Below are 144179 nucleotides of genomic sequence, written 5' to 3'. Positions count from 1 at the left end.
TAGTTCCAAGCTTTCAATTTATGCATATTGTTGAATTGATGGATTGATTGAGTTGATTTGGGATTGAAAAGAAAGAAAGAAAACCAAAAGATTTTTCTGGGCAGGTGTCTCGCTCGATCGGCAGACTCTTACTGATCGAGCGAGCACCCCTGTTTTGAGGCAGGAAGTTTGGATTTTTTCTCCCGCTCGATCGGTAAGTTTTGACCGATCGAGTGGAGGGCTTTTGTAAGTCTCGGCAGAGACTTGGTTAAGATGGCCCGCTCGATCGGTAAAGTTCTACCGATCGAGCGAGCACTGTTTAAAAAAAATTATTACTTTTAATCTTGGATCTTGAATGCCCTATTGTTGTTTAATTTCGAGATTAGATGTTTAGAATCGAGGCCTCACATTAAGTGGTATCAAAGCGATAAGATTCTAGGACTGAATTTAAAAGAGAGCGGGGTAGATTGAGTCCGCTTGAATTTAATTTCTCGCATGTGCTTGATTAATTCAGTGATTGAAGAATATGCGAGCATGATTTATGATTGAGAATTATTTAAATTACTTGGATATGTAATTTAAATTTTAAAGCATGAATTAATTGAGATATGAACTGTTTCGGGTTACTGGTTACATTTTATACTCTTGAGATCGAATGAGTATGTCGAGCTGAGATTGTTGGACACCGGATAGATGTGATTGAGATGTTGTGTCCTAATCCTCTTGAATAAGATTTTCTACTTGGCAAGTTTGAACAGGATTCAACTAGTAGCGAACCCGATTGTACAGATTTGTTTTGTGACTGAACTGATGGAAGCATTACTGATGAGATTTCAGTCTATTAACCCTTTAACTCTGAGGAGTTCTGAGAATGAGTTTGGGTGTGAAAGCTGATTAGAAGAGATCGATCAGTTGTTTGATTCTTTTAAACTACAGCGATGAACGACGAATTCAGTTAGTTGGTTACCAACTGCAAGGCTTTAGTACTTGCTCGAGGATTCACAGACTCTAACTGCTCTTGACGATGATGAAGCAGGTAACTGTTCGATTCTAGTCTTTCGACTCTTTTACTGTTAGATATTGATGCAACTTTTTCTTCTTATTGAGAAGTTAGATTAATACTTCCTCTACTTTTGAGTATCTGAATTAGTTGCGGTGAGTTTAGTTCGAATTTTTGAACTTTGAATCGATGGGAGTTGATTGTACTGAACAGTACTATACTTCGGTTATCAGATTTGATTATATTATCGTTGTAGTATATTAACCGAGTACAGGGCAACCGAGGTTGATTTCAAACAGTTGCCAGATTCAGATACGAGACGATAGACGAATGGATTTCCTCCGGTAAAACTACTGAATTAAGAATTCCTTTCGTATTGTTTGTTGATTACCGTTGGTTACAGAAAGGTGCGGAAGAATGTTTGATGTATTTAGATAATGTCTTCAATCAGCCCGTGTTGGTTGTTTTAACAGAGATGTTAAGTTTGCTGATGTTGTTCTGGTTGAGATTCCAGATTTGCCTCCGAGTCGAGAGGATGTGTTCAGCATTTATTTTAGATCAGACATCATCGACTGATAATCTGAAGAGAAGAAGTTTCAGAGATTGAGTTCGGAATGAGGTACGACTGGTTTGAATTTTATCGTACAGATTGAATTGGAATTGCATCTGCAATGTTTATGAGTACTTTGAACCGAATCTTCTAGAGGTTTGTAGATGAGTTCTTGAGTATTCTTATCGATGAATCTTTTATCCTTCGAAGATCCGTATTGATCTTTCAGATTCTTTAAGAATTGTTCGCAGATTGCATGCCGATCAATTATGTTATTCTTTTGACGTCTGAATCTCGTGAGACCGAGTGGTATTTTCCTCGATCTTTTCTCTAGGAAGATGGAATTTTATTGAATACCTCAAGGCTAGAGCTGTTATGAATTGTTTTGGATCGACGTCCTTATCTGAAATTGAAGATTCTTGGATTTAGCGAGTTCTATCGCGAATCCTTTGAGGAATTCTTATTGTTAATTAGACGAATACTCAGCAGATTATGCTCTTCTATTCAGTGTATCTTTGATGATATTTTGGTGCTTTGCACTTCTTCTTATTGAGTATCGAGACTTATTCTTGTTCAGAAGAAATCTGTATTATCTTGATCATCAAAGAATTTGAAGACGCTCGAGACGCAATGTTAGTTCCCATTTGAATCTCTCAAAGATCTTATTGCTTGGAAGATTTCAGTAATCTATTCTGATCTTGGAAGATAGAAGTTTTGATTGTCGCAGTTCGAACTGATTATGAGTTGGGAAAGAGAGTTATAGAGGACGATTAATCTGACTACGAATTTTATTGTTATCCGGAGAACTGATGGTAACAGCTACAATGGTAAGCTGTATGATCTGATCTTATTTTATCTACTTCAGTTTTCTTCTTGATAGATGATTGCTGCACTTTTGTTAGAGTCTGGAAAAAATGGAATGTTTATCTTGACTCCTTCATTCGACTTCGAACCAGAGTTGATTGAGAAGATTGATAATGCTTTGGAATCTGATTCGACCTTTCAGAATCCGATGAAGATAGATCAGATCTGAGTATAATCTGATTCAAGTTTTTATTGATGTATTATTAGCAAATAACTTTTGTGGTGCCAGATGTTTCGGTTTGAGACAAAGTATCAGGAGTTTGGCACTTTGAAGTTTATTCAGAGTTCTTCCAGATGATCGAAAGATGTTTGTTGATAAATTGAGGAATCAGATTGAATAGAGGATGATGAAGTATGAGATTCGAAGTATAGTTTCTGATGTTGTGAACTGTCAGCAGTCAGAAAGAGAACGATCCAATTTTCTATTGTACAGTCTATTCTGATTCAGAATGGAGTTGGGATCACAATTCGTTGATTTTAGTAGTAAGACTACTTTGTTGAGTTCGAGATGAGATGTTATCTGAGTATCGTTGAGCGAGTGATGGAATACTCCGTTAAGAATTCTCGATTCTAAGAATTCTTGATTTATTCCTGTTGTTACAGAATAGTATGAACGAACTCTCGAAGCTTTACAGTTGATGTTTTGAATTGTAACCTGAACTGGTTGATGTGCCAGTGGTTATTGAACGACTGAAGTTGTTCAGAATGAACTTCTAGTTTGGTCCCGATTTTCAGAACGAGTTCGACACTGAATGGAGATCCGAATTTTATCTTCAGGAAGTTCGTGAAGAGAATTTTTCTCAGAATCTTTTCCGAATTGAGGTATGGCCGTTTTGAACTTTTGACAGGCCGTTTTTTTTTTTACGAATACTCCTATATTGTTGAAGAATTTTCTGTTGACCGAATCTCTCAGAAGTATTAGTTAAAATTAGGAATTCTTATTGATGAATTTCTTGCTTTCTGGATATGAGAATTGTACTGATCTTTTAGAGCCTTCTACAATCTTTTCAGAATTGTACGCCGATCAGTTGTAGACTAATATCGATGTTCGAAATTCTGATTGAATCGAATGAATTTCTTTGATCTTATTATCTGATGATGAAATTTTTGATTATCCGTTCTTCTGTATTTTGAGTTTCAGTACTAATGATCTTGCAGTACTTGGTTTTCTTCTTATTGAGAATTCCGATTTGAATCTTTTTAACTGAAGGGTGAATGCAACAACTGATGTTTAGAACCGAAGAATTTGTTCTTATTTCATCTACTGTCTGATTTTGATTGACCGATAGATAGGATCCGTTACAGTTATCTGTACAGAATGATTATGATGAAGAGGAGAGAATTGATATCTTGTCAGAGGTCGTCAGATGTCATGAATTGCCGAAGTCTGTCAGTCTAGACAGAGATTCTTGAGGTAATTGTTCTTTCGGCATAGAATTCGAAGAGACTTTTGTTGTTGATTCCATCTATTTTCAATTCAATTCCCTCAGAACGACGTACAGCCAGATCAGATGAGTCGAAATTTAGAAGAATTGCATTGAGTAGTAGTGCTCGACTTAGCACTAGTTGACAGAATTCTTATTGTTTGTGGAAATTTCGTGCAACGACAGAGTTTGACGAGTTATTGAAAGCACTTTTAGAAGTTGTACGAGGAGAAATGAAGATCTCCTTCCTTTTGAGATGAACTTTCTGTGTCTTTTGAGTTAGAACGAAAGATGATTCGAATTGTGTCTGAGTTTAGAAGAATTTTCTGACGACGAGGAGTTGACTTTTGGTAGATGGACGGAGTGTTGATGAAATAATCGACTAGAGTTTCTGACATTCTCTGATTGATTGAGATGTCGAACTGTTTGAGACGAACGATTCAGAGTTAGATTGGAGGCAGATTCTGGACTTAGTTTCGAGATGTAAATTCTTATTGCAGTCCTTTGATTCATGCCTCGACCTTGTGATAGAATCATGTTTGATTTCGAGGACGAAATCGATTCTTAGAGGGGGAGAATTGTAACGCCCCAAAATTATCTTAATGGACTTTATTTGAGATAATCAGAGAATTTAGAAGTTGAGGGCCGATTCGATTTTGATCAGGGACTAGAATGCAATTTTCGGAATTTTCAGGGAATAAAATGCAAAAATGGGTTTTGTTAGATATTTATAAGGGATTTGACTTAGTATCCTCCATTCTCTCCTCCCCCATCTCGCCTTCTTCCTCCATTTTTGAGAGAAAAGTGAGTTTCAAGCTTTGGAATTCTCCGTTTTTGTCGATCCGTCCGTTGGAATTTATTTTTGAAGGCAGATTAGCGATCACGGCTGCGAGAGCTTCGTTCTATAGTAAGTTTTTCTCCGATCAACTAGACTTCTATTTTCGGATGTTGTTAGAATCGATTGAGTTTGGAGTATGTTGATCTTGACAGAGTTCTGATCGTTTATTCTCTGTCGATTTTGAAATAGAGCGTCGTTCGGAATTGTTTTGATTTTTGAAAGATTATTTCGAAAATGGAGATTTTAGATTTGAAGGATTTGAATTGTTTTGATGATATTGAGATGATTATGAGTTTATTGAATTGATATCTTGCTGTCTGCGTTTCCGGTTTGATCAGTTTTTAGCCGTTATGCCGTCAGTTTGAGTTTTGGTCATCGTTCAATATTTTGATCGTATCGAGTTTGATTGAGTTTTTGGATGTCGATATTGATCCTATTGACTTCTTATGATAGATTGAATTGAATTCAGCAGAGTTGCAAGGTAGCAGCTTTGGTCAGTTGGAAGATTGAAGTCGATTTCAGTACCTTCGAAGAGAATAAGGTAAAAGACGACTTATAATTGAATGGAACGATTAACTCGAATTAGACTTCATTCGAGTGTTCCGAAGAAATCACATACTTGCATGATTGAACGCTTATTTGAAATCATATTTGAATGTTTATTTGAATGCATGAGATTATATATGCATTTATATTGACGAAATCATGTTTGAATGATTATTTGAATTGATGAATGAAAGCATGATTGAATGCTTATATGAACTGATGATTGAAATGATATTAGAATGCATGAGATGACACATGCATTCATATTGAGCCTTGATTCATTTCAATTTGATTAGACGATCTAGAGATTGTAGTTGAATGACCTGGTTGGAGATTTTATACCTTGTCAAATAAACTCTCTATAATGCTCTGAAGTCTAGAGGATTAAAATATGTCTCGTCCACCTCGAGAAGTGAGTTCGGTGTGATTGTTGGATATTTTAACCTCGGGATCCCAAACCGAAGAAAGAAAGAAAGAAGAATTCCATTTGATTATCTGAGTCTGATAATCCAGAAGTTTTAAAGACATGCATATCATTTTACTCCAGTACTTGGATGAATTACTTGAATTGATCTTGATGTGATAGATATTTGGAAATTCATACATGTCTTGACGTGATTTATATCTAAAGTTGATATATAAGATGGATTTGTTGCGTATCATGATTGATATGTTTGATTGATACTGCATGATTGTCTCTTTTACTGGGAATTGTATTCTCACCGGATTATCCGGCTATTGTCTTGTTTTTGTATGTGTGCATGGCAACAGGTGGGGCAGGATCGAGTCAGAGACGACAGGGATTGAACGAAAATAAAGAATAGAAGTGAGACTTCGAGTTAGGATTGGAAATGCATGTCAATCTAGTTTATGTTTTGAAAGCACGTTTATAATTTGGATGTATGAAATATCATATATAGTATGTATGATGATTTCGAGTTTAGTTCCAAGCTTTCAATTTATGCATGTTGTTGAATTGATGGATTGATTGAGTTGATTTGGGATTGAAAAGAAATAAAGAAAACCAAAAGATTTTTCTGGGCAGGTGTCTCGCTCGATCGGCAGACTCTTACCGATCGAGCGAGCACCCCTGTTTTGAGGCAGGAAGTTTGGATTTTTTCTCCCGCTCGATCGGTAAGTTTTGACCGATCGAGCGGCGGGCTTTTGTAAGTCTCGGCAGAGACTTGGTTAAGATGGCCCGCTCGATCGGTAAAGTTCTACCGATCGAGCGAGCACTATTTAAAAAAAAAAATTTATTACTTTTAATCTTGGATCTTGAATGCCCTATTGTTGTTTAATTTCGAGATTAGATGTTTAGAATCGAGGCCTCACAATAAAAAAAAAAACAGTCAGATCTCGCTCTAGTATTGAATCTGAGCATCGTGCACTGGCAGATGCTACCTCTTAATTACTTTGATTTTGTTGGTTACTTGAAGATATGAGTGTTACACACTCCTCTGCTACCGTTACATTGTGACAATCACGGTGCCATTCAAATTGCCCATAATGATGTTTTCCATGAATGCACAAAACAAATTGAAAATAATTTTCATTTTGTTCGTCAACATCTATAGAATGGTACTTTACAACTTCTTAGTTCTTCCTATTGCTTCAGTGGATTAGACAACTGACATTCTTACTAAAGTGCATCTCCATGGCTGATTCACTTTTCTACTTGGCAAACTCAAATCAATTTTCAAACATATTGAATAAAATTTTATTAAAAAGAGACCAAAATTCGGGGAAATTACAATTTTTAATGTTGCCACTTGTATGGTGTTTTTTTTAAAAAAATTATTATTATTTTAGTTCACTAATATGTAATTATTTGATTTTATAGATTTTTCATAAATTTCTTTGCATGACATAAAAAAATATATGTAGCATTATCGAAAATCGCTTATGCGCCATACTATTGTCATAAATTGACTGATTACATAATACAAGCAATAATAAAATAAAATAAAAAAGCATATGTGACTTGCATGATAAAAATATAATTTCCTCTCCAAAATTCACATTTTTGTTTATCTTACTATATACCCTCTAATTAACAAATTTTTAATTAATTGATGAAACTTGATTTGAAATTACTATTATTTCCTAACTTAATTTTCAATAAAACCAAAATTATTGAGCAAAATAGTCATTTTATACAGTTTCCTCTTTTCTAGCCATTAAAAGCTGATATTACTTTATTTACAAATATGACACTCACTTTATAAGATATATATATTTTTTTGAATATTTATTTAAAGAAACGTTATATTTTTATTATTTTTAAATTTTACAATTTATTATTTATTGTTTTATTATTTTTTAATTTTTTAATTTATTATTTATTTTATTTTTTAAAAAAATGAAATGTACGAGCACGCAACGGGCGTGCAGCAGAATACTAGTTTTATTTAAAGTTAAGCATCACACCTCCACCAACATCTCTTATTTGAATGTATTTTATTTTTACTAGTGTCTTTGCATTGTTTGTATTTGTATTTTAAAATATTATATTTTGTGAGTTGAAAAATTGACTGGTTTGAAATGAATTTTTATTTTAAAATATAAAATACATTGACCAAATTATTAGAAAATTAATTGATAATATATAAAATTATTGACATTTATTAAGGATACATTTGGATTAATGGTAGTTAATAAAGGTAAATATGAAAGTTCACATAAATATAACAAAAATAATTATTAGAATACCCTTTTGTTTTGTTATATAGTAATAGATATTATTAGTCAACTTTTCGGCGAGTAATGGGAAAGAGGAAGGTCGAGAAAAAAAAGTGTTGGTAATTATTTATCTATTAATTATTTATTTTATATCAATCAAATTATTAATCATTTATTTTATATCAATCAAATCATTGAATTTATTATCCTTATAAATAATATTATTCATATTTGATTTATTTTTAAAAAGAACAAAATGGTAATTTATCATTTTTATATAAAATTCAATCAATCAAATCACATAAACTATAATCTATCAATTAAATCAAATACTATGGTTTCGTTTGGACATATACTTTTAAAACATTTTTAGTGTTTTATAAGTGAAAAAAACTTAAAGTATGTGTTTGGATAAATGTTTGGTAAAATATTTTTGAAAACTATTTTTTAAAAAGTGTCATCTAAGTATAGTATTTTAAGAACACTTGGAAGGTGTTTCTAGATGTTTTTAGCAAGGAACCATGGAAGGTAAAGATGAAAAACATGGATTTTGAAATGTTAAAATGTTTTTGTAGAATAGTTGTTCAAGCACATTTTTATTCTTAAAGCAACTTTTAAAATATTTTATAATTTTTTTTTAAAAAACACTTTTATAAAAATGTTTTATAAGTACATGTCCAAACGAAGCCTATATTAACTATCATTTTTTATTTATTTTATATTATATTATATTACTTATCCAAATACTATTTATCCTATTCTCGAAACAAACGGTATCTAAAAATAGTTGTTGTTCGTAATCTCTCTATTTAATATAAGATAAGACCAAGTTTTTTTTTCCAACCGTGGACTTTTGATTTTGTTGACTATCATTGACGCTAAAACATTTATCCAGTTCGGAGGCCCAACTAATTTGGGTCCGGCCCAGCGTAAAGCGGAACCCGGCGCACCTCACCGAATAAAATAGTTCTCCAACGGTATGCCTACCCTCTTTTCCACTTAATCTCTTCTGCGGCCACTCATCATTCTTCTTCTTGTTCAGCGCCACCAGGTGTTTTGATGTTACTTTATTTTTCCATGTTCTAGTTTGGACCTTTTCTTGGATTGACTGTGCGTTTATTTCAATAAATTTGTGGGTTTTGTTGCGGTTTACTGATCGATTGTTTTGGACTTCGAATTATATGGTTGTATGTGTGTAATGGATAAGAAAATTTTGTTCAGAAAAGTCGAGAATTCTTGCCAAAGACTTTTTTTTTTAAATTGCAAAGTCCACATTCTTTCAGGAGGAAATTCTTTTAATTCAATTTTTTTTTTGTTATCCAGAAATGTTCTGTATTATGTTCCATTCGATATACTATGCATGTGATTGTCCAACACAATCTACCAAAGGCATTTGTCCGAAATAATTTCCCAAAAGACAAAATCAAACATTGCCTTGGATTTCGCCTTTTGTTTTTTTTTTTCATCCCAGAATGAAGCGAACCAGTGCAGAAAGGAAAATAACTTTATTCTTGGATAGTACAGCCTCTGGAAATTTGATTGGAAATTATTGAAAGCTTTAGGGACTTGATTCAGTAACTTAGTTATGTTCCAAAGTAACTTAATCATTTTCCAAGCGAGTGCTAAATGAAAAATGAGTTTTTCTTTGACTGGTAACATCCTATAGTTTACCTTGACATGTATACCATGCAGGAGTATTGAGCTTCTGTTGGATGTGCTGTGATGCGATGCAGCACTGAGGTAAGTGGAATTTGTGTTTTCTTTATTTTGAGCTTGTAAAAATAACTCTCGTAGATGCAAGTCAAAATGCCAACTTCTTTGATTAACTGATACCGGCTCTTGTTCTATTTCAATCCAGAAGCTAGCCATGTGCTGAACCTTTTGGTTGGTTCCATTATTGTTGAAAATTTCATTAAGTTGTGCTTGGAAATGCAAATTTCATTCCATCTTGTGTGCAATTACTTTAGAATGCGTTTCAGATGATGTTCACATCCTATTAATTACGAGATTCATGAGTTATACTTAATAATATCTTTTTATCTCCGGTAAATCTGAATATGAACAAAAAATTAAAGAAATCTTTTGGAAACCATCTTTTGAAACAGGATCAGAATGGTCAATGTATTCGAGCTAAACTATTGTAGTAATTTCTGTTTCAACCTCTAGTACAATCTAAGCTGATGGTGAAATAAAAAATAACATGAATTCTCAGGTTTGTGAGTGTATTCCACCCATTTGGACACCCGTTTATTTGACTAAATGTGTGTCACCTGCATAAGTTACCTTTGTGAGAAGCTTTTTTATGCTCTTTGGAACAGAAAAAGAAGTTTGTTTTAGTCTTTCACCGGTTTCCCTTCTCTGTTGCCAGACTTCCCCTGCGCACAAAAATTGGCACTTGAAGTCCTTTTTCAGGCGTGAAAAGCAAGCATTTATGTTGATATTACCGAGAAACTGGACAGTGAAAATACACAGTTATTGATTTCAACAATTTTTTTCACTAATTACTTTTTATATGCAAACTAATACGTAAGTTTCTACGAAGTATTTTTTGTGGCATTTATGAATTCTGATTTATCTGGTAATTTCATTTCCATAAGTTGACATAGAACCATCCCCAAAAAATATTTTTTAGATGAGAGGAAGTGTATTAGTTTAAATTAGAAATGCATATTAAGTACTATTTGACTCTGATAAAAAGTTGGAGATTATCTCTAATGAACTTGATTATGTGACTTAGCCACTAGTGGTCATATGCATTGCTGAACTTGACATTCCTTTGGGGGTAAGGATGCTAAACATAGTTCAAATTTTTATTAAGCTATCAGCTTATATGGAGTTTACTTATATTTTAAGAATAATGAGTAATTTAGCAGTAGAGTGGTCAGTGGCGGATGTAACAATTTTCACGATCCACTTTTCATGGTCTTTTTAAGAGTTGTTGAGTTATATTGAGTGGTTCCCTGTATTTCTGGTTTCTGTAATAGCATGAAAAGTGTTTGAAGTTGTCGGTATTTCTTTTGTTCTTCCCTAAGTCTATTGATTCCCTCTCTTTGTTTGCATTGGAAGTTGGAACTACTGTCATTATCTTGTTTAACTTTTAAGGATTTGACTATGTTTGGCAGGTTGGAGCTGGTAATATGAATCCTCTCACTTTTTTAAGGGTCCTCGGTCCAGAACCATGGAATGTTGTGTAAGTATGGCATTTAACCCTACTTGTAACATTCTCTTTTCGGGAGGAAAAAGTAAAATAGCATCATACACTTGGAGAGGGTTTAACTAAAACTTATTTAAAACAAAGTATAAATTGTTATATCTTATAAGTTATTTTAGAAGCTTGTAAGCTGCAAATGCTTATTTTAAAAGTAAGTTGTTAAAGTGTTTGGATAAAATAAGATCTGCCAGCCCCCACCCCGATGTCAAAAAAAAAAAAGATAATGGAGTATAACGGTGTTGATGTGTTTGATATTATAAGATCATTTTTTAATGATAATTTCTAAAAAGACATAACAAATATTAAAATTGTGCAATAGTTGTTTTTCGTAAATAACTATTATTATCATATTCAGATCCATAATAATAAAATATTAGTATTAAATATAATAGTTGTAATTATATAATAATAATCAACAATATTATTATTAAAAACATCATTAATATTATAACAATAATTATTATAATGATAATAATAATTGTAATCATATTATTTTGTTGTTGTTGTTATTCTTGTTAATTATTATTATAGTATTTGAAATTAATTTGCATTATATATTATATAAGGGCAGATTTGAGATGTGATGAAATCGAGAATGCTAGTCTGGTCTTTTTAAGATATTCAAATAAGACATTTTCAAATAAGTTGGGTAATCCAACTATTTTAAAAAATTTAAAATAAATTATCAATCAAAAAATAACTTGTTTTGAACATCTTATTTGTAAGTTAAGCAAAATACACTCTTAGCTCACCAAATTTAATTTGGTTTGATGGGGGAACCTTTCCCTGATCGGTTAAAAATGTAAAAATTCAATAATCATTTGTTTGGTGTTCAATATATAGCTTTTGTAATTTGAATGCCAACTAACTGTAGAACCAGCTAGTAGGTGGTGCACATTGGGTCGGGTAGTCATTTTGACTACCTGAACCCAACCTGAAATTTTTGTTGGGTGCCCAAAAAATTTGGGTGATTTTGGGTATTATACATATTGGTAACCAAGATTTTTTTATTTGATTGATTTTTGCTAGAAGATCATTACAATTTACAAACTCATTGTACAAATTCAAAGAAGGAAATTAAAAGCTTCCAGCTTCAAGCATCGTGGCTCTGAAGAGAATAAATAGAAATTAGTTTTAGTAGGTCCATAGCATATTTCCCTAATTGGTTGGTTAGTGTGTTAGTTTTTCTGCATCTCCATGTACGAGCTTCCTCACCCATTTGCAGCACCGATTCTTGAAATTCTCATAGTTTTATTCTTGCTTCGTAATATATTTCTGGTCTGGAAATTTTAATCTTTAGTAAAATTCAAATATGGGTTTTTAAGTTTGTGGCGGTGGGGTAACGGGGAGTAGACTTGCGGTGGCGTGTGGGTGAGAGTTAGATTGAGAGAAAGTAAAAATTAAGAGAATGTGATTGAATTAAGAAAAATTTAAATTGATTTTATTATTGTGAAACACACGAGCCCAATCTGCTTTTTAGGCTCATTTTAATTGGTTGTGGAAATGTGGTCACTAATTGATGTTAATCAACAGATGGTACTTTAATTAAAAGTTGTCTACTCAGGACCAAAGGCGAAGCCAAAGTGGTTTGCTGATTTGATTTATTTAAACCTACATTAAAGTTATGTTCCATTGTATGATTGTATCAAAAGATTCACAACGAGACATTTGATTTATTTAAACCTACACTAAACGTAATATTACATTGTATCAAATGATTCATAACGAGACATATTTTTTCACGTGATACAATGCATGGGCCCACATTAAAAAACATATGTATAAGGATTCAGTTAACTTGGTTATTTTCCCACGAATGAAGTATAATGAGTGCGAATGAGAAATTTTTCCCTGAATGGTAGCATCATTGTGGTTTACTTTATCTTGGACTAATGGTTTCTATACCATGCAGGAGTATTGGGCTTCTGTTAGATGTGTTGTGATGCAATGCACCAACACTGAGCTAACTGGTGGCCAAGAAGACATTCCATTCTCCCGTGCCTAGGTGTAGCGGTGGCCAAAACGCAATGACCTCGCTACTTCCTCGCTCAACGTCGCCACCGCTCTCGGCTGCCCCACCTTTCCTTTCACCAAGAATCCACATTCCTCCTCACATATACAGCCACCCCGCAGCCATTCTCCTCGAGATGTGTACTTCCATGAAAGAACTCCAACAATTTCTCCCTCTTATAATTAAAAACGGCCTATACAACGAGCATTTGTTCCAAACCAAGCTTGTCAGCTTGTTCTGCAAATATGGGAGCTTAAATGACGCTGTCAAAGTGTTTGAGCCAATTGAATCCAAGATTGACCCTCTGTATCATACCCTTTTCAAAGGGTACGTTCAGCAATCATCTCTAGATGTTGCTTTGAGGTTCTTTTGTCGAATGAAGTATGAGAACGTGGCTCCAGTTGTTTATAATTTTGCTTATTTGCTGAAATCCTGTGCTGATAGTTTTGATGCTGTACGAGGGAAGGAGATTCATGCACAGTTGATACTGAATGGGTTTTCCTCTAATGTGTTTTCGATGACGAGTGTGATGAATTTGTACGCTAAATGCCGCTTAATTCATGAGGCTTATAAGATGTTTGAAAGAATGCCTGAAAGAGATTTGGTTTGTTGGAATACGGTGCTTGGGGGGTTTTCTCAAAACGGAATGCCAAAGAGGGCGTTGGAGTTGGTTGTTTCAATGCAAGAAGAGGGGCATAGGCCTGATATGGTTACTGTGGTTTCTATATTGCCTGCCGCTGCTGATATAAGGAATTTGAAAATTGGGAAATCGATTCATGGGTATATCATGAGGCACGGTTTGGAGTCATATGTTAATGTTGCAACTGCCTTGTTGGACATGTATGCAAAATGTGGGTTGATAGGGACCGCAAGACGGGTTTTTGATGGGATGGATTTAAGAACTGTAGTGTCATGGAATTCCTTGATTGATGGATATGCACAAAGTGGGGATTCAGAAGAAGCAATGAATGTATTTCAAAAGATGTTGGATGAAGGACTGAAGCCTAGTAATGTTACGATTATGGGTGCTTTACATGCATGTGCTGATTTGAGTGATCTTCGGAATGGTCAGTTTCTTCATGAGTTAGTTGATCAGCTAGGCCTTGGTTCGGATGTCTCAGTGATGAACTCCTTGATTTCAATGTATTGCAAGTGCAGAAGGGTTGATGTGGCATATGAATTGTTTCATAAACTGGAAGGAAAGACACTTGTTTCTTGGAATGCTATAATATTAGGCTGTGCACAAAATGGTCGTGTGATTGAAGCTATCAATCTGTTCTGCAAAATGCGACAGGATAATATGGTACCTGATTCATTCACGCTGGTGAGCGTCATCACTGCTGTTGCTGAGTTATCAGTGTTGCGCCAAGCGAATTGGATACATGGACTGGCTATACGAATGTATTTGGACAAGAATTTATTTGTTATGACGGCCGTTGTGGACATGTATGCAAAGTGTGGAGCTGTGAATAAAGCAAGAAAGCTATTCGACATGATGGATGAGAGGCATGTCACGACATGGAATGCTATGATAGACGGGTATGGAACTCATGGATTTGGAAAAGAAGCTGTGGAATTATTTGATGAAATGTGTCGAAATGGGAGTATAAGTCCGAATGATGTTACATTTTTGTGCATTATCTCGGCTTGCAGCCACTCAGGCCTTGTAAAAGAAGGGCAACGCTACTACACCATTATGAAAGAGGTATATGGCATAGAACCATCGATGGATCATTACGGAGCCATGGTTGACTTACTTGGTCGAGCTGGTAGAGTTGAAGAGGCTTGGGATTTTGTCCAATGCATGCCAGTCGAACCAGGGATCAATGTATTTGGTGCCATGCTGGGAGCTTGCAAGATTCACAAAAATGTGAATTTAGGGGAGAAAGCTGCTGACAAACTATTCAGTTTAGAACCAGATGAAGGTGGGTATCACGTTTTACTTGCCAATATTTATGCCTTAGCTTCAATGTGGGATAAAGTTGCTAAAGTAAGAACCATGATGGAGAAGAAAGGGATTAGAAAAACACCCGGTTGCAGTACAGTGGACTTGAAAAATGAGGTTCACACTTTCTACTCTGGGAACACGAGTCATCCTCAGTCCAAGAAGATATATGCATACCTTGAGACATTGATCGATAGGATCAAAACGGCTGGGTATATCCCTGATACCAGTTCGATTCATGATGTCGAAGATGATGTTCAGGAGCAGTTACTGAATACTCACAGTGAGAAGCTAGCCATTGCTTTTGGACTTTTGAATACAAGTCCTGGCACGACTATTCATATCAGGAAAAATCTTCGGGTCTGTGGAGATTGCCACAATGCCACAAAATACATATCCCTTGTGACCAAACGAGAGATAGTTGTCCGTGATATGCATAGGTTCCACCATTTCAAGAATGGGACATGCTCGTGTAAAGATTATTGGTGACTTGCTCCAGTAATCATATTCGATCTGTTCATGAATACCATTGGAAGAAGTCGAATTCTACAATCCGTGATGTCGAACCACCGAATCACACGTTTATCTATCAAGCGTTGCGGTGAAATCAAGGTGGGATTCAAAGATTGGCTTGATATTGGTTCACACAAGTGCAGCCTGTGTGCTGGACCTGAATCCTGTACCGTTATGTGATCATCAGGAACAGCATCAGGCCAGCAAATGGAGGTGAAATGAAACTCTTTCACCTTTTCCTTTATGACCGATTACTTGAACGAACTCTTTTGTATGAAGTAAAAAGAAAACCAAGGGCGACGGCTTTTATTTTCTACATTATTTATACAATAATCAAAATTATATGTAGACATAATTTTATCACAAAAATTCATGTGAGACGGTTTCATGACTTAGTTTTGTGAACGGAATTTCTTATTTGAATCACTCGTGAAAAAAAAAAATTATTTTTGATTGTAAATATAGACAAAATTGACTTGTTTTCGTGAAACCTATTTTTTTTTTAGAAAAAAACTTTCATTCCATTAAGTCTAAACGAACTTCTTCTTGTAACCAAGAAAGAAAACCAGATACAACATCCCATATTGCATTTTGAGAAACAGAAAAACCGAACAAAGTTAGCATATATGAGCTACAGAAATAGATTGCCTCCTTACACGCCAAATTTCATCAAAAGCATCTTCGAGCAATAGATTTATTATTTGGGAGATTAAAGCACTTTCAGATCCGATGCACGCCGTTGGTCCAATCACTGCTTGGACCGCAACCAATGAGTCTAAAAACACACCAACTTGATTGATGAGTTATGATCCAATTTAATTTTTTTTCGGTCCAAACCCAATGAGTTAATCCATCTGGATCTCATATTTTTTTGATATTTATTTGGACACTTTATCAAGGTCCTAAATTCTTAAAAGTCCATAAGAGATAAAACTCTCCGACTATCTATAAATAGCTCAAGTTCTCTCGTTTTTAAGGTATATTCTCTATAGTCATATGCTCTAGTTTTCTAAAACTTTATTGGGCAAATACTGACTTGAGCGTTGGAATGTCTTCGTCGGATAACATTCGGCGCTACTTTGCTTTGTAATGTAGATAACAACTAACAACCCACGAAATTCGATCTTTGGAACAGTTTGAATATTAATCCGACCATCAAAATCTCCACAAATTACTCAGATTATCTCCGATTGAATAATATAAATTTTCTGGTACATCACTGATTAATCAACCTACTCTTTTTTATACTCTTTTTTATATATTAATAAAACTTGATTTTTTAAGGACACATGCACTAACTAAACGTGCATTGTCATGGAGACGTGCAACTAAGCGAGAACCAAAATAAATCATTTACTTTTTGCAGAACAGTCGACTTTTAATTGATTATTGTAGGTTGGTTTTGGATGAGTTGTGAAGGCACATATGAATTAGTCATCACCGAATCTTTGTTTGACTATTCCTATTTAAATACATTGTTCAAAGTTTTTATAATTTTAAAAAAAGTATTACCTACTCGAATTACATTAAAACTGTTCGTAACACTGAAAAATTATAAAATGTTGCAGTTTCAAATTACATTTTTTTTAAAATAAGGAAAATGTTAAATATAAATTAATGTAAATATTTTTGAAAGTATCAATGTTAATCTAATATTAGTATGAAAAATTATGTTGGTTAGGTGTACTGCGGTAATTTTTCCCTCAAATGTAACCTTCTATTGTTATTTTTATTTGCATGTAATTAGACTTGGACTAAATGGTGTAAAAAAATAGCTAATGAAAAAAATACAATACATGGTTACCTGTTGATTGGAGGAGGCTTCATAATACGGAGAAGTTTCACTTATAGTCGTGCATGTATGCCTGAAAATAAAATTTGAAATTGGAATTGGAATTGAAATTATATTTTAAATTCATGGAATTATAATCTTTGGTAAAAAGTTAAAATCCATTTCAAAATTTAATACCAAAATTTTTGATACGCACAACAAGTAGACACAAAAAAACGAAGTAAAACAACCAAATTCCCAAAAACCCGATCCCATGGCCCAAATCAAACGACAACCCATAACCAATGCCCAGCCCATTACCAACCCCAGCCCATTATTCAGACTCAGGCCCATATCCCTTAAAACACAAAACCCAGCACGTAGTCTGTAACGTCCCATTTTTATCTTAAATGAGTTTATCAGAGTTAATTGGAGATTGCATAGTTCAAGAGCCGACTTGATTTTGATCAGGGTCCTTTTTGCAAAATTTGGATTTTTTAGGGATTAAAACGCAATTATCGGTTTTAATAGATATTTATAAGGCTTTTGGACCCATTCTCTTCTCCATCACCTTCATTGCTTCGCCTCCCTCCATTGAAGACAATTCTTTGAGCCTCCAAGCTTTTTGAATTCAGTCCGAACTCGATCCGGCCGTTGGAATTTATTTCTGAAGGCAGATTATCGATCACTGCAGCGAGAGCTCCGTTATATCGTAAGTTTTTCCACGATCAGATACATTCTAGTTTTTGGATGTTGTTAGAATCGTTTGAGATTCGAGTATGTTGTTATCGACGAAGTTCTGATCGTTTATTATCTGTCGGTTTTGAAATAGAGCGTCGTTCGAATTTGTTATGATTTTTAGAAAGCCATTTTCGAAAATGTGGGTTTTGAGATTTGTTGGACTTGCCTTGTTATGGTAGTTTTAGCTTTAATTCGTATTGATATCGGTATTGAACTGCTGTCTGCGTTTCCGGTTTGTTCAGTTTATAGCCGTTATGCCGTCGGTTTGAGTTTTGAGATTTCGAACCATTTGAGTTGTTGTACTTTGGGCTTTGAGTTGTTCGATATTGTTGATCATCTTTTGTATCTGAACAGTTTCGTTTAGAGTTGTCAAGCCCGGAGTTAGCAGCATTGGTCGTCGAGATTTGGACGAAGAACGGTAAAGAGATTTACCTTGAACCGCAGTTGTTGTTTAGATTGTTTAGTGTTTGATACAATCTTTTGGTTGTAGCTTATCCAGAGTTGGAACTACTGCATTGAAAGGTAAAAGCAGTCATCGTTAGCGGGATAGCATACTCGGGACAGTTGGTTCTCGAGTTTCCCTTTCAAATCACATACTTGCATCAATAATTGTTCTAGCATGTGGAACTCGTATTTTGTCAATTGATTGATTTGTTATTATGTGGCTTATGTTTATATTTTGTTATGCATTCATCTTGAGCCAACTTTGATTTCAGCGGGTAGAACCGCCCTTTTTGTTTAGACGTTTGGGAACTATGATTGAGTGACCTAGGTCGTAGTCATCTCGCCTGGTGCTAGCATACTCATTATAGTTGCTCAAATTCTAGGGGAGTGGGATACGTGGCACCACCTCGATTGGGAGAGTCGGTGAGTCGTTACGTGATCTCATCCTCGGGATCCCAAAAGCACAGCAGCAATCCCTCGTTTATCAGAATTGATATCCCGTTTAAAAGACATGCATTTCATTACGTTGATATCGATTATGTGTTGCCTTGATAGCATGTTGTTTATATATTACTTTTATGTTGCTTTTACTGGGAATGTCATTCTCACCGGTTATCCGGCTGTTGCTTTGTTTTGTATGTGTACTTGGCAACAGGTGGGATAGGATCAAGCCAGCGTAGGCCTGGATAGCAACAAGAGGGAGAGCTAGTAGTGAGACTCGGTTTAGAAGTCGTGTCAGCATGTCTACCTAGTGATATTGGAACATGTTTAGATATCGAACTTCGTTGTTATGTTGTATTGATTATGCGAGCTTTTGTTTAAACATTGTCGTTGCATATTCCATAACTTTGAGCGGTTGAGCAGCCCTGGAAATTTATGTATTAATTGGAGAAAGTATGATTGCAATGCATGGATTTGAATTGATTGTTTGGAGTTGAGTTTCAGCTAGTTTTCTGCTATTCTTTTTCTCTGATTCTTTCACCGCTCGATCGGCAAGATGTTACCGATCGAGCGATGGCAATTTATGCCTTTCTCTGTTTCTGCATTTAGTTGACCGCTCGATCGGTAAGATCTTACCGATCGAGCGGCGCTGGTTTTACTCGGGCAGAGAACGAGTAATTTTTGGCTCGCTCGATCGGTAGGATCTTACCGATCGAGCGGAGCACTGTTCACTTCAAAAAAAAAAAAAATTCTTTTATTGCTATTAATCTTGGATCTTGATTGCCTTATTGTTGTTTAATCCCGAGATTAGTTGTTTAGGACCGATGTCTCACATTAAGTGCTATCAGAGACGTTAAGATTCTTGGTTAAACTAGAGTGAGCGGGGTAGTTCGAGTCTGCATGTATTGGCTCCTCGCATGTGTATGAGTTATTGATTATTTATTTAATACCATGCGAGCATGCTTTATTATTTGAGAATTAATTGAATTACATGATTCTGTGATTTAATTTATAAAGCATGAACTACTTGAGATATAACTGCTTCTGTTATCGACTGGTACCCGGTATTCCAAGCGGTTGTAAGGGCACCGATTGTAGCGTTTGAGATATCTTGTGTCCTAACCTTTGATTATCAGATGGGTCCTCGTCGAGTGATAAACAAAAACACACCGCCAGTTATTCCTACAACTGAGCAAGCTAGTACTGAAACGGTTGAGATGGATGCTGCAGCGACGCCTATGGAAACCTTGCTGAAGAGGTTTCAGTCGTTCAATCCGCTGTTGTTGATGGGTTCAGAAAATCCAGTTGACTGCAAGAGTTGGTTGGATGATATTGATCAGTTGTTCGATTCCATTGACTACACTGATGACCGCGGAATCAGGTTAGTCATTCATCAGCTTCGTGGGGTTGCTAAGAGCTGGTGGATCATGACGAAGAAAGAAATGGAGAGTAGAGGTACGAAAGTTACTTGGACTCTTTTTAAATCTGAGTTTTATAAGCGGTTTTTCCCTATCTCGTATCGCAAAGATAAGGGAGCAGAGTTTGCCAATCTGAGGCAAGGGAATCTGAACATTGAAGAATACGTGGCTAAGTTTGATAATTTGTTGCATTTTGCACCGCTAATTGCCGGAGATGAGGAAGAAAAGACCGATCAGTTCATCAATGGTTTGAACCTCGACGTCTTCACGTTGGTAAACACCAACTGGCCTAACAACTTTGCGGATGCCATGAATCACGCAAAGGGAGCAGAAGCAGGCTTGTGGAGGCAAAGAGGTAATCAGGTAGCACCTCAGCAGTAGAGGCAGTATCAGAATCAAACATTTCAGTATCAGAATCCGCCACCTCAGCATCAGAACCACCAGCAGAGATATGAAGGTGGAAGCAGTGGGGGAAACATAAAGGATCAGTATAAAGCAAGAGGGAAACAGTTCAAGAGGCAGGGGAACAGTTCTTCTAGTTCCAGTGGTTCCGAGCAGTTTGGTTCTGGACAAAGTTCCGGATCATCTTCCTTGTATTGCAGCAAGTGTGGAGGTAGACACTCACCAGATCAGTGTGTGGGAGTCTTTGGGAACTGTAACACCTGTCAGCAACCGGGACACTTCTCTAAGGTGTGCCCTTAGCGTAACAGAGATCGAGCTCAGAGTGGGAGTTCATCTCGACCTGCAGCTCAGCCTGAGAGGCAATCTTCTGCAGTTCACTCTTTCCAGCCTCAGCAGCAGAACAGACAGGGAGGTAACTCTAGTGCGAACCAGCCTCCGAGACAGCAGGCACGAGTCTTTGCTCTGAAAGAGGATCAGGGTCAGGCAGCACCTGATGATGTTATAGCAGGTAACTGTTCGATTTTCGATTATTCTGCTCATGTCTTGATAGATACAGATGCTTCCCATTCCTTTATCTCTGAGAAATTTGTGTTATTTCATGCTTTGCCTACTGAGTTGTTGCCTACTGTAGTAGCTGTTACTTCACCTTTGGGTGGAGGAATTGTTTATGTCAGATTAGTCAGGAACTGTGAACTGTGTTTTGAGGGTAATATTTTAGAGTTTGGCTGTATTGTAATTGGGCTGTCAGATTTTGATTGTATTGTCGGTATCGATGCTTTAATCAAGTACAGGGCAATAGTCGATTGTTTTCTGAAAGTTATCAGGTTCAGACCTGAAATGGCAGACGAGTGGAAATTCTTTGGTAAGGGTTCTCGATCTAGAATTCCTTTGATTTCAGTGTTATCTATGACTCGTTTGTTACAGAGAGGTGCAGAAGGATTTTTGGTCTATGCAATTGATGTACTTAAATCTAGCCCCGAATTGGTTGATATACCAGTGGTTAGAGATTTTGCGAATGTGTTTCCAGAAGATGTTCCTGGATTACCGCCTATTCGAGAGATCGAATTCAGCATCGATTTGGTTCCAGGTACTCAACCTATTTCCAAAGATCCTTATCGTATGGCACCTATTGAACTGAGAGAGTTGAAGGAACAACTTGAGGATTTGATTGCCAAGGGATACATCAGACCTAGTGTATCTCCTTGGGGCGCTTCTGTTCTGTTTGTTCGAAAGAAGGATGGTTCTATGCGGCTCTGTATTGACTACCGTCAACTGAATCAGGCTACAGTTAAGAACAAGTATCCTTTACCCAGAGTAGATGACCTTTTTGATCAGCTGCAGGGTTCTTCTGTCTATTCTAAAATTGATCTGAGGTCAGGTTATCACCAGCTGAGAGTGCAAGAGGAAGATGTTCCTAAGACCGCATTCAGAACAAGGTATGGTCATTTTGAGTTTATAGTCATGCCGTTCGGTTTGACTAATGCTCCCGCGGTTTTTATGGGTTTGATGAACCGTATCTTTCAGCGTTATTTAGATGAGTTCGTCATTATCTTTATCGATGATATTCTTATCTACTCGAAGAACCGTACTGACCATGCAGAGCACTTGAGGACTGTACTGCAGATTTTGCGAGTTGAGCAATTGTTTGCCAAGTTGTCTAAGTATGAATTCTGGTTGGATTGAGTTGTCTTCCTCGGTCACATAATTTCTGGAGATGGGATTTCTGTCGATCCCAACAAGATTGAAGCGGTTATGAATTGGCCTAGACCGACATCAGTACCTGAGATCCGAAGCTTCATGGGTTTAGCTTGTTATTATCGCCGATTCATCGAGGGTTTCTCGTCTATTGCCAAGCCTATTACCCAGCTGACTCAAAAGAATGCGCCTTTTGTCTGGACTTCAGATTGTGAGGCTAGTTTTATTGATCTGAAGAGGAGACTGACCAGCGCTCCGATTCTTTCTATTACGAAGGGTACTGGAGGTTTCACAGTCTATTGTGATGCTTCTAACCGAGGCTTGGATTGTGTTCTTATGCAGCATAAGCATGTGATAGCGTATGCATCAAGGCAGCTGAAACCGCATGAGACTCATTATCCGGTGCATGATCTGGAGCTAGCTGCGATCGTTTTTGCTCTGAAGATCTGGCGTCACTATCTTTATGGTGAGTCTTTCGAGATCTTTTCTGATCATAAGAGTCTTAAGTACTTGTTTTTGCAAGCAGAACTGAATATGAGACAGAGAAGATGGTTAGATCTATTGAAGGATTTTGACTGTGAAATCAAGTATTATCCAGGGAAGTCGAATGCAGTTGCAGATGCCTTGAGCCGAAAGCTTTGTTCTTTATCTCTTTCTACTATCGGTGTTTCTCAGTTGATCGACTATTGTTGCACTTCTGGTTTAGAGTTTGAAACAAATAGGAAGACTATCAGAGTGTTTTCTATTCAAGCCGAGCCGGAGTTGTTTGTTGCGATCAGAGAAGCACAGAAGTCTGAGCCGGGCATTCAGGTGTCAGTAGAGAAAGTCAGATCTGGGCATCAGTCTGAATTCCAGGTTAGAGATTATGTTTTGTTTGTAAATAACCGTATCGTTGTGCCTGATATTTCGGAGTTGAGACAGCGTATTCTCCGAAAGGCTCATTGCAGTCGGTTCAGTGTTCATCCTGGAGGTCGTAAAATGTACAACGATCTGAAGAACCATTTCTGGTGGAAGAGAATGAAGAGCGATGTTGCGAGGTTTGTATCTCGGTGTTTGAACTGTCAGCAAGTGAAAGCAGAACGGAAGTGACCGGGTGGTCTATTGCACAGTCTATCTGTTCCTGAATGGAAATAAGATCATATTTCTATGGATTTCGTCACGAAGCTACCGCGATCTGTTCGGGGATGCGATGCTATTTGGGTAGTGATCGACCGATTGACGAAGTCTGCATGTTTTATTCCATACAGGATGATGTATCGTCACGATCAGATGGCTGAGTTGTATGTTAGCAATGTTGTGAGATTGCATGGGGTGCCGAAGTCGATCGTTTCAGACAGAGACCCTAGATTCACTTTGCACTTCTGGCACAGTTTGCAGGAGGCACTTGGTACTCGATTGCATATGAGTACAACTTATCATCCTCAGACCGATGGACAGTTAGAGCGGACTATCCAGACGTTAGAGGATATGCTTCGAGCAGTAGTGCTAGACTTTGGCACTAGTTGGCAGGATTCTTTGCCTCTTGTCGAGTTTTCTTACAATAACAGCTTCCAAGCGAGTATCGGTATGGCGCCTTTTGAGGCATTGTACGGTAAGAAATGCCGATCTCCGTTGTTTTGGGATGATTTGTCCGAGTCACCAGATTTGGGACTGGATATTCTTAGAGATATGGTATAGCAAGTTAAGATCATTCAGACCAGAATGAAAGTCAGCTCAAGATAGACAGGCAAAGTATGCGAATGTCAGACGTAGACCTCTGAGTTTCGAGCAGGGAGACCATGTATTCCTTAAGATTTCTCCGTTCATAGGCACTGTCAGATTCGGTAAGAGAGGGAAGTTATCTCCGAGATTCATCGGTCCGTATGAGATTCTCGAGAAGTTAGACGATCTTGCCTACAGACTTGCACTTCCTCCGTCTTTATCTGGTGTTCACGACATTTTTCACGTCTCTATGCTGCGAAAGTATCATCCAGATCCTTCTCATATCCTTCAGCCTGACGAAACCGAGTTAGATGAGACTCTGAGCTAATTTGAACGACCGATTCAGATCCTTGATCGAAAAGAGAAACAACTTAGAACCAAGTTGATTCCATTGGTGAAAGTGCAGTGGAGTCATCACGGCATCGAGAAAGCGACTTGGGAGACAGAATCTGACGTGAGACAGTGATTTCCCGAGTTATTCGGATGACGTAAGTCCTTATTACTGTCTTTAGTTCTTTATTCTTTCTTATGAGTTGTGGTTCTCGTTGATTTCGAGGACGAAATCTCTTCTTAGTAGGGGAGAATTGTAACGCCCCATTTTTATCTTAAATGAGTTTATCGGAGTTAATCGGAGATTGCAGAGTTCAAGAGCCGACTTGATTTTGATCAGGGTCCTTTTTGCAAAATTTGGATTTTTCAGGGACTAAAACGCAATTATCGATTTTAATAGATATTTATAAGGCTTTTGAACCCATTCTCTTCTCCATCACCTCCATTGCATCGCCTCCCTCCATTGAAGATGATTCTTTGAGCCTCCAAGCATTCTGAATTCAGTCCGAACTCGATCCGGCCGTTGGAATTTATTTCTGAAGGCAGATTATCGATCACTGCAGCGAGAGCTCCGTTATATCGTAAGTTTTTCCACGATCAAATACATTCTAGTTTTTGGATGTTGTTAGAATCGTTTGAGTATGTTGTTATCGACAGAGTTTTGATCGTTTATTATCTGTCGATTTTGAAATAGAGCGTCGTTCGGATTTGTTATGATTTTTGGAAAGCCATTTTCGAAAATGTGGGTTTTGAGATTTGTTGTACTTGCCTCGATATGGTAGTTTTAGCTTTGATTCGTATTGATATCGGTATTGAACTGCTGTCTGCATTTCCGGTTTGTTCAGTTTATAGCCGTTATTCCGTCGGTTTGAGCTTTGAGATTTCGAACCATTTGAGTTGTTGTACTTTGGGCTTTGAGTTGTTCGATGTTGTTGATCATCTTTTGTATCTGAACAGTTTCGTTTAGAGTTGTCAAGCCCGGAGTTAGCAGCATTGGTCGTCGAGATTTGGACGAAGAACGGTAAAGAGATTTACCTTGAACCGCAGTTGTTGTTTAGATTGTTTAGTGTTTGATACAATCTTTTGGTTGTAGCTTATCCAGAGTTGGAACTACTGCATTGAAAGGTAAAAGCAGTCATCGTTAGCGGGATAGCATACTCGGGACAGTTGGTTCTCGAGTTTCCCTTTCAAATCACATACTTGCATCAATACTTGTTCTAGCATGTGAAACTCGTATTTTGTCAATTGATTGATTTGTTATTATGTGGCTTATGTTTATATTTTGTTATGCATTCATCTTGAGCCAACTTTGATTTCAGCGGGCAGAACCGCCCTTTTTGTTTAGACGTTTGGGAACTATGATTGAGTAGCCTAGGTCGTAGTCATCTCGCCTGGTGCTAGCATACTCATTATAGTTGCTCAAAGTCTAGGGGAGTGGGATACGTGGCACCACCTCGATTGGGAGAGTCGGTAAGTTGTTACGTGATCTCATCCTCGGGATCCCAAAAGCACAGCAGCAATCCCTCGTTTATCAGAATTGATATCCCATTTTAAAGACATGCATTTCATTACGTTGATATCGATTATGTGTGGCCTTGATAGCATGTTGTTTATATATTACTTTTATGTTGCTTTTACTGGGAATGTCATTCTCACCTGTTATCCGGCTGTTGCTTTGTTTTGTATGTGTACTTAGAAACAGGTGGGGCAGGATCAAGCCAGCATAGGCCTGGATAGCAACAAGAGGGAGAGCTAGTAGTGAGACTCGGTTTAGAAGTCGTGTCAGCATGTCTACCTAGTGATATTGGAACATGTTTAGATATCGAACTTTGTTGTTATGTTGTATTGATTATGCGAGCTTTTGTTTAAACATTGTCGTTGCATATTCCATAACTTTGAGCGGTTGAGCAGCCCTGGAACTTTATGTATTAATTGGAGAAAGTATGATTGCAATGCATGGATTTGAATTGATTGTTTGGAGTTGAGTTTCAGCTAGTTTTCTGCTGTTCTTTTTCTCTGATTCTGTCACCGCTCGATCGGCAAGATGTTACCGATCGAGCGATGGCAATTTATGCCTTTCTCTGTTTCTGCATTTAGTTGACCGCTCGATCGGTAAGATCTTACCGATCGAGCGGCTCTGGTTTTACTCGGGCAGAGAACGAGTAATTTTTGGCTCGCTCGATCGGTAGGATCTTACCGATCGAGTGGAGCACTGTTCACTTCAAAAAAAAAAATTCTTTTATTGCTTTTAATCTTTGATCTTGATTGCCTTATTGTTGTTTAATCCCGAGATTAGTTGTTTAGGACCGAGGTCTCACATAGTCCAACCTCCAGCCCATTTGACCAGCCCAGTTATTAACCTAATATCCAGCCCATTACCGAACCCAGCCCTTAACCCGACCTCAAGCCCATGACCTAGCCCAGTTATTAACCTAACCTCTAGCCCATTCCCAAACTCAGCCCAGCTATTAACCCAACCTCCAGCCCAATGGCCCAGCCATTCTAGTAACCCAACACTAGGAATAGAAATGGGGCGGGGCAGGGACGGGCTTGTTGTCCACATCCCCGTCCCCAAATTAAAAACCAATCCCCATCCCCTCCAATGGACTATTGTATATAACTTCCTTTCATTCATGAAATGAATTGAAGATCTTCATTTCAATGATCATCGGGTGATAATACGCTGCTGCAAATGCTGTCTTGGCATCCAAGACACTGAATGAATTAAGTTTTATTCTATGTTCCTAAAAAAGGAAAAAAAATCAATTAATATTAATTGATCAAATTGTCTATATAAATTTAAGATTTTTTACCTCATGGAAGAAATGGGAGAAAAGGTTTTTTGGGAGAGGGTTTTTGCACTCAGTGGTAACGCTAAGTCCTCTGTTTTAAGCATAGGTTAAGATCCTTGAATGTGTTGCACCTCCATCATCAAGTACGTCCACGGCGTCCACAGCGGCTTCAGGGTCGAGATTAACCTTGTCCAAATTCTCGAACACCTCTTGAACATCCAAAACAAATGTCCGACGGCCTTCTATTTAGACACGCTATTTTCTACACAACATCTCTAAGCATGCTGTGATGGAGACAAAGTTACATGAGCCTGTTTTTCCTTGATTTCTCACTTGTGAGAGCCAGTTGTCAAATAAAAAAAAAATCTATAATCCAAAATTGCTCATCTCGGGTTTGTAGATTAGCAGTTACGACATGTCTTATTATCGCACAGAGGGAAAAAAAAGAAAAAAAAAGCTTAAAAGTGTAAATAAAATTAAGCAGTAAAGGGAGCAGAATTGCATTTAATTAGACTTGGACTAAATGGTGTAAAAAAACAGCTAATGAAAAAAATACAATACATGGTTACCTGTTGATTAGAGGAGGCTTCATAATACGGAGAAGTTTCACTTACAGTCGTGCCTATATGCCTGAAAATAAAATTTGAAATTGAAATTGAAATTATATTTTCATGGAATTATAATCTTTGGTAAAAATTTAAAATCCATTTTAAAATTTAATACCAAAATTTTTGATACGCACAACAAGTAGACACAAAAAAAATGAAGTAAAACAACCTAATTCCCAAAAACCCGATGCCACGGCCCAAACCAAACGAAAACCCATAACCAATGCCCAGCCCATTACCAACCTCAGCCCATTATTGAGAATCAGGCCCATAGCCCTTAAAACACAAAACCCAGCCCGTAGTCCAACCTCCAGCCCATTTGCCCAGCCCAGTTATTAACATAATCTCCAGCCCATTACCGAACCCAGCCCTTAACCCTACCTCAAGCCCATGACCTAGCCCAGTTATTAACCTAACCTCTATCCCATTCCCAAACCCAGCCCAGCTATTAACCCAACCTCCAGCCCAATGGCCCAGCCATGCTAGTAACCCAACACTAGGTATAGAAATGGGGCGGGGCGGGGACGGGCTTGTTGTCCCCATCCTCGTCCCCGAATTAAAAACCAATCCCCATCCCCTCCAATGAACCATTGTATATAACTTCCTTTCATTCATGAAATGAATTGAAGATCATCATTCCAATGATCATCGGGTGATAATACGCTGCTGCAAATGATGTTTTGGCATCCAAGACACTGAATGACTTAAGTTTTATTCTATGTTCCTGAAAAAGGAAAAAAAATCAATTAATATTAATCGATCAAATTGTCTATATCAATTTAAGATTTTTTACCTCATGGAAGAAATGGGAGAAATGGTTTTTCAGGAGAGGGTTTCTGCACTCAGTGGTAACGCTAAGTCCTCTGTTTCCAGCATAAGTTAAGATCTTTGAAAGTGTTGTACCTCCATCATCTAGTACGTCCACGGCGTCTACGGCAGCTTCAGGGTCGATATTAACCTTGTCTAAATTCTCGAACACCTCTTGAACATTCAAAAAAAAATGTCTGACGGCCTTCTATTTAGACACGCCATTTTCTACACAACATCTCTAAGCATGTTGTGATGGAGACAAAGTTACATGAGCCTGTTTTTTCTTGATTTCTCACTGGTGAGAGCCAGTTTTCAAATAACAAAAAAATCTATAACCCAAAATTGCTTAGCTCGGGTTTGTAGATTAGCAGTTACGACATGTCTTATTATCGCACAGAGGGAAAAAAAAGAAAAAAAAGCTTAAAAGTGTAAATAAAATTAAGCAGTAAAGGGAACAGAATTGCATGTAATTAGACTTGGACTAAATGGTGTAAAAAAACAGCTAATGAAAAGAATACAATACATGGTTATCTGTTGATTAGAGAAGGCTTCATAATACTGATAAGTTTCACTTACAGTCGTGCCTGTATGCCTGAAAATAAAATTTGAAATTGGAATTGAAATTATATTTTAAATTCATGTAATTATAATCTTTGGTAAAAAGTTAAAATACATTTAAAATTTTAATATCAAAATTTTTGATACGCACAACAAGTAGAAACAAAAATAAACGAAGTAAAACACCCTAATTCCCAAAAACTCGATCTCATGGCACAAACTGTGAGGACCTCGGGTTGTTAATCTTGTTTTAGGGCAACTAATGATTAATTAAGCAATTAATCAAACAATTAAAGAATAATAAATTAAGAGCATAAAAAAAAATTTTAAAATTTCCCGAGCCTCGCTCGATCGGGAAAAAGCTATCGATCGAGCGAGCATCAAATCAAAAGTCTCGGGTCTGCAGCACAAAAAGCCTCGCTCGATCGGGCAAAAGCAACCGATCGAGCGAGCAAGAAAATCAAATTCATTGCCCTTGAAAAACAGGCCTTGCTCGATCGGTAACTTTTACCCGATCGAGCGAGCCATTATTTGCTCGAATTCTGCTGCTGAGTTTTTGCTGTCAAAACTAAATCCAAAGTATATTTCATCATTCAAATCAAGTCTAAGCATGTTATAAAATTTGAGAACATGCATATAATCATATAACAAGTTTCATGCATTATAACATAAGCTTATTACATCCAATAAATAGCATAAAGATATGAAACAATAAGCTACACGTCATCTTCAAAGGTGAGCTTCTAAACACAAGTTCATATCAAGTTCTATGCTATCAAAGTATCATTCGTTCAACCTACAACCCGAGTCCACACTTGCTACATCTCTCTCCTGAGCTATCAAGGTCGTCTCAACCATGCTTCTGCCCCTCCTGTTGCAATGCACACATACAAAACAAAACAACAGCCGGATAAACTCCGGTGAGAAATTATTCTCAGTATAATCGACATATAAATGCATTAAATAAATTCATATCAACCCTAAACATATCAACTCAAGAATAGAGTAAAAATAACGCATATCTCGCTTCAGAATTGATTCATAAATCATCGTTGCCATCAAGATTCGTATCCGATCTTGACATGGATATCCATCTATCAAAATCATTCCGGATTCAAAAATAAAGTCGTCCTCCAACCTTGGCATAGAATCAATTCGTATCATCATCATATCAAAATCATATCAACTCAAAATTAAAGATCCACTACCTGGGATGGATCGACAACATCAAAACAATAACAAGTTCTCAATTAAAAGAAAACATAATCAGTATGTGATTTGGCGGACTACTCAAGATTCATAAATCCTGAGTATCATAGTCCTGAATCTCGATATCGTCTTATACCTTTCATTCTCGAGTTGACGATGTTCCACATCGGGATAGGAAGTATGAAAACTCCTATATGAATCTGATCATTCAACCATAATCAATCTTCAATCACATTCACTTCAATCTTGATCACTCCTTCTTTGGTTTCAAGTTGAGGTTCTTGAGTTATTAGTCTCTTATTAAACTCTGAAACATATGATCAAAATATGCATATCAAACCTCATTCTATTCAATCATTTCAGAATTGAATCAAAATCATCAATATAGATTCAATCAACATCATTTCAACTTCAACTTCTTCTTAGACAGTACAACTCGGAGTCTTGTATCGTTCGTCTTTCAAACGTGATTAAAACTGAGAAATAAAAATGCTATATCATCACTAACATTTCACTAACATCTCAATTCAATCTTTGGTTATCAAAACTGATCCTAAAACGTCAACCGGCGGCGTAGCGATTGAAAATCGGGAACCGACTCGGTATCAAATTCATTATGAACTTCTTATCAACTTTCAATCCCTCCATATCATTCATACTTCACATATCAGCAGCTATAATCACATGTTACCAAATCAAAAACATGCTGAAATACTTATAAGTTCACCTCTTAATCCATATTCGACCCGGTTTCGAAATTTAAACGGTATAACACGTCAAGAACATGATCTTATACCAAAGTACTGATCTCTGCCATATATCGATCTTAAAAACATGCCGAAAGCATTAAATACTTACATCAAATCGAAGTACTCGTCACAAGGATTCCAGAACATTTTTCGGAATCGAAATCGGACGATCGGATCAAAAGTTACGGCGATTTGAACAAATAAAATTCAAAGGAAAAAGGAAGGAACGAGCTCCTCTATTCTCACTTCAACTTTTCTGAAGAATTCTGGTTATACACGTGCCTATGCTGATAAATCTGATTAAATCGGATAGATATTGAATAAATTGCAATTTAGTCCCTCAAGTCTTCAGTAATTGAAATTCAGTCCTCGGCCTTCGTTTTAATTCAATTTCAATCCAAAATAATTTAAGAATATTAGAATTAAAATCGAAACTCTAAATATTCCCAAATTAAATAGACTCGGATTAAAATAAATAAATTCGGATTAATTAAATAATCCTGGCCTTTTGCACTTTAACCCTTACAACTTCGATATTTGCAAATCAGTCTCTGATCGGGTTGTATCTTCAAAATTAATCTTCGTTAATTCCCGAAACATGGAATTTAATCTTAATTTCCATAAATATTCAAATCGAATATTTATTCTTTTAATTTAAGAATTCTCGGAATTAATTCTCAAAACCCGTAAATTCTCAAATTAAATATTTTCGGCTCGGAAATTAAATCTATCATTTCCATAACTTCTCAAATCAATATTAGCTCATAATATGGAATTTAATTTTCAAATCCCATAATTAATAATTTAATATTTTTGGGCCTTAAAATTCCTCCCCTCTAAGAAATGATTTCGTCCTCGAAATCGTAGTCAATCCAAATATCAAGTCTGATAAACTGAATGATTATCTGTAGTGATTCCCACTTCAATCATCCAATTCTGCATTTCGTATCTCACTTCATCTTTCAATCTCTTGTCAGATTATTACTTCGAATCTGCTTCTATTCTCTTGTATTCGGTATATATTCAGTTGTACTTTAAGTCATTGAAAAGAATTCATTCTGAGTTGTTTGTTTTTCTTCAATCAAGAATTTGTCGAATAACCGACTTAACTCAGAATCTTGTCAATATCTATCTCATCCCAATAAAGTACATACAAGGAATCTACTGATACTTCTTTCACTTAGATACTGAACTTATCAAGTTGAAGAGAATACTTTCGTTCAATGAAATTATCAATTCTGTCTGACATTTCATTCAGTGAAATTCAAATTTTGTGACGATTTGATTCTTTCTCTATTTCATTCTATACAGAGTATAGAACATAAATCAAGTCTACACTGATATTCAGTTCATCGCTTCAAGATTAGTATTCAACTTCATATTCTGAATCTGTAAATTAACTCTTCTCTTTCTCTATTCTGAATTGAGTGATGTTTCAAGAATAACTTTTCCACTTAACTAATCAATTTCAGCTTCAAAAGTTATATCTATCATTCAATTACTAATTTTGTTTCATCATCTCTGCTTTCATTCCGTATAGATTCATATTCATTATCTTTGTATTCTTCAAATCACATCTGATCTGCTGTCAACAAATCATGTCCGATCTGATATCATATACTTTAGTAGTATCATTTCAACACAAGAAAATCAGATTTTCTTTTATCATATCATCATAATCTTATCTCAAAATCGATTCATTAGCTGTTACCGGAATTATAATCATCCAGTGGCAACACCTCAAGACAAGTAATACTGAATCAGTTATCAAAGTTCTGAGAATATTCTCAATATTCGGAAAATCAACTCAGATAATCCATCAATCGACAAATGGTATAATGCAATCACATATAACCAACTCTCAGAACATCAATCAATCTATCGATGTCATATTTGCCGCATAGATCTAATGTCTTAATCCTGACAATAGATTTTAATCATTCCAGTAATTCATCATATCTCTATCTTCTTCATAGATCTGAATCGATAGTTGTTATTAACATCTCATACAATGTATACCACAATCTGATTAGTCTATTCAGATTATGTCGTAATCAGAGTTTATGTTGTATTCACAGATTTCAACGTATTCAGAACTGTTGATAATAGGTATCATATCAGATAAAATCTCATTCTCGAAATTCAATTCGTCTTCTCTGATTATTCTTCCAATTAAAGGATAACATATTGTACCTTTACCGCAAAAAGTACTCAAAGTCTTCGAATCATCTGTATTACAATGTAATAGTAAACCCAATGTTTCAATCTGAAACATTATTTCTTGGCTTACTGTTCGTCCTACAACGAATCTAATCACAATTCAGTGATTTGATCATACAGATAGATTATTGTATATAGTACTTCCAATCAATCTGTTCATAACTACCAACTGTTTACATCATATACACGGCTTCATCTTGGTAGTTTCACAAATTACTCTTTCAAATCATGATTTCATTTCAATCTCTGGAGTTTCTAAATTATCACCGAACTAATCTGGTCAATGATTTTCAACTTCATCAGAAACCCTCTGTATGTTTAACTTCGAAAACATACTAATTATGTTACCTCTATTTGCTTTATCTTCTGATAAAACAATTATTGGATGAATCCCAAATTCATTGTTGTGCCTTTTCTACAAATTGTGATATTTCTTGTCGGAAATATCAAGCACAATCAAATTATTAGTCACAATAAAATTCATCTATTCTGATCTGAGGCTTCAATTCATATCTCATTCTGGCATTCTATACTGAATTCTCATTGCTGCAGAAAGTATCTGTGTTTATTTCATCCTCTGAACAGTTCTGGCTTACTTCCAATCGAAAATCATTCTGATTGATGACATATTCATCTGAATATTCAAACCAAAATACACAGAAATCTAAAATCAATTTATTGGATGCCTATTTCATTCCTTATTTCTATCTCTAAATACAGACAATTCATATCATCTAACCCAAAAATTCAGGAATCAAATTCAAATTCTTCTATCAGTTACGAGCCAACAATCTTCAAATACGCTGAAATATCATCAAAGGATCAATAATTCTCAAAATCAAAAGAATAAATCAAGATTGAGAAAATCCCTCAATCAAGGTCATTCAAAAATCAAATCATCTAGATAACAAACTCTGCAAAGTGAAAACAACTCACTTGCATCGCACAACTCAGAATGAGTGAATCACTCAGGCTCTATGAACAAAACAAGGAGAGCCACTCGAAATCAAACATTTCAAGAATTATATGTCCATTTGATGTATTCGATTCAGCGTAACCAAAGAAAAAAACTCATCTGTAACTGATTTTCATATCATCATCTATCTTCTAAACCTCAAGATCAATATTCAATTCATAATCTCATCACGTCGGTAATTCATAAATTAATCAATTCACCAATTCGTTATAAAATTCCAGTTCACAACTTAAACTAAAGTCAAAATCTTACTGGAATATATATTTCATCTCTATTCATCGGCATATCTATCAATGCTGAATTAGATCTTGAACATAGATCTTGAACATATCTAGTGCATCAAAGATACTGATTTTGGAATATTTCTGTAATCAAACATCATATATCAAACCGAAATCACAGAATCTTAATTCAAGATTCTCTATCATATCATCATATTCATATGCACATTATGTTCTTGCTGATCTAATTTTTTGCTTCTTATCATCAATTATTTTGCTAATCTATATTCGATTATTGCATCATCATCTATCATGCAACATAAACAGATATTTCAGTCTGAACACAATCATCTTCAGTTTCAGTTCATCAAAGCAATATCATTTTCAGTCTCATTTCATCAAATCAGTAGTTCTATTCTTCAATTCAATTCACACAGTCTCTTTTCTGATACAAAGGTGATCATATATTAAGCTTTCCGCTATCATGTATCTATTGCACCAATAATAAACAGGTCAAAACAAAATAAATTTGTTACCTGAAATTTCATTCTCAGGTGCAATTTCATTCTAATCCTCTGTATACTTTCTTCATTCAAATTTCCTCTGACTCTGATTTACTTAGGACATCGCCTAGCTAATACAACTGCCTGAAATATCTCTGCACTGATTGCTAGGATGTCTCCCTCCACAAATGAGTGCAATAATCTCTAACATACTCTGCATTCAGAACCGGACTAATCCGTCTCGGTTCGCTAGAGTTGACGAACTACTTTCGTATCGTTTACTTCGTATCTGCTCTGGAATAAAAATTGTAACTAAAGTTGTGTTTATCTCTCACACTGTAGCATCCTTACAATTTTATTCCTTCTGTCTCATCATTCAACTTTAGTTCTATTAGACAGGGTTATGTCTTTCATAAAATGTTTCAAACGTCAACAATTATTCAGACATAATCTTCAAATTCAAGCCATAATTAAACAACTCACTCGTGAGCTTTATTAGTACCATCTATAATTCAAAGAATCATAGTAGGCTTGAAATCTAGCAATGCATTCGTCAATATTCAAATTACTCTGCTTCTGATTGATATATTCTTCTTTTTCTCATCATTTCTATCTGTTGTGGCAAAGAACTATAAATAAACTTATGTTCTATGAATTACCAACAAATAAATATACCTCAATTCTTTCAGAATTTTTTCATCAAAATCTATCAACTAGTTGCTAGATCGTGAAGTTGGTAGACAGTCAATCTGATACATCATTCATCTGTATCTTCCAGATATCTGAACATCAGTTCTTCAGAACAACTTCTACCTGTAATACATCTGTTCATTTGCTGATATACTGTTCTGTTTCATCAGAGATATTTCATTCAGCTGAGCAATAAGAAAATTCTGTTCAATCTGACCATACCATTCTGCTCAGTCTGGCCATACAACTCTGTCAGTCTGGGGTGCTTACGCCACCCGAAGAACAATGTTCTCTTCAATTCTGGGTGCTTACATCACCCGGGGAAATTCTTAGAATAACATCAATAAGAATTTAAAAATTTACAAATCAATAAATTAATCAATTCAATTTCAAAAGTATATCAAGAGTACATGCAATTTATTAACTCATCGAATCAAATACTGCATAATCATGCCATACTATAAATGCATGTGACTCACTCTACCCCGCTCAGCTTCTATCTCAGTCCAGAACCTACGCTCTGATACCACCTGTTGTGAGGACCTCGGGTTGCTAATCTCGTTTCAGGGTAACTAATGATTAATTAAGCAATTAATCAAATAATTAAAAAATAATAAATCAAGAGCATAAAAAAAAAATTTAAAATTTCCCGAGCCTCGCTCGATCGGGAAAAAGCTACCAATCGAGCGAGCATCAAATCAAAAGTCTCGGGTCTGCAGCACAAAAAGCCTCGCTCGATCGGGCAAAAGCAACAGATCGAGCGAGCAAGAAAATCAAATTCACTGCCCTTGAAAAACAGGCCTCGCTCGATCGGTAACTTTTACCCGATCGAGCGAGCCATTATTTGCTCGAATTCTGCTGCTGAGTTTTTGCTGTCAAAACTAAATCCAAAGTATATTTCATCATTCAAATCAAGTCTAAGCATGTTATAAAATCTGAGAACATGCATATAATCATATAACAAGTTTCATGCATTATAACATAAGCTTATTACATCCAATAAATAGCATAAAGATATGAAACAATAAGCTACACGTCATCTTCAAAGGTGAGCTTCTAAACACAAGTTCATATCAAGTTCTATGCTATCAAAGTATCATTCGTTCAACCTACAACCCGAGTCCACACTTGCTACATCTCTCTCTCGAGCTATCAAGGTCGTCTCAACCATGCTCCTGCCCCTCCTGTTGCAATGCACACATACAAAACAAAACAACAGCCGGATAAACTCCGGTGAGAAATTATTCTCAGTATAATCGACATATAAATGCGTTAAATAAATTCATATCAACCCTAAACATATCAACTCAAGAATAGAGTAAAAATAACGCATATCTCGCTTCAGAATTGATTCATAAATCATCGTTGCCATCAAGATTCATATCCGATCTTGACATGGATATCCATCTATCAAAATCATTCCGGATTCGAAAATAAAGTCGTCCTCCGACCTTGGCATAGAATCAATTCGTATCATCATCATATCAAAATCATATCGACTCAAAATTAAAGATCCACCCCTGGGATGGATCGACAACATCAAAACAATAACAAGTTCTCAATTAAAAGAAAACATAATCAGTATGTGATTTGGCGGACTACTCAAGATTCATAAATCCTGAGTATCATAGTCCTGAATCTCGATATCGTCTTATACCTTTCATTCTCGAGTTGACGATGTTCCACATCGGGATAGGAAGTATGACAACTCCTATATGAATCTGATCATTCAATCATAATCAATCTTCAATCACATTCCTTCAATCTTGATCACTCCTTCTTTGGTTTCAAGTTGAGGTTCTTGAGTCATTAGTCTCCTACTAAACTCTGAAACATATCATCAAAATATGCATATCAAACCTCATTCTATTCAATCATTTCAGAATTGAATCAAAATCATCAATATAGATTCAATCAACATCATTTCAACTTCAACTTCTTCTTAGACGGTATAACTCGGAGTCTTGTATCGTTCGTCTTTCAAACGTGATTAAAACTGAGAAATAAAAATGCTATATCATCACTAACATTTCACTAACATCTCAATTCAATCTTTGGTTATCAAAACTGATCCTAAAACGTCAACCGGCGGCGTAGCGATTGATAATTGGGAACCGACTCGATATCGAATTCATTATGAACTTCTTATCAACTTTCAATCCCTCCATATCATTCATACTTCATATATCAGCAGCTATAATCACATGTTACCAAATCAAAAACATGCTGAAATACTTATAAGTTCACCTCTTAATCCATATTCGACCCGGTTTCGAAATTTAAACGGTATAACACGTCAAGAACATGATCTTATACCAAAGTACTGATCTCTGCCATATATCGATCTTAAAAACATGCCGAAAAGATTAAATACTTACATCAAATCGAAGTACTCGTCACAAGGATTCCAGAACATTTTTCGGAATCGAAATCGGACGATCGGATCAAAAGTTACGGCGATTTGAACAAATACAATTCAAAGGAAAAAGGAAGGAACGAGCTCCTCTATTCTCACTTCAACTTTTCTGAAGAATTCTGGTTATACACGTGCCTATGCTGATAAATCTGATTAAATCGGATAGATATTGAATAAATTGCAATTTAATCCCTCAAGTCTTCAGTAATTGAAATCAGTCCTCGGCCTTCGTTTTAATTCAATTTCAATCCAAAATAATTTAAGAATATTAGAATTAAAATCGAAACTCTAAATATTCCCAAATTAAATAGACTCGGATTAAAATAAATAAATTCAAATTAATTAAATAATCCTGGCCTTTTGCACTTTAACCCTTGCAACTTTGATATTTGCAAATCAGTCTCTGATCGGGTTGTATCTTCAAAATTAATCTTCGTTAATTCCCAAAACATGGAATTTAATCTTAATTCCCATAAATATTCAAATCGAATATTTATTCTTTTAATTTAAGAATTCTCGGAATTAATTCTCAAAACCCGTAAATTCTCAAATTAAATATTTTCGGCTCGGAAATTAAATCTATCATTTCCATAACTTCTCAAATCAATATTAGCCCATAATATGGAATTTAATTCTCAAATCCCATAATTAATAATTTAATATTTTCGGGCCTTACACAAACCAAACGCCAGCCCATAACCAATGCCCAGCCCATTACCCAGACTCCGGCACATAGCCCTTAAAACACAAAACTCAGCCCGTAGTCCAACCTCCAGCCCATTTGCCCAGCCCAGTTATTAACCTAATCTCCAGCTCATTACCGAACTCAGCCCTTAACCCGACCGCAAGCCCATGACCTAGCCCAGTTATTAACCTAACCTCTAGCCCATTCCCAAACCCAGCCCAGCTATTAACCCAACCTCCAGCCCAATGGCCCAGCCATGCTAGTAACCCAACACTATGGATAGAAATGAGGGGGGGGGGGTGCGGGGACGGGCTTGTTGTCCCCATCCCCTCCCCGAATTAAAAACCAATCCCCATCCCCGCCCCCGCCCTCGCCCTCGCCCTCGCCCCCGCGTCCGTCCCCGGTTCTATGTATTCGGGGAATCTCCGTACCCGAACCCACGGGGACTAAACCCCCGTCCCCGTCCTCGAACCGACATTAGAAATGAAAATGAGATAGTGATGGGTGGATCCCCAATCCCGTTAAATTGCCGAACCAGTTCTTGTCCCCATTTGAAATATTCAATTTTCAACATTTATTTATGTCAAAAATAGAGAAAAAGTACAAATTATAACTTCAATCCGCTCAATATTGAGCATACAACCAATAATTAAACATATATCAATTACATAATTTCGAATTAATAAAAAATAACCTAATTCAAAAACCCTAGAACATGGAAATATACCTCAAGGGCTTCGTATTAAAGCTCCAAATAACCTAAACCACCTTTCATCTAGTCCAGGCAGATATCGACGACGGCAAAGGGGCAGCAAAATGACGGCTGTCCGAAATGGGTTTGATGGAACGAGTTAAAACTTAAGAAAATATGTATCACTAGTTAGATCTCTTTGCAAGGATTCCGAATCTATATTTATTTTTTAAAATCGGCCACAAACGAAGGAGATATGAATGTTTAAAGGGATGAGAAAATTTTGAAAGAAAAATGGGGAAATAGAAGAAGGATCGATGAAGATGAAGAAATGGGTAGGTGAGATAATTCATTATAATATACATATGTATTATTATTATTATTATTATTATTATTATTGGATATATCGGTGCGGGTTCGGGGATGGGGATAGCCCCATACCCGACCCAGACTGCCGCGAGGATTTTAAAAAATCCCCGAACCCGAACCCGATAACAACTAATAATGAAAATTAACTAATAAAATGCATTGTTATTTTTCTAGTACCACCATGTCAAATTTTGCAAAGTTTGAATTCGTTGCGCTCGACCGCCCATGATGAATGGAATACGTTGAGATTCCAAGACTTTAAAAAAGTCAGTGATTACAATTCTGCGATGTATCGAATAGTCTCACACTTGAAATTTTGTTGACATGTGATTACTGAAATGGAAATGCTTGAGAAAATATTTTTTACTTTTCATGCATCAAATATAACTCTACAACAACAGTATAGAGTGCGTGGAGTTTTGAGATATTTTTAATTCATCGCATGTATTCTTAGGCGGAAAAGAACAACGAATTGTTAATGAGAAATCATCAATCCCGACCCACTAGATCAACGGCATTTCCAGAAGTAAATGTTGTAATTAAAAATGAAAACCAAAATCAAAGGCATAGACAAGATTTTGGCCGTGGACGAGGTCGAGGACGTGGGCATGGGTGTGGACGCAGAAATGATCACGGTCGTGGTCGCGAACGTGGATATGAAAACAATCGAGATAGTTACTTCAATAACTTATCTAAAAAGAGCATCACGAACCACCCACCAAAATGGCAGCATGAAAACATGAGTGAAAATGAAAATCACTCAAAAAAATCTAAGAGTGTTTGTTATAGATGTGGCACTCCAAGATATTGGCCACGTACTTGCCGAGTCCCTGAGCACCTTTGTAAGCTCTATAAAGTATCGATAAAGGGGAAAGAAAAAAATACCGATTTTGTTGAAAATAGTAATCATTTAAGTGGTTCAACTCATTTCGATGTTGTTGATTTTTTGAATGATTTCGAGGACATTGATTAATATATTCGTGAGACTAGAATGTAATATAATGTATTTTTCATGTATTACTGTGTTTTGAAACATGTTATATTTTTCATATATATGGTCCTTAATTGTTTTTAATTGCATATTTTTTTAAGTTAGATATGGAAAATGCTATGAGCAAAGATAAACAAAGAAATAATACCATGGAAGTTTGCATACCTGATAGTGATACAATGCACACTATTCTTCGAGATAAAATATATTTCTTGAAATTAAAACCAACAACAACAATGGTGAATACAATATCAGGTCCTGTAGACTTGATTGAATATTGTGGTAAAGCACAATTTTTGTTACCTAATGGTAAAAAATTTCTGATAAATGATGTTTTATATTCACCACAATCGAAAAAAAATGTGTTGAGTTTTAATGACATATATTCTCATGGGTATGATACTGAGACAATGACTGATAAAAATCAGAAATATATGTGTCTTGCCACATATAAGTCAGGAAAGAAATATGTAGTTGAAAAACTACCAATGCTCCATACTAGATTGCATTATACACATATATGTCCAATTGAATCAAATATGGTGGTTAATAATTCTTCAATATTAACCATTTGACATGATTAATTGGGACATCCTGGTTCAATAATGATGCGAATAATTATAGAAAATACACATGGTCATCCACTGAAAGACCAGAAGATCTTTCAGAATAATAAGTTTCAATGTAAAGCATGTTCTCTTGGAAAACTTATTATGAGACCATCACCAGCTAGAATCCAAACTGAATCACCCATATTTCTTGAACGTATTCAGGGTGATATTTGTGGGTCAATTCATCCACCATGTGGACCATTTCGATACTTTATGTTATTGATCGATTCCTCTAGCAGATAGTCACATGTATGCTTATTGTCAACTCAGAATGTGGCATTTGCAAGATTAATGACTCAAATAATAAAATTGCGGAATCAATTTCTAGATTATACAATCAAGAAAATAAGACTTGATAATGCTGAAGAAGTTACTTCCCAGACTTTCAATGACTATTGTATGTCGATGGGAATCACTGTTGAACATCATGTAGCTCATGTTCATACACAAAATGGATTAGCTGAATCATTGATTAAACGTCTACAACTGATTGCTAGACCAATGGTTATGAAAACAAAACTCCTTATTTCTATATTGGGACATGCAATTTTACATGCTGCTACATTGATTCGCATCAAACCAAGTGCATATCATAAATACTCTCCATTGTATCTTGCATTTGGTAAAGAACTAGACATTTCTCATCTGAGAATTTTTGGATGTATGGTATATGTGCCTATTGCACCACCTCAACGATAAAAAAATGGGTTCTCAAAGAAAGATCGGTATTTATATCGGTTATGATAGCACATCAATCATTTGATATCTTGAGCCTCAGACATGAGATGTGTTTACAGCACGTTTTATTGATTGTCATTTTAATGAAGAAATCTTCCCAATGGTAGGGCGAGAAAAGAAACACATCGAATAATAAATTACATGGTATGTACCATCATTGTTACATTTGGATCCAAGAACTAAACAATGTGAGAAAGATGTACAACAAATTGTGCACTTGCAAATAATAGAAAATCAAATTTCAGATGCATTTGCAGACACAAAAGGGGTAACAAAATCATATATACCTACTGTAAATGCTCATGCTCGAATTGAAATTCCGAAAAAACAAATTTAAGACATTCATGATGTCATAAAACGCTTGAAGCGTGGAAGGTCAGTCGGTTTCAAGGATAAGAATTCTCGAAAAAAATGCATAGAAAAACAAGATGATCACAAAATAGAAAATTATGTTCCAGAATAAACACATGATGATGAAAATGTTATGTCAAAACCACAAACTGAAGAGAATCGTGAAATCTCTATCGATTATATTATTACTGGAAAAATATGGAACCGAAAAGATATAGAAGAAATTGATGAGATATTTTCTTATAATGTGGCGTGTGACATCATAAATGAGAATGAATATCATGAACCAAAATTTTTTGGTGAATGTAAAACTCGGCAAGCTTGGATAAAATGAAAAGATGCTATCCAGGTTGAATTAGATTCGCTAAATAAACGTAATGTTTTTGGACCTATAGTCCTTACACCTGAAGGTGTAAAACCTGTTGGATACAAATGAGTTTTAGTTCGAAAGCGAAATAAGAAAAATGAAATATTAAGATATAAAGCTAGACTTGTTGCACAAGATTTTTCTAAAAGCCTGTAATTGAATATGAAGAAACGTATTCTCCCGTTATGGATACAATTAAGTTTCGGTATTTTATTAGTTTGGCAGTGTCTCAAAATTTGAAAATGTGTCTTATGGATGTTGTTACAGGTTATTTATACGAATAATTTGATAGATATATATAATGAAAATCCCTGAAAAATTTAAGATGTCTGAAGCACAAAGTTTAAAATCCAAAGAATTTTATTATGTGAAATTACAAAGATCATTATATGGGTTGAAGCAATCCGACCGAATGTGGTACAATCGACTAAGTGAACACTTGATGAAAAAGGGATATGTAAATGATCCAATATGCCCTTGTGTTTTCATCAAGAAAACAACATCCGAATGTGTAATTATTGTTGTATATGTTGATGATTAAACATCATTGGAACGAATAAGGAAATTCAAGAAGTTATGATGTACTTGAAGAAAAATTCGAAATGAAGGACCTTGAAAAAACCAAGTATTGTCTGGGTTTGCAAATCGAACAAAAAAATGTGGAATTTTTTTTCACCAGTAAAATTATACATAAAAGGTCCTTAAACGTTTTAGTATGGATAAATCAAATTCATTAAATACTCCAATGGTTGTTAGATCATTAAACATAGAAAATGATTCATTTCGTTCATGTGAAGATGATGAAGGTATTCATGGTCGAGAAGTACCATATCTAAGTATCATTGGTGGCCTTATGTATCTTGCAAATTGTACTAGACTTGATATATCTTTTACTGTAAATTTATTGGAAATATTCAGCTCATATCCAACAAAGAGACACTGGAACGGAATTAAACATATATTTTGTTATCTACGAGAAACGACAGATTTGAGACTTTTATATTCAAAAGATACCAATTAAAGTATAATTGGTTATGCTGATGCTGGATATTTATCTGATCCATATAAGGAATGCTCCCAAATCGGATATGTATTTACTCGTGGAGGCACTGCAATTTTTTGGTGTTCATAGAAACAAACATTCGTAATTATTTCATCAAATCACGCAGAGATTATTGCATTACACGAGGCAAGCCGTGAATGTGTGTGTGGCTAAAATCAATGACCCAACATATCCAAACCTCGTGTGGATTGTCAGTAGACAAGAAGCCTATGACACTGTATGAAGATAATGCTGCATGTGTTGCTCAAATGAAAGAAGGGTACATCAAAAGTGACAGAACCAAACATATCCCCCGAAAGTTCTTTGCATTCACCAAAGAGCTTGAGAAGAACAAAGATATTGATACTTGTTACATTCAATCAAGTGAAAACTCATCAGATCTCTTCACAAAAGTACTTCCTATGAAGATTTTCAGAAAGCATATATATAATATTGGGATGCACAATCTACGAAATATGTGAAAAATCGTTCGTGTTAACATGAGGGGGAGTTTACGTGGCTGCACTATTTTTTTCTAACTATGGTTTTTATCCCAATGGGTTTTTCCTAGTAAGATTTTTAATGAGGCAGTATATATAATACACGTAATAAATACAGTCATCATATCATGATCATCAACACAAAGGGGAGTGTTGAAAATATATTATTATTATGTTGAATGTTGAAAATTGAGTTGTAAAATTTTGAAAATTAGTGTGTGATGATGTAGATGATGGTGTTTTAATTTTTGGACTAATCTTCAAATGAGATCTATAAATATGTCTCTCCATTTGTGTATCAAATTACAATTTAAGAGAGAAAATTTTATAAAGTGTAGAGTTTGATATATTTTGAGTTTTGAAGTTTTTACTTTTTATAAATTTTTACTTTTTCACAACATTATATAATATATATATATATATATATATACATTAATATAATGTTTATATATATATATAAACATTATATTAATGTATATATATATATATATACATTAATATAATGTTTTCAATGGTTTCGGTATTTCGGCCTCTCTTTTTGAAATTTCAATTCAATACATACACATTTTTCTAGATATGAATAAATGCATGTAAGGACGTGATTCATGTGAAGATTCAATTGGGGAAATTCGGTCCTACCCAATTATGTGGGAGCCACATGATTTGGATCAATCACACGCTTGATTCCACCTATATCACGGGGTAAAACTCATGGGGTAAGGTCGAACATTCCAATTGATTGTTAGAAATATGATCTATGTGTGCTGATATAATTGTAATGTGTAATGCACGTATTGACCGCTTATACAATAAAATGTGTGTATTTGTTGTTTGGAAATATTAGAAATGAGCCGTAATAAAAATCAGATGTAAATTTTCTTATTTTTTCATACAAAGTTAATTTGTCATGCAAAAATAATAATACTAATAAAATAAGAAATTTTGGGATTGAAAAATTTTATCATAAAACTATATATTTGAAGTCAAATTTAATATATATAATTAGTCGATTATGACATACGCGATGCATGTTTCATAAAAAAATTAAGAATGAAGTGTTTTTTTTAAAAAAAATTAAAATAAAAGTTATCATTATTTTAAAATTTGAATGGTAGGAGAGAAAAATAAAATATATTAAAAAAATTATAATAACATAAAAAAATCATGTAGTTTGTTTGATAAATTGATGATGCTTTGGAAAAATTCAAAATTGCATCATGATTCGATATAGCTAAAGTATATAGTGTTCTTATATATTATTTTTTTTTTAAGAAGACGTTCTTATATGATATGTAGTAACTAGTAATAGATGTAATAAGAAGCAATATGTGAGGCTGTTTCGTTAGACGTCTATGTTACAATGAAGTGTTGTGTCATTGTATAGTTTCAAATAAATATTTCATTTGGAAACAAAATATATTGATGGACCTCACATATTTTGTTTTCATGAACTTCCAGTATAAAACTATACCGGAAGTACTTCCGATGCAGTATAAACAAAACCGAGATAATCTAGCTACTAGAAACGAGAAAGAAGACGGCTTGTAGTGGAACGACAGGAAATTAAAGTCGCAATTATATATAAACTGTGGGCTAATCTCATTTATAGTTGGTGACCAATAATTTAAACATCAAACAGTACTATGATGATATCTAATTGTTTAATAAATAGTGTGTGTACGTATTATGGATATTATTAATTACCTAGAAGCATCAATTCAGAACCTTAACTACATAGGGAAAATTCGACCATCTGACGACGTGGCAAAACATGAGCCCTAGATGTTGGCGACCTTCGAGGGACATTAGTGGTTTATGATCAAAGGAATAAAGTTTTCCAAATTATATATTAACATATTGAAATACGTAGCTTGGTTTGGCTTGTAATTATTATGCTTATACTTTCAAAAAATGATACATCAATACGTGGTCTGCTCTGAATTTTGCAGAAGTACGTGCAAGATACGGAATTTTAATGCGAAAATACGAAATCTAATTAACTTCTAAAATTATCAAATGGCGTGAATTTAATATTGCGACTAAAAATGATTGAATTTATTGAAAAATGAAAATATAATTCTTCAAAAACGAATATGAATTCTTCAAGTGAAATGGATACGTACGTGAATAAAATACCACTAATTAAGACTCGAAATCAACATATTTTATAAAAAACTTTAGAAATGAAATAAATTAATCTAGAAATTGACAATAAGCTGCATATATGAGAAAAATATGAACGATGATGCTAAAATTAATTTGAAATCTAGAGTATTCACAAGTGTTTGTGATATATAAATTGAGTTGTGTATTTTCTCTAATACTTAGTAATATAAAATCACAAACACTTGTAAATACTTAGTAATAGTCAAAACATGCACTTATAATACTATTTGGCTTAAATTGTGCTAGTCGGTCATCTACTTTAGTGGCTTATTATTTAGCTTAATTTGGTATTTCTTCTCCTACACTTTTTTGTTGGATAAACGGAGAATTTCCTTCTTGGTTGATAAACACTGTATCATTGAATTCTCCATTCTAATAATAATGATACCAGGGACGGAACTATATGGGGGGCTAGGCTGGGCTTCAGCCCAGTCTAGCCCAGCCCATATAGTTAGTATATATATATATTTATTGAGTATTATATATATTTATTATTTGTAGTTAATTGGATTTTTTAATTTATTGATATATATGAGTTTTATTTCAAGTTATTCAGGCTTCTAAATTTTGTATATATATATAGACCATTTCATGGAATATTCAATATATTGAACATTATATGCTATTGAGTAGAAAATAACATCGTAAATATAAAGTATATTTATAATTATGTACATTATCAAATTCAAAATTTATACTTTATAAAATATAAAATAATTATTCAAGTTATTTTAAAGAGAAAAAATATTTTATTCATTAACACATCAAATTTTCATGAAATTTTTTATAAAATAGAATTTAATTATTAAATTACATTCACTATTGAATATAGAAAATATTTATAAGGATATTGATATATTAAAATTTTGTGTCATTACTAGCATGATTGATGTTCAAATTTTTTTTAAAATCATAAACAAGTTGAAAGATATATGAATAATAAAATATTAACATAAATCTAATATGTATATTGACCCTATGATTTTAATTCATATTTTTTTCATATAAAATTAGCCCTCCCTACGGAAAAATCCTGATTCCGTCCCTGAATGATACTTGTTTACTTTAAAAAAAAACACGCACTTATAATAATTAATATTACTTTTGACATTTTAAAATTTTATGATTATAACTTCACCAAATAAAGATAATCATTGACTGTATAATTAGTAACATTAAAGAATTCTAGAACGACCTGTCGAAAAAATTGTAATTTAAAATTAGAAAGAGATTGAGCTCACCCACCCCAGTAAGTATTTATTTGATGAAGTCGATAAGGAACAATCTTTTTTCCTAAACTACCAATAATTTGACCATGAAAATAATACCATCATGCCTACCTACTCTCTATCAGTATATATATATATATATATATATTTGGCATATATAGCATCATAATGGGAACATGGTAGGTGACAATAGGAACCATGCATCCTGGAAATTTTAATTATTAGTACGTGGTCTATCTGATTATTATATTTTTCGGGAAAAAAAAAACTAAACTTTTTTTTAGAATACACACTTTTCTAAATGATCATCATTTATATGTGAAAAACTAATTTAAAAATAAATCAATAAAAAAATTGTACAACTTACTTGGTCGAAGACTCGAAGCATCTGATTCGGAGATTATATTGGGATGACCTGTTAGGTATATATTTGAACAGGTAAAAGACTTGACGTGATGGGATTATTATTGATATCAATGATTGTATTATGTGTACGTAAATAAAATATAAGTGAAAATAATTGTATTATGTATTATGTGATACTTAAATAAGACCTAATTAGTTAAAAATGGGATGATGAATTTTTTTTTATTAAAAAAAAGGATGATGAGTTAAACTATATATTGAATTCCAAAATTAACTCAAGTTCAAACGAAAGTTACTATTCTATATAGCTGAAATTTTTTCTATTTAGTATAAATATTTCTTTCCCTGTAAATTTACACGTAAATAATATATTTAAAAATTAAATTAAGCAAAGGTCATAGATCATGTGATTAGTACTTAGGTCTTACATATCTTTATTCTTGAGAAAGATCAATCATATTCATATTTACAATATAAAAAAAGTAATACATTTGACTTAAAAAAATAATATTTTTCATTAGTGACCCAAATAAGAGATCCGATGCCATAAAATTGACTTTGTCACAAAATTTTTGTATTAATTTATAATTTTTATTTTACAGCCCCATGCGCCTTTTAATTAACTAAAGCTAGCACGAGAAAAGACAGTTCTCTTTAAAAAATATATATATTTAAAAGAAAATAATATATATTTTCATGTCAAGGCTGTCTATATAACATGCACGATGCGCCAGTATATCCATTGCTTGTTTGAGTTTCCCATCTCATAACATTCTAGCAAAAAGAAAGAAGAAAATGGCGGCCAAAGCTATTACTTTTCTTGCCCTCCTCCTCCAAATTATTCCGGCAGCCGTGTACGGTGCCAACATCATTGTCGGAGGCACCGGCGGGTGGAGCCTGAGTGTCAATTATGATACCTGGGCTAAAGGCCAAACTTTTACCGCCGCAGACACGCTTGGTGAGTTCATAGTCATTCATTTGTTTCGATCATACGTCTAATGATTTATCATTTATATCTCAACAGACAACTTAAGTAATATTAATCGTTGAAACAAAAACGCATATAAGAAGGATCATTTTTTTGAGACTGGATATTTTATATGGGTTATTTATTAAAAACTATTAACCAAAAATATTACTTATTATTATAAATATAGATAGAATTGACCGTTTCACTTATTAATGTTGATAGTTCATGCTAATGTAATAAAACAACGAGGTAGTTTGAATAATTAATAATCGTATTCGTGTTCGTTAATATTCAGTGTTCAACTACGGTCCCACCCATTCCGTGGACGAAGTAAGCCAAGCCGACTACCAAAACTGCAACACCGACAACCCCATCGCTTCATACAGCCCGAGCCCGACTTCCATCCCGCTCACCGCAGCGGGGACGAGGTATTTCATCTGTCCCAGATCCGATCACTGCTCTCGAGGCATGAAACTGGCAGTCACGGTCACCAACGGAACCACCCCATCACCGCCTTCAAGCACCACGCCGTCGCCTCCGGCCTCAGGCACCTCTCCATCTACCCCAGCACCTCCACCACCCTCCGGTGCGACTGTCGTTTTGGCCGGCTGGAATAGTCTCTTTGTCGGGGCGTTAGTGGTCGTGGCCGCCTTGTTTGGAGTCGTTGGCTAGGGAAGAGGCAGTGCTTTGTTTGCTGAATTATGAGTTATTATTTTATTTTCCTATTTTTGTGTGTATAACATAAGGTAAACTACTCGACTTTTATTTGAATGAATTTCGATTTGATTCTTCTTGTCGTTTTATTATTATCATATCATAACAAATAGCTTTGTTAAAGTTAGAAGATTAAATTTCTGCTCCCTTTACTGCTTAATTTTATTTACACTTTTAAGCTTTTTTTTCTTTTTTTTCCCTCTGTGCGATAATAAGACATGTCGTAACTACTAATCTACAAACCCGAGCTGAGCAATTTTGGATTATAGATTTTTTGTTATTTGACAACTGTCTCTCACCAGTGAGAAATCAAGGAAAAACAGGCTCATGTAACTTTGTCTCCATCACAGCATGCTTAGAGATGTTGTGTAGAAATGGCGTGTCTAAATAGAAGGTCGTCAAACATTTTTTTTGGATGTTCAAGAGGTGTTCGAGAATTTGGACAAGGTTAATCTCGACCCTAAAGCCGTCGTGGACGCCGTGGACGTACTAGTTGATGGAGGTGCAACATTTTCAAATATCTTAACCTATGCTGGAAACAGGGGACTTAGTGTTACCACTGAGTGCAGAAACCCTCTCCCGAAAAACCTTTTCTCCCATTTCTTCCATGAGGTAAAAAATCTTAAATTGATATAGACAATTTGATCGATTAATATTAATTGATTTTTTTCCTTTTTCAGGAACATATAATAAAACTTAAGTCATTCAGTGTCTTGGATGCCAAGACAGCATTTTCACCAGTGTATTATCACCCGATGATCATTGGAATGATGATCTTCAATTCATTTCATGAATGGAAGGAAGTTATATAAAATGGTCCATTGGAGGGGATGGGGATTGGTTTTTAATTTGGGGACGGGGATGGGGACAACAAACCCGTCCCGGCCCCTCCCCATTTCTATCCCTAGTGTTGGGTTACTAGCATGGCTGGGCCATTGGGCTGGAGGTTGGGTTAATAGCTGGGCTGGGTTTGGGAATGGGCTAGAGGTTAGGTTAATAACTGGGCTAGGTCATGGGCTTGAGGTCGGGTTAAGGGCTGGGTTCGGTAATGGGCTGGAGATTAGGTTAATAGCTGGGCTGGTCAAATGGGCTGGAGGTTGGACTACAGGCTGGGTTTTGTGTTTTAAGGGCTATGGGCCTGAGTCTGAATAATGGGCTGGGGTCGGTAATCAGCTGGGCATTTGGTTATGGGTTGTCGTTTGGTTTGGGCCATGGGATCGGGTTTTTGGGAATTAGGCTGTTTTACTTCGTTTTTTTTGTGTCTACTTGTTGTGCGTATCAAAATTTTTGGTATTAAATTTTGAAATGGATTTTAACTTTTTACCAAAGATTATAATTCCATGAATTTAAAATATAATTTCAATTCCAATTTCAAATTTTATTTTCAGGCCTACAGGCACGACTGTAAGTGAAACTTCTCCGTATTATGAAGCCTCCTCTAATCAACAGGTAACCATGTATTGTATTTTTTTCATTACCTGTTTTTTTACACCATTTAGTCCAAGTCTAATTACATGCAATTCTGCTCCCTTTACTACTTAATTTTATTTACACTTTTAAGCTTTTTTTTCCCTCTGTTTGATAATAATACATGTCATAACTACTAATCTACAAACCCGAGCTGAGCAATTTTGGATTATAGATTTTTTGTTATTTGACAACTGGCTCTCACCAGTGAGAAATCAAGGAAAAACAGGCTCATGTAACTTTGTCTCCATCACAACATGCTTAGAGATGTTGTGTAGAAAATGGCGTGACTAAATAGAAGGCCGTCGGACATTTTTTTTGGATGTTCAAGAGGTGTTCGAGAATTTGGACAAGGTTAATCTCGACCCTGAAGCCGCCATGGATGCCGTGGACGTACTAGATGATGGAGGTGCAACACTTTCAAAGATCTTAACCTATGCTGTAAATAGAGGACTTAGCGTTACCACTTAGTGCAGAAACCCTCTCCTGAAAAACCTTTTCTCCCATTTCTTCCATGAGGTAAAAAATCTTAAATTGATATAGAAAATTTGATAGATTAATATTAATTGATTTTTTTTCCTTTTTCAGGAACATAGAATAAAACTTAAGTCATTCAGTGTCTTGGATGCCAAGACAGCATTTGCAGCAGCGTATTATCACCCGATGATCATTGGAATGACGATCTTCAATTCATTTCATGAATGAAAGGAAGTTATATACAATGGTCCATTGGAGGGGATGGAGATTGGTTTTTAATTTGGGGACGGCGATGAGGACAACAAGCCCGTCCCCGCCCCGCCTCATTTCTATCCCTAGTGTATGATTACTAGCATGGTTGGGCCATTGGGCTGGAGGTTGGGTTAATAGCTGGGCTGGGTTTGGGAATGTTCTAGAGGTTAGGTTAATAACTGGGCTAGGTCATGGGCTTGAGGTCGGGTTAAGGTCTGGGTTCGGTAATGGGCTGGAGATTAGGTTAATAACTGGACTGGGCAAATGGGCTGGAGGTTGGACTACGGGCTGGGTTTTTTTGTTTTAAAGGCTATGGGCATGAGTCTGAATAATGGGCTGGGGTTGGTAATGAGCTGGGCATTGGTTATGCGTTGTCGTTTGGTTTGGGCCATGTGATCGGGTTTATGGGAATTATGCGGTTTTACTTCGTTTTTTTTTTTTGTGTCTACATGTTGTGCGTATCACAAATTTTGGTATTAAATTTCAAAATGGATTTTAACTTTTTATCAAAGATTATAATTACATGAATTTAAAATATAATTTCAATTCCAATTTCAAATTTTATTTTCAGGCATACAGGCACGACTGTAAGTAAAACTTCTCCGTATTATGAAGCCTTCTCTAATCAACAGGTAACCATGAATTTAATTTTTTTCATTAGCTTTTTTTTTACATCATTTAGTTCAAGTCTAATTACATGCAATTGTGCTCCCTTTATTGCTTAATTTTATTTACACTTTTAAGCTTTTTTTTTTTTATTTTTTTTCCCTCTGTGCGATAATAAGACATGTCGTAACTGCTAATCTACAAACCCGAGCTGGGCAATTTTGGATTATAGATTTTTTGTTATTTGACAAGTGGTTCTCACCAGTGAGAAATCAAGGAAAAACAGGCTCATGTAACTTTGTCTCCATCACAGCATGCTTAGAGATATTGTGTAGAAAATGACGTGTTAAAATAGAAGGTCGTCAGACATTTTTTTTGGATGTTCAAGAGGTGTTCGAGAATTTGGACAAGGTTAATCTCGACCCTGAAGCCGCCGTGGACGCCGTGGACGTACTATATGATGGAGGTGCAACACTTTCAAAGATCTTAACCTATGCTGGAAACAGAGGACTTAGCGTTACCACTGAGTGCAGAAACCTTCTCCCAAAAAAACCTTTTCTCCCATTTCTTCCATGAGGTAAAAAATCTTAAATTGATATAGACAATTTGATCGATTAATATTAATTGATTTTTTTTTCCTTTTTCAGGAACATAGAATAAAACTTAAGTCATTTAGTGTCTTGGATGTCAAGACAGCATTTGGAGCAGCGTATTTTCACCCGATGATCATTGGAATGACGATCTTCAATTCATTTCATGAATGAAATGAAGTTATATAAAATGGTCCATTGGAGGGGATAAAGATTGGTTTTTAATTCGGGGATGGGGATGGGGACAACAAGCCTGTCCCCGCCCCCGCCCCGCCTCATTTCTATCCCTAGTGTTGGGTTACTAGCATGGTTGGGCCATTGGGCTGGAGGTTGGGTTAATAGCTGGGCTGGGTTTGGGAATGTGCTAGAGGTTAGGTTAATAACTGGGCTAGGTCATGGGCTTGAGGTCGGGTTAAGGGCTGGGTTCGGTAATGGGCTGGAGATTAGGTTAATAACTGGGCTGGGCAAATGGGCTGGAGGTTGGACTACGGTCTGAATTTTGTGTTTTAAGGGCTATGTGCCTGAGTCTGAATAATGGGCTGGGGTTGGTAATGGGCTGGGCATTGGTTATGAGTTATCGTTTGGTTTAGGCCATGGGATTGGGTTTTTGGGAATAAGGCTGTTTTACTTCATTTTTTTTTGTGTCTACTTGTTGTGCGTATCAAAAATTTTGGTATTAAATTTTAAAATGGATTTTAACTTTTTACCAAAGATTAAAATTCCATGAAGTTAAAATATAATTTCAATTCCAATTTCAAATTTTATTTTCAGGCATACAGACACGACTGTAAGTGAAACTTTTCTGTATTATGAAGCCTCCTTTAATCAACAGGTAACCATGTATTGTATTTTTTCATTAGCTGTTTTTACACCATTTAGTCCAAATCTAATTACATGCAATTCTGCTCTCTTTACTGTTTAATTTTATTTAAACTTTTAAGCTTTTTTTTCTTTTTTTCCTTCTGTGCGATAATAAGACATTTCGTAACTGCTAATCTACAAACCCGAGCTGAGCAATTTTGGATTATAGATTTTTTGTTATTTGACATCTGACTCTCACCAGTTAGAAATCAAGGAAAAATAGGCTCATGTAACTTTGTCTCCATCACAGCATGCTTAGAGATGTTGTGTAGAAAATTGCGTGTCTAAATAGAAGGCCGTCGGACATTTTTTTTGGATGTTCAAGAGGTGTTCGAGAATTTGGACAAGGTTAATCTTGACCCTGAAGCTACCATGGACGCCGTGGACGTACTAGATGATGGAGGTGCAACACTTTGAAAGATCTTAACCTATGCTGGAAACAGAGGACTTTGCGTTACCACTGAGTGCAGAAATCCTCTCTCGAAAAACCTTTTCTCCTAATTCTTCCATGAGGTAAAAAATCTTAAATTTATATAGACAATTTGATCGATTAATATTAATTGATTTTTTTCCTTTTTCAGGAACATAGAATAAAACTTAAGTCATTCAGTGTCTTAGATGCCAAGACAGCATTTTCAGCTGCGTATTATCACCCGATGATCATTGGAATGACGATTTTCAATTCATTTTATGAATGGAAGGAAGTTATATAAAATGGTCCATTGGAGATGATGGTGATTGGTTTTTAATTCGGGAACGGGGATGGGGACAACAAGCCCGTCCCCGCCCCGCCCCATTTCTATCCCTGGTGTTGGGTTACTAGCATGGCTGGGCAATTGGGCTGGAGGTTGGGTTAATAGCTGGGCTGGGTTTGGGAATGGGCTAGAGGTTAGGTTAATAACTGGGCTAGGTTATGGGCTTGAGGTAGGGTTAAGGGCTGGGTTCGGTAATGGGCTGGAGATTAGGTTAATAACTGGGCTGGGCAAATGGGCTGGAGGTTGGACTACGGATTGGGTTTTGTGTTTTAAGGGCTATGGGCCTGAGTCTGAATAATGGGCTGGGGTTGGTAATGGGCTGGGCATTGGTTATGGGTTGTCGTTTGGTTTGGGCCATGGGATCAGGTTTTTGGGAATTAGGCTGTTTTACTTCGTTTTTTTTGTGTCTACTTGTTGTGCGTATCAAAAATTTTGGTATTAAATTTTGATATGGATTTTAACTTTTTACCAAAGATTATAATTCCATGAATTTAAAATATAATTTCAATTCCAATTTCAATTTCAAATTTTATTTTCAGGCATACATGCACGACTGTAAGTGAAACTTCTCCGTATTATGAAGCCTCCTCTAATCAACAGGTAACTATGTATTGTATTTTTTTTTTATTAGCTGTTTTTTTACACCACTTAATCCAAGTCTAATTACATGCAATTCTGCTCCCTTTACTGCTTAATTTTATTTACACTTTTAAGCTTTTTTTTTTCTTTTTTTTTCCCTCTGTGCGATAATAAGACATGTCGTAACTACTAATCTACAAACCCGAGCTGAGCAATTTTGGATTATATATTTTTTGTTATTTGACAATTGTCTCTCACCAGTGAGAAATCTAGAAAAAACAGATTCATGCAACTTTGTCTCCATCACAGCATGCTTAGAGATGTTGTGTAGAAAATGGCGTGTCTAAATAGAAGGCCGTCAGACATTTTTTTTGGATGTTCAAGAGGTGTTCGAGAATTTGGACAAGGTTAATCTTGACCCTGAAGCCGCCGTGGACGCTGTGGACGTACTAGATGATGGAGGTGAACACTTTCAAAGATCTTAGTCTATGCTGGAAACAGAGGACTTAGCGTTACCACTGAGTGCAGAAACCCTCTCCCGAAAAACCTTTTCTCCCATTTCTTCCATGAGGTAAAAAATCTTAAATTGATATAGACAATTTGATCGATTAATATTAATTGATTTTTTTCCTTTTTCAGGAACATAGAATAAAACCTAAGTCATTCAGTGTCTTGGATGCCAAGACAGCATTTTCAGCTGCGTATTATCACCCGATGATCATTGGAATGACGATTTTCAATTCATTTTATGAATGGAAGGAAGTTATATAAAATGGTCCATTGGAGGGGATGGGAATTGGTTTTTAATTCAGGAACGGGGATGGGGACAACAAGCCGGTTTGAGTTTTGGATTTTCAAATACTTCCATTCTTGAATATAAACTAGGATTCACATAAACATGTACAAGATTCCTGGTCTTCTAACATGTTTGTATACAATACATATCAGCTGCTTAAAACCCGAATCTCCACTTCTAATCTTTCAATCTCGTGCTATCCAAGTCACATCTGACTCGCTCATGCCCCCAACCTAATGCAATGCACACATACAAACAAAGCAAAAGCCGGATAACTCCGATGAGAATAAATCTCAGTATGAAAGACATGCATATACATCATGAAAGCATATGGAATCTATATGCTATAAAACTCTAAAATCATAAAACATGTAATAACATGTAAATCATAGAATCATCATCGATTCTTAAACTCTTAACACATAATGACTCATCTAAAGCAATAGCACATATTCATATCTTGAATAGCGTATCACAACATGCTAGCATTTATATCTGCATAATCTAAACCATAGCAATCTCTAGGTTAATGCATAAATGCAATGCATGTGCCAAGGAATAGGCTATCAAATCTGATATCAATAAAGCTTAGTTCTTTGGGATCCCGAGGAATAAAATAACTATCAAACCGCCGACACTCCCAATCGAGGCGGCATCAAGTATTTTAATCCTCTGACTTTGGTGCAATTATAGAGAGTCTTCTGGCTCTGAAAGCGAAGGCTGAAATCCATGCCACTCAACTATAATTCTCCAAACGTCATTTCGTACTCTAGGCTAATCTGCCCTTATGCTTTATAGGCTGGAGTTAAAGATGAATGCAACATAAGCTGTATGCATTAAAGACTATAAAACAACTTGAACATATAATCACATAATCAAACAAAGCATCAAAACTCATATAAATCACATAAAAGCACTGAAACAACTAAGTATGTGATTTCAGGATAACTCGAAAACCACCACGTTCTCGAGTTGTTCTACCTGGCAGGAATAATGTCGATTCATACCTTTCATCGCGATTCAAATCTCTTGAATCTGTTGCCAATGCTGATCATCTCAATGCTAGCCAAATCAGTCATCAAAATCTGCTCATTTCAATCAGTGCTACTTGAAGGTATTTTTTATTCAACTTCAAACACTTCAAGTCATTCGAACTCAAACTCGTCGATTCAACTTCAATAATCTTCAATTCAAATCTGAAATAGATTATAACATATCTAAACATCAATTTCCAATCTGAATCGATATTTCTTTAAAGCTTATACAATTCAAATCGTGCTACTACAATCAGAATTCAAACCGACGTCGTAACTATTCGAGTCCGATAAATCTTTTCGATTCAAATATCATTATATCTTCATTCTCAACATAATCACATATTCAATTCATCCACAATAACTTGAAGATGAGCTCTAGACATTGAGAATGCATAACAATTCAAAATCTTGAACCGGCAGCGTAACGATACGATTTCAGTCTTTCCAAAAGCATAAACATCAATATGATAATCATATCAATCTCATATCATCACCAATTCTACAGCTAAAATTCGAAATATTCAGCCCCATAATTTCAGAATTTCAACAAGTCTTTCAAAAATCGGAAACATGTTCAAACGACGATCTTTTCACGATCCGTCTTAGATATGCTATATGCTAGAACATGTTTATACAATCAAATATTAATTCTAACAACAACTTAAAATTCAAACATGGTAGAACTTCACAAAACTTACGTCAAAACGTAGCACTCGGAGCTGTGATCGCAAATATATGTTCAATCGGAAATTCTACCGGACGGATTGATTTTAATCGGGACTTGAAGGGACAAAAATTGGCTTTGGAACCCTTCTCTCTTTCTCTCGGCCACTTTCTGATTCCTTTCTGATTCACACGTGAAAGGCTAGGAAATATTTGAATTTTGGATATATATTGGCCTATTTACATTTTAGTCCCTGAACTTTGGCTTAATTGCAATTCAGTCCCCGGACAAGCGATGTAATTCAATTTCAATCCTAAATAATTTAAGAATATTAGAATTTAATTCTAAACTCTAAATATTCTCAAATTAAATATTCTCGGATTAAAATTAAATCATTTTGGACCTTATCGCATTTTAGTCCTTGAATTTGTCAATATTTGCAAATGGGTCCTTGCTCGGATTTCATCCTCAAATTAAATCCTTGATATTTATCATCTTGGAATTCACATCTTAAATTCCATAAATATCAATTCAAATATGTTTCATCTTTTAATTTAAGAATTCCGGATATTAAAATCTTAAAATCCGAAAATCCTCAAATTAAATATTTCTGACCCGAAATTGAAATCTCTAATTTTCATAAATTCTTAAATTCATATTTTCTCTTTTATTCTAAATTTAAATCTTAAATCCCATAATTAAGAACTTAATATTTTTGGGTCTTACAGATATAGACAATTTGATCGATTAATATTAATTGATTTTTTTCCTTTTTCAGGAACATAGAATAAAACTTAAGTCATTCAGTGTCTTGGATGCCAAGACAGCATTTGCAGCAGCGTATTATCACCCGATGATCATTGGAATAAGGATCTTCAATTCATTTCATGAATGGAAGGAATTTATATAAATGGTCCATTGGAGGGGATGGGGATTGATTTTAATTCGGGGACGGGGATGGGGACAACAAGCCCGTCCCCGCCCCGCCCCATTTCTATCACTAGTGTTGGGTTACTAGCATGGATGGGCGATTGGGCTAGAGGTTGGGTTAATAGCTGGGCTGGGTTTGGGAATGGGCTAGAGGTTAGGTTAATAACTGGGCTAGGTCATGGGCTTGAGGTCGGGTTAAGGGCTGGGTTCGGTAATGGGCTGGAGATTAGGTTAATAACTGGGCTGGGGAAATGGGCTGGAGGTTGGACTACGGGCTGGGTTTTGTGTTTTAAGGGCTATGGGCCTGAGTCTGAATAATGGGCTGGGGTTGGTAATGGGCTGGGCATTTGGTTATGGGTTGTCATTTGGTTTGGGCCATGGGATCGGGTTTTAAGGAATTATGCTGTTTTACTTCGTTTTTTTTGTGTCTACTTGTTGTGCGTATCAAAAATTTTGGTATTAAATTTTGAAATGGATTTCAAATTTTTACCAAAGATTATAATTCCATGAATTTAAAATATAATTTTAATTCCAATTTCAAATTTTATTTTCAGGCATACATGCACGACTCTAAGTGAAACTTCTCCGTATTATGAAGCCTCCTCTAATCAACAGGTAACCATGTATTGTATTTTTTTATTAGCTATTTTTTTACACCATTTAGTCCAAGTCTAATTACATGCAATTCTGCTCCCTTTACTGCTTAATTTTATTTACACTTTTAAGCTTTTTTTTCCCCCTCTGTGCGATAATAAGACATGTCGTAACTACTAATCTACAAACCCGAGCTGAGCAATTTTGGATTATATATTTTTTGTTATTTGACAACTGTCTCTCACCAGTGAGAAATCTAGGAAAAACAGGCTCATGTAACTTTGTCTTCATCACAGCATGCTTAGAGATGTTGTGTAAAAAATCGTGTGTCTAAATAGAAGGCCGTCGGACATTTTTTTTGGATGTTCAAGAGGTGTTCGAGAATTTGAACAAGGTTAATCATGACCGTGAAGCCGCCGTGGACACCGTGGACGTACTAGATGATGGAGGTGCAACACTTTCAAAGATCTTAGTCTATGCTGGAAACAGAGGACTTAGCGTTACCACTGAGTGCAGAAAACCTCTCCCGAAAAACCTTTTCTTCCATTTCTTCCATGAGGTAAAAAATCTTAATTTGATATAGACAATTTGATCGATTAATAGTAATTGATTTTTTTTCCTTTTTCAGGAACATATAATAAAACTTAAGTCATTCAGTGTCTTGGATGCCAAGACAGCATTTGCAGCAGCGTATTATCACCCGATGATCATTGGAATGACGATCTTCAATTCATTTCATGAATGAAAGGAAGTTATATACAATGGTCCATTGGAGGGGATGAGGATTGGTTTTTAATTCGGGGACGGGGATGGGGACAACAAGCCCGTCCCCGCCCTGCCCCATTTTTATCCCTAGTGTTGGGTTACTAGCATGGCTGGGCCATTGGGCTGGAGTTTGGGTTAATAGCTAGGCTGGATTTGGGAATGAGCTAGAGGTTAGGTTAATAACTGGGCTAGGTCATGGGCTTGAGGTCGGGTTAAGGGCTGGGTTCGGTAATGGGCTGGAGATTAGGTTAATAACTGGGCTTGGCAAATGGGCTGAAGGTTGGACTACGGGCTGGGTTTTGTGTTTTAAGGTCTATGAGCCTGATTCTGTATAATGGAATGGGGTTGGTAATGGGCTGGGCATTGGTTATGGGTTGTCGTTTGGTTTGGGCCATGGGATCGGGTTTTTGGGAATTAGGCTGTTTTACTTCGTTTTTTTTTTGTGTCTACTTGTTGTGCGTATCAAAAATTTTGGTATTAAATTTTGAAATGGATTTTAACTTTTTACCAAAGATTATAATTTCATGAATTTAAAATATAATTTCAATTCCAATTTCAAATTTTATTTTCAGGCATACAGGCACGACTGTAAGTGAAACTTTTCCGTATTATGAAGCCTCCTCTAATCAACAGGTAACCATGTATTGTATTTTTTTCATTAGCTGTTTTTTTACACCATTTAGTCCAAGTCTAATTACATGAAATTCTGCTCCCTTTACTACTTAATTTTATTTACCTTTTTAAGCTTTTTTTTTCCCTCTGTGCGATAATAATACATGTCGTAACTACTAATCTACAAACCCGAGCTGAGCAATTTTGGATTATAGATTTTTTGTTATTTGACAACTGGCTCTCACCAGTGAGAAATCAAGGAAAAACAGGCTCATGTAAATTTGTCTCCATCACAGCATGCTTAGAGATGTTGTGTAGTAAATGGCGTGACTAAATAGAAGGCCGTCGGACATTTTTTTTGGATGTTCAAGAGGTGTTCGAGAATTTGGACAAGGTTAATCTCGACCCTGAAGCCGCCATGGACGCTGTGGACGTACTAGATGATGGAGGTGCAATACTTCAAAGATCTTAACCTATGCTGTAAACAGAGGACTTAGCGTTACCACTGAGTGCAAAAACCCTCTCCAGAAAAACCTTTTCTCCCATTTCTTCCATGAGGTAAAAAATCTTAAATTGATATAGAAAATTTGATAGATTAATATTAATTGATTTTTTTCCTTTTTCAGGAACATAGAATAAAACTTAAGTCATTCAGTCTCTTGGATGCTAAGACAGCATTTGTAGCAGCGTATTATCACCCGATGATCATTGGAATGACGATCTTCAATTCATTTCATGAATGAAAGGAAGTTATATACAATGGTCCATTGGAGGGGATGGGGATTGGTTTTTAATTCGGGGACGGGGATGAGGACAACAAGCCCATCCCCGCCCCTCCCCATTTCTATCCCTAGTGTTGGGTTACTAGCATGGCTAGGTCATTGGGCTGGAGGTTGGGTTAATAGATGGGCTGGCTTTGGGAAGGGGCTAGAGGTTAGGTTAATAACTGGGCTAGGTCATGGGCTTGAGGTCAGGTTAAGGTCGGGGTTCGGTAATGGGCTGGAGATTAGGTTAATAACTGGGCTGGGCAAATGGGCTGGAGGTTGGACTACGGGCTGGGTTTTGTGTTTTAAGGGCTATGAGCCTGAGTTTGTATAATGGGCTAGGGGTTGGTAATGGGCTGGGCATTGTTTATGGGTTGTCGTTTGATTTGGGCCATGTGATCGGGTTTATGGGAATTAGGCTGTTTTACTTCGTTTTTTTTATGTCTACTTGTTGTGCGTATCAAAAATTTTGGTATTAAATTTTAAAATGGATTTTAACTTTTTATCAAAGATTATAATTCCATGAATTTAAATTATAATTTCAATTCCAATTTCAAATTTTATTTTCAGGCATACAGGCACGACTGTAAGTGAAACTTCTCCGTATTATGAAGCCTTCTCTAATCAACAGGTAACCATGTATTGCATTTTTTTCATTAGCTTTTTTTTTACACCATTTAGTCCAAGTCTAATTACATGCAATTCTGCTCCTTTATTGCTTAATTTTATTTACATTTTAAAGCTTTTTTTTCTTTTTTTTCCCTCTGTGCGATAATAAGACATGTCGTAACTACTAATCTACAAACCCGAGCTGAGCAATTTTGGATTATAGATTTTTTGTTATTTGACAACTGGTTCTCTCCAGTGAGAAATCAAGGAAAAACAGGCTCATGTAACTTTGTCTCCATCACAGCATGCTTAGAGATGTTGTGTAGAAAATGGTGTGTCTAAATAGAAGGCCGTCGGACATTTTTTTTGGATGTTCAAGAGGTTTTCGAGAATTCGAACAAGGTTAATCTCGACCCTGAAGCCGCCGTTGACGCCGTGGACGTACTAGATGATGGAGGTGCAACACTTTCAAAGATCTTAACCTATGCTGGAAACAAAGGACTTAGCGTTACCACTGAGTGCAGAAACCTTCTCCCAAAAAAACCTTTTCTCCCATTTCTTCCATGAGGTAAAAAATTTTAAATTGATATAGACAATTTGATCGATTAATATTAATTGATTTTTTTCCTTTTTCAGAAACATAGAATAAAACTTAAGTCATTCAGTGTCTTGGATGCCAAGACAGCATTTGCAGCAGCGTATTATCACCCGATGATCATTGGAATGACGATCTTCAATTCATTTCATGAATGAAAGGAAGTTATATAAAATGGTCCATTGGAGGGGATGAGGATTGGTTTTTAATTCGGGGACGGGGATGGAAACAACAATTCATTTCATGTAACTTTGTCTCCATCACAGCATGCTTAGAGCGTCGTTCGGATTTGTTATGATTTTTTAAGGGATTTTCGAAAGTTGAGTTTTTATGATTTGTTGGAATTGGATTGTTATGGTTGAATGTTGATTGATAAGAGTTGTTTGGATTGATATTATGTTGTCTGCGTTTCCGGTTTGATCAGAATACAGTCGTTATGCCGCCGGTTTGAGTTTTGGATTGTCAATCGGTTTGTAGTGTTTGAGCCAAGTCTTCGATTGAGTTGTATTTTGATCTCGAGCCTTTATTACTTCTTTTGACAGATTCGTTTGAAGGCCTTTGAGTTGCGAGATTTCAAGAGTTGTATCGCTTTGAAGATTGTAGCCGGTATAGTATCGATTTCTTATTATCGATTGAGGAAGTTTGATTGAATCTTGATTGAGAAATTGTTGTTGTTTCCAGGTTGGAGCATCGACGTTTGAAAGAGGTATAAGATGACTTAGACTGGAATGGAACGAGTGACTTGAATCCGACTTGATTCGAGTGTTCCGAAGAATCACATACTTGTATGTTATTTGTTTTTAATGGAATTTAGTTGATTGAGTTATGTTGCATTGCATTCATCTTGAGCTAAGAATCCTTGATTTCAGTGGGCAGGACGACCCTTTTATGTTAGACGTTTTGGGGGCTATATTGTGAGTGGCCTGGGTGTAGCCGTTTCACCTAGTGCTAGCATACTCCTTATAGTCGCACCAAAGTCTAGAGGATGGAGATACGTAGCACCACCTCGATCGGGAGAGTCGGTGAGTTGTTTACGTGATCTCATCCTCGGGATCCCCAAAAGAAAAAGCAGCAATTTCTTGATTATTCGGACTTGATAATCCCACATTTAAAGACATGCATTGCATTATGCATTTGAATTAAGTTTTGAGATGATTTTTGGAATTGCTTGTCTTGTATATACGTATCATGTTTTGATATATTATTTGATATGCATGTTTGTCTCTTTTACTGGGGATTGTATTCTCACCGGATTATCCGGCTGTTGTCTTTGTTTGTATTTGTACTTGGCAACAGGTGGGGCAGGACCGAGTCAGAGTAGACCTGGTTAACATCAAGAGCAAGAGATAGAAGGGAGACTCGTTTAGAAGTTGAATCAGCATGTCAATCTAGTTTATGTTTTGCGAACATGTTTTGTCATTCGAACTTCTCGTTTTGTATTGTAAGCAAGAATCGATGTAGGTACTACCAAAATCAAATGTTTTTCTTTCCTAAACTTTTCTTGTATTGTTATTGGCTTGTCAGATACTTTAAATGCAAATGTTTAGGTTTGGTTGGATTTTTTTTCGGTCCCTTGGATTTCTAGGCGAGAGGAAGGCACGGGCGCGCTGGTTTTGGCGAGGTGCCGGCGCGGGCGCGCGAACGTCCTTGTACAAAAAAAATAATAATAATAATAATAATTTATGTCATTAGTTGTTTAGAAACGAGGTCTCACACAATATTTCATCAAGATGTCGACGTAATAAAATCACAGCCTTTGTTTTATCTTGTGAGATTGATATATTATTTTCTTTGATGGTACCACTCAGACCTAATGACTCAAGATGCATTTCTACATTGAAAGTCCATGTCATATAACTTTTTCCAGTGTTATCGAGCGCAACGAATTCAATCTTTGCCAAATTTTACATTGTGGTACTAGAAAAATAACAATGCATTTTATTAGTTAATTTCCATTATTAGTTGTTATCGGATTCGTGTTTGGGTATTTTTAAAAATCCCTGCGGCAATCTGGGATTTTGGGGCGGGTATGAAGATGTTATCCCCATTCTCGAACCCGCACCGATATATCCAATAATAATAATAATAATAATAATAATAATAATAATACATATGCATATTATAATGAATTCTCTCACCTACCCATTTCTTCATCTTCATCGATCCTTCTTTTTTTTCCCCATTTTTCTTTCAAAATTTTCTCATCCCTTTAAACATTCATATCTCCTTCGTTTATGGCCGATTTTCAAAAAATAAATATAGATTCGTAATCCTTGCAAAGAGATCTAACTAGTGCTACATATTTTCTTAAGTTTTAACTCGTTCCATCAAACCCATTTCGGGATGCCGTCGTTTTGCTACCCCTTTTCCGTCGTCGATATCTGCCTGGACTAGATGAAAGGTGGTTTAGGTTGTTTGGAGCTTTAATTTGAAGCCCTTGAGGTATATTTCCAGTTCTAGGGTTTTTGAATTTGGTGATTTTTTATTCATTCAAAATTATGTAATTGATATATGCTTAATTATTGGTTGTAGGCTCAATATTGAGCGGATTGAAGTTATAATTTGTACTTTTTTCTCTATTTTTGACATAAATAATTGTTGAAAATTGAATATTTCAAGCGGGCACAAGAACGGGTTCAGCGATTTAACGGGATTGGGGATCCACCCATCACTATCTCATTTTCATTTCTAATGTGGGTTCGGGGACGGGGATTCTCCGAATACATAGAACCGGGGACTGGGGCGGGGATGGGGATGGGTTTTTAATTCGGAGACTGGGATGGGGACAACAAGCCCGTCCCCGCCCCGCCCCATTGCCATTCCTAGGGTTGGGTTACTAGCATGGCTGGGCCATTGGGTTGAAGGTTGGTTTAATAGCTGGGCTGGGTTTGGGAATGGGCTAGAGGTTATGTTAATAACTGGGCTAGGTTCGGTAATGGGCTGGAGATTAGGTTAATAACTGGGCTGGGCAAATGGACTGGAGGTTGGACTACGGGATGGGTTTTATGTTTTAAGGGCTATGTGCCTGAGTCTGGGTAATGGGCTGGACATTGGTTATGGGCTTGCGTTTGGTTTGTGTCATGGGATCGAGTTTTTGGAAATTAGGTTGTTTTACTTCGTTTATTTTTGTGTCTACTTGTTGTGCATATCAAAAATTTTGGTATTAAATTTTTAAATGGATTTTAACTTTTTACCAAAGATTATAATTACATGAATTTAAAATATAATTTCAATTCCAATTTCAAATTTTATTTTCAGGCATACAGGCACGACTGTAAGTGAAACTTCTCCGTATTATGAAGTCTTCTCTAATCAGTAGGTAACCATGTATTGTATTTTTTTAATTAGCTGCTTATTTTTTTTACACCATTTAGTCCAAGTCTAATTACATGCAATTCTGTTCCCTTTACTGCTTATATTTACACTTTTAACTTGCTTTTTTTTTCCCTCTTTGCGATACTAAGACAAGCCGTAACTGCTTATCTACAAACCCGAGCTGAGCAGTTTTGGATTATAGATTTTTTGTTATTTGACAACTGGCTCTCACCAGTGAGAAATCAATGAAAAATAGGCTTCTGTCTCTTTGTCTCCATCACAACATGCTTAGAGATGTTGTGTAGGAAATGACGTGCCCAAATAGAAGGCCGTCGGACATTTTTTTTAGATGTTCAAGAGGTGTTTGAGAATTTGTAAAAAGGTTTATCCGGACCCTGAAGCCTCCGTGGAAGCCGTGGACGTACTAGGTGATGGAGGTGCAACACTTTCAAAGATTTTAACCTATGCTGGAAACAGAGGACTTAGCGTTACCACTGAGTGCAGAAACCCTCTCCCGAAAAACCTTTTCTCCCATTTCTTCCATGAGATGAAAAATCTTAAATTGATATAGACAATTTGATTGATTAATATTAATTGATTTTTTTTCCTTTTTCAGACACACAGAATAAAACTCAAGTCATTCAGTGTCTTGGATGCCAAGACAGCATTTGCAGCAGCGTATTATCACCCGATGATCATTGGAATCACAATCTTCAATTCATTTCATGAATGCAAGGAAGTTATATACAATGGTTCATTGACTACTACTTTTTTAAAGTCTTGGAATCTCAATGTATTTCATTCATCAAGGGCGGTCGGAAGTATTACTTTTATTATATGCTCAAATCTTTCTTTCAACCTTTTTCATAAAATCATTGGGTCTTTTTCAATGAGATGCTCATATTTCAATCCTTCATCAAGATGTCGGCGTAAGAAAATCATAGCCTTTGCTTTATCTTGTGAGGTTGATATATTATTTTCTTTGATGATATCACTCAGACCCAATGACTCAAGATGCATTTTTAAATCGAGAGATCTTGGCATATAATTTTTTCCAGTGTTATAGAGGGCAACAAATTCAAACTTTGCCAAATTTTGCATAGTGGTACTAGAAAAATAACAATGCATTTTATTAGTTAATTTTCTTTATTAGTTGTTATCGGGTTTGCGTTCGAGGATTTTTAAAAATCCTCGCGGCAATCTGGGGCGGGTATGGGGATGCTATCCCCTTCCCCGAACCCGCACCGATATATCCAACAATAATAATAATAATAATAATAATAATAATAATAATAATAATAATAATAATAATAATAATAATAATAATAATACATATGCATATTATAATGAATTCTCTTACCTACCCATTTCTTCATCTTCGTCGATCCTTCTTCTCTTTCCCCATTTTTCTTTCAAAATTTTATCATCCCTTTAAACATTCATATCTCATTCGTTTATGGCCGATTTTCAAAAATAAATATAAATTCGGAATCCTTGTAAAGAGATCTAACTAGTGCTACATATTTTCTTAAGTTTTAACTATTTCCATCAAACTCATTTCGGGCAGCTGTCGTTTTGCTGCCCCTTTGCCGTCGTCGATATCTACCTGGACTAGATAAAAGGTGGTTTAGGTTGTTTGGAACTTTAATTTGAAGCCCTTGAGGTATATTTCCAGTTCTAGGGTTTTTGAATTTTGTGATTTTTTATTAATTCAAAATTATGTAATTGATATATGTTTAATTATTGGTTGTAGGCTCAATATTGAGCGGATTGAAGTTATAATTTGTACTTTTTTCTCTATTTTTGACATAAATAATTGTTGAAAATTAAATATTTCAAGCGGGCACAAGAACGGGTTCGGCGATTTAACGGGATTGGGGATCCACCCATCACTATGTCATTTTCATTTCTAATATGGGTTCGGGGACGGGGATTCCCCGAATACGTAGAACCGGGGGCGGGGATGGGGATGGGTTTTTAATTGGGGACTGGGATGGGGACAACATGACCGTCCTCGCCCCGCCCCATTGCCATCCTTGGGGTTTGGTTACTAGCATGGCTGGGCCATTGGGCTGGTGGTTGGGTTAATAGCTGGGCTGGGTTTGGGAATGGGCTAGAGGTTAGGTTAATAACTGGGCTAGGCCATGGACTTGAGGTTGGGTTACAGGCTGGGTTTTGTGTTTTAAGGGCTATGGGCCTGAGTCTGGGTAATGGGCTGGGGTTGGTAATGGGCTGGGCATTGGTTATTGGCCGGCATTTGGTTTGGGCCATGAGATCGAGTTTTTTGGAATTAGGCTGTTTTACTTCGTTTTTTTGTGTCTACTTGTTGTGCGTATCAACAATTTTGGTATTAAATTTTAAAATGGATTTTAACTTTTTACCAAAGATTATAATTCCATGAATTTAAAATATAATTTCAATTCCAATTTTCAAATTTTATTTTCAGGCATACAGGCACGACTGTAAGTGAAACTTCTCCATATTATGAAGCCTCCTCTAATCAACAGGTAACCATGTATTGTATTTTTTTCATTAGCTTCTTATTTTTTTACACCATTTAGTCCAAGTCTAATTACATGCAATTCTACTCCTTTTACTAATTAATTTTATTTACTCTTTTAAGCTTGCTTTTTTTTTTTCTTTTTTTCCTCTGTGCGATACTAAGACAAGCCGTAACTGCTCATCTACAAACCCGAGCTGAGCAGTTTCGGATTATAGATTTTTGGTTATTTGACAACTGGCTCTCACCAGTGATGAAAAACAGGCTCCTGTCTCTTTGTCTCCGTCACAACATGCTTAGAGATGTTGTGTAGAAAATGGCGTGTCCAAATAGAAGGCCGTCAGACAATTTTTTTAGATGTTCAAGAGGTGTTTGAGAATTTGTACAAGGTTTATCCCGACCCGAAGCCTCCGTGGAAGTCGTGGACGTACTAGGTGATGGAGGTGCAACACTTTCAAAGATTTTAACCTATGCTGGAAACAGAGGACTTAGCGTTACCACTGAGTGCAGAAACCCTCTCCCGAAAAACTTTTTCTCCCACTTCTTCCATGAGGTGAAAAATATTAAATTGATATTGACAATTTGATCGATTAATATTAATTTATTTTTTTCCCTTTTTCAGGCACATAGAATAAAACTTAAGTCATTCAGTGTCTTGGATGCCAAGACAGCAATTGGAGCAGCGTATTATCATCCGATGATCATTGGAATAACGATCTTCAATTCATTTCATGAATGCAAGGAAGTTATATAAAATGGTCCATTGACTACTGACTTTTTTAAAGTCTTGGAATCTCAATGTATTTCATTCATCACGGGCGGTCGGAAGTATTACTTTTCTTATATGCTCAAATATTTCTTTTAACCCTTTTCATAAAATCATTGGGTCTTTTTCTGTGAGATACTCACATTTCAATCATTTATCAAGATGTCGGCGTAAGAAAATCATAGCCTTTGTTTTATCTTGTGAGGTTGATATATTATTTTCTTTGATGGTATCATTTAGACTCAATGACTCAAGATGCATTTCTACATCGAGAGACCATGACATATAATTTTTTCTAGTGTTATCGAGCGCAACGAATTCAAGATTTGACAAATTTTGCATAGTGGTACTAGAAAAATAACAATGCATTTTATTAGTTAATTTCCATTAATATGACAATACAAAATAATAGAATAATGATGGGTACAAGTGCGTATAAAACAGAGAAAACATGCATGGTGGATAGTCACCGGTAAATACAAGACTCGTGAGTATGATAACCATAATAGTTATAAAAAATATCCTTAGAAATGTCATCATCATCTTCTTCGAAAAATAGAGGAGAAATAATTTTGGGAGAATGAATGAATTTTGGTGTGATTGAAAATGTATTTGAGTGATCATATTTATAAGGCAAAACTAGTCGTTTATTACCGTTTGTGACCGTTGGGAGTAAAAAAAATTTACTATGTGTTGAATAAAAATTTATGATAATCATGTGATGCATATAATGATAATCATAATTAAATAATTATGTATATCATATCACGTTATTATAAATAATTATGTATATCACATCATGTTATTATAAGGTCATTTTCGTATACTTCCTTTTATATAATAATATGAAATTATTTATTAATATAGGTAGTATATATACATAATAAATATATATCATATCACGTTATTATAAGGTCGGTGTCATAGACATCCTTTTATGTAATAACATGAAATTATATATTAATATAGATAGTATATATACATAATAAATATATCATATCACGTTATTATAAGGTCGATGTCATAGACATCCTTTTATATAATAACATGAAATTATATATTAATATAGTTAGTATATATACATAATAAATATATATCATATCCTGTTATTATAAGGTTGGTGTCTAGACATCCTTTTATATAATAACATGAAATTATATATTAATATATATATACATAGTAAAAATATATAAACGGTAAAATAAATATTCTTACATTTTGAATATTTTTGCCAACTCCTTGTGTTTTGGAGCTTCAGAAATTATAGAGAATCTTCAAGTGATCGTGCTGATAACATGTTGTGAAATAGTAAAAAATTATAAAAGTAAAAATTTCAAAACTTAAAATATATCAAACTCTACAATTTATAAAATCTTCTCTCTTAAAATGTGATTTTATACACAAATGGATAGACATATTTATAGATATCATTTGGAGATTAGTCCAAAAATTAAAAAAATCATCATCTATATCATCACACACTAATTTTCAAAATTTTATAACACAATTTTCAATATTCAACATTCAACATAATAATAATATATTTTCAAAATATATATATATATATATTTATATATCTTATGTCCATTTAACGAACGATGGCTACCTCTGCCTGTCTTGTATTTTGTCATTATTATTATATTGTTATATTTTATTGTGATTAGTTGAATCTTTGGATCGCAGAGCCATTCTTCAATTTTAATAAACATTTTTGGTTAGGTAATTAATTGACTATTGAGCCGTGAAAAGCAGAGATTAGATTTCTAAAAAAAATAGGAAAATAAAAATAAGGAGATATTAGAAAAAACTGTGTGAATCCGTCAACTGATGAGCGATCGAATTTTTAATTAAACCTCGAGTTTTGCTATATTTTAATTATTCAAATATGGTAGTTATAATTACGCGTCAATTGTGCTAATTTCAAATGACATTTTGGCTAAGGATGACGTTTGGAAGAGCCAAGTTCTATGAAAGTCACAATGCGAGTTCCTACAAATTAAGTCGAGAGGATGTTTTACGTGGGTAGATTTCAACCTATTTTACGAGACATGTACTACAAAAAAATTTCAGAAGTACTAATATTATATATTATAAAATAAATTTTAATTAAAATTATTTCAGAAAATAAATAATTAATATGTTTTTTAAGATTAAAAATTTATATTTATCAACATATATATGGGCATACCGCATATATCACAGCATAAAATATATATTTTGTCATGATTCGATAAAATTATATGGCAATGCCCGTTATATTACATGTATCATTCACGGAAATGTCGATGTCACCCATGGGTAGTACCCATGGGTTGCGTGTCATTATTTTATTGGCCAATTTAGGGCCGGTAATGTCGATGCCATAATATCCATGGGTGGCGTGTCATTATTTTATTGGCCAATTTAGGGGATGTTATGGCATCGACATTACCATCATTTACACGCGACACGCCGTTGAGATTTCGAAGACTTGCAACAAATACAAAAAATGGTTCATAATTAAAAATAATAAGTTACCGTTCTTTTTATTAAAAAAAAAATTCAGAAGATAACAAATCATCTCTCTTTGAATTATTTTCAATTAAATTTTTTTAAGTATTCTTTTATCAGTTTTTCTTAATTTTGTGGCCATGAATATTTAGAAGCGAACTAACTAATTTTTTGACTCGTCTTTTCATGTTGAATATCTTCGATAATATTAAAATTATCTTCTTCATTCATGGTGTTCATACTAGGAGTTTGACTAATTTTCTATTATTAACTATATCTAACAAAAAATTTTGTTTATAAGACTTAACCTGGCCTGATTCACATAGTTTATATGGTGTATATTTTATCTAAACTACTTTATTTTATACTTTGAAAGGTAAAAATACTTATATACGTATTCGACCCATTTTTATTCGATCCTTGAAAAAGTTTTATGTGTACGGTTGGGAATGTATCAATATCTTACTATTTAATTGAAAGTTTACTCGTTCATTGATTAATTTCCAATCAATTCGGTGAAATCTTAATTAATTTTACAAAAATATGATCAATATATTTTCCCAAAAATAAATAAATAAATAAATAAAATCTTCGATCGTTTTTCTTTTAACATTCCATCAAACTTATCTCCCACTATAATTTATCTAATCATTTATCCATTATTGTTTATCATATTTTATCTACTTTTTAAAAAATTTAAATTACAAAATATTTTTGGGAAAACTGCAATTTCGAACCTACATGTTTGTCACTTTGCGATTTCGGTCCTCTATGTTTTCATATTTCAAATTTGAGTCTTGAATGTTTTGATTTTTGATAATTTCAGTAATTTTTCTTTGAAAATGCTTACGTGTCACTATACACGTCAGCTCCACATCAACACTACATTGGTGCCACATCAGCGCCATGTTGAAAAAGCAATAAAATTGCAAAAAAATAAAGATATCGAACCAAAACTGAAATCTGAAAATATTGAGAACCAAAATCGCAAAGTTACAAATTTATATATATATATATATATATTTTCTATATATAAAGAATATGTTCCTTAGATACCATCTTTTCTTTTATCAAAATTGTTCTTATGTGATATAGATATTTACACTTATGTTTTGTTTTTTTTTCACATTTCAAATTACAGTTTAGTCCATCGATAATTTTACAACTATGATATTACTCTTCTTTGAATATAAATCAAATTAAAATAAAAATTATTATACAAGCGCTCGTTGCATGCATCAATATGCTAGTTTTATCTCTCCCTATATATAAAAAATCTTCCCCTTAAACAAAGGCGGATCCAGGAATTTTTTCAAAGGGGGGCAGCCGGACAGAATAAATTATCACATATATATACACACACATAATTAATCATCACATTAAAAAGTTAAATATAGTAAATTTAATAATATTTTTATATTTCAAATTTTATTTACAATTTAACCTTACGACTTGATATATACTGAAAATAACTAATAATACTTCATTCGATAAATAATATTATATATATATATATATATTTCAATATAATTAATTAATATTCGTAAAAATATTTTTAGCAAAAAATTTTCTCTTCAATGCAGTTGTTGCGATTGGTAAAATAAAAGATATAAATATTACACTTTTATTTTTATTTGTTTTTTTTTTAAATTTTGAAATTTTAAATTTTTTTATTTTTCTTAACTAGACATTATAGATAAGATAAATTGATAAATAAATTTTAAATTTTTTATATTATTTTATAAATGAAAAAAATAATTTAAATATTATCAAAAAATAATATTTATACATAACATACAATATTAAATATATTACGTGTGTGCAATTATTCTAGTTTATATAAAGAATCCGCCTACTAGACAAAAGATGACACCATCTTTTTTTGCCAAACTTATCCTTAGATGGTATAAATATTACACTTCTGTTTTTTTTAAAAAAAAAAATCGACATTTCAAATTGCAGTTTAGTCATCGTTAATTTTTAAATTATGATATTACTCCATTTTGAATATAAATCAAATTAATTAACTAAAAAAACATATTATATAAACACGCAACGTGTACACCGAAACACTAGTATATATAATACTAGTATTTCACCCGTGCGATGCACGGACTATATATCATGTATAATATGGTTAAATTGGATAATATAAAAATTTTGAATATGAAATTAAAAAATAAAAAAATTTAATTCTACAATAAGTAATAATAATAATGTTAAAAAATACTTTTAAAAACTTTAAAAAAAATCTTTAAAAAATGTGTCGTGCGATGCACATGATGTTATTTTATACAATTAATGATAAAAAAAAATAGTAAGATTAAACATTTGAACGAACATAGATAGAACATAAAAATAAATCAAAAAAATTTATGTATACATCAACATCTTAAAATATGGTTTTATCGTGTGAGATCTAGTAGATCTTAACAACATACTAACTGTGTTTCAACGATCAATGCTAATCTGAAGGGCATAGTTCACGAATAACATTAAGCAAATGTGTCATTTGGTTTGCAATTGATTGGTGACTGTTTTATTGAAGTAGTTGATCATGTTAAATAATATTTTTTGCACATAAATATATTTATGCATTAAGTTTATTCAAACCAATATTGGAAATGCTCGGTCAGTTTTGTTAAATTTTAAAATTTTTAATTGTGTGCAAAAAAATCTAGGGATGCGATATCGAACCAAAATATCGACTTTTCGAGATACCGTACCAAAATTTTTTCGATATATAAACATATTTTTGATATATCAAATTTTTTTCGTTATCTCTACGGTATTAGTATGGATTTTTTTTCATACCAAAATTTTAGAATTTCGATATCTGTACCGGTATGAATTTTTTTATACAAATATTTTTATACGATATACCGAAACTCCACCCCTAGGAAAATCATGATTGTTTTTTTTAAAAAAAAAATTAGAGGTGGAATTTTCAATTTTTTGGAAAGAAAATATTGTATGTGCATATAAATATATGAATGTATTAAATGTGATTTTTTTTCGAATCTTAAAATATGATTTTAATTTTTTTAAAAAAGAAATCAATTATCGTATACGGAATGCTGAAATCTTGGTTAAGATGTATACATATATGATAAATTAACAACATTGTGTAATCTATATATACATGTATATTTAATATTTATCGGGTATTTTAAATGTTTTATTAATATTATGATATATATTTTATATATAAATATATTTATTCATATATGGTAAATATGAAACATTCTGTATTTCTTAGTATTGTTTTTTCACATTAGAACCATTATCTAATTCATATATCCATGTATATTTAACATTTATCTGGTATTTTAAATGTTTATTGATATTATGATACATATGTTCATAAATATATTCACACATACATGGTAAATTAGCAATATTATGTAATATATTTTTTAAAAGTGCACTTTAATTGTAATTATAAGTGTTTTCAAATTGAAATATTATATATTTATTAGAAATGTGGAATTGTAATTGTTTGTAAATATTTTTCGTATTTAAAATGAATATATATGTATATAAATAAATGTAAATATTACAAATTTTTAATTTAATTTGTACATGAATATTGTGATTAGATGAAGAATTGTTGATGTTTTAGAAAGCAAATATTACGGGATGATATTTATGTATATTAATTTATGCAAATATTAAGAAATTACATTTATATTTAATAATAACATTTATAGATCTTAAAGGTGTATGTATATAAATTATATTACCGAATTCTGTGTGTGTGTGTGTGTGTGTATATATATATATATATATATATATATATATATATGTCTATGTATAAATTTATATTAAATATTTTTCGAATCTTATGTTGGATTTTTTAAAAAATTTAATTGATGAATTTTATATATTTTGGAAAGCAAATATTATGAATGAAGTGTTGAAATAATGAAATATTTTAAATATTTCTGTGTAATTTAAATGAATATATATGTATATAAATATATGTAAATATTATAAAATTTTTAATTACATGAATAATACGATTCAATTTAGAAATATAATAGTTTGTAAATATTTTTCCGTAATCCAAATATTCCAAATATGAAAAATTATAATTTGAAAAGATATAATTTTTTAAAACAATTTATTTTCCGATTTTCACAAAATTTTTGTTTAGAAACCAAGTTTTGGCGGGATTTTACTAAAAATGACAAAAAGAAAATTAAATAAATATTAGAAAGGAAATGCTGAAATCAAAGAATAATGAAAATAATCATGTGTAATTTTACATGTATATATATATGTATATAAATAGTTGCAAACATTATGGAATTTTTAATTACATGAATATTGCAATTTAATTATGGAATTTTTTGTCATAATTTCGCCAAAATGACAAACATTCTACTTATATTTATGTATGTTTAATTATATGAATATTTTGATTTAATTTCGTAATCAAGATATGAAATGCTTTATATTTTTGTTAAACCTAAGTTATTCTATATTTTTCTTAATTTTTAGATTTTGTTGTATTTAAGAATGACCGAGAAGTTAGTAGTGATTTTTTATAGTTTTAATTAAGGTAATGATTTTGTATGCTTCTAATTCACAATTATAGATAGTGATTTTTTATAGTTTTAATTATAGTTATGATTTTGTATAGTTTTTTTTATACAAAATAAAAAATTAAAATATTATGCAATTTTTCATTACGTAATATTTTGATTAAGCCTGAAATTTAAATTTTTGAAAATCCTCCATAATCAAAATATGCTTAATATAGAATAATTGATTTAATATAATTTTAAAAAGTATGATTTTTTAAAACTATTTTTTCCCATTTTTGTTCTGAAAATTTTTATTTCCGAATCTTATGTTGGATTTTATTTTAAATATTTATTTTTTATTTTTAAATTTTTTTTAAAAGCAAATATTATAAAAAAGAATGCTGAAATTAGGGAATAATGTAAATAATTTTGTGTAATTTTAATTGGATATATATATATATATATATATATATATATATAGATGCAAATGTTATGGAATGTTTAGTTATATTAATATTGTGATTTAATTTAGTAATTAAAATCTGAAATTTTTTCTATTTTTTACGGGTTTAGAAATAAGTAGTGATTTTTTTATAGTTTTTATTTTATTTACAAATTATATATATAGACAAAGATTACGTAAATATACATAAATATTGTTTGGAAAAAAAATATTGTAAATATATGTATATGTATATGTATATAAAAGATGCAAAGATTATGGAAGTTTTAATTTATATATATATATATATATATATATAAATATGCAAAAATTATGCAATTTTTAATTAAGTTAATATTGTAATTTAAGTATGCAATTTTTTATTTCCGTTTTTGGCAATATAGTTTTGGCGAGAATTTGTTAAAAATGGCAAAAACTCAGTTATTATATATACTAGTATTTCACTCGTGCGATGCACGGACTATATCTTATGTATAATATAAATAAATTTGAATCAATGAAAATATTGACTATACAATTAAAATGTTAATAAATTTAATTTTACAATGAGTAATAAGAATAATAAGATTAAAAAAATTACTTTTTAAAACGGCAAAAAAGTTCAGCACACTCTATCCCAAAGTAAAAAAACTACATTTTCAGTGATGTCAACAACTCTCACTTGTATATTGAACCTAATGAAAGAATGATTCAAAAATAAGTTTCATTAAATAATCAATGTAATATATGCAAATTATGATATATTTTTTTTAGCAACCCTCGTAGTTCCTTGACTATCGAAATGGTCACACTTTTTCACAGTAAAATTTTTCACCCACTGTATTGAGTTTCTTAGGACATTTTTTGTATGACAAATACCATCAATTTTCATTTGATTCCACGAATACTATTTTTGCAGATACCCAAAAACTACCTACCTGTAAACAGTACAAATAAATATTCAATTACAAATACTCATATTATTAAAAAAAATCAATCACATTCACACCTCGTCGTTTTCAGTAGTCCTGAAAATATCCTTTGAATTTCTAAGTTTCTCGATAAAAGTTCGGGCACATGGCAATGATATTGTGTTGATTGAATTCTCTGGAGTACTGCTTGAGGTGATCCTAAATCTGAAAAAAAATTGATTTTATGTAAATTATCAAAATAAATTTATTAGAATTTTAAACAAAATGAAGTAATATAAGAGTAATATTACCTGCTTAAAAATTCCAGAATTTTGCGTATTCACCTTTTAACATCAATTTGTTGACATAAAATGTATTTGAAATACCTACTTAATTCACCTTTATATCTTCTTGCACGATACATTTGAAGAACCACAATCACCGACTCATCACCAATTGTATTAAAAAACGTCATCATTTCATCTACGAAACTTTTCAGCAAAGTGCATGGTAACTTGTTGTGCCTAAAAAATTATAAATATACATAGAATATATCTACATTAAAATTTCTTATGACCAGAAAAATGTTAGATTATAAATACTTTTACACTAAATCTTCAATGGAAAAATCAATTATCTTTGTAGGACGTCCATTGATTTCTCTGTTTTAGGGTTGTCACTTGAAATCATTACAACAATCACATATAAAAAACACACAATGATCAATAAACACATTAATATTTAATAATAAAATGCTAACATCATTTAAATTCACGAAACATCAAAAATTAAACATACCAAAAAATTTATTTTCATCGATGATTTCTGTGCTTGTCAAATATTTGAAGTTCTTGAATTCAAATATCTTTGACGGAAAATTATGATCTTTTATTTCGCATACATTTGTTTTGTTGATGAGATTAATTTTGTATATGCTCGAGGTGGTTTTGATTTTCATTTTATTTTGTGCAACGATCATGTCTTTGATGGCATAAAAACGTCTTTCTTTGAGTCTTGGCCTCAATTTATCAATGACACCATATTTTATGGTTGCATGTATGCGTGTTCCCTGGAAGCGAGAAAAAACATAACAAATCGAAGTTAGATTGATGATAAATTTAAATCGCAAATATTTTATGTACCTCAATATTTTGGAATATACATTTCATTGTAGCTAGGATCTTCCTTGCTTTTATACGGAGGTAGATCATAAATAACGTATTAATCGTAATTTCAGTGCCCAATACCAATCTGAAAGATTTATTTCACGAATAACTTTGAACAACGGTGACATTTGGTGAGTATCGAGTGGAAACTATGTTGTGATTTTTTGATTGAAGTTGAAAATATAATTATATTTATACAATAATTGTGCTCAATTCAATATTGGAAATGTTCTATATTTTTGATAATTTTTAGATTTTGTTGTATTTAAGAATGGGCCGAGAAGTTAGTAGTGATTGTATAATTTTAATAATAGTAGTGATTTTGTATGCTTTTAATTACGGAATTATAGATAGTGATTTTGTATAGTTTTAATTACTGTTTTTATATTTTTGTATGTTTTTTATACGGAATTAAAAATGAAAATATTATTTAATTTTTAATTACATAATATTGTGATTAGGTTTGGAATTTGAATGTTTTATAAAGATTCCTCCCGAATCAAAATATGCCAAATATAAAATAACTGATTTAATAATTTGTAGAAGTATGATTTCTTTAAGTCAATTTTTTTTTTAATGTTTAGAATAATTTAAATAATATTCTGTAATTTTAATTTAATTAGATATATATATATATATATATATGAAAAATTATGGAATTTTTAATTATATAAATAGATGAAAATATTATGGAATGTTCTATATTTTTGTTATTTTTTTGATTTTGTAGTATTTAAGAACGGGCCAAAACGTTAGTAGTGATTTTGTATAGTTTTAATTACGGTAGTGATTTTGTATAGTTTTTAATTACTGATTTATAGATGTAAATATTATGTAATTTTTAATTACATGAATATTGTGATTAAGTTTGGAATTTGATTTTTTTGTAAATCCCAACCTAATCAAAATATTCCAAATATAAAATAATTGATTTAATAATTTTTAAAAGTATGATTTTTTAAAACCATCTTTTTCCGTTTTTGTTCTGAAAAATTCCATTTTCGAATCTTAGGTTGAATTTTATTTTAAATGTTTCTTTGTGATTTTTAAATTTTTTTTGAAGCAAATATTATCAAAGGAATGCTGAAATCAGGAAATAATGTAAATAATGTTGTGTAATTTTAATTGGATATATATATGGATATATATATATATATATATACATAAATAGATACCAATATTACGTAATGTTTAATTATATAAATATTGTGATTTAATTCCGTAATCAAAATCGGAAATATTTTATATTTTTGTTATTTTTAAGATTTTATTGTATTTAAGAATGGGCTGAGAAGTCAATAGTGATTTTGTATAGTTTTAATTACGGTTGTTATTTTGTATGGTTTTTTATACGAAATTAAAAATGCAAATATTATTTAATTTTTAATTACATAATATTGTGATTAAGTTTGGAATTTAAATGTTTTGTAAAGATTCCTGCCTAATCAAAATATGCCAAATATAAAATAACTTATTTAATAATTTGTAGAAGTGTGATTTTTTTAAATCAATCTTTTTTTTTCGGTTTTGTTCTGCAAATTTTCATTTTTCGAATCTTAGGTTGGATTTTATTTTAAATGTTTATTTATGATTTTTAAAATTTTTTTGAAAACAAATATTATCAAAGGAATGCTGAAATCAGATAATAATTTAAATAATGTTGTGTAATTTTAATTGGATATATATATATAGATGCAAATATTATGGAATGTATATTAATATTGTGATTTAATTTCGTAATCAAGATCAGAAATGTTTTTAAATATTTTTTTATTTTTTAGATTTTATAGTATTTAATTAATTACGGGCTGAGAAATATTTCATGATTTTGTATGGTTTTTATTTACGAAATTTTATATATATATATATATATATATATATATATATATATATATATATATATATATATATATATATACACACACAAAGATTACGGAAATATACATAAAGACTACGAAATTATATATTTGTATATAAATATATGTAAATATTCATACGTAATTAAAAAATGATATATAATTTACGAAATGATGTTTATATGTTTATATATATATTTATGTTTACATTTATATTAAACATTTTTCGAATCTTTGGAATTTGTTTTAAATAATTCATGATTTTCAAAAATATTTTGAAAAATAAATATTGTAAATATACATGTATGTATATAAAAAAATATATGTATATAAAAAGATGCAAAGATTATGGAATTATTAATGTATATATATGTATATAAAAAGATGCAAAGATTTTGTAATTTTTAATTAAATGAATATTGTGATTTAATTATGGAATGTTTGATTTCCGTTTTTAACAATATGATTTTGGCGGGATTTTGCGAAAAATGGCAAAAACTCAGTTATTATATATATATAGATTTTTAATTACATGAATATTGTGATTAAGTTTGGAATTTGATTTTTTTGTAAATCCCAACCTAATTAAAATATTCCAAATATAAAATAATTGATTTAATAATTTTTAAAAGTATGATTTTTTAAAACCATCTTTTTCCGTTTTTGTTCTGAAAAATTCCATTTTCGAATCTTAGGTTGAATTTTATTTTAAATGTTTCTTTGTTATTTTTAAATTTTTTTTGAAGCAAATATTATCAAAGGAATGCTGAAATCAGGGAATAATGTAAATAATGTTGTGTAATTTTAATTGGATATATATATATATATATATATACATAAATAGATGCCAATATTACGTAATGTTTAATTATATAAATATTGTGATTTAATTCCGTAATCAAAATCGGAAATATTTTATATTTCTGTTATTTTTAAGATTTTATTGTATTTAAGAATGGGCCGAGAAGTCAATAGTGATTTTGTATAGTTTTAATTACGGTTGTTATTTTGTATGGTTTTTTATACGGAATTAAAAATGCAAATATTATTTAATTTTTAATTACATAATATTGTGATTAAGTTTGGAATTTAAATGTTTTGTAAAGATTCCTGCCTAATCAAAATATGCCAAATATAAAATAACTTATTTAATAATTTGTAGAAGTGTGATTTTTTTAAATCAATCTTTTTTTTTCGGTTTTGTTCTGCAAATTTTCATTTTTCGAATCTTAGGTTGGATTTTATTTTAAATGTTTATTTATTATTTTTAAAATTTTTTTAAAAACAAATATTATCAAAGGAATGCTGAAATCAGATAATAATGTAAATAAAGTTGTGTAATTTTAATTGGATATATATATATATAGATGCAAATATTATGGAATGTATATTAATATTGTGATTTAATTTCGTAATCAAGATCGGAAATGTTTTATATATTTTTTTATTTTTTAGATTTTATAGTATTTAATTAATTACGGGCTGAGAAATATTTCATGATTTTGTATGGTTTTTATTTACGAAATTTTATATATATATATATATTTATACACAAAGATTACGGAAATATACATAAAGACTACGAAATTATATATTTGTATATAAATATATGTAAATATTCATACGTAATTAAAAAATGATATATAATTTACGAAATGATGTTTATATGTTTATATATATATTTATGTTTACATTTATATTAAACATTTTTCGAATCTTTGGAATTTGTTTTAAATAATTCATGATTTTCAAAAATATTTTGAAAAATAAATATTGTAAATATACATGTATGTATATAAAAAAATATATGTATATAAAAAGATGCAAAGATTTTGTAATTTTTAATTAAATGAATATTGTGATTTAATTATGGAATGTTTGATTTCCGTTTTTAACAATATGATTTTGGCGGAATTTTGCCAAAAACGGCAAAAACTCAGTTATTATATATATATATATATATATAGATATATATTGATGATCAGGGATATGCATGCATACAAGCAATATTCCAATAAAAATTAAATATGGCACTGCCTCTTACCTAGCCGTTAAGCCCAAAGAATATTGTAGTCAAAACAAGCAATATTCCAATAAAAATGCTATTCTGGCCAGCCAAAATCGTGCCATGAGAGGGTGCCGGAGGCGGAGTAGCACTGGTGGGTGCAAGTGGAGAACCCGACGGAGGCGGCGATCCGGTACTGTTTGATTTAGGTGGCGGAGTACTGGTTGTTGGCGGAGGGGATGACTTAGGAGCGATAATGGGGGAGGGAGTTGGTGTGGTTCTGGGCGGCGGAGGTGATGAAGGACTTGGGGTGGGCGGAGGTGACGCGGTGGTTCTGGGCGGCGGAGGCGACGAAGGACTTGGCCTGGTGGAGGTGGCGCAGTGGTTCTGGGCGGAGGCGATGGAGGAACAGGACTGGCGGTGCCAGGTGGAGGTGGCGGAATGGTGGTGGAGGGCGGTGGCGGTGGGACCGTGCTGGTTCCGTCGGTGACTGTGACGTCCAGTTTCATGCCCTGAGAGCAGGGGTGAATGCGGGATATGTCGATGCCACCCTGAGGGTAAGTAGTACCCTCAGGGTGGCGTGTCAGTTTATATTTGGCCACTCATGTGGGACCCACACATGGGTCCCACAAAAGTGGCCAATAAAAAGCTGACACAGTATCCTCATAATAGCATTGAATTTTTCGTGGATGTGGGACAGATGAAGTATCTTGTTCCGGTGGAAGAAAGGGGGATTTCAGTTGGGCTGGTGCTGTATGAAGCAATTGGGTTAACTATTATATCGAATGAATCATGATGCAATTTTTATTTTTCCCTCCTACCATTCAAATTTAAAAATATTGATAACTTTTATTTTATTTTTTTTTAAAAAAAAATCACTTATGTCATAATCGACTAATTATATATTAAATTTGAGTACAGAAATATAGTTTCATGACAAATTTTTTCAATCCCAAAATTTCGTATTTTATTAGTATTATTATTTTTGCATGACAAATTAACTTTGTATGAAAAAAATAAGAAAATTTACATCTGATTTTTTATTACAGTTCATTTCTAATATTTCCAAACAACAATACACAGTTACACACATTTTGACTTGACTATATAAGCGCTCATTACGTGCATTGGACATTACAATTATACCAGTACACATAGTATCTGACAATTAAATCTTCACATGAATCACATCCTTACATGCAATTATTCATAGCTATATATATATATATATATATATATATATATATATATATATATCTTATGTCCATTTAACGAACGTTGGCTACCTCTGCCCGTCTTGTCTTTTGTCATTATTATTATATTGTTATATTTTATAGTGATTAGTTGAATCTTTGGAACGCATGAGAGCATTCTTCAATTTTAATAAACATTTTTGGTTAGGTGATTAATTGACTATTGAGCCGTGAAAAGCAGAGATTAGATTTCTTTTAAAAAAATATTTAAAAATAAGCAGATATTAGAAAAAAAAAAAAAAAAACTGTGTGAATCCGTCGACTGACGAGAGACCGAATTTTTAATTAAACCTCGAGTTTTGCTATCTTTTAATTATTCAAATATGGTAGTTATAATTACGCGTCAATTTTACTAATTTCATATGACATTTTGGCTAAGGAAGATGTTTGGAAGTCGGAAGAGCCAAGTTCTATGAAATACACAATGCGAGTTCCTACAAATTAAGTCGAGAGGATAACGTTTTACGAGACAGGTACTACAAAAAAATTGAGAAGTACTAATATTATATATTATAAAATAAATTTTAATTAAAATTATTTCAGAAAATAAATAATTAATATGTTTTTTTAAGATTAAAAATTTATAATTTATCAACATATATATGGGCATACCGCATATATCACAGCATAAAATATATATTAATTTTGTCATGATTCGATAAAATTATACGGCAGTGCCCGTTATATTACATGCATCGTTCACACGCCGTTGAGAATTGAGATTTCGGAGGCCTGCGTCAACTTACAAGAAATCGACTCCTACAAATAATAAGTTATCGTTCTTTTATAAAAAAAAATTTCAAAAGATAACAAATCATCTCTCTTTAAATTATTTTCAATTAAGAACATGTCTTAATATTTTTTTAATCAGTTTTTCTCAATTATGCGGCCATGAATATTTAGAAGCGACCTAACTAATTTTTTTGACTCATATTTTCATGTTGAATATCTTCGATAATATTAAAATTATCTTCTTCATTGATCGTGTTCATACTAGGAGTTTGAATAATTTTCTATTATTAACTATATCTAACAAAAAAATTATGTTTATAAGACTTACCCTGGCCTGATCCACATAGTTTATATGGTATATATTTTTCTAAACTACTTTATTTTATACTTTGAAAGGTAAAAATACTTATATGTATTCGACCCATTTTTATTCGATTCCTTGAAAGTTTAGCTCGTTCATTGATTAATTTCCAATCAATTCCATTAAACTTATCTCCAAATTTATCTAATCATTTATCCAGTATTGTTTATCATATTTTATCTACTTTTTAAAATTTTAAATTACAAAATATTTTTTGTATCTTAACCTAAATTTTTGAATATTTAGTTTATAATGTCAGTCTTGAAAATTACATGAATATGAACATAAAAAATATATTTAAAAAATTTACAAACATACAAACATCACATGAAATAGAAATAGAAGCTATGTAGTTGTAAATATTGTAAGTGTTTCTATGGAGCTTAGAGCTCCTAATAAACATAATACACAATTATTTACCATCACCAGAAGTTTCACCCGCTCAGATGAGATATTTTATCCAATGATCAGACGATACATATTTTATAATAGCGTCTTTTCACACGTAATACACAAGTAATACGTGTGCATATATTGTTTGTATAAAATATTATATTTTGTGAGATGAAAAAATATTGATTAGAAAACACTTAATTTTTATTTTAATTTTAAAATATAAAATAAATCGATCAAGTTATGAAAAAATTAATTGATAATATATAAAATTAATGGTATTTAATAAGGGTAGATTTGAATTAGTACGAGTTAAGAATGCTAAATATGAAAGTTCACATAAATATATCAAAAGTAGTTATTATACTACACTCTTACTTCATTATATATACTAGTATCTCACCCGTGCGATGCACGGTATGTAATTGTATGTGATTATAATTAGAATTCGTAGATTTTTATTAACTATTTAAAATGACAAAAATTCTTATGGGACGGTCTCAATGGTCATTTTTTAGATGGGTCACTTATATGGATTATCCATTAAAAAATATTACATTTTATACCAAAAATATTACTTATTATCATAAATATGGGTCAAATTGACCCGTCTCACGGATGAGACCGTTTCACAGAATGTTACACATTTAAAATTATCATTCTAATATAATTAATATTCAAAATTTAAATTTTATTATAAAATATTTATGTCATTTGAGATAAAACTCAACTGCAGTACCTCACATTTTTTTATTTCGCATTTATTTTTTTCTAATAATATTTCATATTTTATATGTTAAGATATACATTGATATTTATTTATTTCATTAAATTGTTATTTTGACACAAATTTACTTTTGTTATTTTATCTCATATTTTTATGCATAAGAATATATGTATTTTTAATTGTAAACTATCAATTTGAATTTATGCATTCATAACTATCTATATTTTTTAAAATATTACATGAAATTCTTTCATATATATATATATATATATATATATATTCCGAGTGAGTAGATTAGTTACTGATAAAAATAAATTATAAATTAATTTTAAAAATCTATATTATTTTATTTTTCAAAATTTTAGAAAACAAATATTTTTTTAAAATAAAATTCAAAATGTTGACCAAAATAAATGATATATTATAATAAATATAAACACATAAATATAAAATTCTATTTTCAAGGAATTGATTAACATTTTATTTTTAAAAAAAATTGATTTTGATTAACATTTAATTATGCATTTATTTTCTGATTATTTTTAAATATTGATGTGAAAAAATATAAATATTGATCAAATTTGTTATTTTTTAAATATTTTTTAGCAAAAGAATCCTTTGATTATTTAAATCATATTAAAATTTGAAATTTAATTATATGTTATTTAAACACTATTACTATTATTTATATATATTTTTAGCATAAAAATCCTAGAATTATTTAACTCATATTAAATAATGAAATTTAATTTAAATATTATTTAAACACTATTATTATTATTTTTTTAAAAAAAATAAAATTTAAATAGTTTGAACATCTATACAAAATCCAAGAAGACATTCATTTATTTTGTCTTGGAATATGTGTCAAATAGTTGTCGATAATTAATATTCTTCACAATAATTTATTATTTTTCTATCATTAATTATCTTTATATTTTTAGTATTGATTTTTAGGCAAAAAAATTGTTAGTTTCTTTTTTTGGAAGACTATTCTGTTTATATATATATAGATAGTAATAGTAAAAGACATGCAATATTATATTATATGTATATATCGTTAGATAAACACAATTAATTCACGACACATAACTATAACTATATATATATATATATCAAATCAAATCAAATATTATATTAAAGATGAGTTTTGATATGTTGGTATAACATCTTTTATATTTTTTTTTTTTTGTGACTTGGGAACCCGCAGCCGCTACCTTTCGGTGCGCTCTAGGTAAACTCCCGGACTAACGCAATAGCCTGCAAACTAGGCCAGTAAGGTAAACCACACTAGGCAACATCTGTGTGACATGATAGTCCAAGAAGGTGTTGGCAAGGAGAATCGAACTCCTGACCTATGGTCAAGAGTTTACCTACTCCACCAACTTGGACACTCCATTGGAAGCAACATATCTTATATTTTTACTCTTTGATGACCATGTAATTAAGAAAATGTCACTTACACTCTATTTTTTTCCCTTTTGCGGATATTCATTAACAAAATTGCCATTTTTTTTCTTTCGCTATTTTTTTTAATAAAATTCAATTAAAAAATATACCTTACAAGGCACACAATGCGTGTGTCCGTGTACTAGTATATATAAAGAATCTGCCCGCACCATCTTTTCTTTTACCAAAATTGTCCTTGTGTGATATAGATATTTACACTTTTGTTTTGTATTTCAAATTACAGTTTAAACCATCAATAATTTTACACCTATGCAATTACTCTTATTTGAAAATCAAATATGAATCAAATTAATTACAAAAATATTATACACGCAACGCGTGCATCTATAGACTAGTTATATATAAAGAATCCGCCTATTAGACAAAAGAGGACACCATCTTTTTTTTGCCAAAATTATTCTTAGATGGTATAGATATTACACTTATGTTTTTTTTTCTTTTGTTTTTTTTTTAAAAATTTTGCCATTTCAAATTGTAGTTTAGTCATTGGTTAATTTTTATAATTATGATATTACTTTATTTTTAATATAAATCAAATTAATTAAAAAAAACATATTATACAAATACGCAAGACACAATAGTATATATATAATATATATAATATGCGATGATCAGGGAAATGCATGCATACAAGCAATATTCCAATAAAAATTAAACATGGCACTGCCTCTTACCTAGCCGATAAGTCCAAAGAATGTAGTCAAAACAAGCAATATTCCAATAAAAATGCTATTCTGGCCAGCCAAAATCGTGCCATGAGAGGGTGCCGGAGGCGGAGTAGCACTGGTGGGTGCAAGTGGAGAACCCGACGGAGGCGGTGAGCGGGTACTGTTTGATTTAGGTGGCGGAGTGGTTGTCGTCGGCGGAGGGGATGATGACTTAGGAGCGATAATGGGGGAGGGAGTTGGTGTGGTTCTGGGCGGCGGAGGAGATGAAGGACTTGGCGTGGGCGGAGGTGACGCGGTGGTTCTGGGCGGAGGCGATGAAGTACTCGGGGTGGGTGGAGGTGACGCAGGGGTGCTGGGAGGAACAGGACTGGCGGTGCCAGGTGGAGGTGGCGGAATGGTGGTGGAGGGCGCTGGCGGTGGGGCCGTGTTGCTTCCGTCGGTTACTGTGACGGCCAGTTTCATGCCCTGAGAGCAGTGGGTGGATGTGGGGCAGATGAAGTATCTTGTTCCGGTGGAAGAAAGGGGGATTGAAGTTGGGCTGGTGCTGTATGAAGCAATGGGGTTATCGACGTTGCAGTCTCTGTAATCACTGTCGCTTACTTCTTCTACGGAATGGGAGGGGCCATAGTTGAACACTGAAGCATTGTATAATCAATCAAGATTTTAATATCTTCATATATATCCAACAATATTTTTTCAATCTCGTCCCGAACGACGGGTTTTAGTTGTTGTTGTTTTTTTTTTTTTTCGCATAACTAAAACACGATACCGAGTTTTAGTAGTCGGGGACGAGTTGAACATCATTGGTGTTGAGCATCTAAAAATTTATATATATATATATATATACATGATTTGTAACCTTAATAGTTATAACATAATAAAGAGATCAATATAATTATGCATGCCCTTCAATAAATTAAATGAACTTACACAAGACATCTTTGATCGTAAACACTTGGCCTTTAGCCCAAGAAACGTAATCGACGCCGAGCGTCCATCCACTGCCGCCGCCGACAGGGATAGTGGCGCCATACACGGCCGCCGGAAGAGCAAGGAGTAGCAGAAGAAGAAAAGTAATAGCTTTGGCCATTTCCATATGGCTTGGTTTTTTTTTTTTTTTTTTTTTTTTTTAAATTTCTTCCTCTTTGCCACAAGCAATGGATCGATATTGGGGTGCACACTTCACTGTTATATATATATAGATTATAGCCACTAAAATATATATAGTGTCATTCATATTATTTGTCATGCTAGCACGATTTTGTTTTCTCGGTCATATTTATGGGAAGATTGACTTTTTGGAATGCAAATCGAGAGAGTTGCATTTAAAAATGAAAGATTTGAATCAATCTTGTATATAATTTAGTTATAAAACTAGATCAAGACTGGTACTAAAAATATCGTGATCCAACTTCTAATTAATTAGACCTTAATTACTGTCTCGTTAAGCCGGTGGATTAAGAAATATATAAGAATGTACGATCTTCTTTTATTATACATGTCAGAATTTTATAAAATTAACGTTTCATAAATTAATGAGTAGTGGCAACAAAGTTGAAAGTAAACATCCGAATTAGGAACTTGTCATTTATAAATTAATTTTAACCTATTTACAAGGAGAAAACATGCAAATAAATAATCATCTTTCATATTTCAGATAAATGGTAATAATATCTTTTTCATTGCACACGCATACACAATGTGCGTGCTTTAAAGCTAGCTAGTATACTTTTAATAACTAGAGACTATGATTATATATATATATTTTTAAATTTAAGTCAACGCTTAAAAACTGGCATGGAGAACATCACACAAACAGATCCGGGTAATATTTTTTAGTTTTACATGCAAACCAGGTCAATTGAGAACATGGTTGAGATAATTGAAGTTGTCAAAGTAAATGCAAATGCAAACATTAATGGTCACATCCATTATTTTATTTTCCTCGATTATTAGTCAAACCGATAATTTGGTTCCTAAATAAAATCAATTTCATGATAAATTATTAAACTCAACCAAGCAAATACGAGGAAAGTAAAACTTGTCCCATGACCAAATCTTTAAGTTGAATTTTTTTGATATGTTCAGAAAAATGACAGAGATGTTTTTTTTTCTTTTTTTCTTTTCTTCTTTTTTTTTTTTTTTTTTCCCAAAAAGACATAGATACATATAAGGGCATGGTTGATTCCTCGTTATTAAACAATACTAAAAAAATTTATTTTAAATCACGAAATTAAATTGTGTTAAAAATATGTAAATATCAGACATAATAACAATATTAAAATACATATATTTCTAAAAAAAAATACATATTGAAACTAATGAGTACTCATGAGCGTCGAAATAAACCAGACTGATCATCAAGTTAATTCAAAATACAAAAGAGAATACACATAAGCATATTGAGTACTAGAATATCTTGACACACGATGCTTGCATACACAAAAAAAATGTTTGTGTGCTTATTATCTTGACACACGATGCTTGCATACACAAAAAGGAAGACACTTCACACAACTTTGATCGAATAATTTAAAATTTAATTATTGGAAGTAAAAAACTCAGTTTATCGAAGGAATCAATCTAATGGACTAAATAATTAAATTGAATGGAGTCATAGGGCAATAAAATAAGAACTTCTTCATTTTTATGCATATATTTATATAATTAATATTGGTTTGTTTATTTTTAAAACATCCATGAATCGTCTGATGAACTTGGTTGATAAATAAATACTTGGGCTTGTGTCTGCTCTTTTTAAAGAATTTTCTCGAGTTTTTTGTGCAATTAATTAATGTTTCATAAATCAATGGGTAGTCGCAACAAGGTAGAAAATAACAACAGAAGAGAAATTCATTGGCCATTATTATTATACTAAGATAGTGTTTGAGAGAGTTTCTAGAAAACACTTCTCAACTTTTCTACTTCATAAAAGCTCAATCAAACACTACCTAAGTCATATATATGCACCAGTCACGCGAGCAAACGTGATGCACTTATATAATTTTTTTTGTTTTTTTAAACAAATAAGAAATATGAATTGATTGATCACTCACTCTATCATTCCCGCCTTGTTTTGATATAGAAAAAGACAGCAAGGAGATTTTTTTTTTTTATTGTAAATTTTGATCATTCAACCGATCATCAATTACTATCAACTTCTCACAAATGATAAAATATATATAGGAATAAGAGATATATAGTTATCAACCAAACTCATATACACCTGTGTACAAATGATGGAGCCAAAAATACGTAGTAGTCAAAAAGGGGGGAAACTGTATGAACTATGAACAAAGAAAGTACTTTCAAATTAATTTTTTGTTTCTAAATGAATGAATCTGTTCGTGGAGCGGTTCTGAAGGTAAGCCCACTTACAGGCCCAACTTGTCTGGGCTCCAGGCCAGTTTAAATCAGGAGGACCCAGCCCGGAAACGTAAGAACATAAATTATTATTATATATAAATAAAAAAAGAGTGCTCCCACACAAAACAGAACGCTATCTCGGGCCAGAATGAGCATACTCACGCTGCCGTTGGTGACTTCCATTTTCAAGAATTCGCCCAACAAATACAAACCCCACATAGCTTTCTTCTTCACCGCCGGCCGGAGTACTTCTTCTCTTCGTATATTCCAGCCAAAACGCGTTTCTTCTGAATCGCGTTTCTCTTTTTCTGCGGCCACTCGTTCTTCTTCATCTTCTGTTTCGTCATCTACTGATCAGTGCTTACAGAAATCGTCTTCTTCATCTTCCGTTCTCACGTTTCAGCAAGCCATTCAACGCCTCCAGGTACTTTTTATCGTGCTTTTTTTTGTAAGGTACCGTTTGACGCTTGATGTGATAATAAATAATACATGAACAAGTAACATATTGTAATATAAAATAAATAAAAAATAATAGTTAATATAGTATTTGATTTGATTTATAGAGTATAATTTATTTAATTTGATTTATTAAATTTTATATAAAAATGATAAATTATAATTTTTTTTATTTAAAAGAAATAATATATGAACAATATTAATTATAAAGGTAATATAGTAATTTAAATTTAATGATTTGATTGATGTAAGATAAATGATTAATGATTTGATTCATGTAAAATAAATAATTAATAGATGGATAAATAGTATGACGAGAATAACGCGAGATTGGATATAATAAGTTATACATGGACTAATAATACTCGTACCAAACAGTACCTAAATGTTTTGCTTTGGATGCTCACTTTACAGTCGTCAATTTGGGTCAGACCTATCGTATCACACAATTTAAGTGGTCTAGGCGTGCGTGGGTTAGCCTGCGGGCTTGGAAATTTTTTTAAATTTTTTATTTTATTTTATGGTGATGTACATATTGTTGGCCCGTGGGTTTCGAGAAATTTTTAATTTTTTTTTACTTTATCATGATATTCATATATTTTTGTTAATGAAAGTTTGAATTTTTTATATTAATTTTTTTATATAAGATTTACAATTGTGAAATCAATAATTAAAAAATTTATTAATATGTTTTTATTAATATTTATTTATGAAATGAAATTTATAATTAATTATAATGATTTTTTATTTTTATTTATTTTTTATTTTTATTTTTAGAAAACCAACCCGCGGCCGGCCCGCTTAACCCACAACCACCTTGTTTGGTTGAGTTGAGGATTTCCAATCCGCGGAGATGGTGGGTTGGCCTGTCCTCGACCCGTCAAACGGAGGGTTTTTGGTGGGCCGGCTCGTCCCGCCATGGATTGAGCCGTATGACAGTTTTAGTTTTCTTGGATTGACTGTGTGTTTGTTTCAATGAATTTGTGGGTTTGTTGCAGTTTGCTGATTGGTGATTTCTTGGGCTGCGAATTTATGTAGTATGTGTAATGGGTTTGTGGATTGAATTTAGTTGGTTACATTCTATTGAAAAGGGCATTCTTTCGAAAGAGAATCAAACCTCCCGCAAAATTGTGAGATCGTGTTGGACAATGACATGCATGTTATTTCTTAACATTAGTATATCTAATAGTAATTGAACAACTTTTTTTTTTCCCAAAAGATCCAAAATCAGACATTGCCTCAGATTTCGTTTGTTTATGTTTTCATCCAAGAATAAAACTATCGAGTACAAAATGGAAAAATCAATTTCTTCTCGGATGGTACAGCCTCTGGAAACATGATTGGAAATTATTGAAAAATTCAGGGATAGGATTCGGTTAACTTAGTTTTTCTCCTCAAGAATAAAGTATAACGAGTGCTACATGAAAAATAAGTTTTTTTATGAATGGTAGCATTATTGTGGTTTGCATAGCCATAATTATACATATATTTTTTGGACTTTTGGTTTTATACCATGCAGGAGTATTGGGCTTCTGTTGGATGTGCTGTGATGCAATGTAGCAACACTGAGGTAATTGGGATTTGTGTTTTTCTTTATTACGAGTTAGTAAAATAATTGTTATAGTTGGAAGTCAAAATATCAAAATAACTGCATGTGTGTGTGTATTTTAAATTAGAGATGCATATTAAGTGTACCCTGATTACTTATTGACTGTGATAAAGTTGGAAATTGATTTCTAATGACTTGATCATGTGACCCAGCCACCAAAACTTATCTTAATGGTCTTATGCATAGCTGAACTCCATGTGCCATTGGGGGAAAATATGCTAAATCAAAGGTCAAATTATTGTTAATCTATCCAATTATATGCGGCATACTCATAATTTAAAAACAAAAAGTAATTTAGCCATGGAGTGGTCAGTGGTGGATGTGACAATTTTGACCATCCACGTTTCATGTTCTTCAAAGGTAATAATAAATCACTGTCTAAGAATCGGTAAATTATATTGAGTGTATAACTATATTTTTGGTTTCTGTGATTGAAACGAAAAATATTTGAAGTTATTGGTCTTTCCTTTCCTTCTTCCCATGCCCCTTCATTCCCTTGCATTCTATATTTTCATTTGAACTACTGTCATGATCTTGTTTAATTTTGTAAGGATTTGACTACATTTGTCAGGTTGGAGCTGGTACTATGAATCCTCTTACCTTTTTAAGGGTCCTTGGTCCAGAACCATGGAATGTTGCGTAAGTATGCCCTAAACCCTACTTGTAATTTATTATCTCTCCGGGCAAAATGGTAAAATAGCACCAGACACTTAGTTGACCCAATTTGATTTGGATTTTGAAAGGGGTATCTTTTCCTGGATAAAAGATTTTTTTTTTCATTTGTTTAATGCCAATGTAGCCTTGGCATGAAGCATGCAACAACAGTTTGAGAGAAAGCAAATTAGAGCCAGAAATTGAATCCGTTGCTAAGAAATATATTTGAAATCATTGACTAGCTCAAAAACAACGTCAATTGATTTTGCTTAGTCTACATGCTAGTGAAAACTGTCTGTAAGATAATGTATTATTTATTGGGTTTACCCACTCTTTTCTATTTTATTTCTTACTCAACTTATGTACTTTTCACATCAGCTTTAATTATTCCTAGTCTGCTTTCCTTTGACCAGTTTCAGCAATCACATTTTATTGATCTTGAGTCCAAAAACAAAATAAAGCAGTGCCATAAGTATGTCATGTTGATTGGAACGTCACACTAGTTGAAATTTTAAAATTTAAATAAGATGCAGTAACAAAAATGTAGTAATTCAATTTTAGTCCTTGGTGAGACCTTCGAAGAAAAGGCGTGCACCAATGAATACCAGGATTTACATAAGGGGAGAGTTTTGAAAATGCCTTTATTGGCTTGATATATCAAAATTATCACCTTCTTGTCAAATTCACTCGTACTTCCAATTTGTAAGTTGATCATTAATGTTGTAGTTTCTTGTGAAAGGTATGTAGAACCTAGTATCCGACCTGATGATAGTCGTTATGGTGAAAATCCAAATAGGCTTCAAAGACACACTCAATTCCAGGTGAATATTTTGCCTTCTATTTTTGGAAGTGTAGAAGTTTATGAAACTATTTGCAATGGCTTCCGACATACCATCATTTACTTTGCAGTGCTTGCATGAAATTTATCTCAGGTGATATTGAAGCCCGACCCTGGAAATTCTCAGGACTTGTTCATACGGAGCTTATCCGCCCTAGGTTTGTTGATGCTATCTTTCATTTACTAACATCTGAAGATGGTTTTGTAGAATAATAATTGAAAGCAATAAATACTCTTTCTATGTGTTGAGATTGCTGATGTAGTATCCCAATCTAAACATGGCGGCTTTGATGGCTATACGAGTTAAAAGAATTAGAGTTTCTCTATACTTGTTGGTACAACAAGCGTTAAGTTTTACAATTAACATTGGAGTCAAGTTTAACCATCAATTCTTTGAGTTGCAAGTTAGCGTAGTTGTTGGGAGGACAATCAACATTGGGAGAACAATCAACAATTGTCTTCCCATTTTATATGTGACATGATCAAAACGTGATGATTGCGTTCCAATACTGTGAAAAAGGATTCTAGTTGTATTGTCATCACTTGCTATTTTTAGCACAATGGGCTAACGACAAGTTCTTGATCATACACAATCGTTAACCGTGTAGTTTTATCATTTTATGCTGGATAATTTCTCATTTACTTATCATAACCATTAAGAAATGGACTTGGACCTAACTCAACCCCTAAAGCTAGCTCAAGTGGGGAGCTTTGTCTTTGTCAATATATTAAACTCTCATGCTATTTGTCCAACCGATGTGGAACAAACTAGTACACCAACACACCCTTCTCACGCCCAAGAATTAAACAACTGGAGCTTGGAGACATTAACGGGTGACCCAACTATGGGCAGTCTAACACATACAGCGGGTCTGGGCTCTGTTACCATGTTAAAAAATGAGACTTGGACCTAACTCAACCCCAAAAGCTAGCTCTTGGGGTTGAGTTAGGTCTAAGTCCAACTATGGGCAGTCCAACACATACGGCGGGCCTGGGCTCTGACACCATGTTAAGAAATGAGATTTAGACCCTGCCGTATGTGTTGGACTGCCCATAGTTGGATTTGGATCTAACTCAACCCCAAGAGCTGGCTCTTGGGGTTGAGTTAGGACAAAGTCTCATTTCTTAACATGGTTTCAGAGCTAAGGCTCTTGGGGTTGAGTTAGGTCCAAGTCTAATTTCTTAACATAGTATCAGAGCCCAGACCCGCCGTATGTGTTGGACTGCCCATAGTTGGGCCACCCGTTAAAAACACGAATTCCGCAGTAACCTGGAAAGGCTTGGTTTTTCCATTTTGTAGTTCTGTTTTCTCAAGACAAATTTTGAATGCTTAGACCTGGAACACTCAAACCGGCATTGTTCCACCCATACAAAATTATCCTTATTTTGCTTGCTAAATCTTTTACAGAGAGAAAAGAAGGACATATATAGAGTTGAGTTGAGGTAGTTGGATGTGGTCCATTTGAGCATTTTTGGTGATAATAGAGTTAAAGAGTCAGGATATACAACTTGGCAATGGCTTTTCAGAAACAAAACATAACATACAGTATAGCACACAACTGATTCTATAACTGGTGCCTAGAGACTTAGATGACATACAAATTTACCTTTTCTAAGGAGTTCATTGAAAACATCATGAAAGAGAAAATCTTTTGGCGTTTCAATCATTGGATTCTACTGTTAAAATTTTATGGATTAGGAAAGTGTGCTCTACTTTTGCTATATAAGTTTTATGAATGTAGTGGGATCAACACAATAGAATTTCGGTAGACTGTTTATTGAATTTGGAGAGAGCAGCGTTCTGCTTTTAGTAGTTTAGCTTTTTGGGTTTCAGCATCTATCTTTCCCGTTCTTTGTGCCTGATATCTATTTTGATTTACACAATCGCCGATGGCACTGGTGTCATTTTTAAAAATGCAATTATTCTTTATTAATGACTCCGTGGGATGAAGACATCAGAACCGTAAACTGCACAAATAAATATTTGATAGACATTAAATCGCAGATGTGGTTTCCAATATCAAGCATTTTACCTTGTGGTTATAATCTATTGATTTACTTCTTCCTATGAGAAATAACATAAGCAATGAACTCAATTTTTTTTTACCTTTTGTTACTTTCAATGAGTCACTATGCAATTTATATCCATCAATTACTACTTTTCATCAATTTCTCATGGGATAATTTCTTATTGGTCAACAGGTATTAATGTTAATGATCACGACATTCGATTTGTCGAAGATAACTGGGAGAGCCCGGTGAGGCTTATATCTTGATTTTCAACCTTCTAATTATTATTTTTGCTGCTGCTTCCTGTTTGATTAGTTTGAAGTGCTGTTTTTCTTGAGATCCTTTATTTCATTCTATATGAGTTTAACATTTTTTAATTAGTGTTTCTTGTCTTTGATTATGTGTAGGTGTTAGGTGCCTGGGGATTGGGCTGGGAAATCTGGATGGATGGGATGGAAATTACTCAATTCACCTACTTCCAGCAGGTCATACTGCTTTATCCTTTAATAGTTAATTCAAAGTTTTAGGATTATTAATTTTTAACCTTCCAAGAATATTCCTGTTTCTTCTATTGTTAATTAAACAGCACCCTCAATCATTATTTATGATCATATGATTCCTATAATCCCCCTCTCTTAATTTTTGGATTTCCTTTTCATTTCCAGGCTGGAAGTCTGCAGTTGATGCCTGTGTCAGTCGAGATCACTTATGGTCTTGAACGAATCCTCATGTTGCTTCAGGTCTCTTATGTTATTAGTTATTCTCTTTTTTCCTGTATGCTCATGGGCATACTTACCTGAAGTTTATATGAACTTCTTTGCAGGGGGTTGACCATTTCAAGAAAATTCAATATGCCGACGGGATAACATATGGAGAGTTGTTTTTGGAAAATGAGTTAATAGTCGATGCCTTTAACCTCATAAAATAAGGCTAATATACTGCATTATGCACTATTTTTGTTTGCTTTATTTTTTTGTAATTGCGTAGTTTTTATAGATATTTATTTTCCTTGATTCTTTAATGGTACTTGATTCTAATGAAAGACAAAAAATTGCTTTTATGTGTTCACCTTTATAGATTATACTTCTCATGATCTGCTTTTAGTCACCTTACCATGGTTTTCTATAGTCTGAGCTGTGCAACTTTGGACACATTGTTTACTGTGTCCAAGGTTATCTATTAGGCTTTGGTGTTATCTACGAAAAGTTTTCAGCTACTTAATGCTTTTATGTATTCAGTTATCGTACTTTCTTCGTAACCAAGAGCATGACTTTTGCAAATTGTACCAGGAAGGAAATGAGTGCATACTATTTGGAGCATGCCAGCGTAGATCACACCCATAACCATTTTGATCTTTTTGAGGTTGAAGCTCGACGTTTGCTTGATTCAGGACTTCCTATTCCTGCGTAATTTTCTTCTCAATATGCCGCCTTTACATTTGGAAATCTTGTTTTGGTTCTGTTTTTGGTATACTTGGCTTTTATATTTTTCGTATTGTTAGGTATGACCAGCTTTTGAAGACATCTCATGCTTTCAATGTATTGGATTCTCGAGGATTTATTGGGGTGACGGAACGTGCTCGTTACTTTGGTCGTATGCGTAGGTTGGTGACCCTCTTGACAGGTCTATGACATTAATGAAAGTGCTTGTTACGAAGTTAAGAGTATATTCCATGTGCTTTGTGCATTTTAAGTTTAATGTATCTGTACTCTAAAACAACAGTCAGGACCTCCCAAAGATACTCTTTTCTTTTCCCTTGTGCTTTAAGTCTGGCCTCTTAAACTATAAACATATGACAAAATGCTCTCTTTTGCAATTAATTATTTTTGAATATTCTGAGATGCTCGAATATATTCTTACGTCATGGTGGTTGAGAAGGTCAGAGTCATTAAGAAAACTGCGTGTTCCCGGTTTTCAGTTTAGCCCGCCAGTGTGCACAACTTTGGTTAAAGACCAGGGAATCCCTTGGGTACCCTTTGGGGGTTGCAGCTCAACCTGATCACATGGGTTTTCAAAAAGAAAACCTCTATGAGGCAGCAAAAAAGGTTTATTGGCAACTTCTCTTTTATCTAACTGGCTATCCACAAACACACACACACACTCTCTCTCTCTCTCTCTCTCTCTCTCTCTCTCTCTCTTTTCTCTTAGTCTCAGTCTTCAGATATTGATCCCCACCCTATCTATTTTTTTCAGGGAAATATCAATGTACTTTGTTTTTCAGTGCGTAACTTTATGTGCTTTATTATCAATTTATCACATTGAACTTGAATTATGATTGCTCTATTCTATTGGGGAAGTGCTAGTGATAGTTCGAAGTTAGTGAAGGATGGTGGGCCTAGAACATAAAAATTTTCTCTGTAGAGACAAAAGAATTATGGCCTAAAAATAGGTGATGAATTCTTGATAGCCTTCTTGTACGCATCTACCAGGAAAAGCTCCAGAAAATAGTTATTTTTTCCTGATAACTGAACATTTAGATGGTGGCTTTTAAACAAACAGAGTATAATTTATATTATATTGTGTCTACGATTTGCTTTCTAGCCTATATCTAGTTAATAAGAAATTTAAATGACGCATTAGCCCATGCTATGATGTAAGTTTGAAGAATCACAACAGCTCACTACCTTATTTTTTGCTGCTACGCATAAAGCCCATATCTGTGTTTTATCATATAAATTAATAGGATTTAACTATAAATACAAAAAATGTCATACTAAAATATGATTAGAATTATCGTATACTTAATTTATATCTTAAAGGACAAATAACTTATGACAGACACCAACCCAGATGAAGCATAAAATGTGGCTTCTATATTTGTTGAATTAGGTTTGGGTTGCATTCCTATAGAACTGCAGATATTGATTGTATAATCACTTGTGTTTGCTGTTAAATGTTATCATCAACCGCGTATAGTTTTGCCCCCATTCCGCATTTTTTTTAAATGAACATGTTCATGAACGAAAAATTTCCTATGGTAGTTTATTGTTTATTTGGAAATTTTCATCCAATAGATTCCAAAGGAATGAGAATTTACATCTCTCTGGAGTGATTCTGTTATTTTATATAACAATATGCTTTATTATCTATATTGTCTGAAATCTGCAAGCCGTCCAGAATCAGCATGCATGCCACTTCACTCTCATGTTCTGAATTTGTATTTCTTAATAATTCTTAATAGTTACATTATGGTTCTGAGGAGACACACCCGTATTTATTTATATATACTAGATGGATGGATAGATATTTAATATTTTAATGTTCCCTAAAGTTAATGAATATATTATTTCCTAGTCCAGGTCTCTGCTGGACCACAAACGTTTATTCTTGAGATTGGGACAGAGGAGTTGCCGCCAAATGATGTGGTCAAAGCCTGTAACCAAGTGCGGATTTGTTCTCTTTGAACGAGATTTTGATTTTTTTCTGATGGCTAAATTGTTAAAAGCCTATTTGTTTTCTTGCCTTGGCCTTTCATAAAGTTTGCATATCCATTATCTACTCTCTTCTCAAATCTAGATCTTGTATCATGTAATACTATTTTTTGGGATTAACAGAGGGTGTCTTCTGCTTGCTAATGTGTTAATTTAATTCTCTGCTGATTTCTTCAGCTGAAGGATCTAGTTGAGCAGTTGCTGGAGAAACAGAGATTGAATCATGGAGATGTGCAAACATATGGTACACCACGCAGACTTGTGGTATGCTTGATTTGTGATGGTACTTAATATTGATTGTTTTGTACAGTTGATTCACTGTCTTCTGTATGTGAAAGTGCTTACTCAATGTACGTGTGCTCATTTTGCTTCCCTCACTGCATTTCTTGTAAAAGCTCAAGACATCAGGATGTTCAATAAGTAAAGACTAAAGAAAACCAATTCTTTTCTCTTAACATCTTTATATATCATGTTTTGTAGTCTCCAATGACCTCTTTGTTCTAAGAATGTTTAAAAGACCTATAAATCAAATGGTAGACTTACCATTTTTCGATTAACCCGTTATCTACTGCTTATATGTAAAACCATGATTGTGTGTTAACATTTAATACCTAAGATCATCATTTTTGATGAGAATATGTTTTGGACCTTTAGTTATGTTCTCACAGATTGTAGTTTATTTAAAATGTTCTTCAACTTTTACTTACCATATGTTGAGGTGTGGGCTTGCATAAATGCATGGTTTTATGAAGATCAAGATGGTCAATTTAATCTTTTATGATTCTATTTGTACTTTGTGACTTCTGATTATGGATTTTTTTTAATTTCCTTTTTAGCTAAACATCATGTATTTTGACATTTTCACTGTTGGTACCTGCAACATTTGTTGAAGATTTTCTCTCTATATTTGAAGTTTTTTTAGTTATGCTTTTAGTTGTGATTGTAGCTTAATAGAGATTGATGTTTCTTATCTTCTCTTGTATCATTCCTGGTGGGGAAGTGACTAATGTTCCAACCAAGTGAACTCCAGGTCTTTTTGGCTTGCTGTTTTTAAGCCATTGACATGTCTTCAACTTCTCTGAAATTACAAGATTTGCTTAGCCAATTATTTTGTAACGAGTGGCAATTGCCAGATGCTTTCTTTCCTAGGATCTCTTTGTGAATCAATCAGTACTTTTATTGCTTTTATGCTTATACATGCTATCATGTGCAGGTTTACGTAGATAACCTAAGTGATAAGCAGGTGGCAAATCAAGTTGAGGTTCGGGGACCTCCAGCCTCAAAGGCATTCGACCAGCTAGGGAATCCTACGAAGGTCAGGTCATCCTAGAATTTGTGGTTTATGTTATCATTTTATTTTTAAAAGGGCAGATTGTGCCAAACATGAAGCACACATGTAGACACTGTTTGATCTGATTACTGTGCTCAAATCACTTGTGTTTGTAATTATATTCTATTCATTTTTTATGGTATAATTCCTGGTTGAATGATTGGAATCACTGTACCACTGCCTTTGACTTGTCTGCTGTTTGTGCACTTTGCAAGTCACTGAATTTCAATAATAAATTTTAATCTGCACAATCACAAGTATGAGGGAGATGGCCTGTGGAAAATGTCATTTGGCGACGTATCTGGGAGCACACTACCTGTTTGTGGAAAATTTTTGACATATTTTTAGTACAGACGTTTATCTGCTATTTCAGTATTTATATGCTTTTTCCCTCTACATGGTGAATTTCAAATGACAATGAGAATTCTTTAAATGTTCTATTGGCTGATTTTTTGGGATACATCCCGTTAAAAATTCTTTGACATCACAGACGATTTGTTTTTCAATTGGTTATTTTAGAGAAAGATATCTCCATGTCTCATGACTTATTTGGTTGTTGCATCACTAGTAGTGTCCAGTGTCACCTTACTGTGTATTGACGCTTAATTTGGTCATCTATCAGGCTGCTGAAGGCTTTTGCCGCAAAAATGGTGTGCCTTTGACCTCCTTTTACAGAAAGGTTGAAGGTAAATTGATTTGGTCTTGCATTAAACATTTTTTCTTAATTTCCTTTTTTTTTTTTGAAGTTTTCTCCATTTATTGTAGAAGTTGGGTACTTGGGTTATTCTGTAATAATCTTGTAGTTGTTGAAATCTTTGTTAAATATTAATACCTAAACCTCCTTTATTTGTCATTTGCCGGTCAATATGTTAAATGAAGGGACAGGCGACGCACATCCAATTTTTCACCTTCTACTTGATCAAAGAAAATTATTTGGCTATACTATCTTCTGAAGCTTTTTCTCAATAGTGTTATCACAGTATCATAGATTCAGTTGTCTGTCTCTGGCAAAGTTACAAAAAAAGCTTCAAGGGCTCATATCTAGTAAAGTTTTAAAGTGGTCATGGCATACTATATTATTAGCTTCTTTTGATAATTACTTCTCTTAAAATATGTATATTACATCGGTGTTTAAAAACTACAAAATCCATGAATTAAAAAATTTTAGCTACTACTTATAGCTATTTTTTGCATCATGATGATGCAATCCAAATCTTCCATTATTGACGTCATTTGGAATCCATTCATCTAAATTCATTATTCAAGAAAAATCATATAATCCAAATGCTACCTTAGTGATCGTTAAATTGGTGTTATTTTGCAGTCATTGCCATTGGTCATTTTTGCTTTCAGAGAAGTGAAGTGCTGTTGTTTGCTTCTTTACACTTTGTCCAGAAGACTTGTCGTCTTTTCCATTTGTATTTGAAAATCTAATTTGAAAGTTCTTCAGCGATGTTATTTATAATTTATCACAGGAAAGGCAGAGTATATTTATGTTCGTGCGGAGGAGCCTTCACGCCTTGCTTTGGAGGTGGCCCATTAAAACCTTTTTGTGCTTGTGTTCTGATGCTGCAGAGGCATCTGTTGATTTAAAGAATGCAAGAGCACCCTCTCTTCAAGTAGAATGAGAAAATAAATTAGCAGAAAAAGATAAAAGAATCTACCATTTCAACTCCTTCTGTGGTCTTATATGCTTGAGTCTTGACATGACTGAAAGAAAGTAGAACGTATCTTTAACCTTCTCACATTCCTCGCCCACTAAGTATGACCTTGGTTTCATAGCATTATACTGAAGTACTCGCAGCTCCAGCCCGCTGCTAGTTTGTTGTTGAGATTTCGTGCAGAACTCTTCTTGTCAACACTTGTACTTTATTGTCAGTCCAGTAGTCCACAAGTTCACATTTATATTCTGCGTGTCATGATAACCTGAAATTTGATTCTAGTTGCTGTCTTGAACAGGTTTTATCTGAAGGGCTACCTGGGATGCTTGGCAAAATATCTTTTCCTAAGTCAATGAGATGGAACTCTGAGGTTGTATTATATCTATGGATCTTCGATGTGAAATAAAATTATATTTTTATCATGTTGTGGTGTCTTTTCACACTTCCAACAGTGGTCTAGTAATAAGTTTGTGGGAACCACTTTAATTTTATTTATGCAATGGCTTGTGAATCCTTTGTGCGTTTAGTTGGGATGAATTTGTGATTTAGAAGTTACAAAGTGAGCTCTCAACAAATCATTAGAGGGTTCTCACTTTGTGTTGAGCCCTTGAACCATAATTTAAGTTAGAATTTGCAGCATGTATTGGTTTCCGTAAGTTTTTGACATACCAATTTTGACTCTACTTATTTGTTGAAGTTAAGATTTCAAACAGTTTTTTTTTTTTCGGATAGTGTTGAATCTCATCTAAAATTTAATTTTCTGATAAAGTGGATGGATTACTTTAGATATTTTCATCAATGTAACTTTTTTGTACTGATTGCTAGCATTTGCTTTTATTTTATATAATGTGCTAATTGGTGAGAAACCGAACACAACTTTTAATTGTAGGTTATGTTCAGTAGACCCATCCGATGGATATTGGCGCTACATGGAGATGTAGTTGTTCCGTTTACATTCAGTGGTCTTCTGAGGCAAGTTTAAGTGGCTGACATGTGATCTTATGCTTACAACTCTTTATTGGTTGTGAAATCTTTTTTATTCGCGTGAAGCAGCACAAGTTTCATGCGGTTTGTTTGGTCTGCATTTTTTATCAAAAAGATTTTTTTCCACATTGAGAGAGCTGCAATAAACTGAAATAAAGCAGGCAATGCGAGTTTGAAACTAGTGCATCTTTCTACACCATGAAAACCTTCTCTTTGATCATTATCATAACGGACTTCTTCATAATCTTGGATTGCATTTCTTTAAATAAAGATAGTATTCAGATCCTTGATAATGCTGTAATTATTTTCTTTAAGGATGCTATAGAAATTTTGCCACCTAGCCTGTCGATTAGAGTTTGATGTGAATTACAATTGAACATTGCTGAAGTTAAGAGAACCAATTTTACTCTTATTTATTGTTTAATGCTTCGGAAAGATCATATATAATATATCCAGACTACACAAGGATATCCTCTAATGTCTTATCTAGCTTAGAGGTCTTAGTTCTTAGCTGATCATATTCTCTAATGAACATGTATGTATAGCTTGTGCCTGAGGCTCAAGGTTCAAATCTGATGCCTTGACACGTCAATAAAGTGTCCACCTCTGATAATGAAGCCTCATCCGTAGTGCACTTTGTAAAGCACGCGTTAGATAAAGAGATGGTGTATAAAATGAAATGCAAAATACTAGCTATTTCTGTTTAGAGATTAATGACTATTTGGCTTTTTATCATTTAATAGCTTGTAAGGTAAGTATTGAATAATTTGAGATTTTATTTCTTCATGCTTAAGTACTACGATACCTGTGTGCCTTAGTGCTCATTGTGTTTCCTATGATTTTGTGGTGATGTTAATCTTGATTGTAACTCAACTTGTTTCACTATGCAGGAAGACAGAACAGACATAAATGTCTATTCGTCCGTCAATTGGATATTTCTAATCTAGTATTTATTATACTATATTCAAAGCACCAAAAAAAAAGAAAAAGGAAAATCCAGATCAATAGGTTTTGTTGTCTTTTTTGATGCATCAGTTTTTCATGTCATTGAAGAATTTCCTGTCTTTGGCTTCAGGCTGATGGTCTATTTTTGGGTTTAAGTAGTGAAACATGACTTCCTAACTTTTCTCATGATCAAGTTAGTCGACCATATAGTTGCTTTATTTTAATTTTTATGACTTTACTGGTACTAACAAATGTATAAAGCAATATGCTGGTAATCTTTAGGCTGATATTTCTCTGTGGATGTCGGTCCATTATTGTACAGATAATTTTTTGTAAGGTTTTATTTATTTTGAAATGGGAAAAATTCTTGGTGACCTCCATACCAAAAAATCTAATATGGATAGACTGGAAATCAGAATATGGGAATAACGAGATTGTCGACTTCATATTCTCTAGAAAATACAAATATGAATCACAAATATCTGGGATTTGGTGATGATGCATAACTACTATGATCTTTGATTTAATGGATGCAATTCTGAACTTCAATTCTCAAATAATTTCTGTATGTTGCAAATCTTCCTTTCTGTTATGTATTTTTTGGAGGTGTTTTTGTAAACCATCAATATCTGCCTTTTATGTTCAACAACATGCAAATAAATCTTTTGATAATTTCTCTTCAAGCTTCATGGAATGTGATGAGTTCTTATTTCAGTTTTTATGTCGCAGTGGAAATGTTTCTCATGGGCTTCGGAACACTCCATCTGCCACTATTACGGTATGTTGGTGAGCTAAGAAAACATGGTATTATTTGTAGGAGGTGCAGTTAAAGCAAACAGCCTGCAGAAGTTTTAGCTGTAATAGACTCTTGGTAAAGCCACTAATGAAAATGAACTAGAGGTAATTGATATAGGAGATTGTGTAGTGAAAACCTGTTAGTACAGAGAAAAATCTGATTTGACATGTTGGATGAAAGGAGATATGTATAAGTTTCTTTTCATCCAGAAGTTATGGAGAGTGGAGACTGAAGCAATTGTCACATGTTTCGGAGTTCAAATCCTGATCAAATTACTTATGAAAAACTGAACCACCCTATTTTATCTTATATGTATTCTCCGGAGATTTTGTAGTTTCTCATCTTTTTTTACTCTTTCCTGTTGGAACTCTTTTTCTTTCTCTCTTTCTTTCTTTTTTTCCAAAAAAAAAAGATATGCATGGCATGGAACTATGTCTGTTCCACATTACTATTGCTGCCCTTTCTGTTGTTCACCACCACAAATATATATCATTAACTATTTTCTATAGTTTAGAACTTCAGTAAGTTAATGTAGTAAGGGTGCAAACGAATCTAGCTGATTCAAATGTTTAGGAAATTCGGATACTAAAGTTTTGTTGAATATTCAAGCTCAGGTTGATGCTTGATTGCTCATTGTCAGTGCTTGAGCTTGTATCCAAATCAAAATATCATGTTTTATCTTTTATGCTGTAATAACTTCTTCATATTTTCTGTAGATCTCTTTTCTGTATCCCACTCAATCATAATCTTGAAGAAAATGATGAAAATTTAGCGAGCTCATTTAAGTTTATTGTGCTGAATTTTTTAAAGATTTTAAAATTTGATTAGTTTTTTAGTTCTGTAGTTTTCATTATTTAATGTGTTTTCTGTCCTCAACTATTTATTTGATGCAGGCATATTTTCTAGAAGCAAATTCTTGATGTCGATGTGTGGTTTTTATGAAAGAGAAAATAGGCTGTTTTCCATTAATCTCAGAAAGGGAAAAATACAAGAACTTTATAGAACTGTACGCCTAACTAGAAACCTGAAACTAAGGAATACAATAAGATAATGATTATCCTAATCTAAAGAATTAAAATACAAATGCATAAAGATAAAATCCTATCTAATCTTAAATAGTTGATAATCATCTAATATTTAATATTCAACACTCCCCCTCAAGTTGGGTCATATAAGTTCAACATGCCCAACTTGGAACACAATTCCTCAAAAATAGGTCGGTGAAGGGCCTTTGTCAAAATGTCTGCAACTTGTAATTGAGTAGGAATGTAACTCAGCTCAACAATTCCCATTTCAACCTTCTCACTGATAAAGTGTCGATCCACTTCAATATGTTTGGTCCGATCATGATGAACTGGATTCTTGGATATGCTGATCGCTGCTTGGTTATCACACATAAGTTCAACTGGATGATTTCCTTCTATCTTCAACTCATTAAGCAGTCTCTTGATCCACATTCCTTCACAAATTCCATGAGCTAAAGATCGAAAGTCAGCTTCCGCACTACTACGAGCTACCACTGATTGTTTCTTGCTTCGCCATGTCACCAAATTTCCCCATACGAATGAACAGTAGCCTGAAGTAGAACGCCTATCTGTTGGAGACCCGGCCCAATCAGCGTCACTGTAAACTTTAACAGTTCTGATGGACGTTTTTCTAAAGAGTAATCCTTTTCCAGCAGTACCTTTTAGATATCTTAACACTCGGTATGCAACTCCCATGTGTTCTTCAGTAGGGTTGTTCAGGAATTGACTAATAACGCTCACAACAAATGCGATATCTGGCCGCGTATGTGACAGGTATATAAGTTTGCCTATTAGCCTTTGATATCTCCCTTTGTCTACTGGAGGACTATCCATATTTGTTCCCACCTTGATGTTTGGATCCATGGGAGTGTCAACTGGTTTGCATCCCAACATACCAGTTTCCTTCAGAAGGTCTAGAACATATTTTCGCTGTGAGATTGAGATTCCTACTGATGATCTTGCTACTTCCATTCCCAAAAAATATCTAAGGTGTCCGAGGTCTTTCATTTCGAATTCTTTCGAGAGTAGGGCTTTCACATGTGACATTTCTTCCTCGTGATTCCCTGTAAGAACAATGTCGTCTACATAAACAATGAGTACTGTAGTCTTTCCTTTCCCCAAATGCTTTACAAATAAAGTGTGATCAGCTTGGCATTGGGTGTATCCATCCCCCTTCAAGACATTAGCAAATCGGAAAAACCAAGCCCTAGGTGATTGTTTGAGACCATACAGTGACTTTAGTAATCTGCACACTTTATTGTTTGTGCCTGCTGATGCAAAACCAGAAGGAATGTCCATGTATACCTCTTCTTCAAGATTTCCATTAAGGAATGCGTTTTTCACATCAAGTTGGTGCAATGGCCAATCTAAGTTGGTAGCAATTGATAAGAGGACTCGAACGGTGTTGAGTCTCGCTACTGGAGCAAACGTTTCTTGGTAGTCAATACCATATGATTGCGTGTACCCTTTGGCTACAAGTCGTGCTTTGAACCTTTCTATACTTCCATCCGACTTGTGTTTGACCGTGAAAATCCATTTGCAACCAACTGTTTTCTTTCCTGGTGGAAGATCAGAAATTTTCCACGTATTGTTCTTTTCGAGAGCCCTTATCTCGTCAAACACAGCAACTTTCCATTTTGGGTCATTCATAGCTTCATCAATAGTGGATGGAATCTGTACCTGGTCTAAATTTGAAAAAAATGCACAATATGTTGGAGAAAAACGTTCAAGTGAGACAAAATTCCCAATGGGGTGTTGAGTGCAACTTCTAACCCCTTTTCTTAGAGCAATGGGTCTATCATCCAAATAATTTTCCAACACAGGAGTATTGTTTTCAAGGTTACCTGAGTTTGGCAGCTTGGAAGAGTCTTGGACAGTGTGAGTTAGTATTGGACCTTGGATATTCTGTTGATGATTTTTCCTTCGAGAGTACACCTGAATTGGTTGAGTGGGATGTGGAGCACTAGAGGCTGGTAGCTCACTGGTTACTGGGTCAGAAGATGGCTCAGTGGCTACTGGAGAAGAAGGCAGCTCGGGTTCATTTTGGATTATGGCAGCTGGCTCGAGATAAGATATGGATGGTGTGATGGGATCCCAAGTTTTCGGTTCTGCATTGGATTTCTCCCCCTGAAGCGAAGAGTTGGGATAAAAGGGGTCATTCTCAAAGAATGTAACATCCATGGAGGTGTAAAACCTTTTTTGTGTTGGAGAGTAACACTTGTAACCTTTCTGATTTGGAGAATATCCAAGAAAGATGCATCTAATAGCCCGGGGTTCAAGTTTATTGCGGTTATGGGAATGGACATGGACAAACGAGGTGCATCCAAAGACTTTGAGTAGGATATCAGAAAGTAGATGCGAGTTGGGGAATAATTGAAGGAATTTTTGTACAGGGGTTTGGAATTTAAGGATCCTAGAAGGCATTCTATTGATGAGATAAGTGGCCGTGAGAATGGCATCCCCCAATAGCACCTAGGAACATTTGTTGTAAACAATAAGGACCGGGCAACTTCTAGGAGTTGTCTGTTTTTTCTCTCGGAAACCCCATTTTGTTGAGGTGTGTCAACGCATGAACTTTGATGAATGATGCCCTGGGATTGTAGGTAACCCCCCAAGACGGAATTGAAATAATCACAGGCTCTATCTGTGCGCAAAATCTGAATGTTGGTGCAGAATCGGGTTTGAATCATGGCGTGGAACTGTTTGAAAATATTGGCCGTTTCAGATTTGTCTTTCATTAAGAAAACCCAAGATGGACGTGTGTGATCGTCGACAAATAATAGGAACCAACGAGTGCCACTAATATTTGTCACATTCGAGGGGCCCCAAATATCACTGTGTATAAGGGAGAAAGGTTTAGATGGTTTGTAATGTTGTGGCATGAAAGTGGAACGTGTATGCTTGGACAATTGACAAATATCACACTGTAAAGACTTAGAATTCATATTTTTATTGAACAAGGATGGAAACAATTTCTCAAGGTACAAGAAATTAGGATGTCCTAAACGATAGTGCCAAATCAAAATTTCACTATCCTTATTTGAATTTGAAGTCAAAACAGAATAAGAAAATGAAGGATTGTAGGAATTGGTGGTGGTCAGGGTTCTCTTGGAGGTGTTCATCTTCAAAAGATACAATCCTGCACATAGGTCAGCACTGCCAATCGTCCTCCCCGATGCCAAATCCTGGAAAGCACAAGAATCAGCAAAGAATTTAGACGTGCATTTGATATCGTTGTTGAGTTTACTCAATGATAACAGATTGCAATTAAGATCTGGCACGAATAATACAGATTGGAGGAAAATATCTGGAGTTAATTGAACCGAACCATAACCAGCCACTCGTGAGCATGCACCAGTTGCAATGCGTACTGTTTGGGCGGTTTTACAAGGATTGAAAGTAGAAAAAAGTTCCAAATTTCCAGCCATGTGATCTGAGGCACCAGAGTCAACTATCCAATTGTTTGATAATTCGAGCTGCGTAATCAAAGCAAAAAGGGAATTACCTCGATGTGCAACATTACCAGTGCTGCATTTGCTCTTCTTTCTCGAGCTGGTTTCCAATCAGTGGGCTTCCCATGAATTCTCCAACAAGTATCCAACGTGTGATTGGGCTTTCGGCATTTTGGACACCAAGGGCGTCCTTGCTTGAATTTCTCATTGTTGTTAAAGGGCTGTGACGAGCGTCCAGTACTCGAATCATCAAAAACCGACAGCGGAGGCTTATGGACAGTGAGGGCAGATGTGTCTGCAGCGGAAACACCAGCCGAAGGTCCCAACATTATTTTTCTGCGACTTTCTTCATGACGAACCTCCGAGAACACTGCACGAAGACTGGGCAGGGGTTTGGTCCCCAAAATTCGACCGCGCACTTCATCAAGAGTGTTGTTGAGGCCCAACAAAAATTTAAAGATTCGCCTTTGTTCCACAATTGCCCGATAGCATCTTTCATCGTCAGAACATTTCCACTTATGGGTCTCAAAGAGATCGAGTTGCTGCCAATGTCGAGTGAGGGTGGTGAAGTAAGCTGTTACTGTAGAGTCCCCTTGTCGAAGGTCATGCAGATTGCTTTCAATGCCAAATAGTTCCGATATATTGTCTCTTGAGGAATAGGTGTCACAGGCAGCATCCCATATTTCCCTTGCCGAATGAAATAAGAGGAAGTTTTCTCCGATTTCTGTTGTCATCGAGTTGATTAGCCAAGACATAATCATATTGTTCTCGGAATTCCAAACCTTAAATTTCGAATCGGTGGATTCAGGGCATTTTGATGCGCCGGAGATGAAGTCTTCCTTTCCTCTGCCTCGAATAAACATGAGGACAGATTGCGACCATTGCAGGAAGTTTTCTCTGTTTAGTTTGTGGCTGGTTATTGGATTAGGATTAGGGTTAGTATCAGCAGATGTTGGTGCTGAAGCCATTGTATCGAGGCTGGAGGATTTGGACGGTGAAGCCATGCCGTATTAAGTCATGAGATTTCTCCCGTCTCTGATACCATGTGGTTTTTATGAAAGAGAAAATAGGTTGTTTTCCATTAATCTCAGAAAGGGAAAAATACAAGAACTTTATAGAACTGTACGCCTAACTAGAAACCTGAAACTAATGAATACAATAAGATAATGATTATCCTAATCTAAAGAATTAAAATACAAATGCATAAAGATAAAATCCTATCTAATCTTAAATAGTTGATAATCATCTAATATTTAATATTCAACACGATGTACTCTTTTTAACTGATGACTGTATCTATTTGTAAATCTTGCCTAATCTCTTGAAGCAAATTGCTCTATGTTTATCAAACCTTGCCTCAGCAATCAGTCTATTTTAGAAATTTCTCATTCTCTTCATGTCAAATTTTCAGCTATAAATAGTCTGTCTCAAGTTTTAGTCTGTATGCATCTTATTTCTTGTCTCATATCCACAGGTAACAAGTGCAGAGTCTTATACTGATGTAATGCAGGACGCTGGAATAGCCATCAGTTTTGAGGTATTTGATATGAAATTTTCTACCTCATAGGTTATGTAATATGTTCATATAACATGATAGTTTGCAGTAGATACAGCGCTTGAATTTTATATTTTTGACAGCAACGAGAGAAGGCAATTTTGGAGAAGTCTAATACCTTGGCAAAAAGTATTGGTGGTTCTCTTGTTCCGCAGAGTGGTTTACTTAACGATGTAAGTGATGTATCTTGGTAATCTTTTGATTTGTTCTCTACTTAATTTTAAAGCGGTTCATTATTTTAGGTTGTAAATCTTGTTGAAGCACCTCATCCAATACTTGGCAAGTTCTGTGAGTCCTTTCTAGAGCTTCCGAAAGATCTGCTGATAATGGTTAGTCATTTATAACTCGCCTATAGATATCTTTGATATGCATGTACATACTTTTTTTTTTCCTTTTGTTCTATTAAATGAATTTGTTAGCATAATCCATTGCTCTCTCATATATTTTGTTGTTTATTCTGGAAGGAATTTTTTTGTTAGATTTCTGATTATTTTGAATGCAGGTCATGCAGAAGCATCAGAAATATTTTGCGATAACAGATCATGATGGAAAGCTATTGCCATATTTCATTGCGGTGAGACATGATAATAGTATTCATCATCTATTAAGTCGTAAATTTTCTAATTTTACTGTGTCATGGTTAAAAGTGATTGTATGCTTACATCTGTTGGTTCAGGTTGCAAATGGAGCAATAAATGAAGATGTTGTGAGGACAGGAAATGAAGCTGTACTCAGGTTGATATTCTACCTGTTTATGTTCAGCATTTTCTTTCAATACATCACTTAACGTTTATGTGAACTGAATAAATGTATATTTTCTCAGAGCTCGATATGAAGACGCAAAGTTTTTCTATGGGTTGGACACCAGCAAGAGATTTTCAGAATTTCGAAGTCAACTTAAAGGAATCCTTTTCCATGTAAGTTTCTAATATTATTAACATATCTTGGTTCTTGGAAGGTTTATTGAAGCAAATGCTAAGTTTGTACCAAATTCAGCAGCTATTTAAAATATATTTTATAGTTTATACTCTTAAATTTGATTTATGAATGGTCAGTCAGAATCATTTGAAGATGTTCAAATGAACATAGGCTGTTTTAGATTCTCTGAATGAACTATGGATTATAGCATTCTGTAATGCCAAGCCTCAAACAAAATCATACTGAATGAAGTAAATAAACAGGAAAAGTTGGGTACAATGCTGGACAAGATGACACGTGTTCAACATCTGGTTATTCAAGTGGGTTTATCTCTAGGAATGGCTGAAGAGATGCTCCAGGTTATCCACGACGCTGCATCATTAGCCATGTCGGACCTTTCTTCCGCAGTTGTTACAGAATTTACCTCCCTTGCTGGGGTAATGGGACGTCACTATGCTTTGAGAGATGGCTATTCAGAGCAGGTTGGAAGCACAATCCACTTTTTTTATTTAGTTGTAAAAACTTTATACATTATCTGTTATCCTAACATGAAATTAAAAGTGAAATTTCAATTATTAATTTGTTGCGAGTCCTTGTAGTTTTCACCTATTCTGACTTTCATTTTGGCCTTGGAGCTAGTGGCGTAACCAGAGTTCTAATTTTGAGCCTGCATCAGGTTCTGATGGGTCAATTGAGCTGAAAAACGGTAAATTTAGTAAATTGTGATAATTTATATGGAAATAATATTCATTTAGGTGAAGGAAAATAATCCATATAATTTGCAATTGATAGGAGAAAATCATATTGTAGTATGAAACCTTAGAAAACATTTAGTTGCTTCATTTAATAGCCTTAGGATGGTCAATTAACAAAACAACAGTTGTGGATTTAATTATTAGTTTTTATAGGAGATGAGGCTTGTTAACTGTTGTTTTCACATGCACAAATTGTGCACAGTAGGCTTGAGTATGCTTAGGGGGTACTCCTGTAGCAAGCGCCTCTAAATGTTTGTGCCTTCATACTCAAAACACAAAAAAAGAGGTTGTGCCTCTCTCTGTGCTACTTCCATTGGTATGCGGACTGGCTAAGATTATACAAATTCTTCATTTTCCACCGTTTTAGGCTTTGAAGGAGCTTTTTGAATTTCATTATTATTTCCTTTTTATGTTTACATCATCACCTTTTCATCTGAAAGAGGCGCATGATTCTTGTTTTATTGCCATATAAACAATATAAGTTATCTCTGAGCTGTCAGATTATAAATTGTTTCTTAAGTACTCATCAGCTTTATAAACCAGATTGCGGATGCTTTGTTTGAGGTTACACTTCCACGATTTTCTGGTGACATACTTCCAAAAACTGATGCTGGGGCAGTATTGGCAATTGCCGACAGGTGGGTACAATCTTAAAATTTTTCGTTATTCTATCAAATTATGTCTTATTCATCATTTAAATCATGTAGTTATCCACCCTCATCCATTTTATCAAACCGAAGCTTAAATCTCTCTCTCTCTCTCTCTCTCTCTCTCATTTTAGAATTTAAGAGACCATTATATTATAAGTTAATGGAGACTCCTATTATAAAATTTTCACTTGAGAGAATATTAATTCCCTACATTTGGAGACATGATGATCAAAACTTGGCAAATGATTGATTTTCCAACAATATATCAGTCCTAGAAAACAGTTACCTTAACATAATTGCAATTCTACTCTTGAAAGTTTGGCATTTGCACATCAATCGTACTTTTAACCTAATACTTCTGTTTCTTTTGAGTCAACCTTTTTAAACTTCTTTTCCAAAATTATTAATCAAGAGACTGAGCTCTGTGTTATGTCTATAAATGTGAACCGGTGTTAATGCATCCAACTATTTGTTTAGGCACTTTTTGTATATTCCAAAAATATGGCTATGTAGAATATTTTACTCTTACTCGTTCAGCATATTGCCTCCAACATCTGCAATAGCAACAAACACCCCCCCCCCCCCCCACAATACGCACGCACACACACAGTCCTCCATAGCATTGCCTGTTCTGTTCTATCTTCTGCCAGAATCTTTTTCCTTTTCCTTTTTTTTAGTTATCTCAAAGATTTCTGTGCTACACTCCCTCAGATTGGACAGCCTTATTGGGTTGTTTGCTGCTGGTTGTCAACGAAGTTCAACCAATGACCCCTTTGGTCTGCGAAGAATTTCTTATGGTCTTGTATGTCAAAGCCTATATTTAATCTTGGAATCTCATTTTCACCGATGATCGTCCATATAATTCTGCTTTGGTGTGTTGTAGGTGCAATTGTTGGTAGAAACCAACCGGAATTTGGAGCTAAGAAATGCTTTAGAGCTTGCTGCTGCAGTCCAGCCGATAGAAGTAGAGTCACAGACAATTGATGATGTACGGTATTGCTTGTTCGGACTTGAGAATGTTTTAGAAAATGAAGCAGTTCTAATAACCAGTTTTTTTCACAATTTTTACCAAAGGCTTCATAACTAGCCTTTGTTCTTACTTTAATTGGGTCTCTATTTCCTGAATTGGTGACGTCAAATTCCATACTTATTGAAAATCCTCTAGCAGATGACATCTGCATATAGATCCTTTGTTCTTACGAAGGATCTATATGCAGCAGATATAGGAGTGTTGTTGGGTAAAAGGGGCAAAGTATTTTGGGAAGTCATTGTGCATTGTGGGTGCTGGTCAGTGTGGCTTGAAAGAAATAGGAGGATTTTGAAGATGAGGAAGAGTCAGTGGAAGAGCTATGGGACAAGATAAAGTTCAGAGTCCCTAATTGGGTGTATAAGATTACAGATTTTCAATCTTTTACAGTTTCAGATTTGTATAGGGAATGGAGATTAGTTTTGGGTTAACTTACTTGGTGGCTTTTCTTCTAGTTTATTTGTGTGGACCTTTGGTCCGCTTTTTGTAATTATCACACCCTTTATTTATATAATATAATATTATCGTTTTGATATAAAAAAAAATAATAATATCTGTCATGTTGCAACCAGTTAATTGATGAATAAAACAGTTGCAAATTGGTATATGCTGAGATTAGAACTTTTAGCTTTTCTTACAGAATCTTTGGTCTATTTCACTGTCCTTGTCAGATATCTTTGTTTGAATAAATAAATAAAACAGATTGGCCACGATGTAGTGACTAGATGTGTTTCTGTGTTCTGCTTCAGTTAATCAGAATTTGACCATTCTCTCTTTCGTTTTAGGTGCAACAATTTGTGTTGAGAAGACTTGAACAACTTTTGGTATGTAGATACAATATCATGTTATTTCCTGTGATGGTGTGTGCTTTGTTATATTTCATTTCCAGAGGATTTAGATCCATGACATTCACAGGAAAGAAATAGTTTCAGCGTTGGTACTGAATACATATCGTGCACCACTCAACTGGTTCAAACAAAATTTGATGCTGTTGGGTCTTATTTGCAATGTGAACTTTAAAATAAAATATTTCCGCATTTTAAGACAAATTTTGATGTGCCATACCTAGCGAAAATAATTTTGACAGTAACTTATTTTTCTTGTTGGACATCAGATCTTGAATAGCTTGTTAAGGACCTAAGGTCTTCTCACTTCTGAATAGAATTTTGTTTAAGCAGCAATTTTCTGTCCTTTAAATTTTGGGATTCTCAACATCTGTAAACTTGTAATGAGGTTTAAGTTTTTGTATTTTGTATTTGCATTATGTTACTGTAAAAATTTCATGAGTTTGACCAATCTTCTGACAGATTGACCAAGGAATAAGTCCAGATGTGGTTCGTTCTGTTCTTGCTGAACGTGGAAATAGGCCTTTTCTGGCAACTACGTCTGCATACAGAGTAAGCGATGTCATTATTCTCATTATTTGTGGAAAGTAAGGTTGGTTTTTCATGTTTTGTAAAGTATTGGTCTGCCAGTTACTATATCATATACCAAGTATAATGGTCGCATCCTATATCTTCTCTTTAGTGTGTCTGTGAAACTTAACTTGTACGCAATGTTAACTATTGTCTCGATGCAAACATGTTCTTTTACTTTCTATTATGTCGATGCAAAAATCTGCAGTGCACTCAGTCCCTGTTTTTAGGTCTTCTCAGTCAGTATTCAAGAAAAACTTAATGACCTTGAGTCTGTTTCAAGTAAGTTTCATTTAATCATCCAAGATAATGATTGGATAGACAAATCTTCAGCTTATTCTTAAAATTGTTTTCTTCATTAATGTTTCAGTTTTGAGTGTAGAATCTTTTTGTTCTTTCGTTGGAATCATTTTGTTCTTGTAAATTTTTATCAATGAAGATAATATACATCAGGTAAAAATTGAAAATTACTGTTGTGGAATGCTTCAGCTGAATCTTGAAATGCATGATTAAGACTGCTTTTTAATCGGTGTAAATATTTGACATTCTTTGCAGATGGAAGCCTTATCGCAAGGTGAAATGCTACCCAAAGTTATTGAAGCGTATTCTCGTCCAACAAGAATTGTTCGCGGAAAGGATGTCAATGACAATTTGGTGGTATTTTTTTCCCCCTGATACCTTTGGTTGTGCATTTTCAGTAATTCTCCTCTCACAATATTTAAAGCTAAGTTCACGAGATTTTGCATGTTTAGATAATTTATGGTTATCATTTGCGAAGGTTAGGGTAGGTTTGGAGAACTTAAATTATTTGTCCTTATTGGACATAGAAATTTCAACGACGAATACGATAGACATTGTGGAAGGAAACAAATTTTGTGATGTTACTGTGTAACATCAGAGTGCTCTAAAGGGGAAGGTTGACCTAAGGTTTAGTGGAATTGTGGTGATCTATAAGAATTGGAAACCTTGTGGAGTAACTTTAGAGAAAAATACAGAATCATATATAAATATAATATAAATACAAGAAATGCTTGTTGAAGTTAGGGTATGTATGAAAGATGAGTCTAGTTGGCTCACGAGTTACTTGAACGATTATATACTTGTTCAAAGTTCATGAGTCGACGTAGTAGCTTATTTGAATTATCATCGTCGTTATTATTGTTATTATTATTACTTAATTTATATATATATATGTGTGTGTGTGTGTGTGTTGTGTCTTGAACCCCGCACCCTATATATATTTTGTGTGTGTGTGTGTGTGTGTGTGTGTGCATCTTGATCCCCGCACCCTAAGGTGGTGCAGGGTTTCTGTAGGCGACTACATAAATCCGGTAGTGTGTTATATTATACTCATTATTATATTCTAATTCAAAATCATTAGTAATTACTGATGATTCTTGATGTGAGTTGTTTTTGTTTTGTATCAGTTGCAGTTAATTTTTTTTTTTTAATAAGAAACACATTATATTAATTACTATAAAAAGAAGAAGTACAATATGCGGACAAGTGATCCGCCATTGCCGAAAAGGCTTTCATGATCCTATCTTTCATGATCCTCTATCCCTATCAACAAAGTGCAAACGCCCAATCTCGTAATAGATCCGAGATCGAAACATTCTCAAAATGTACATGAGATCCTATCCACGTAGAAACTTTGATTTTGATCATTTCCCAGCATTCGTCGATCGACTCTTCAAGATCATCAAAAATTCTTCTATTTCTCTCCAACCACACGGACCAATAGACGCCGTGAACGAGCACCCTCCAAAAGATTATCCCTTTCTCGCCCAAAAGATGTCCAAGATCTACAGCAAATAAGTCTTGCGTTGATCTTGGAGCCGCCCAAACCAGCCTCATCTCTGTCAAGGCCCTAGCCCAAAGCCCACTCGTGAAAGTACAATGAATGAACATATGATCTTGCGTTTCCCTCTCTTTCCGACACAGCACACACCAATTGGGGCAAAGAGCACAAGTAGGCCACCTTTTTTGCATCATATCCGAGGTCGGCACCTTGCCCAACACTGCGGTCCACGAGAAAACTTGAACCTTTGTTGGAACCAGAACCTTCCAAATGGCGTTGAATAATGGAAAAACGGGGAAAACACTACTCGGAAAGAATGACCCGAAGAAAGACTTGACTGAAAAGACACCTGAAGAATCCCCATCCCACACTTGTCGTCCACCCCTTCAACCAATCTCTCCCTATCTAAAACACCTATCAAAGCATTTAACTCACCTAATTCATCATCCCTCAGAACCCTTCTAAGATGCAAATCCCATGAAAGTGAGGATGAATGACTACCAAACGAAGCAAAAAAAGAGATAGGTAAATTATGAACCGACGAAATTTGATATAAAGACGGAAACAAATCCCGAAAAGAATAATCCCCCCACCACCTATCTTCCCAAAACCTGACTGAGTAGTTGATTTATTAATATCATATTTTAAAATTTCTCGGTTTTTGTTTTTTTAAAACTATTGATGATAAAATGAGTTTGAGTAGTTTTTTTTAATTATTAAACCGTTGTTTTAGTTTCAATTGGCGTGTGTTATATATAGGCTCGTTGTTTGTAATAAAAAAATGATTTTTTATTTTAAGAAACGGAGTTCTGATATAGCACCGGTTCTTTAGATTTTGTTAATAGATAAAGTAGTGGAAACTTTACATTCTTGTTTTTTTAAAAAAAAATTCTTAAATAATTTATTTTGAATTTTATTATACTAAATTAGGATCATTTTTTAGAATCAATTTCTTATAGATATATCTTTATATAGTTAATATTATTTTGTGGGTAAATATTAAAACAATATACTTATATTTTTATGTTATTCAGTTTTAATTATTTATTTTGAAAAAAAAAAATTCGGCCCACTCCATTAAAATGTCTAGCTCTCTCTGTGCATACTAATTAATCAGTATAGTACTTGTGTTAAAATAAAATTCATTTTCATGTATAATACATTTTGTGGTTGAAAATTTGATCAACCTTCTCTTCAAAGTACAATGTAGGATGCTTTTACTTGTATTTTTCTTTCAATCAGATCAACTATAGAACTGACTTGATGAGCGGCTCGAGTTTAAATAAAAAAATTTAGGAGCTTAGACTGTTAGACATGAGTCTTAAAAAGTTTAAAAGCTCAACCCGATGTCGACTTGTTTACACCCTTGCGGCACATTTTACTTATTAATTGTGTTGGAGAATCTTTTAAAATTTGAATGCTTTGAGTTTGAATTTGAATTTCATTCCGGGCCACTCACGGTTCTTTGTTGAGGAGATGTATTGATATGTCCGAGAGAGTCTTGTCATGGAGTATGTTGGGGGACCAAATGGTTTTCAGTGTTTTGCCCTTTTCTGCCTTGGAATGAGTTTTCTGTGCATGTTCACCAGAATTCTATTTGGTCTGTTGTCATGAATTAGGTATGTGAGTTCATTTGATGTTAGAGGACCTTGCATACCACATACATCACCAATTTTGTTCTTTATTTAAAATTTTATATCCATGATTTGGTAAGCCCAATGGTCTGTAGACGCCCTAAGTTTTCATATGTGCTCCTGGACAGATGGATGCTCATGTTATATATTCCTTTGGTTATTATTGCTTTAGGCGGAATCCTCATTTGTTCCTTTTCAGCTTTAAACATCTTTACTCACTGTCAAAAGCTACCTGTCAGGTGGATGAGGCAGCTTTTGAAACAATGGAAGAGAGAGCTTTGTGGAGCACTTTTTCATCATTAAGGAGCAAAATACATCGAGGTACCATTTATCTCTGATAGTTACTGGTTTCGTTTAGTGATAGAACTGATTCTGACTTTTTTTCTTCTTTCATTTTACCTACCTCCCTTATGTGTTACTAACCCTGCATCCATATAGCAGACATGGAAGTTGATGATTTTGTTAAAGAATCTTGCCTCCTAGTGCAACCATTAGAAGATTTCTTCAACAATGTTTTTGTTATGGTGGTACGAACGCTTCTAATACGAATGCTAAAGCACCTATCCAGTTTTTTGTTGAATTGCTTATTTTGGCGTAAAGATATCTTAACATATACACAGCCTTGAGGTTGTTATTCGCTGTCACTCCCTCAGCTTGGACCATCACTTGAGTTCTGAACTCACTACCTTTAAAAGTACAGACTATTGAGTTTGGGGTGGGGAGACATTTAGAAATATTTATAAGTTATAACGATGATGTCATTAAACATTCCAGAGGCCTGCAGTCCAGATACTTTCTCCAATTTTTCTTGTTATTGTTCCCATTTTAAAATTATGTATAATGATGACGGTATGCTCAGTTAAGGCACACTACCCATTCATCTTCTGCATGCAGGAAGATGAAAGAATCAGAACGAACAGGCTTGCACTCCTACGGCAAATTTCGGACCTTCCAAAGGGAATAGCAGACCTCTCAATTTTGCCAGGTTTCTAGATTCGGTCAATTTCTATTTACTCTTGTCCAAGAAAGAGACGAAGGCGACACCAACTATTCAAATTGCTGCAACTTTTGTTGCTTATGTGTAGTAGTAGGTCAGAAGCACGAGTTAAGTTTTGCAAGGCACCTGTTCGTGTTGGCAAGTGGTTACTTTAGTGTTTCTCCCCTTTGAATCAACATAGTTTTTTGTTCTCTCTTTGATGTCTGTTTTATTGGTGTTTCATACTTTCATCTTTAATCGTTTTGATTTCAACTTCTCAAGAAAAAATGAGCATCCGAACGAAGAATTTTGCAGAAAAGTGAGCCTTCTGTCGACGATTAAGAAGAGAAGGTTCAAGTTTTTATCTTATCTCATCAAGGCTGAGATTGGAAGAGGGGTATTTTAAGAAATTTAAAGATTTTTTGTTCACACATTAGCGTGTTGTATTTGTTCGTGAATATAATGTGCTATGGAACCTGACAGATTTACAAATTATACAAATATTCCGGCCAAGCACGATTTGTTTGCTGTGACCGTGAGAGTGAGAGGAGAGACAGCAAAGAAGTGTGAGAAAATGTGTATGATGAAGGTCGGAAAGTGTCCCGTTTTTTAGTTTTAAAAAATTGAAAAAAAAAAAAAAAAACTGAAAAATTACATTAGCCAAATAAATCGCACAACCATGTGCGATAGGCTCGAAAAATTACATACTTTTGGTACGGCATGACAATTTGTTTTGAAAACGAAGGAGATGGTGAAGTTTAATTGTGTGTGAGATTGTGCATAGGTGGGAAAATGAAGTGAGATAAATTGGAGTTTTGAATCGTCGAGTAATATTTTAAAAAGAAAATGATATTTTAGGTAAATTAAAAATGATATCATGATACTACAATTTGTATTATATATACCCAGTGATAGTAAAAATATCAGAGCTAGGGCTGGATTATGCATATATGGTACTTGGGCCACTGATTTTCAACACAATTAATTATACGTGACTTCTACACTAGGGGTTAGGGTGGGCTCTAGTCCAGTCTGGTCTTAGGTGATCTAATTTATATATATATATATATATATATATATATATATATGGTCATGAATTTTAAGAATTATATTCATTGAGCTTAATTTGTATACATAAATGTCTATGAGTTTTAGATAATCTTTTTTGGGTTTATTAGTCTATTTTGCTTTTTCTCTCTCTATATATACAATATATGTGGTTATCTTAATTTATATATTCACCAAATTTAGTGGTACACTTTACGTGTATTTGTGTTTATCTAAATAAACTAAAAATATAAAAATAATAAATAATAAAAAAATTAAGTGAAATTAAAAAATTATAAAACTAACTTATTTGATTGAATAATATATATTATACTTTCTATTTTTTAATTTATTTTATAGGCATTTACTGAAAATTAGCTCATTATTATATAATATATTTATTATGTATCTTCATATATTAAATTCTAGCTAGAGAATAATTTTTTTCAAATAGAAGTGTTATTGAATTTTAAAATGTATCTTATTCATGTTATATATAACGTAAAAATTAAATAATAATACCTTAAAATAAAAATTCAAATTTTAATGTAGCTAGCCCACCCTGTTTAAATCTTGGCTACGTCCCGTGACATCGCGTTCCTACTGAAAAATGCGCGTCACCGCATTATCGTGCAAATTTATTAAAAACTTATAAGCTGTAGAGTTTATAAGTTATTTTATGAGCTTATAAGTTGTTAAGTATTATTTTAAAAATAAGTTGTTAAAATGTTTGTATGAACTTATTTTAAACAACTTAAAGATTTTGATGTGTTTGGTATTACTAGTAAAAGTCACGTACGATGCACGTGAGAACATCTTTTGTTGTCGATAAACGTTGTTAAATAAATTAATTGAGATGAGAAGATATTAACAAGCAGTTAATAAATGATTTTTATGGTAATAATATATATTTTTTGAAAAAAAAAATTATTACATGTTTTAGTGATGTAATCAATATAATCTTCGACATTACAACTAATAAAAATATTTGCAATATTTTCGAACAATGTAACACTTGTAGTTTCAATTTGAAAAGGGTTGACCCCGAAGGGGACCCCATTCCACATGAGTCAGAGGCCCATTGGCTCATGTGGAGGGTAAATCGAGGGATGTGCACGAGCGGCAGTGACCTGAAGGAGGGGGTACATGGCCCAACACTTGTAGTTTCAATGTTTGTATTATTTACGGTCATAATTATTTTACATCCACATTAACAGTTAGAATAAGACATTATCAATAATTCATGTAAGCTTATAAATACAAGTGTTACGTTTATTGTAGTTTTACATTAACACAATATTGATATTGAAAATTATGTAATTATTACAGCTCGATCGAGTTTTCTATTTTTTTTTTATTAATCTTGAGAAATTATGACATGCTTCGTACCATGAATTAGTCTTATTTTCTATCTCATGTATGTATGATTTATTCTTTATTTGTTAATAAGTGAGATATATATGTTAATCAAATTAAATTAAATATGATTTTGTAATTTTCCATGTTATATGTTGATCACTATTGATTTATGGAAAAAAAAAATTGGTATGGATAATGCATTCTAAAACTTAATTTAAATTATTGCATCAAATATTTTTTTTATTTTATATTTATGATTTTTCTCTATTTAACGATTTTTTATATTACGTGTTTTTCATTCTCCATGAAAGAATCATTATTATCATCATCTTTAATAACAATTCTTGTGATACTATCTTCATCAATCATTTGCATTTTTTTATCGTTGTTATTTAATCATACGGTCTCTTTTTTATACTAAAAATTTTTACTTGCAAAGAATAACAATAATTTCATCATTCTCATCTGCATTCTGGTATGTTATCGTCTTTCATTACTTGTATGTTAGTATCGTTAACGACCAATGTATTTGTTGGAAATCCTTTTTTCTTTTTGATTTCTCGCTTTTTGAAATCTACTGATCTCTTTTTGCTTACAATCCTCTCATTGCTGAAATTTTTGATTGAATTTTGAATGTCTTTAATTACAAATGTTAACATTCCATATTTTATCTCAACGTTTTGTTGTATATTTTTCTTTATTATTCATTTGATTGAAAATTTTCATCGATGTAATTTTTACAGAATCTTTAATTTAATGTGAGACGTGTCAATGCATCCATAATTTTTCTAGACTTTTTTTTTTATTTATTAACTAACCCGTAGTAGATTGATAAACATAGATATATTTACAGACTTCAATAATATTTAATAATATCAATCTTATAGTTTTGCTAAAAAAATTGAAGATATTCATTTTCAACTCTTGTAAAAATATTTCTTCGTTAATTGTAACAGCATCTCATAAATTAATTATTATAGTTTTTAGATTTTTTGAGGAGGAAAAATAGTTAATTTTTTAAATTTCAACTTTTATGTATATGATATTTGTGAGTTGGTTTGTTCTTTATTTATTATTTTGGATTAAAATTTGACTCCACATGAATTGATTTATTTCAACACCGATGTGTAATTTAATATATATATATATATATATATATATATATATATATTAATAACGTTTAAAAATCTGATATTTTGTTATATTTATGAACTCATGATATAATTATTTAGTTCAATAGGTCCTTAAATAAATTAAAATACATAATATTTTTTGTTGAAAAAATATGTCATTCCATCTACAAAAAAATAAAAACTAAAGTATTTTGGTGCATGTTTCAATCTTTTAGAAAACTGTATAAGTATTTAATTTAATTAAAATTTATGTGGAAACACTTTATCTACAAGAAAATAAAAACTAAAGTATTTTGGTATTTTAATCTTTTTAGAAACTGAAACCTTATCTAATATACACACATTGTCAATTTTGACCTTATCATAATAATTGATTTTACAAAAGTATTCTCATAAAATTTATCATGTGTGTACTAACCAAGGACAAAGTTGAAAATACATAATAAAAAACTTTGACATTGGTTCACACTTTTATAATTTATTATTGATGATATAGATAAGTAATATAATATATTACTTTTATGTCCTAGTCAATATTTAACTTTTACATTTATATCCTTATATGTATTTATTTTTACATAAATTTGTGTAGAGTAAAATGACAAATTTGTAAATTCACAATTGTAAAACTTTACTTTTTTATTCACACTTTTAGATAGGTAATAAAATAAATAGATATCAAAATTACCAAAAGGATATAATAATATGAAGGTGATGTAATATTACATATATATATATATATATATATGAATTTGTTTTTTAAATATTTATGATAAATGTTAAAGTTAAATAAAAAACTATTTTATATTTTAATATTATAAAAATGGGTATGCTTTGAATTTTTTTTAAAAAATATTTTATGTTATAATATATTTAAAATTACTCAATAATATCTGGATAGTTTTGTTTTTTAAAATTCTACGAAAATGATAGAACAAAAATCATTTTTTTTTTACGTAAACAAAATCTTATTTTAATATATATATATATATATATATATATATAGAGTTTTGATTCCACGCACCTTAGGGTGCGTGGGGTTCCACGTGCACCTGTACTCAAAACAACTTCGATTGCTTTGAAATTTTCACGGTAGGATCGTCTCGAAAATGCAAATCCAACGATATATCATATTATATTAATTTCAATCTCGGAGTTCGGAAATATGAAGATGACGGGAAATTGCATATTTTACCTAATTTCGGGTCATCTTCTCATTTTCGACCACCGAGATTGAAATTCGCATCATATGATATATCATTGGATTCGTATTTTTTAGACGATCCTACAGTAAAAATTTCAAAGCAATCGGAGTTGTTTTGGGTACGGGTGCACGTGGAACCCCACGCACCCTAAGGTGCGTGGGATCAAAACTCTTAGGATCGTCTCGAAAATGCAAATTCAACGATATATCATATGATATTAATTTCAATCTCGGAGTTCGGAAATATGAAGATGACGGAAAATTGCATATTTTACCTAATTTTCGGTCATCTTCTCATTTCCGACCACCGAGATTGAAATTCGCATCATATGATATATCATTGGATTCGTATTTTTTAGACGATCCTACAGTAAAAATTTCAAAGCAATCGAAGTTGTTTTGGATGCGAGTGCACGTGGAACCCCACGCACCCTAGGGTGCGTGGGATCAAAACTCATATAGAAGAAGTCGAAGGCAAATGAAAAGCTGGGAGAGAAGAAGTCGAAGGCTGGACGAGAGTAGGTTGTTAATTGTGTAGGTAAAGTTAAAAATGGGTGGAGGGCATGGTGGACATGTACGTACATATATGAAAATATACAAGGATAATATTGCGAATCAAAATAAGACCTTTTTTTATAAAACTAGGGGTGAATCTATTTTTTAAAAAACAGTTTATAAGCTGTCAAACAGCTTATTTTGACAGCTTATAAGCTTCAAAAGAGCTTATAATTAAGTTGTTTCGTAGAGCTTATAAGCTCAGTCAAACACCCACTTATTAATCAAGTTATAAACGGTACGTACTCACTCACTCATTCACGCACTCACTCTCCACGCATGCCCGTTGTGTGCGAAATCGCGTCATTTTGTTAGCAAGAACTCAGCAATGAGGCTTTCGATTACTAGTGAATACGTAAGCTGGCAATGCAACTCAACAAATGCAACAATAATATATCAAAACTTTAGGCGACACTCGTTTCATATTAGGACAACAAAGAAGACCATATGCATGAGGGCTAATGAAGCTCTCCCAAGATCGGAGAAGTCCCATCTTATTAGCATGCAAGAGGTGGATGGATTACCAAGGGATCAATCAAGAATTGGGAAGGATTGCTCGACCCTCTTGACAATAATCTGCGGTCTGAGATCATCCGTTACGGTAAGTTCGTCGAGGCGGCTTACCAATCATGTGATATCGATCCTTCATCTTCATCGTATGATACTTGTCGCTACGTACCTTAAAAGAAACCATCTCGATGAGTCTGGATTCAAGGGGACCGGATATATGATATATCGAGTCACCAAGAATCTTTTTTGGTGAAGTTCTTTTCAATATTCCGAAACTGTCTTTAATTTGTTTCTTTTTTTATAAAATATATATTTTTTATGCAAACCCTTTTCTATTTTTTTATTGCAAGGATTGCAAATCTTTCATCTCAATAATACTCAATCTCCAACTTTCCATACAAAATCATCTGAAACAGATAATTTGCACCAAAAATAATGATCGATTCTACTGTTAATTTTATATATAGTTTTATATAAATCTCTATTTAATTTTGATATCCCACGAATGAGCTCATAACATTTTTAGGCATTGGAGTCTATAGCCAAAAAACGAGGCTCCGGTCCAGGTCTAAGTGATAAGATTGGCCAATGAGGGTAGGTGGTACTGGAGGCGAGTCATGTTAGAATTGGAGTCATAGCTAAGGGAGGTGACAAGGATAAAGGTGAGCTAAGAAGTGACTAAGGAGTTAGTGATGAGTTTGAGAGTTTGGAAGCCAAGAATGAGCCTAGGAGTTGAGGATGACATTGGAGGAGGAGAGTAGCTAGGGTAGAGCATACCTGAGGTGAGTGAGCTCTTAGCCTAAGCTTCGTCTCAAAGGCGAGGCCCCTTGGCCCCTTAGCTTCAGCTTTACCTCAAGGGCGAGGTAATAATTTGAACCGCCCTGGAAGAGCGGGTCTCGGATGAACAAGCGCGTAATCTCACTCACGTGGTCTCCTACGGAATATGCGTGGTCTCCTACCTTCTCCCTTATAAATACCGGGATTGTTCACTTCATTTGCAATTTATTACTTACATATCATTTGTGTCACGATTTGATAAAATGGTGTAAAAGGGTGGTGCATGGTTGTATGAACCGGGCCGGGCCTCCTCCGTTTTGATTCGAATGCATTATTTCTGATTTGGATTTTGGATGAGTTTTCCCTTTGGCTGTTTTAATTTCAACTCGCAACAACCTGTAACTCGATCTTAATGGAACAATATGCCCCTTATTAATGTTGGTGACGTGATCCCATGCAACGTAACTCTAATAAAGAATAATTAGGTCCAATTGCATCCGTACCTTTTATGAAAAAATAAAAATAAATAAAAAAACATTCTTTGTAAAATTAATAGCATTAATAGCTTGTTAGATCTCATATTTTCAAAAAACAAAATGTTATATGTACATATTGAGTTACATGTTTTCTATGAAATTCAAAAATTATCTTTATACTTTATTTGTAAAAAATCTTTCAAAAATGCATTTAGATTAGTTCGATAATTTTAAGTGTAATATATGCAATCCAATGTATAATCCGGTGTACATGTAATATAACCATTTCAAAAATTGAACATAAAACTCAAATGTGCTAGATTTGAAAAAAAAAATGAAGTATGCATTAACCTATTAATATTTTTTAAAGTTTTATATCTTTTATACTTTTAAGGAAAATTAGTGCAATTAGCCCGAATTAATTAGGATGGCTAACATTAGACCTGGCCAAGGGCCGGGTTGGACCCGGACCCGGACCGGAACCGGCCCGTGGTCAACGGGCCGGTTAACCGGGTCAACGGTCCAACCCGGAACCGGGACCGGACCGGCCACTAGGCGGTCCGGTCCCGGTTTTCCCTTTGGAAAACCGCCGACCCGGCGGGTTGGCCGGTTCAACCCGGCGGGTCCGACCCTCTGGGTTCGCCGGGTTGACCCAGCGGATTTAACTTTTTAAAATAATATTTTAATTTTATTTTAAATAATATATATTTGATATTCATACATGGGTGTGAGATTTGAACCCAAGTGTTAATTTGTTAATATTTTGTGATTGAATATAATTAAATGTAATAATATATTTTATATAAGATGTTTAAAGTTTAAATGTAATATATTTTTTATTGAAATAAATAGAGTTTTTAATTGAGATAAACAGAGTTTTTAATATAAGATGTTGAAATATAATATATATTTTTATTGAATAAATATAATAAATTTTTTATTGATATAAATAATTTTTAATATAAGTTGTGAAAAGTTGAAATGCAATATATTTTTTATGTAATAAATATATATATATTTTTTATTGAACTAGATAGAGTTTTTAATATACAATATTGAAAGTTGAAATGTTATATATTTTTTATTGAATAAATGTAATATTATAAGATGTTAAAAATTGAAATATAATATATTTTTATTTAATATATGTATTAGCTTTTTATTGAGACAATGAAATATTTGATAGAGTTTTTAAAGTTTAATTTTACAAGTTTTTTATTTTTATTTTTTTTTTAAAAATAAGGATCGAACCGGACTCAGAACCGTCGGTTAACCGGACCCGGAATCGGCGATTCCGAGACCCGGAGCGAAACCGGCCACGGGCGGGCCGGTTAAGGGTCGGCTTATTGCCGACCCGGACCCGACGGGTCCGACCCGTGGCAGGTCTAGCTAACATGATTCAATAAATTTTGATTGATGGAATAGGAAAACAAATTTATTATTATTATTTATATTATTAAAAGTTGACATGACTCACGACTCTCGTCGGACCACAAAAATAATATATATATTCATTTAACGTTAAAATTTTCATGTATTAACAATATGAACACTTCATTGTTTCAAAATAAATGTTTACCTTGCAGGGGATGTTCAATTTGGTGGAATAGGTGAACTCTTAGCTAGCATGCACCATGTAAGGCCCCGAAAATATTAAACTATTAATTACAAAATTAGAGATTTAAATTCCGAATTTTGAAAAATATTAATTGGAGAAATTATGGAAATTAGAGATTTAATTTTCGAGGCTGAAAATATTTAATTTGAAAATTTACGGATATTGGGATTTAAAGTCCGGGATTCTTAAATTAAAAGTTAGAAATATTTGAATTAAATATTTATGGGATTAAGATTGAAATTACGAGTTTGAGAATAGGATTTAATTTGAAGAAGAAACTCGAGCAGAGACCGAATTGCAAATATTGGACAATTCAGGGACCAAAGTGCAAATATCAGATTCTGAGTGGGACACTTGTCATTTGGCTGTATATGAACGTGTATTACTTGGATAATATCAGATTTTCAGCAGAAAAATCGTGCAGCAAGGAAGAAATCATATTTCCAATTCAATTTTGATTTTGAAACTTCAATATCTCAAGATCCGGCTGTCCGATTTTAAAATCGAGCGTAGTTCTGGAATCCTCGCGACAAGAGTTTCGTTGTGATGTAAGTATCTCTATGATTCAGTAGGTCTCGAAGTTATGATGTTGGGATGTTGGGAGAAATCAGAATTTGAGTATGTGTTAGTGTTCTTGATGATATAAGCTTTACGATATCGAAGCCGAAATGAAGAACGGACAATGTATGCAATTGTTATGATTTTCAGAATATGTTTCTAATGCTTGAACCTTCTGATATGCTGGTATATATTGATATATAAGCTGATATGAAGTGGATATGAGTTGTTATGATTGATAGTTTTGATAATTTTAAGTTTCGGTTACCGAATTTGTATCGTTACGCCGTCAGTTTATGTTTGATAAATTCTGGAAATATATGCTTTTGGATTTCGAAATTCAGTGATGAAATGATATTGATATGAGTTATATATCAATGTTTAGATGATGTTTGAGTTGTTAGCATTATTGGTTTCGAACCGTTACGTCGCCGGTTTGAATTTCGGTCAAATTAGCAAGCTTTGAGTTGTTGAGCTTTGGAATGAGTTGAATGCAATATTGAATGACTTGATATGAATTTCAGATTGTTCAAAAATATATCGAGTTCGAGTTCGCACCGATTCGAATCAATTGAAGATTGGTCAAGGTTTGAGTTGCTAGCTTTGAGATTTCTACCATTCTATCTAGTGAGTTGATACAAGCTTGGTGTGTATTGTAGCTTGAGGATTGGAGCTACTTAGCTATCAAGATTGGAAGGTATGATACGACGATGATCAAGTTGGGGATGTTTTTATGTTTGATATGCATTGCTTGAGTTTTATAGCATGCTTGTTAGGCTTTGTAGGAGGTGATTGTGTATTATGTCATTTCGTTGTGCGTCTTGAGCCTAACCTTTCTTTCCGATTTGCCATGATATCGTCGACGAGTTATTAGCTTCGATATCAAGTATCAATGATGAGTTTGTAGTATTGATACTTTGACTCCGGTGATAGCATCAGTGATGAGTTTAAGCCTGATGATGAGTGATGCGTTTTAGCATCTAAACCGTTGTCTTCTAATGAGCCTTGAACCTTGATAGTCTTGCCGTTTGCTTTGCGTTTTAGAGTTGTGTTTTATCTTTGAAATGCATGAAATTTGCCATATGTGTTATTATATGTTTCCGTCTTTCATACTAAGTCTTTAGACTTATCGGTTTTTCGGTTGTTGCTTTGTTTTTGTGTGTGCATTGCAACAGGTGTTTCAGGGCCAAGTCATAGGAGGCCATGAGCATTGGGAAGAGTTTAGAAGTGGTGCTCCGGGTTGAGTTTTAGCATTAGATTCAAACTTACTTTTAAACCATGTTGAGTTTGGATTGTATCCAACTTTTGTATAGTATAGCTTTGCATAGTCTTTTGATGTTTAGATTATGTTGGGTTGAATGTTGAATTATGGTTGGGTGTAAGTTTAGCATGCTTCTTGGCTGTTGAATCTTCAGGTTTTGAAGGGGAAACCAATGGTATCATTTAATGGTTTATTTTTAGCAGAAAAATCAGCACAAGTGATCTGCAGAATTTCTGAACAGAGCTTGCCGATCGATCGGTAGAGTTCTACCGATCGAGTGGGCTCTGTTTTTGCTCAAACCCGAGAATTGGCAATTCTTGCTCGCTCGATCGGTGAAGTTCAACCGATCGAGCGAGGGTCATCTTTAAAAAAAAATTGTGGTTTCTTGTGCTGCTTCTTTTAAATGCTGTAATGCTTTAATTATAGTATTTTAGTTGACGAGCCCCGGGGTCCCACACACCACTTCACCACGGATGCTCTTGGTGTTCTCTTTGTTTGTCTAATATTTATCTCTTGCAGGGAAGGGTCGATGTTACCCTGAGGCTATAGCACCCCCAAAGTAATCTGGACGGATCAAATCATATCACCAGATCAAATCATTTGATCTGGTGTACAATCTGGTCCGTCCAGACAGTGCCGGCCCTAGGGGGAGGCCACCTAGGCAGCTGCCTAGGCCCTAGGGTGGGGCCTCAATTTTTTTAAAAAAAATTACATTATATATATATATATATATATATTTATATTTATATTTATATTTTTTTCATTCAAAATTTAGATAAGACATGGATATCTAAATATTTTGTAGAAAATTTGAAAAGTTAATTTTTGTGTTTTCGATCCTTTCTTTTCTTTGTGTACAAGAGGGGGGAAAAACTCTCTTTATAGAATACAAAGCTCTTTTTTCGATAAATTTCTCCATTCAAGTGAGTAAGGTTGCTCAAAGTGGGTCAATTATAGTGTCGTAACCCTTGTCGGAGTACCAAGCACATTTATGCAATACCGAGGTGTCCCCCGCATGGACGCATCCAAGCAATTGCCCAAAACACGAGATATCATAGGCGAACGAACATAAAAGTCTTGAGCATGAACCTACATCCCCGATGATTTAACCGACCAACTTGAGGATGCGAGGTCATACTAGAAACTCAAGCTCATTCTCAATCTCAAGCAAAGCACAAAAACAAGAACGCAAAGATGCGGGGAGGGGGAGGGGGAGGGGGAGGGGGTGGGGGAGGCACAATCAATAGAACGAAATTATGGTTTTTCTTGGCGCTTGTCGCGCCGAGAGGTTAGGTACCCCCAAGAGGCTTTGCGGCACGCTTGGGGTCTCGAGGTAGCAGCGTATTTAAACATGTTCGCGGGTCTGCTTTGCAGGTTTCGACAATGATCTTTCCGCAGGTTCACCAACGGAAGCCTTGTTACGACTTTTCCTTCCTCTAAATGATAAGGTTCAATGAAAATCTCAGGACCCCGACTAGAAGTGGTGGCTATCGGCTTCCATTCCTTCTTTCCCACTTTCATGTCAATAGTATGTTGGTAATTTTGTTTGGTTTTTAATTATTTGATTTTCTTGACTTTGGTTTTCGGGATTTTAATTCCTTGCATATTTTAGTATTAAAATTATAATTCATATTTGTTTTGTTAGCTTTTTTGTAACAAATATAAATTGTTTATGTTTCCTTAGTACGATGATTCTTACTAAGTTTGTATTATACATTTTTTTTAGTTTTAGCTTTTTTTTATCTTTTGATACAATTGTTTATGTCATTATTTTTAGTTGCAAGAATTTTGAATTTTTTATTATTATAAGTTATTATAGTATTGGTTCTTTCTTGTTGAAAAATTTGACAGTAAATAAAAGAAGTTTTTAATCTTTTATTCCAATCTAAAATACTTTTTATGTTGTGTTTATATTAAATCTCGTATCAATCATAATTCACAATGCAAATCTAACAAAACCAAACTTTGTTATTATTTAAATTATTTTTTGTATTTGTTTTGTTAGATTTGCATTGTGAATTATGATGGGTAAAAAAAAATTTAAATCTAGAAGTTCAAAAAAAACAATAAATTTATTAAATTATATTAGCGATCATTATGTTTATTTTATTACCAGTTTGTTTGTAATATTTTTTTATTTAATAAAAAAATTATATAGACCTTAAATTAACCTAGGACCTCTAATTTTCTGAAGACAGCCTGCATCCAAATTATGTTGGGACAGCTACGAACCTCAAGGGTAGCATGAATTGTTCCCTCTTGCAGAAATAACACGATGTTCATTTTTCGAAGATAGAAAGATGGTGTAAAAGTGGAATGTTTCCTTAAATTAATTAAAGAAAAATGCGAAAAATTAACGGCTAGCTAGGGATCACCACAGATGCTGATCGGGTAAATATTTCAAAGTACAAGAACTAGTTACGGGAATGGCAAAAGGGGGAAGATAAAGGAGACATGCATGGGGGGATCGATTTATTCGTCTGATACAATATTGATACTAGCGCTTTCTTATACACAGATATCATCCCCACAAAGCAAAATGGGGTGAATACAGCTGCAAAATTCCATATATTTACATATTTATATATAATAATAATAATAATAATAATAATAATAATAATAATAATAATAATAATAATAATATAATATATAAAACAAACAAGTCATGTAACCAACCCCATTAGGAGAAAGGGGGAAAAAATTAGCATCAGAAAAAGCTTTACTTAATGGCATAGGAACGGGTGCAAACCATCTCGAGGGATTCGGTGATCAAAGAAGAAAAACTAGTCATGGCTTGAAAAACTCCAGGCAACCCTGTTTGAATGTTGTTCAGTGTCATTGCTCGGGTCACCTCCATTGCCTTGGAGTGTTTAAGCATCTCGTCTTCAACACGTCTCTGGCAAGTCGCGAGTTCTGCTTTTTTATCAGCCAGGGGGTCCCGGGCATCCAAAATGTGTCCGTTATCTGGTCCTGTATCGGGAAGTCCTATGCCAACCATTGAGTAAGAGTGGTAGTATTTTCTTTCTATGTTTCTGAGCGAGGAAGCCTTTTTCTCGAGCTCCTTCGAAGCATACTCTGTGCGTTTCTTGATCTTTAGCTCCTCTATTTGTTTCAGGGATATTGAACGAACCACGTTGATGAAGCTTTTGATGGCTTCGGATGCAACTGTATCTGGGATTCGGTCGAGTGCAAGTTTCCACTCATCGAAGAAGGCAAAAACCTCTGGTAGCTCCCTATTATTTCCCTCGGTGTGTACGGGGATGAGGGTTAGTCTAAACCAACCATGAAGAGAGCAAATGAAATCACGCTGGAACTTTATCAGGCAACAGAAACTGGAATGCCAAGCTGATACAGCCGATTCAAGATCACGTGTCGCCTGCTTGTGCAGGTCGGACGTTGATTCACCTTTGGTTGTTCGGTTAACTAGGCCACGAACTTGTTGCACTATGTCGTTCTGGATTGCATGATACTGATTCATAGATCTCCACATATACATGAACCTACAAAAAATGCCTGGAAATTTCAGGAATTGATTCACATTTTACCAGGACATGTAATAAGTGATAACCGATAAACTTATCAAAAAATTCGTTTAACATCTCGTTTGGCTCTATTCAGAACCAAGATGGCTTTCGTAAGTACTGATGATCATTAGTGGACTACGACACAACTGAAACACCTGGTTTCTAATGCACGAGGTGGCAATACATACCCGTGACAAAGTTCAACAAGCTGAGGGACAAGGTCAGAGTCTCGTAAAGTGACGGTAGCAGCGGACGTGGTCGAAACGGCCTGAGATGTAACAAAGATTAGTGATTGCAGCCTCTTTATCGACGCCTTTGTCTTGTCCAACTTGGCTTCCTCTCCCCCTCGGTACTCCTGACTTTGAAGCACTGACAACTTTTTCTCATGCTCGATTTTTACCCCTTCTCTAGCCTAGATTATCCACAGTCAGCACACGCCAATATATCCATAAGTATTCAGGTACATATCTTGGCAAACATTTGGAAATTTAACTGATTCATGCTTAACATACTCGAGGATTGCAGAAATACAGAAAACACACTGTAGAACAATATTACAACTTTGGTGCTACACTGGAACCTACAAAATGACCTAAAAAAGGACCCATGTTCAAGTTCCAAATTACATGATTTAATGTTAATCGGGTCACCTTCCAAGTGATGAATATGTGGTAAGTGAGATTTTCTCAAGTCAAGAAATTTCATTATGATCCTTTTTTTTTTTGGTGCGACAGGCAACACCAGCTGGAAACTAAAAGACAAGTCTTTTGGAAGCAGACCCACACGTCATGTTCCAAGTTGAAATCCTAAAGATAATTCCAGGCTGTCCTTATCACTCGAACATATAGAATTCAGGGTATTTTTGTCATTTCATACAAAGGTTTATCGATTAGCTAAGACAACAGATACGGCACCACCAGCACCACCACCCACTAAAATAATACATGTTCCAAGTCTATGCAATCTTTCCCCCAGCTTTTTCAAGGCACGGTTTTGTCATTTCATTACTAGAAATGCAATCAAGAAAAGGGATCACTTTATGAATTGTCAGCCGTGGCGTCTGACTATGAAACAACAGAGCAAAATCCAAACTTAAATTTAGACAAAACAAAAAATGTGAAACTTCAGTGAGGATTAGTTAAAAGTGGTTCATATTGAGATTCAGATCCATTACCTTCACTTCTTGATATAATTTCTTTTCCCAAGCCAAGAGCCGTTCCAAGGTGGAGCAGATACTCTTTGGACCACCAGATTGGTCTATTGAATTGGGTTCGAACCGGTATTTTACTGCCAGTGGAGGCTTCGAAGTCCAGCTTGAACTCAGATTACTCAATATTCCACTAGAATGATAGACTGTTTCTGTAAGAGGAAACAAAAACAATTAAATTTGAACCAAGAAGCAACTACCTAGTACATCCCACAATAGTGATTCAAAGATATATGTGAAACATTTGGCAATGACTGGTGAGATCAACTCAAGGTCCAAATGATAACTCATCCCAAATACTACTACTGGGAAAAAGACAGCAGTTTTGGGAGAAATTAGAATCTGACGAGAATAGCATTGATTCGATCGGCTGGATTTCAATTCAAGAAACAGAACAATCACTTGAGAATTACATATACTAAAAAGAAAAAGGAAATTTTGGTTCAAGAATCCAATGGGCAATAGCTATACTTACTTTTTAGTTGTTTGAAGCTACGATCAAGCTGAGCTCTCCCGGTCTCGAGTATCTCAGAGAGCTGCTCTCCAGAAGCAGCAGCCTTATCGAAATATTCCTTGATAGCCGCTGCAATCTCTGCTAAATCTTTGTGCCTCACCACAATCCTACGATCAGAATTCGTCCCTTCTTTGTTTCCGTTTCGCCAACTAACAGAAGACTTCCCATCATCCTCCAACGAAAGCTTTTCCAATTTACTAGTGAACTTAGAGTTCACATTCACATGGGAATTCTCCACATTTGCAGCAACAGCCTCACTCTTAACCGAGCCAAAATTTGAACGAGACCCGAGATCAGATCTTGACTTCAAATCTTCCTCAACATCCTCGTCAGATGAGCTACTTGTGCTACTATAATGATCATGATCTTCCCATTCACTGCATTGCACCTCCTCTCTCTCAGTTTCTTCCTCCTCTTCTTTCCTCCTATGCAAGGGACCTTGTCTCGTATGATGTTTTGCAGAACTATTGTATGTATATCGCGAATTGGACGAGTAATCTGATCCCCTGTCATCAAAGTGTTTGTTTTCATCGATGCCGAAAGGTCTCTGATTGTGATCACGAGTAAAGCTTGAATCTTTATCATCATCGGTATATTGATGATGATCATCATCGGAATGGTCCTCCCCAATCCGGCCTGCGGTTCTCTTACTGTTTTTGAGTTGGTTGAAGTGTTCGGAGTCTGGAGGGGAGGGGGGAGGGTAAAAATTATCCCAATTCCATACAGAAGAGGTCTGTGAAGGTGTCGTTGAGTAAGTCGAATGTACGGCGGCGTTATAAGTGAAATTATTGAGGTGTGGTGGAGAGGATGAAAAGCTTGAGTCGGAAAGGATGTGGGGTAGTTTAATATTCTTTTTCCGGCGCGGCAGCGGTGGCTGCGGTTGGTGGTGGTGCGAAGAGGTCGTGGACAAGGGAGGTGATGGAGGAGGGCGGGAAGAGGGTGAAGCAGATGGGGATGGGATGTGATCATTAGCCGGTGGTATGAAGGGTGGGGGTTTAACGGTGGAGGAGGAGGAGGCGGCGGCAGAAGGGTTGCGGAGGAGGACGGCGGGGGTATGGTGGGAGACGGAGAGTGGTTCACCGGAGGCGAAGGCGACGAGGGCTGAGCCAGTTAAGCGAAGGTACCGGCAGTAATCCGAGTGAGCTGCGGCCAGTTGGTGGCGGGCGTAAACAGACTCCTTTATCAGGCGGCGCCGCTCTTTGCACCGCCGCACGGTGTCCTCGTTGTCGAGCTTCGACGCCCTGCAACCCATGACTCGAACCAAATCTTATCCGATCGGAGAAATAAGTTACTCAAAGCAGTAGGAGCGGCGCGTGGCGGCGGAGCAGGAGCGGCGCGCAGTTCAAAGAGTGGCGGAGGAGGAAGAACATCACACTTGAGCCTGCCACTACATAATGATACTTCTAGAAAAATCATATGCAATTATTAATATTTATGTATGCGCACTATGTATTTTAATTTTTTATAAGCTTTTCTTGTTAATTTTGAAGGGTTTTTATTATTTATTTTTTTTATGAAAGTTATAATGATGAGGTAAATTCTCCAAAGAAAAAATTAATTCTGGATACGATCTGATTTGATTTTCATTAAATATTCATTTGTTTGGAAAACAAAAAATCTCGATAATTATTTTGTAGGTCCTTTAGTCAATAGTTGATTTTGTATTCAAGTGATATTCAGGCAACTCTAAGGAACAAAAATGTTGTTTCTGATATTGTTCGAAGCTTGAAGAACGAGTCAGATATTCGATATATCATATTTGTTTATTTAGCTGATCAGATACACATAATTAATCGATTTAATACATTAAATTATTGCATAACCGTATTACATTAAATCGCAATTTTGCATTTCCGACTAGGAAATAATCGATAATTTTTAGTTTTCGTTTTTCGATTTGTTTCTTGTGTTTATGTTTTCAATATACCCGATTTTTTTGTCTCCAAGAGGTGTCTAAGTTGGTAGAGTGGTGAAGTATTGGTCAGATGTCAGAAATCAATTTTTCCTACCAACACTTTCTTGGATTAGCGTGTCACACAGGGCTTGTCTAGTGTAGTTTACCTAACTAACGTAGTTTGCAAGTTGTTGTATTAGTCCGAGGGTTTACCCAATACGCATCAAAAGATAGCGGTTGCGGATTTCCATGTCATAAAAAAAATATACCTGAATTTTGCAGTATGAAAATAAGAATGAATGATAATGTAAGCATGACTCTAACCAGCTTAAAAAAAAAAAAAAAAAAAAAAAAAAAAAAAAAAAAAAAAAGGATGACTCTAACCAATTAATGTAAGAAAATTAAATTGCCAACAAGGTTAAGCAGTAAAAGGTAATAATTTTAAAAATCTTTTTGATTTATCAATCTTTCTAAAACCCCTCTTTATTGAGTTTTTGTGTTATTTTTTTAAAAAATTATAATAAAGACACCTTTGTTACTTTTCTATTCCATTCTCAGTAAAAGGTAGAAACATTCAGAGCGTCTTGGTCAAAAAGAGACGTCGGTATTTGGGAGAATAAATTTTAGATAATTGAAAAAATAAACAAATCATTTCTACTATTTATTATTATTATTATTATTATTATTATTATTATTATTATTATTATTATTATTAGATAATTGAAAAAATAAACAAATCATTTCTACTATTTATTATTATTATTATTATTATTATTATTATTATTATTATTATTATTATTATTATTATTGTTGTTGTTGTTATTGTTATTGTTATTGTTATTGTTATTGTTATTGTTAAATTATCTCTAATCTCTAATTACTAATAATCTGTTCTATTTTATTAATATTTGAGAAGTTGGTACGTATGTGCAACTTCTCTTTATTTTACTATTAGTATATATTTAATTATCAAATGTCATTTTATTTTATCCATTGATAACTACTTATTTACGAAAATAACAAGTTTAAAAAATTAATTCATTTATTTATAAAAAAAAAATTTCAAAATTGTTCTTGATTTTTTTTATTTAAAAAAATATATTGCATAAGCACGCAACACATGTTCCCAAGTACTAGTTACTAATAATGCATCAACCTCTTATAATAACTAGTCATTTTTTAATAGATAAACAAAAATATTATTTATTTTCATTCAATGAAAAGATATTTTGAAACTTATTTTATTAAATTCTAAGAATAACTAAACGATTTGTTCACCGTATACAATTAATAATTTAAATGTTCTAAAAAATAATTAATAATTTAAACATTTTTAAAAATAATCAGTTATGCTAAAAATTCGCACACGTGAATTATTGCATGGGTGGTTTGTTAGTTAATGACTTAATGCTATTATTTATCAGCATATAACCCATATATTTATTTTTATTTTTATAATCTGTGCAAATATATTAGGGTCATTTCTGGTCTTTTTTTGGTAACTATTATTATAAGAGTGTATTGTCAATAAATTCCTAAACCCAAACCTAGCTTTTTTATAAATCCCTACAATAAAAATTCTTTCTTAAAACTCCCTAGGACCACCAAACTTGGTCAAATCCAATGTTTAATTCTTGTACCCAATTTATGCATTTATGTACTTCATTTATGCTATTTTTGTGCTCAATTATGGTACTTGAATCATCCGCAAAAATGGTATCAGAGTTTTAGGTTAATTATTCAGACTTTATATTATTCGTTAATTCATACTTTTCTTTGTTGAAGAGAAAATTTTCTACAAAAGATGACTTCAAACGAAAGTTTGAATCAAGAGGATTTTATTCATATAAAATCCTATAAACAAGTTAATCTACTCATAATAGATTACTTACAACAGGTTGTGATTAATGCTCTTAATTTTGAAGGGAGTAAGAAAGATGATCTCTAACTCTAAATTTTTAGAGATTACCCCAGATTCCTCTAAACTCTCCGGAGATCTTAGAGAAATTCAAAAGACGGTACAATATTACAACAATCAGCTGTATGAAATACCTCGGCAAATTGAAGAAATCCTTAAGAAACAAGAAGCAATTCTTGGAACTCTAAAGGATCTTCAAAATAAAATCATAAATCTAGAACATACTTTTGGTTCTAGAAAAGGAAATACAGGAGGAAGGTTACCACTCTCGTTTGGTACTGAACCTTTGTTATATCAGAAAGGTAAAACCAAAATGGTTCAAAAACCTTTAACTGATGATGAAAGGATGATTAATCTTATAAAAGCAGTATTAGAGAAAAACACTATCTGATGACTACTTTAGAAAGATTAAATCTCGAGGATCTACAAGATCTTGCGGATTCTTTTGCGAATCTCAAAGTAGTAGATCTAAAAATGAATTTCCCTGAGGGTGAACAACCCATAGGGAATCCCCCAAGATATGTGGTTAAAACAGAAGAACCACATACTGAGTTCCAGGTTGGAGAAAATTCACATCCAGCAGGAACCAGATCAAGAAGGAGTAAAATCTCACTCCATCAAACTCCTTACGGAAAAACTGTTTTAGATCCAATACATCCTTACGGGGTTATGTTAAACCTTGATGTTTTGGACTTCAAAAACAGAGAAGATCTTATAGATGATTAGACGTCAGCTATGAGAATTGCAACAGGGACATTAGATCTCAATAAAGAAGGATTCATTAAACTTATAGAAATGAGTCTAATGGGATCTGTCAAGATTGCATGGGAGATGACTATGCCAGATACGAAGGAATCAATCTTAGCAGGAGAATCCCTCAGCGAGATTGGAGAAAGAATGGTCACCCTATTTAAAGCACAATTCATAGGGGCAGACTATTTCAATAATCAAGATGCAGAGAAAAAGAGAAGATATACTCAAGCTCTGTATAGCCTCGAGTTACATGATATCTGTTTAGTTGATGAATACATTATGTTATTCACCAAATACAGATAGAATTCAGGAGTCGAGGAAAATGTAGCTATTCAGCTATTTTTCGCAAAAATGCCAAGTCCCTGGAGAGAAATGCTGATTAAAGAATACGTTCCAGGTCATCTTGATATATTGGCAAGACGCGCGTCCTTTTTGAAAGGAAAATTGGCAGAATGGTGCCATATGGCAGCATTACAGAAGAATTACAAGAAAATAAGGGGTATAGATAAACGTACACCTTTATGTTGTAGAGAAAATGATCTTCCAACGATCATTGGAAACAGATCACAGGGATTTAAAAGGAAGAAATTCAAAAATAATCCCTATAATAAAAGAATGAGAAGTTCTTGGAAACCAAGAATATTTTGGTCCAAACAAAAGTCTAGATCTTATAGATCAGGAAGAAGAAGTGGACCTACAAGAACATCCTCAGTAACAAGCTCATCACAAAGCAGGGGAAGAACACCATCAATAAGAACTTTCAGAAGAACTCATACAAGAGCAAGTGAAAGTTTCAAGGATTGCAACTGCTGGACATGTGGAGCAAGAGGACATATATCTACAAATTGTCCAGAAAACGAGAAAAAAAGAGTTAAACTCTTTGAAGCAACACCAGATATAGATGATGCGGTCTTCTTTCAAGATCTAGTCCAAATATATCAATTTGAGGATATCCCCTCAGATGAAAGCATATACGAAGAAAAGATATTGTTTAGTCAAGAAGATTCTGAGGATGAATCAGAATCAGAATCAAAATAAAGAAGAAGTGTTTCGGCAGGAAACACATGAAAGTTTGGCTGGATTCTTTAGCCAAACCACGATATCTCATAATATGGTCCAAAGGATTATGAGAGAAAATTCAACGTTACAAAAGTACCAGGGATTTTCGGCAGGACAAGTAGAAAGAGTCTTAGGTAACCTAAGGCTTAGACAAAGAAGACATAATTTGATTTACAAAGTATCCAGAAGGGAAATGGCAATCCCCATGGAGTTAACAAGTAATCAAATAGAGATGCGGTTAATTCCTTTTGAATAAATAAGAGAGGAATTGCAAAAGTTGAAAAGTAAGGTAGCAAGGACGATGTCTTGGATTCATATTGGAGCAATCCAAATAATGATTAAGGAAAATTTTAAAGAAGGAATAGATTCACCTATAGATATCGTAGTATGCGATAAAAGAATGGGAAATATTCAAGATGTTGTCCTGGGTACTATCTCAGGAAATCTTTGTGTAGAAAAAATTGTAGGAGTTATTTATCCAAGAATAGCCTACAATTTAGCTGACAGGGACTTTAGTCGAGCCTTGACGTTGCATCAAAACTTCAAGGAAAAAAGACTAATGAAGGAAGGCAATAGGCCATATTCTATTGCATATCAAATTTCATATGCTCTTTCTAATACTCACCATTCTGAATTATTTATTAGAAATGAGTTCATTGAAATTCCAGAGATCTTTGGGAAAGTTGCTCATGCGATATACCCAGAAAGAATCGAGTTTCCTTTAATTCAGGAAACAGACATTCAAATTCAAGACAGACCGGTTCTATACAGAGACCTTAAAATAGAACCTCGAAGGTTATCTTTCCAAGGAAACCGAATGACAAGTAGGAGATGTGACAAATCTCCTATTCAAGAAATTCCACCAGAAGAAAAAGAGTTTTCTATAATAGAAAAACTTAGATCTCCAGAAGGATGGAAAGAAGTAAAAATAGTATTCGAAAT

The 144179-nt window shown here is 33.8% G+C and overlaps 5 protein-coding genes and 3 long non-coding RNA genes across 19 annotated transcripts; 6 read left to right on the top strand and 2 right to left on the bottom strand.

Annotated features, from left to right (window-relative positions):
- Positions 1 to 8762: 8762 nt before the first annotated feature.
- Positions 8763 to 15933, top strand: LOC140880824 (pentatricopeptide repeat-containing protein At1g11290, chloroplastic). 6 transcript variants are annotated; one of them, XM_073285632.1, is made up of 5 exons: positions 8763 to 8857; positions 9573 to 9620; positions 10249 to 10406; positions 11003 to 11070; positions 13004 to 15933. In XM_073285632.1, the coding sequence occupies exon 5, from the start codon at positions 13119 to 13121 to the stop codon at positions 15534 to 15536; it is 2418 nt and encodes an 805-aa protein (XP_073141733.1). In that variant the 5' UTR covers positions 8763 to 8857; positions 9573 to 9620; positions 10249 to 10406; positions 11003 to 11070; positions 13004 to 13118; the 3' UTR covers positions 15537 to 15933. The 6 variants fall into 6 exon arrangements, with proteins under 6 accessions (XP_073141733.1, XP_073141731.1, XP_073141734.1 ...); XM_073285633.1 differs by having other exon boundaries at positions 8853 to 8931; positions 10249 to 10351; XM_073285631.1 differs by having other exon boundaries at positions 8853 to 8931.
- Positions 15934 to 49097: 33164 nt separating this feature from the next.
- LOC140884966 (basic blue protein-like) lies at positions 49098 to 50122 on the top strand. The gene is made up of 2 exons (XM_073291877.1): positions 49098 to 49319; positions 49627 to 50122. The coding sequence occupies exons 1-2, from the start codon at positions 49157 to 49159 to the stop codon at positions 50001 to 50003; spliced, it is 540 nt and encodes a 179-aa protein (XP_073147978.1). The 5' UTR covers positions 49098 to 49156; the 3' UTR covers positions 50004 to 50122.
- Positions 50123 to 52582: 2460 nt separating this feature from the next.
- LOC140884967 (uncharacterized) lies at positions 52583 to 55205 on the top strand. Its single transcript, XR_012150776.1, has 3 exons — positions 52583 to 53424; positions 53495 to 54811; positions 54880 to 55205. It is a non-coding gene; the product is annotated as an uncharacterized lncRNA (long non-coding RNA).
- Positions 55206 to 60827: 5622 nt separating this feature from the next.
- Positions 60828 to 62965, top strand: LOC140884968 (uncharacterized). The gene is made up of 4 exons (XR_012150777.1): positions 60828 to 61051; positions 61327 to 61588; positions 62365 to 62425; positions 62708 to 62965. It is a non-coding gene; the product is annotated as an uncharacterized lncRNA (long non-coding RNA).
- Positions 62966 to 88530: 25565 nt separating this feature from the next.
- Positions 88531 to 89721, bottom strand: LOC140885286 (uncharacterized). Its single transcript, XM_073292245.1, has 2 exons — positions 89513 to 89721; positions 88531 to 89217 (listed from the first exon to the last, which is right to left on the bottom strand). The coding sequence occupies exons 1-2, from the start codon at positions 89676 to 89678 to the stop codon at positions 88589 to 88591; spliced, it is 795 nt and encodes a 264-aa protein (XP_073148346.1). The 5' UTR covers positions 89679 to 89721; the 3' UTR covers positions 88531 to 88588.
- A 2352-nt stretch (positions 89722 to 92073) lies between these two features.
- LOC140885094 (glycine--tRNA ligase, chloroplastic/mitochondrial 2) lies at positions 92074 to 122084 on the top strand. Of its 7 annotated transcripts, XM_073292016.1 has the most exons (36): positions 92074 to 92372; positions 93924 to 93974; positions 94585 to 94652; positions 95407 to 95488; positions 95600 to 95663; positions 97708 to 97763; positions 97923 to 98000; positions 98181 to 98255; positions 98339 to 98409; positions 98805 to 98921; positions 99017 to 99118; positions 99434 to 99560; positions 100815 to 100898; positions 101124 to 101210; positions 102160 to 102261; positions 102899 to 102962; positions 103752 to 103807; positions 104236 to 104307; positions 104827 to 104909; positions 106596 to 106644; positions 112614 to 112676; positions 112778 to 112867; positions 112937 to 113023; positions 113197 to 113268; positions 113371 to 113429; positions 113518 to 113611; positions 113876 to 114094; positions 114911 to 115005; positions 115729 to 115819; positions 115901 to 116005; positions 116830 to 116868; positions 117352 to 117441; positions 118015 to 118116; positions 121134 to 121215; positions 121336 to 121421; positions 121789 to 122084. In XM_073292016.1, exons 1-36 carry the CDS (start codon positions 92097 to 92099, stop codon positions 121885 to 121887), a joined length of 3237 nt encoding a protein of 1078 aa, XP_073148117.1. In that variant the 5' UTR covers positions 92074 to 92096; the 3' UTR covers positions 121888 to 122084. The 7 variants fall into 7 exon arrangements, with proteins under 7 accessions (XP_073148117.1, XP_073148118.1, XP_073148122.1 ...); XM_073292017.1 differs by lacking the exon at positions 121336 to 121421; XM_073292021.1 differs by lacking the exon at positions 92074 to 92372 and having other exon boundaries at positions 93947 to 93974; positions 95415 to 95488.
- A 9547-nt stretch (positions 122085 to 131631) lies between these two features.
- Positions 131632 to 132400, top strand: LOC140879686 (uncharacterized). The gene is made up of 3 exons (XR_012149487.1): positions 131632 to 131694; positions 131767 to 131804; positions 132283 to 132400. It is a non-coding gene; the product is annotated as an uncharacterized lncRNA (long non-coding RNA).
- A 2614-nt stretch (positions 132401 to 135014) lies between these two features.
- Positions 135015 to 139027, bottom strand: LOC140880608 (nitrate regulatory gene2 protein-like). The gene is made up of 4 exons (XM_073285191.1): positions 137575 to 139027; positions 137067 to 137251; positions 136081 to 136304; positions 135015 to 135868 (listed from the first exon to the last, which is right to left on the bottom strand). The coding sequence occupies exons 1-4, from the start codon at positions 138863 to 138865 to the stop codon at positions 135088 to 135090; spliced, it is 2481 nt and encodes an 826-aa protein (XP_073141292.1). The 5' UTR covers positions 138866 to 139027; the 3' UTR covers positions 135015 to 135087.
- Between the last annotated feature and the right edge of the window lie 5152 nt (positions 139028 to 144179).

The sequence above is a fragment of the Henckelia pumila genome, chromosome 2, assembly GCF_033568475.1.
Source record: "Henckelia pumila isolate YLH828 chromosome 2, ASM3356847v2, whole genome shotgun sequence".
NCBI lineage: Eukaryota > Viridiplantae > Streptophyta > Magnoliopsida > Lamiales > Gesneriaceae > Henckelia > Henckelia pumila.
This window is presented reverse-complemented; position numbering and strand designations above follow the sequence as displayed.

Bases quoted from the DNA above. Each gene is read 5' to 3' on its own strand.
- LOC140880824 (XM_073285632.1), top strand. From the start codon at position 13,119: ATGACCTCGCTACTTCCTCGCTCAACGTCGCCACCGCTCTCGGCTGCC.
- LOC140884966 (XM_073291877.1), top strand. From the start codon at position 49,157: ATGGCGGCCAAAGCTATTACTTTTCTTGCCCTCCTCCTCCAAATTATT. The intron at 49,320-49,626 runs GTGAGTTCATAG...GTTAATATTCAG, and splicing joins TACCGCCGCAGACACGCTTG to TGTTCAACTACGGTCCCACC.
- LOC140885286 (XM_073292245.1), bottom strand. From the start codon at position 89,678: ATGGAAATGGCCAAAGCTATTACTTTTCTTCTTCTGCTACTCCTTGCT. The intron at 89,218-89,512 runs GTAAGTTCATTT...ACAATGCTTCAG, and splicing joins TACGATCAAAGATGTCTTGT to TGTTCAACTATGGCCCCTCC.
- LOC140885094 (XM_073292016.1), top strand. From the start codon at position 92,097: ATGAGCATACTCACGCTGCCGTTGGTGACTTCCATTTTCAAGAATTCG. The intron at 104,308-104,826 runs GTTGTATTATAT...TTTTAATTGTAG, and splicing joins CAATGAGATGGAACTCTGAG to GTTATGTTCAGTAGACCCAT. The intron at 112,677-112,777 runs GTATTTGATATG...TATTTTTGACAG, and splicing joins GAATAGCCATCAGTTTTGAG to CAACGAGAGAAGGCAATTTT.
- LOC140880608 (XM_073285191.1), bottom strand. From the start codon at position 138,865: ATGGGTTGCAGGGCGTCGAAGCTCGACAACGAGGACACCGTGCGGCGG. The intron at 137,252-137,574 runs GTAAGTATAGCT...TTCCTCTTACAG, and splicing joins TAGCTTCAAACAACTAAAAA to AAACAGTCTATCATTCTAGT. The intron at 135,869-136,080 runs GTATGTATTGCC...CATTTTTTGTAG, and splicing joins CTTGTTGAACTTTGTCACGG to GTTCATGTATATGTGGAGAT.